The 144179-nt window shown below is 40.7% G+C and overlaps 5 protein-coding genes and 1 long non-coding RNA gene across 8 annotated transcripts; 4 read left to right on the top strand and 2 right to left on the bottom strand.

Annotated features, from left to right (window-relative positions):
- Nucleotides 1-4361: 4361 nt before the first annotated feature.
- On the bottom strand, nt 4362-13229 carry LOC135461505 (endoglucanase-like). The gene is made up of 3 exons (XM_064738635.1): nt 13151-13229; nt 6150-6395; nt 4362-4729 (listed from the first exon to the last, which is right to left on the bottom strand). The coding sequence occupies exons 1-3, from the start codon at nt 13179-13181 to the stop codon at nt 4365-4367; spliced, it is 642 nt and encodes a 213-aa protein (XP_064594705.1). The 5' UTR covers nt 13182-13229; the 3' UTR covers nt 4362-4364.
- A 19601-nt stretch (nt 13230-32830) lies between these two features.
- On the bottom strand, nt 32831-41963 carry LOC135465342 (cartilage matrix protein-like). The gene is made up of 6 exons (XM_064742599.1): nt 41936-41963; nt 41397-41522; nt 40009-40575; nt 39559-39579; nt 39249-39272; nt 32831-32927 (listed from the first exon to the last, which is right to left on the bottom strand). The coding sequence occupies exons 1-6, from the start codon at nt 41961-41963 to the stop codon at nt 32872-32874; spliced, it is 822 nt and encodes a 273-aa protein (XP_064598669.1). The 3' UTR covers nt 32831-32871.
- A 277-nt stretch (nt 41964-42240) lies between these two features.
- On the top strand, nt 42241-46673 carry LOC135461281 (uncharacterized). The gene is given in 2 exon segments (XM_064738290.1): nt 42241-43087; nt 43090-46673. Coding segments are annotated over 2 exon segments (1053 nt in total). The 5' UTR covers nt 42241-42718; the 3' UTR covers nt 43774-46673.
- Nucleotides 46674-46925: 252 nt separating this feature from the next.
- Nucleotides 46926-53369, top strand: LOC135481782 (uncharacterized). Its single transcript, XR_010446183.1, has 4 exons — nt 46926-47550; nt 49585-49711; nt 50314-50370; nt 51237-53369. It is a non-coding gene; the product is annotated as an uncharacterized LOC135481782 (long non-coding RNA).
- Nucleotides 53370-53528: 159 nt separating this feature from the next.
- LOC135462028 (upstream stimulatory factor 1-like) lies at nt 53529-78090 on the top strand. Of its 2 annotated transcripts, none has more exons than XM_064739363.1 (7): nt 53529-53900; nt 70296-70354; nt 72215-72312; nt 73645-73813; nt 73979-74113; nt 74390-74490; nt 74875-78090. In XM_064739363.1, the coding sequence occupies exons 1-7, from the start codon at nt 53677-53679 to the stop codon at nt 75097-75099; spliced, it is 1011 nt and encodes a 336-aa protein (XP_064595433.1). In that variant the 5' UTR covers nt 53529-53676; the 3' UTR covers nt 75100-78090. The 2 variants fall into 2 exon arrangements, with proteins under 2 accessions (XP_064595433.1, XP_064595434.1); XM_064739364.1 differs by lacking the exon at nt 53529-53900 and adding an exon at nt 67764-67903.
- Nucleotides 78091-80961: 2871 nt separating this feature from the next.
- LOC135462026 (signal transducer and activator of transcription 5B-like) lies at nt 80962-143961 on the top strand. 2 transcript variants are annotated; one of them, XM_064739361.1, is made up of 22 exons: nt 80962-81062; nt 106409-106560; nt 107826-107979; nt 109091-109180; nt 110218-110304; nt 112081-112162; nt 113081-113208; nt 117451-117602; nt 118101-118262; nt 119251-119385; nt 119940-120081; nt 121087-121134; nt 121681-121761; nt 123794-123886; nt 124316-124451; nt 124800-124858; nt 125416-125510; nt 129054-129196; nt 129694-129855; nt 130133-130187; nt 130558-130671; nt 139097-143961. In XM_064739361.1, exons 2-22 carry the CDS (start codon nt 106442-106444, stop codon nt 139266-139268), a joined length of 2409 nt encoding a protein of 802 aa, XP_064595431.1. In that variant the 5' UTR covers nt 80962-81062; nt 106409-106441; the 3' UTR covers nt 139269-143961. The 2 variants fall into 2 exon arrangements, with proteins under 2 accessions (XP_064595431.1, XP_064595430.1); XM_064739360.1 differs by lacking the exon at nt 80962-81062 and adding an exon at nt 90629-90886.
- The last annotated feature ends 218 nt before the right edge of the window (nt 143962-144179 follow it).

Here is a 144179-nt window from a genome sequence, read left to right as displayed (position 1 = left end):
TCCAGTTCTCTGGAATTTCCCCAGAACTGTACTGGGACACCTTGTCATATCCAGTTCTCAAGAATTCCCCAGAATTGTACTGGGACACCTTGTCATGTCCAGTTCTCTAGAATTCCCCAGAATTGTACTGGGACACCTTGTCATATCCAGTTGTCTGGAATTTCCTCAGAATTGTACTGGGACACCTTGTCATGTTCAGTACTCTAGAATTCCCGAGAACTGTACTGGGACACCTTGTCATATCCAGTTCTCTAAAATTCCCGAGAATTGTACTGGGACACCTTGTCATATCCAGCACTCTAGAATTCCCCAGAATTGTACTGGGACACCTTGTCATATCCAGTTCTCTAAAATTCCCGAGAATTGTACTGGGACACCTTATCATATCCAGCACTCTAGAATTCCCCAGAATTGTACTGGGACACCTAGTCATATCCAGCACTCTAGAATTCCCGAGAATTGTACTGGGACACCTTGTCATATCCAGTTCTCTAGAATTCCCGAGAATTGTACTGGGACACCTTGTCATATCCAGTACTCTAGAATTCCCGAGAATTGTACTGGGACACCTTGTCATGTCCAGTACTCTAGAATTCCCGAGAATTGTACTGGGACACTATGTCATATCCAGTTCTCTGAAATTCCCGAGAATTGTACTGGGACACCTTGTCATATCCAGTTCTCTAGAATTCCCGAGAACTGTACTGGGACATCTTGTCATATCCAGTTCTCTGGAATTCCGGAGAATTGTACTGGGACACCTTGTCATATCCCGTTCCCTGGAATTTCCGAGAATTGTACTGGGACACCTTGTCATATCCAGTTCTCTGGAATTCTCCAGAATTCTACTGGGACACCTTGTCATATCCAGTTCTCTGAAATTCCCGAGAATTGTACTGGGACACCATGTCATATCCAGTTCTCTGGAATTCCCGAGAATTGTACTGGGACACCTTGTCATATCCAGTTCTCTGGAATTCCGGAGAATTGTACTATGACACCTTGTCATATCCCGTTCTCTAGAATTTCCGAGAATTGTACTGGGACATCTTGTCATATCCAGTTCTCTGGAATTCCCGAGAATTGTACTGGGACACCTTGTCATATCTAGAATTGTACTGGGACACCTTGTCATATCCAGTTCTCTGGAATTCCCGAGAATTGTACTGGGACACCTTGTCATATCTAGAATTGTACTGGGACACCTTGTCATATCCAGTTTTCTGGAATTCCCCAGAATTGTACTGGGACACCTTGTCATATCCAATTCTCAAGAATTCCGGAGAATTGTACTGGGACACTTTGTCATATCCATTTCTCAAGAATTCCCCAGAATTTTACTTGGACACCTTGTCATATCCAGTTCTCTGGAATTCCCGAGAACTGGGACACCTTGTCATGTCCAGTACTCTAGAATTCCCCAGAACTGTACTGGGACACCTTGTCATATCCAATTCTCAAGAATTCCCCAGAATTGTACTGGGAAACCTTGTCATATCCAGTTCTCTAGAATTCCCGAGAACTGTACTGGGACACCTTGTCATATCCAGTTCTCTGTAATTCTCCAGAATTTTACTGGGACACCTTGTCTTATCCAGTTCTCTGTAATTTCCGGGATCTATACTTGGACACCCAGTTATGTATTCTTTGAAATTTTCGGTACGACAAAATACACCATCCATAGACCAGATTTCTAATTGCTCTGCATATTCTGTCACCTGTATGACTGACAATCATTCATATGAACAGTTTCAAGAAAATTTATATGTCCGCAGCAGTTACAGTAGCATGGCATATCTATCGCCTGTGTCCATTCTTTCTCTTTTTTGATCCGAAAAATGATAAAATGTGAAAACTGTATACGTAACTGTGGTCATGTCTGGATATGTTGGACCAAACACAGAACTTCACTCAGGATTAAGCCTCGGGGCGCACTCCCCAGAATCACAAAGCTGTCTTCCTGCACTAAAATCGACACCTACATGTACATGCCTAAAATGCTCTAAATTCAAGAATCAGGAATAATACCACATTTAAATTAACACTATGTCTAATTTAAGGCTAAGTAAACTTCTTTATACCCTGATGTCGTGCATGTTGGGAAAATGTACAAAACTGTATATAGCCTGTATTGGACTAGGCTCTTAGATCCTTATTAAGTTATCTTATCCATCGGCCCATAAAGAGACAGTGGCAGGTGGTTTAATATGAATTTACAATTTAACAGATAATCTAAATGAAGATAACTGTGAAGACCTTTTAAAACTGCTTGTATACATTTATATATATATACTTTGGTACTCCTCTTCGCCTGTATAGCATTCGCGTTTTAAGAAAATGGCAAAAGAATAATCACCCAGATATGTTTATTGATGAAGAAATGATGAGCATTTTGCTATACTTAAGGACGGAATCGGTGTAACTTGAATTTAACCTAAATTTAAATTCTAATTAAAGATATAACGTTAAAAACAGCCTTAAACTGCCCGAGCGATTGCAATTCCCTTTACTGTTTTTCCTTTAACTTTATTGAGAAGTTAAAGTTCCTGTCTTTTAGTCTCTAGGTTTGTCGACACGGGGTTCAATTCCAGCATAGGACAGTGAACTCTCAAAATTCCTCTGTTTCCATTGTTCTCGGTCCGTTGATGTTAATACGCGGTGGTCGATGATCCATTGTGTAGTCTTATGTGAAGATTACTGCATGGAGACCACTTGCCTTTTTCAACAAAATGAAATATATCACACGTAGGAATGTTCACCAGTAACTCGGTAAAGTTCGGGGGTTTAGTGCTGGTACGTGGGTTTTCTCCGTTTGTATAAAACTAGCTGCCACGACACGTTGTAAGTGAAAAATTTTAGATTATGGCGTAAACCAACAGTCAGACAAATTATTAAATTCAGCCGTCGACGGTTCGGTTTCCGCAGCCAGCAGAGTTTGTCAAATGCACGCACCTGACGAAAGACCATAGCTTTTTACGACCTGTCCTCGATTTCCTCCACCCGAAACCTTAAGTCATAAAGGCAGATTAATATAAATTCCTGAGTTAAATAAATAAATAAATAAATAAATAAATAATTAAAATAGCTTGAATTGTGTTTAAACTGGAATGTATCTACACTTATATAAGGTAATTTTGGAGACGAATTTAGCAAGCTAGTAATCTTAGACTAATGCAAATCTGAATTTATCAGCGGGTCATCGAGATAAACTGCTTCTAGAATGTTTGAGATCATTGTTTGAGGAAAAACAGTGTTATTTGTTTGAGGAAAAACAGTGTTATATGTTTGATGTGATGTAGCCAGATGCTACACGAAACTAAGGTTTTCTGGACAGTCGTCCCTGCACAAATGTCTTATCTTCTTCAGGTTAGTTAGATACAGTCGTCAGTTACTCCCACTCAATGTTCGAATTTATTCGTTTATCAACACATCCCCTTTCTGTACGGAAGCGTGGCAATAGGATGAATCCTCGTTCGATCTTGTTTTTGACGTTGTGTCTTAGATGACGTGGAGCTCATACACGTGGTTGCCCCGATATCCCTTCCGGTCAAGCCGGACCCGCCTACCACCCAGACAATTTCGCCGCTCGCCCGCCTCTTGAGGTCAAGCTGTGCAGCCCACGTTTGTGCAAGTCGTTTCAGTGGAACCGTAACAGAAAGTATTCTATGTGCCCATAGCGGCATGCTCCCTAGTTAGCAGAATTACAACACCTAACACATTCACATATCCAGCTAAACACTGATTCTTGTTCCCGCAACTCTGAACGGAGATTAACCATATCTACATTACTCATCGCCATGACCTGAAGCAATTGACTCGTCAATTGTTATGTTCCGAAAAGTACTGATCAATATGCAGCTCAGCGGAGTAGGTGCAGAAGTTGTGCAACAAGGTCCAAGGTAAAGTTCAAAGTTTGACCTTCTATTCCACATCGTGGGAGGTGATTGACAGGTCTGCTACGGTCGTACCTTGTAATCCTTGGTATTGTTAACTTTCGGATCACTCCTCCTGTAGTGTTTGTTTTTATTTTTTATGTATTTATTGATTTATTGATTTATTTGATTGGTGTTTTCCCGCCATACTACAAGAATATTTCACTAATATGATGGCGGCCAGCCTTATGGTGGGAGGAAAGCGGACAAAGCCCGGGGGAAACCCACGACCGTCCGCAAGTCTCTGAAGACGTTCTCACCTACGGCCAGAGAGGGAGCCAGCATGAGCTGGACTTGAACTCACAGCGATCGCATTGGTGGGAGGCTCCTGGGTTATTGCGCCGTGCTGGCGTGCTACCCCCTCGGCCACGGTGTTTGTGTTTTATTAAACTCTTTATTGAAACAACATTCTGTTTGGGAAAAAGGGCTTGTTTATTTTTTCCCATTTCCTCCAGCACATTGGCACTGATGATACATCTGTATGTTAGGCGTCTTGGAGTTGTGCGCATGCGCCTGGTTACAGTCCACGAACTCCATGGTAACCTCTGGATTATCCCATCCTAGCTGAGTCACCTGACCCGCTCCAGTTTCCACGTCGAAGTGAACAGCGTACCCAAAATTGTTGAGGCCGCCGTTTTGCGCACACTGGCCGTGTTCCCGCTCACACTCGTGAGGTGCGATCCGCTGACCGCACCACTTCATGTTGCCATTGCGGGGACACTCGTTCGTGATCATGAACACGACACTTTGCCCTGCACCGTGTTTAGGGGCCGACCCTTCGTGTTCGACGTAACCACCTGCAACAGATCAAAACCTCACAGTTAGTTTATATCTTGGTTGCATTACGATCATTACGCCGGTGGCATTCTAACACAGCTACAAAATAAAACACAATTTAACACAAAATAAAACTGTACATTACCTTTGCTTTTGGATCTTCCATTTACATTGATCCAAATGTGTATTTTGTAAAAAAAAAAATTCAAGTTTGTCCATGACTTTATTATGTGATATCTTATGTGTAATGTGTTCAGACACAGTTACAGACATGTAAGCTCAACAAAAAACCAGTATAAAAAAGCTATAAATTGAGAAAAGTATTGCTGACGATTACAAATTGCTGGTAGCGAGCGAAGCCCTAGGTTGAATTATGATCAGGCTGATACAGACTATAAGACCTTAATATAAAACAATAGTTGGCCAAGTAATGACTGGGCCCGGTGTCATTCAGTATTATATACTGCTTATATTTCCAAAACAACGGGTTCCTCACGCATGGATTCGTAAATCGTGTCTGGTAAGATGTTCCATTGAGATAGTACTATAAATATGTCCCATTTGCTACTTAAGGCGTAAAATGACACAAGCCTGAAGCATGCCAACAAATGAATAACAACGCCTTCAATGAAGATGGACAGTACTTACCCTCCATATTATAACAGTAGCACCTTATCAAGCGGTCAAGTCCAAAAATCCAAAAGCGTCTAAACCGTGGAATTCCTATTATGTATATGTCAACTTAATAGTACCGCACTAACCAAAATATATTTAATATCTGCATGCCTCTTGCCAGTGGTAGCTATCTTGTCTTCCGTGTGGTAGTTAACAGCACCTGTTGAAGGTGCTTAGCTTGGTATATCAGTGATGGTAAGCATGACACACCGAGAGTGGTTAGTTTGATACAGGGGTGCTAACAAGCGTGACTTAAAGGCGGTGGATAGCTTGACGCATTTGTGGTAACAAGCGTGACTTACCGGTGATGGTTAGCTAGACATATCTGTGGTAGTAACAAGCGTGACTTACCAGTGATGGTTAGCTTGACATATCTGTGGTAAGAAGCGTGACTTACTGGTGATGGTTAGCTTGACATATCTGTGGTAAGAAGCGTGACTTACCGGTGATGGTTAGCTAGACATATCTGTGGTAAGCAGCGTGACTTACCGGTGATGGTTAGCTTGACATATCTGTGGTAAGAAGCGTGACTTACCGGTGATGGTTAGCTAGACATATCTGTGGTAAGAAGCGTGACTTACCGGTGATGGTTACCTTTACATATCTGTGGTAACAAGTGTGACTTACCGGTGGTGATTAGCTTGACATATCTTTGGTAAAAATCGTGACTTACTGGTGGTCGTTAGCTTGACACACCTGTGGTAAGAATCGTGACTTACCGATGATTGTTAGCCTGAGATATCTGTGGTAACAAGCCTGAATTACCTGTCGTGGTTAGCTTGACACATCTTCCACACGTCTTCCCGCACCACGCTTTCGGGGAATCAAACAACATCTCATTTGCAGCCACGGTATAACTGTGCATATTCCAGGAAAACGGGGTGTTAGGGTCAGTGCCACAACCACAGGCCCCTTTTTGGTTGTCATGGTAATGAGTGGTAGAAGCACACAGCTTTCCATTGTACTTTCTCGGCACCCCCGTACATTTCTGATTGGCATTTACGGCCACAACTGTTGGGATAAAACACAGATAAAAACGTCCCAACAGGTAACACAGGTAAAAACTATAAAAACCTGACACACAACAGTAACTCAGTTTAAACGACAAGTATGTCAAATATTGTTAGGTGATAACCATAAGATCGGGCTTTGGAAAAGGACCTGGCACGGTAAGGCGGAGAATCGCACCTAGAGAGATAGGGTGAGAAAGCGCAAATTTCAAAATCCCAGCACAATTCTGTAAATTTCTAAATCAAAAGTATAAACCTTGGTCGAATCACCCATAAAAGTTATATGCCCATAAAAGAGATAGTTTCATATTAATAACTCGCCAAAACTGCTCCCTCGATCACAAACGCCAATTTTTCGTTCAAACGAGGGAAGGTGTCTTTAATTTGCAGTATGAATGATCAACGTTAATCAGAAATATGTCTTTTCTGAAACTTTCATAAGTGTATTTCTACGTGCTGTCTAAGTTTCGTTTTGGTTAATGTTTGTCTTCATATGTAAAAAATTAACTTTATGATGTGATCAGTTTTGTTAAATTTTGGCACGTTTAAATCCGTATTTCCGCTATAGTCTGTCGGACATCCTTCATCATACAGTAAACTAAGGCAGTCACTTTCCCGACACGGGAAGTGAAATCAAAACATTCAGATTAAAAATTCTCGGTCGTTTTTGCGATGATTCTCACACAGCTGTTTGCGTTTTTTCTTCAAAGATGCTAAAATCTTCAGTTAAATAAAACACTATTCTACATGACTTATAATAGGGATTTTTGAACTTTCTTCTCGGGTTTTGTATTGAGCTTTTTGTGGCTTGGTCGGAACTACACCAATAGCTGAATGTCAGTGTGCACAAACCAGAACACCTACTGTGTCAACCCATGTGAATAAATCCCAACATTGTTTCAGACGGTAAGACTTTATATTCACATATTTTTATTAAGAGAAAAATATTATGTCTTATTGATTTGTTGTACATCGTTATACCGTTTTTTACACGTTATGGTTGTACATGAAATGATTTCTGAAGAGTGTCCTGATTGTAACATCGAGATAGTGGAGAAAATATACTCTTTAATTAATGATGCGGAGCCAGATTCTTGGCTAACTACATTGGACAAGTTCGTCGGCAAAAGACAAAACATATGTGAACTCGAGGTTATGTATAACGATGAGCCGGCAGATATCATTCATTTCTCAACACGACAATTTTACCGTATTATTGTTCAGAGACTAGTGAACCTGCCTGTGAACTATGAATACTGGCGTCGGGTTTTCCCAACATTACTTTTTGATGAATTCTGGGCAAACGTACCTTCTTCAGGGAAAAGTCCAGAAAATCGGAGTGGAAAATCAAGCATAATGTTGTGTGTATCAGAGAAAATCTGTATAGCTGCGGGTTGATAAATACTAACTGATGTATATTTTGTAATGTACATGCAGAAAATCTCTAGCATCTCTTTGTGAAGACTGAGAACCTGAAGGGTTTTATTTCTTATATATGTGGTATAATTGAATCATTGCTCAGTTTTGGTTCACCAATAATCTTAAATACTATCCCTTATCACTATAACATGTTATTTGGGCTCGTCAGAGGTCTAAAGAGAGTTAATTTCTTGTTCGTCAACCGAAGCATGGCCAGGCTGGCAATTTACAAAATAAGAAATTTCCTTATTTTTGAGGATAACGTTTAACCAACGAAAACTATTTTCACATCAATGTTGAAAAGTTGTGTGAATCAATCAGCTGTTTTCTGAGGTACAACCTCATATCATTTCAACAAACACGTACTTTCGCAAAACTTGTATGTCAGACTTGATCACTCACGTTCAGTTGTTATGTCGCTGCCGTATACATAGAATTTGATTTAACATAGCTCTGATGATTTCTTAAACAAGACAATCTTAAACAATTGTGATATTTTTATTTTTGAAAAGGTTGCACCTGTGATGTGATATTGGATATTATTTCATGTGAATAAACATATTTTTCAACAGACAAAAAGGCAGTCACTATGGAGAGCGGGTTGCACCTGTAGGTTGAGTTTTAAAATTTTGTGGAACAAACTTTTTGTGTGAATGAATCCTGGCTGAGAACACATGTAGTCCTTTAGCTATCATTAACATTAACATGTTATGCGCAGCAGAAGTATAAGGCTGAACTTTTTTATATGTATTTAATTCATTTGTGCATAGCTGCATGCTCAATAATATTTCAAAAAGTTACATTTATGTTGCAGTGATTTTCCCCTTTCTACAGTGTTTGATGCTAAAAAAGAAAATATTTCAATGTGACTGGAAAAGGCTGTCACTTATGACCTATATGACCTATAATTGCTTTAGTCGGCATGCTTGCCTTACAACAGGAAAAAGAGGAGTGAAACAGACTTGAAAAGGGATGTAGCCGTACGAGTGAGTCAGCAGCTGTCACTCACAGCTGTCGTCAGTTTCTTGTACTTGAACTGATACCTCGCCTCACCATATCAGGTCCTTTGTGGCAGAGCTATTAGTATAAGATTACGGAAAAACCATCAAGAGGGCAGTTATAACTCATGAAGCAAGTAGTAGGCCTACAGGTTTAAGGCAATAAACACATGTACATGAAGTATCACAGCAGATTACATTAGTGTAATTCATCCAGCAGATAATAAAGTGTAAACTATCATACAGATAACAAGACAGAAAGAGATCAAACAGAAAACACAAAAGTAAAATATTCAAAAGAAAAGGCAAGCGTATTAGGCCTATCAACTTCAAAAGGGTGTGAACCATACAACAGGGAACATAATACTAAAGGGGCCATTACCAACAACTTCAAATGATTAGAACATAACAATGAGCAAAATCATCAAATAATCTGTAGCTGTACACCATGAATTGTGTACAACATAGACGTACACACTCAGGGCAGGTATCCCATGTGTAGAACATCAAACAGTCTGTAGCAGTGTAAACCATGAATTGTGTACAACATAGATGTACACACTCAGGGCAGGTATCACATGTGTAGAACCTTAAACAGTCTGAAGCTGTAAACCATGAATTGTGTACAACATAGATGTACACACTCAGGGGCAGGTATCACATGTGTAGAACATCAAACAGTCTGTAGCAGTGTAAACCATGAATTGTGTACAACATAGATGTACACACTCAGGGCAGGTATCACATGTGTAGAACATCAAACAGTCTGTAGCAGTGTAAACCATGAATTGTGTACAACATAGATTTACACACTCAGGGCAGGTATCACATGTGTAGAACATCAAACAGTCTGTAGCTGTACACCATGAATTGTGTACAACATAGATGTACACACTCAGAGCAGGTATCACATGTGTAGAACCTCAAACAGTCTGTAGCAGTGTAAACCATGAATTGTGTACAACATAGATGTACACACTCAGGGCAGGTATCACATGTGTAGAACCTCAAACAGCCTGAAGCTGTAAACCATGAATTGTGTACAACATAGATGTACACACTCAGGGCAGGTATCACATGTGTAGAACCTCAAACAGCCTGAAGCTGTAAACCATGAATTGTGTACAACATAGATGTACACACTCAGGGCAGGTATCACATGTGTAGAACCTCAAACAGTCTGTAGCAGTGTAAACCATGAATTGTGTACAACATAGATGTACACACTTAGGGCAGGTATCACATGTGTAGAACATCAAACAGTCTGTAGCAGTGTAAACCATGAATTGTGTACAACATAGATGTACACACTTAGGGCAGGTATCACATGTGTAGAACCTCAAAACAGCCTGAAGCTGTAAACCATGAATTGTGTACAACATAGATGTACACACTCAGGGCAGGTATCACATGTGTAGAACATCAAACAGTCTGTAGCTGTACACCATGAATTGTGTACAACATAGATGTACACACTCAGGGCAGGTGATCACATGTGTAGAACATCAAACAGTCTGTAGCTGTACACCATGATTTGTGTACAACATAGATGTACACACTCAGGGCAGGTATCACATGTGTAGAACATCAAACAGTCTGTAGCAGTGTAAACCATGAATTGTGTACAACATAGATGTACACACTCAGGGCAGGTATCACATGTTGTAAAACATCAAATAGTCTGTAGCAGTGTACATCATGAATTGTGTACAACATAGATGTACACACTCAGGGCAGGTATCACACGTGTAAAACATCAAACAGTCTGTAGCTGTACACCATGAATTGTGTACAACATAGATGTACACACTCAGGGCAGGTATCACACGTGTAAAACATCAAACAGTCTGTAGCAGTGTAAACCATGAATTGTGTACAACATAGATGTACACACTCAGGGCAGGTATCACATGTGTAGAACATCAAACAGTCTGTAGCTGTACACCATGAATTGTGTACAACATAGATGTACACACTCAGGGCAGGTATCACATGTGTAGAACATCAAACAGTCTGTAGCTGTACACCATGAATTGTGTACAACATAGATGTACACACTCAGGGCAGGTATCACATGTGTAGAACATCAAACAGTCTGTAGCTGTACACATGAATTGTGTACAACATAGATGTACACACTCAGGGCAGGTATCACATGTGTAGAACATCAAACAGTCTGTAGCAGTGTAAACCATGAATTGTGTACAACATAGATGTACACACTCAGGGCAGGTATCACATGTGTAAAACATCAAATAGTCTGTAGCAGTGTACATCATGAATTGTGTACAACATAGATGTACACACTCAGGGCAGGTATCACACGTGTAAAACATCAAACAGTCTGTAGCTGTACACCATGAATTGTGTACAACATAGATGTACACACTCAGGGCAGGTATCACATGTGTAGAACATCAAACAGTCTGTAGCAGTGTAAACCATGAATTGTGTACAACATAGATGTAAACACTCAGGGCAGGTATCACATGTGTAGAACATCAAACAGTCTGTAGCAGTGTAAACCATGAATTGTGTACAACATAGATTTACACACTCAGGGCAGGTATCACATGTGTAGAACATCAAACAGTCTGTAGCTGTACACCATGAATTGTGTACAACATAGATGTACACACTCAGAGCAGGTATCACATGTGTAGAACCTCAAACAGTCTGTAGCAGTGTAAACCATGAATTGTGTACAACATAGATGTACACACTCAGGGCAGGTATCACATGTGTAGAACATCAAACAGTCTTGTAGCAGTGTAAACCATGAATTGTGTACAACATAGATGTACACACTCAGGGCAGGTATCACATGTGTAGAACATCAAACAGTCTGTAGCAGTGTAAACCATGAATTGTGTACAACATAGATGTACACACTCAGGGCAGGTATCACATGTGTAGAACATCAAACAGTCTGTAGCAGTGTAAACCATGAATTGTGTACAACATAGATGTACACACTCAGGGCAGGTATCACATGTGTAGAACATCAAACAGTCTGTAGCTGTACACCATGAATTGTGTACAACATAGATGTACACACTCAGGCAGGTATCACATGTGTAGAACATCAAACAGTCCTGTAGCTGTACACCATGAATTGTGTACAACATAGATGTACACACTCAGGGCAGGTATCACATGTGTAGAACCTCAAACAGTCTGTAGCTGTGTAAACCATGAATTGTGTACAACATAGATGTTACACACTCAGAGCAGGTATCATATGTGTAAAACATCAAACACGTGACACCGAGTAATCCATCAAAACATTCATCACTTTGGTAAATTATGAAACACCTAGCACCACACAAGTGATACAGGTGTAAGGCGCCAAACAAGTTGAAACAGGTGTAAGGCGTCAAACATGTAAAACAGGTGAAAGATATTAATACGTAACACAGGTGAAAATAGTGAATGGCAATGTGTAGCTTGAAACATATAACAAGGGTGTACACATCAGGTATAACATTTGTAAACCATTAATAATATAACACATGCATAGTACATCAAGCATACACAGTCAGATGAAAACCATTAAACGTGTAACAAAGAAGTGCACTCTCAAAATAAACACCACATGAGTAAACCAATAAACATGTAATACAGGTGTAAAGCATCGACCACTGGAATATGCGTAAACCATCAAAATATTACACAGGTGTTAACCATCAAAAATATAAAACAGGTGTAAAGAATTAAGCTTGCACAACAGAGGAGTATTGCCTAAGACGAGGCGGTTAATGCACCAGCGCGGTGAAATGTCCCGGGAGCGTCTCGCCAAAGCGGTCGCTGTAAGTTCAAGTCCAGCCAATTTTTAAATTCCTCTCCAGTCGTACGTGGGAATGTCTACAAGCAGCCTGCGGATGGTCGTTGATTAGTGTAAACTATCAATGATCAATGGTGTAAACAATCAAACAACAAACGATGTTGCGTAAACTATGAGAACAGGTAATACAGGTGTAAACAATAAATGCAGTAGTGTAAACCAACAAATATGTAAAAGAATTGTAAAACACATGATAAAGGTAATACGTGTAAAGTTTTCACAAAAGGTGTAAACAACGAAACCATCAGCGGAGCAAACACAAATGTAAACCATATTCCGCCATGACAGGAACCACCCACCTAGTGAATCGTAAGAACATTTAACACAAGAGTATCGTGATGGAATTCGATCTGTAAATGTTTACGTCACATATGGGAAAGCCCGAGTCCTCCACCTTTAAAGCTGATTGAAGTGAAATGCCATTAAAATAAACAAAAATGCATGTGTGAACTGTCAGACCAGGAATAACTTAAAAGGTGACTGGGACAAGCTTACCTGCAGCAAATATAATGACAACAGTTTTCATGATGTACAGGACACGAAAGTAATTCTTTTACAGTGTTCATTTATTTTTATATAATCACTGTAAAGATTTCTTATCTGTGCCATGCAAAGCCGCCAGATGTAAAACTCTCAGCCAATTCATCACAACTTATCTTGCTGGGTCAGGGAGAGTCTGTACAACAAAAATAATTTTGTCCTAATTCCAGTTTTCGCCATCCAGCATACAACAATGTCATGATTCCAGTTCTCGCTTTCCAGTAGAAAACATCAACGTGATTCCGGTTCTGGCCACCCAGCACACAACATCCCCATGATTCCAGTTCTCGCCATCAAGCACACAACATCGCCATGATTCCAGTTCTCCACATCCCGCACACAACATCGTCATGATTCTATTTCTCGCCATCCAGCACACAACATCGCCATGATTCCAGTTCTCGCCATCCAGCACACAACATCGCCATGATTCCAGTTCTCGCCATCCAGCACACAACATCGCCATGATTCCAGTTCTCCACATCCAGCACACAACATCGCCATGATTCCTGTTCTCCTCATCCAGCACACAACATCGCCATGATTCCAGTTCTCGCCATCAAGCACACAACAACGCTATGATTCCAGTTCTCCACATCCAACACACAACATTGTCATGATCCCAGTTCTCCTCATCCAGCACACAACATCGCCATGATTGCAGTTCTCGCCATCCAGCACATGATTAAAATAAACAAAAATGCATGTGTGAACTATCAGACCAGGAAGAGTCTGTACAACATAAATAATTTGTCCTAATTCCAGTTCGCGTCATGATCCCAGTTCTCCTAATCCAGCACACAACATCGCCATGATTCTAGTTCCCGCTTTCCAGTAAGAAAACATCGCCGTGATTCCAGTTCTCGCCACCCAGCACACAACATCGCCATGATTCCAGTTCTCGCCATCAAGCACACAACATCGTCATGATTCCAGTTCTCCACATCCAGCACACAATATCGCCATGATTCTATTTCTCGCCATCCAGCATACAGAATCGTCATGATTCCAGTTCTCGCCATCAAGCACACAACATCGCCATGATTCCTGTTCTCCACATCCAGCACACAACATCGTCATGATTCCTGTTCTCCTCATTCAGCACACAACATCGCCATGATTCCAGTTCTCCAAATCCCGCACACAACATCGCCATGATTCCAGTTCTCGCCACCCAGGACACAACATCGCCATGATTCCAGTTGTCCACATCCAGCACACAACATCGCCATGATTCCTGTTCTCGCCATCCAGCACACAACATCGCCATGATTCCAGTTCTCGCCATCAAGCACACAACATCGTCATGATTCCAGTTCTCCCCATACAGCACACAACATCGCCATGATTCCAGTTCTCGCCATCCAGCGCACAACATCGCCATGATTCCAGTTGTCCACATCCAGCACACAACATCACCATGATTCCAGTTCTCGCCACCCAGCACATAACATCGTCATGATTGCAGTTCTCGCCATCAAGCACACAACATCGCCATGATTCCTGTTCTCCTCATCCAGCACACAACATCGCCATGATTCAAGTTCTCGCAACCCAGCACACAACATCGCCATGATTCCTGTTCTCTACATCCAGCACAACATCGTCATGATTCCACTTCTCGCCATCCAGCACACAACATCGCCATGATTCCTGTTCTCCACATCCAGCACACAACATCGCCATGATTCCAGTTCTCCTCATTCAGCACACAACATCGCCATGATTCCAGTTCTCCACATCCAGCACACAACATCGTCATGATTCTATTTCTCGCCACCCAGCACACGACATCGTCATGATTCCAGTTCACTACATCCAGCACACAACATCGTCATGATTCTCTTTCTCGCCATCAAGCACACAACATCGCCATGATTCCAGTTCTCCACATCCAGCACACAACATCGCCATGATTCCTGTTCTCTACATCCAGCACAACATCGTCATGATTCCAGTTCTCGCCATCCAGCACACAACATCGCCATGATTCCTGTTCTCTACATCCAGCACAACATCGTCATGATTCCAGTTCTCGCCATCCAGCACACAACATCGCCATGATTCCTGTTCTCCACATCTAGCACACAACATCGCCATGATTCCAGTTCTCCTCATCCAGCACACAACATCGTCATGATTCCTGTTCTCGCCATCCAGCACACAACATCACCATGATTCCAGTCCTCGCCATCCAGCACACAACATCGCCATGATTCCAGTTCTCGACATCCAGCACACAACATCGTCATGATCCCAGTTCTCCTCATCCAGCACACAACATCGCCATGATTCCAATTCTCGCCATCCAGCACACAACACCGCCACGTTTCCGGTGTTTGAATTTTTTACTTTAGTCTTAACACGTTTGACAAAATAAGGGCCCAGGTCCTCTAGACCACATCATCGTTACAGCTGTCCTCATTAAGCACACAACAAGGTTAGCGTCTATCTGCTATTGCATCCAGTCAGTGTTTGGCAGAAACCTGCTGGTCGTCGTAGTATAAGTGAAATGTTCTTGAGAAAACACCAATCAAATAAATAAATAAATAAGTAAATTATCCTTGGTTCAACATAATCAGTCTATCTGATTCTACAGTGAATCAGTGTCGATTCAGAGCTTAGCCTAATCTAATCTGCAACGCACAGCCATATACTGAAAAGACAATTCGTTTGTATAACTATCAAATTTTAGCGCGCATGCAATCCGCAGAACAGCTATAACGTTATTTAGTACAAGTCACAATACTGATGGATGTGTCACTGCTTGAGATGTGAGGAGCGTTATCTTGTAACTATGTTGTTAACAGTCTATTCTCCTTGCATCCTGTCAAAAATCGACCTTGGATCTGTCGTTCAATTTCATTTACAGAAATCTGAATGAAATATCGAGCTTTATCCCGATAACCTTGTTTTTGAGATTAGCCTGGTCCCATTCTACTTGCTGAAGGTTGTTGCCTATACAAGATCATTTTTCTCCTATATTTCTCGGAGATATATACAGGATCTAGGCACACTTAGAGTCTTTATTTCGTTGGTATTCAATATTTAACTCCATGCCGTATTCAAGAATTACAAAGTGAGTCTGGTTGACCAGTGCTTTCAACGCACGTGAGATAGTTACATGTCCAAGGCTGTGTTTGAAACCATACCTGGTTTGTCCTAGCCATTGAAAGGCAAGCGCCTGTGACCACCACAGACCACGATCCGCTCCCCGTCCATCTCAAAAGGACTAGTTTCATTTGTAGATGTCTGATTACTACACACACTCAGTGCTATCGGTTGTCTTCGTGATCTAATTACAAGTTTGCAATGGGAATACGTGTAGCTCTATCCTGGGTGTTTACGATTGCCTAGACTCGATCAGCTGGATGGCTTCCCCTGTGTCCATGAAAGTCCATTAATTCCAAAACCATCAGAGTACAGTGAGGCATACCAGCACCAGCTATAACAAAGTATTACAAATATGCACTTTGCATGTCGCAAACATAACCTTAGTATATATAAGAAACGTATCCCACATAGCAAACGTTTGGAAAATACAACGAACGTATTCGACACATAATGAACGTATTCGAAACATAACCAACGTATTCGAAACATAACCAACGTGTTCGAAACATAACCAACGTATTCCAAATAAACCACAAATACTACTGACGTCCACAATTTGTCTTCTTTGTACTACAGGCCTGTGGTAATCTTTTCCTATGATTTTGCTTGTTAAAGTGTTTTTGAAAAGAGTAATAATTTCTTTTTTTAGCCTATCGAGAGGTGTGTACAGCGAACCTATCAACAAATTGTTGACACCAATATAAATATGCAAAATGCCCTGTGCGTATACAGACACGGTTTCCAGACTGTCATGGCTTACCTGTCTGACATAAGAGGTCCTCAGTTGTCAAGGACATGCTTCAAGTGTCACATGCAGACGAGCATTGACCATGTGACGCTATCTTTCAGTTCTTGCAAATGTAGGTCTAAACATGTAAATAAGTATGACATGTACACCATGTGTTACTGGCCTCGAAACATTACTTACTTTTCCTCCCATTAGAGGGCCCCTGGGTGTAGTCACAGACAAGTCAGTATAGGGAGCGGCTTTAACATGCATGTCACTGAGAATGGAAGCATCATTAAGGTGCTGTTTTCCATGGTCAGGGATCGGACCCTCATAACAGAGGTAATATACGAAGACTCGAATCAAACTCTCGCTGGTCCGAGTATCGAAGTTTAGAGCTTTTCCAGGCATGTGGATAAAGGTGGGGTTTTACTTATGGTATCTCGTGTTTCCCTGTCTTCCCAAATAATACCTATTTCATTGCTTTTGTCTCACACGGTTCGTGTTAATTTTAGGTTATATCTGAGCCTAGTCTGTCTCCCTGTGTTTCTGCGCCGTCTGCCTGCCTGATTTTATCCGCCTCATATTCAGCTGTCGAGCTGACCGTATGTCCGTCTGCCGGCCTGTTACCCTGTCTGTTCGTCTGTCTTATGTCTCTCTGTGTATCTGCCCGTCTGCCTGTCTGCCTGCTTGTCTGATTTTATCCGCCTCACATTCAGCTGTCGAGCTGACCGTATGTCCGTCTGCCGGCCTGTTACCCTGTCTGTCCGTCTTATGTGTCTCTGTGTCTCTGCCAGCTGGCCTGCTTGTCTGTTTGTCTGATTTTCCCATGTCCGCCTTTCCAACTTCGTGCCTCCTTGTTCAACTGTCGACCTGCCCTATATCTATCTGTCAACCTGTCTCTCTGTATAATGAACGGATTATGTGTGATGTAGATACAAGAATAGGCGTCAAGCAAATAATATACACGACGTCTTCCTCTTCAGTCTTTGGTCGATTTATTCAGGCAACATGTACTGCCCAGTAAAACCAAGCACTGTTACAATTGTATTATATATTATCACCTCCATCATGAAATCTAAAATGTAAATGTATGCTTTTCTTCAAATCTGACCAACGTCATTAAGATGAAAAAGACTATGATTTATTCAGGCCCGTAGTAGCCCAGTGCGTAAAGATGCTCGAGTCCTCAGCTGTTCCCAGAAAATGAGGGCCCGAGTTCCGATCCCACGAAAATTCAATCGTCCAGTGGAACAACGTTCTAGTGCTTCCTTTGTTCTCGGGAATTCATGGAAATAACACATGTGGAAAAGTTGGAAAAGTTCACTTGCCAAAGGTAGGCGGACTGTTCCGGGCACTTGCATGGATAATGCAAAAGCGAAAGTGCCAATTCCCTGCTAGAGTGACCGACAGCTCGAATCCATACCTAGCCACTCCTTAAACATGTTAGCTGGGCTCTTAACAATAAACGGAATCATGACGTAAAACACCAATGAAATAAATAAACAAATAAACTAAATCACTATGTATCGAACAGAAATGGTGTCACATTCAGTTAAAAACAAAACAGTATTAAAACACATGTAGTTAATCAACGAGGAAAAGGCATGATAGAGGGCGCTGTTTGTAGTGAATGTTCTATGTACGATACCTGCAAGCACCCATATTCCAACGGCTACCGACCAATACATATAGGCTCTGTTTATCCGTTCGGCAAAGCCGTTAGCTCTTTATTCCTCACACAGGACGCGCAAAGATTGTGACAAAGTGTTAATCACGACAGGAGAAAAGGAGCACACAGTGATAGCAAAGTACGAGATAAAGCCTACAACCATCCACAAGTTGCTGTCAGACCTTCCCACGTACGGCCGGGGAGGAAACCAGCATCAGCTTGACTTGAATTGGTGAGAGGTTCCTGCGTCATTATGCTGCGCTAGCGCGCTTACCAATTGATCCACTTAAGCCGCCTTGGTGAGAGGCTCCTGCGTCATTAAGTGGCGCTAGCGCGTACCAACTGAGCCACGGAGGCCGCCTTGATTTGAACTAAGACACAGAATTCCTGGGCCTAACCTAGCTTAGCCAGCATTTACATATATCTAAAGCTGGGCGTAGATCGATCTTTGGGGGAAATGGGGTTTTGGCAACTACAAAAAATCTTGGAGCAACAGGGGGCATCTGATTGGGGGCTGGTTTTTGCCGACCTATGCGGGCTTGTGATCATTGACAAGCAGGTGCTCGAAGCATCCAGTTGGAGGATTATTCAGTTCCTTTGATCTAAACGTACTTGCGCCCCGTTGCTTAGAGCTTCTCATGATCGCAAAGTTTTGTAAAACTTTTCGAAATGAACGTTTTGCGTACGTCGCCTCTCAAGTTCGACTCGGTTGCTTAAATTACGATCGCAAGTCCACCTACGCCCTGTATAATAAAGTGGCTGGGTCGGATGTAAAATGTTCGTGCCTAATAGTATGATTGGGTTAGCTGGCATATCCTCGTATTTAAATATGTAAACATGTGTACTGGCATATCCTCATATCTAAAAATGTGACTGGCTGTGCTGATATATCCTTGTATCTAATATGTTGTTGGTTGTACTGGTAAATCCTCGTATTTAAAAATGTGACTGGGTGTGCTGGCTTATCCTCGTGTCTAATAATGTGACTGGGTGACTGGGTATGCTGGCATATCCTCGTGTCTAAAATTGTGACTGGGTGTGCTGGCATATCCTCGTGTCTAAAATTGTGACTGGGTGGGCTGTCATATGCTCGTGCTAAAAATATTTTCAGGGTGTGCTGGCATACCCTCGGGGCTAAAAATGTTACTAGGTGTGCTGGCATATCCTCTTATCTAAAAAAAACTGGACTGGGTGTGCTGGCTTATCCTCGTGTCTAATAATGTGACTGGGTGACTGGGTGTGCTGGCATATCCTCGGGTCTAAAAATGTGACTGGGTGTGCTGGCATATCCTCGTATCTAAAATTGTGACTGGGTGGGCTGGGATATCCTCATATCTAAAATTGTGACTGGGTGTGCTGGTTTTCCTCGCATCTAAAATTGTAACTGGGTAGGCTGGCATATCCTCATATCTAAAATTATAACTCAGTAGGCTGGCATATCCTCATATCTAAAATTGTGACTGGGTGTGATGGCATATCCTCGTATCTAAAATTGTGACTGGGTGGGCTGTCATATGCTCGTGTCTAATAATGTGACTGGGTGTGCTTGCATATCCTCATATCTAAAATTGTGACTGGGTGTGCTGTCATATGCTCGTGTCTAATAATGTGTCTGCGTGTGCTAGTATATACTCGTGTTTAAAATTGTAACTGGGTAGGCTGGCATATCCTCGTGCTAAAAATATTTACAGGGTGTGCTGGCATATCCTCGGGTCTAAAAATGTGACTGGGTGTGCTGGCATATCCTCGTATCTAAAATTGTGACTGGGTGTACTGACATATCCTCGTGCTAAAAATATTTACAGGGTGTGCTGGCATACCCTCGGGTCTAAAAATGTTACTAGGTGTGCTGGCATATCCTCTTATCTAAAAGTGCGACTGGGTAAGCTGTCATATCCTCTTATCTAAAAACTGGACAGCGTGTGCTAACATATCCCCATATCTAAAAATGTGACTGCGTATGCTAACATATACTCGTGTCTATAAATGTGACTGGGTGTCCTGACATATCCTCGTGCCTAAAAATTTTACTGAGTGTGCTAGCATACCCTAGGTCTAAAAATGTTACTAGGTGTGCTGGCATATCCTCGTATCTAAAAGTGCGACTGGGTAAGCTGGCATATCCTCTTATCTCAAAGTGCGACTGGGTAAGCTGGCATATCCTCTTATCTAAAAACTGGACTGGGTGTGCTAGCATATCCCCATATCTAAAAATGTGACTGGGTGTGCTGGCATATCCTCATATCTAAAAGGTTGACTAGGTAGGCTGGCATATCCTCGTGTCTAATAATGTGACTGGGTGTGCTGGCATATCCCATATCTAAAATTGTGAGTGGGTGGCCTGTCATATCTCCATATCTAAAAAAGTTACTAGGTGGTCTGGCATATCATTACATGAATTCCTTTAAAAAAATTAAGCGGGCCTCCGTGGCCGAGGGAGTTAGCACGCCAGCACGGCGCAATGACCGAAGAGTTATTAAAACGTCAAGAGTATATGTTTATGAGTGTATTTGCAGCTTTAATGACAAAAACCAGCAAAGATTTTCAAATACATTTTGTAAACGATTCGTTCGAGTCCGATTTGTGATTACCAGTCTAGGTCACATGTCTTCACAGATATGGCTAGGACGTCGGCGATTTTCTCTGGAATAGAAGGGAAAGCAGACACGTATAGGGTACTGCAAAGCTGCAGATTTCATATGAAACCAGGAGATAAGTATTAGTTACCTGAAGTTTCACAGACAAATGACGTCACCGAAGGTGACAATACGTCAACTTTATTCTTTTCCTAACTTTGCTTTGCACCCAAATGACTGCCAGAAAAGTTAAACACTTATTTTCTGAACATGGTGTCTTGCAGAGAAGCAGTACCAGGTGAAAATAAACAAATCGATAGACAAAAATATATCTTATTCCTCAACAGAAAGCTTGAAATGAGAGATGTTTAAATTTGATCAGGTAGTTCTGAAGACATCTTGCAGAAAACCAGCATAGCCAATAAAATGGGTAAATCAAAGTGAGATATTCCAAAAACCTAACCAGGTCCTCATATTAAGGCCTAGAGCCAAATTTCATTAAATTAATTTTCCAGCTCGGTATACACGGGAGCTTAAAACCCAACTCAACTCAACTCAGCTGAACTGTTGCGAACTGCCTTAGTTCTTCTGAAGTTGTTACCTGTTGTGGACAATCTTAGTAGTATGGTCGTCAAAGACTGGGGCCAAGTGACCAGCTGAGTTGAGGTGAGATGAGTCTTGAGCTCTCATGTATGCCGAGCTTCAAAGACATCTTGCGCACAGGCTTAGGTGACGGAAGAAGGAGTATAGCGTGTCTCTCCCAACTTATAAATGTTGGAAGAGACAAAGTGAGCCTGTGTGATATGACTGGTGTTTTACGCCGTATTCCAAAATATTTTAATTATAAGACGGCGGCCAGCAATATGCTGGGTGTAAACCAGCCAAAGCTCTGGGGAAACCCATGACCATCCGCAGGTTGATCACAGACCTTGCCACGTACGACAGGAGATGAAACCAGGCACCGCTTTAGTGATAGGTATCTGAGCCATTGCCCTACCCTAGCACGCAAACCGCTCGGCCACGGAAAAGCTTTATTACCCTGTTCCGAATTTGAAGTGACAGGAGCTGAAGGTCATATATGAGCTACAGATTGATACATTTGGTGACAATAGTGTAGTCTTCCGACTGTATTGTCAAATCGTGTTTTATTATATACCAGCAAGTCCAGCTAGTCATTTGTCAGACATTATTCATAGCATGGTCAGCAACAAGATATCGACATTACAAATAGTTTTTCTCATATAGTTTATACAGACCTGCAGAGGGTGGTTCCGTTCCAGCTGAAATAATAAATAAAACTTCTAAGTATTATGGAGCTTATTTAAGACCTTAAACACTTTAATAAGTTAAATGAAGTTATTTGAGAACTGAAGCATTTTTTAATAATTCCACACATTTTACAAATGGCTATATTTGATCATTTCGTAACGTACCGAATTTTCTTCCATATACTAACTACCATATGTTTATCACTATTGCCTTATCTCGGCTCTTTCATTTCACATACACATAGGCCCATCAAAATCTCTGTGAAACCAATCACCTACCTGCTCTGACCGGAGCTAACACTGGAAACAGAAAATGAAAAGATGTCGGTGAAAAAAGGTCAGTTTAGAAAAGATAATGAACATTAAGACTCACTGGATGGTTAAAAATGGTCGTCTGATCCTATAAAGTTCAATAACTGATTACGATTAAGAAGGTCACTCCAAGTCGACAATCATCAGATGTAATCTAAACTAACTACATGCCAACGCATTTCCCAATCTTTTTTCTATGCATGAAGTAGGTAGAATACATGTACGTAACATACTAAGAGAATCAGTCTCCACATCATAACCCCTTAGCATGGCAACATTAGAATATATTACAAGGTTAAACTATGGATATCTCCACATCATAACCCCTTAGCATGGCAGCGTTAGAATATGTTACAAGGTTAAACTATGGATATCTCCACATCATAATCCCTTAGCATGGCAGCATTAGAATATGTTACAAGGTTAAACTTTGGATATCTCCACATCATAATCCCTTAGCATGGCGGTATTAGAATATGTTACAAGGTTAAATTATAGATATCTCCACATCATACCAGACATCATGCTCCTTACAGCGCATGTGTCGCTCTCTACCTTTCGCTTTACATCACTGCCACCACACTGTGATTCTGACCAAAACATAAAACAATTTTATTGATGAATGCAGATTAAATAGTTCCGCGGGAGGGGACAAGTGATGAGGCAAAGCCTAAACAAGCCTACGTGCGTCTAACAGGCTCCAAAGGTCAAGCTTCTCTATAGGTGGCAGTGATGTAAAGCGAAAGGTAGAGAGCGGCGCAAGCGCTGCTGAGGAGTATGACGAGACATCAGCCCTGGGGCCACCGGACTTCTGGCTGACATTCTGATCTTCGATTTAGTTGATATAGTTAAAATTTCGAATACCATGTGTTATAAAACACAAGAATGCAAAGTTGTTTTGTTTGAAAGACAGATAATCACGGATCAAGCTTAATTAAGGGCCTGAGGTGAGTAACGCTGACAGATATGGCAAACCGAGACCGATTAGCTGGCTTAGTCTTACCTCGGCACGCTGAATCAATAAGGGTGTTCAGAATGGTGCTTAGGCTGTCAAAATCCGCTCGTAATGTGAACGTCGAGTCGGGATCAGAAGATATGGCGTTAAGTTCATCTAAATCTAAATTGTTACCGATGCCAACGGAAAAAATCGTATAGCCCTCATTTTCGATGTTCTTCACTGCGTCCAAAGTAGCTTGCTTGTTATTGGACTTTCCGTCTGTCAGCACAAACACCAGATCCTGTACACCAGCCCTATTTCCATTGGAAGGCAGGTAGGCTTCAGACTTGAGAAGGTTCAGAGCAGCAAAAGTGGCAGTACCGCCGTTTTTATTTACTATTGTGTCCATTGCTGCCAATATATCAGCCTCAGTGGCGTAGGTATCCATAGAGAATTCCAGCTTAGCAGTACTGGTAAAAGAAATAGCCCCAACTCGAGTCTCTTGAAGGCCGATGGGCAAAGCTGAAACAATGCTCTTCACGAAGCTTATCAGCTGCTTGAATTCCTGTGAATCAATACTACCAGAGACATCGATGACGAACATTACATCGGCTTGAAGATCCGCACAGTTAGCTGCAAGTATATAAACATAAGCGATTATGTGCTTTATCAAAATGTGACTGTGGGTTAGCCTTCTTGTCAGATTGGCAGATTTCCCTCAACATAAATGTTCTCATGCCACACCGTCATATTTAGACAAGTTTATACACATATAAGTTCTCATGCCAGACCGTCATAATTAGATAAGTTTATACACACACAAGTTCTCATGTCAGACCGTCATAATGAGACAAGTTTATACACACAGAAGTTCTCATGTCAGACCGTCATCATTAGATACGTTTATACAAATACAATTGTTCATGCTATACCGTCATAACTAGACATGGTTATACAAAAAGAAGTTGTCATGTCAGACCGTCAAATTTGACATTTAAACACATCTATATATGTTCTAATGCAGTCAAATTTTAACACGAGTATATGTACATGTTCTCGTGTCACACTGTCATATTTAGACAAGCTTATACACATAAATGTTTTCATACCTGGCTGTCGTATTTTGACACATGTATGGGTACATGTTCTCATCTCAATCCGCCACGTTGATCGACATGTGTACAAATCCATTAGGTTAATTCATTATTCGTGTGTTTTTTTCCTTGATACATACATGTTCTCATGCCAATCAGTCATATTTACACCTGCCCATCCATACACCTTTTCATGCCAGTCTGCTACGTTTTGACACGTGCCTGATTATACATGTTCTCATGCCAGGCCGCCACATTCAGATCCATCAGTACAACAAAGCTAAACTGCCAAGTCATCATTCAGCCAACTTACTTGCATCTTTCCAATCACAACATTCTTCGGTCTTGGGATTGTACAAGAAATAAGGCTGAGCTTCTATCTTCGCCCAGGGACACTTGCTGGCCCCTGTATCCACCACCGCTAGGTAACCACAATCTCCTGAGCAAATACCGTCATTTTCATTTATGAAGAATCGCACGTTCTCTTGAGGCTTTCTGAGGATACAAATATGCAATATCACAATTCAGTTTATTGTTGGTTGGATTCTAAAATTACTTCAATTTGTTGCATTCATTGCCTCAAAGATGAGAAAAATATAACAAAACATAAAACTTAACCTGTTATGTCAGTAACTAATAATGAGTATAAAGCATGATACCGGCAATTAAAACAAGTAAAAATGGGTGTACTACAGATCACATACATGAAGTACATGTAAGTTATCCTGTTGTGTGAGAGAGGATTGATGAAAGAGTTCACAATGATTAAGAAACAGGACAGCAGGGTCGTGGAAGACACCTGGAGATTAGAGATACATGAGCGTGTATGTATGAAGCCAGCTAGATTGAAGGGACTGGCAACAGTAGATGCGGTGGGTACGGCTTCGCACATCAATCAGATAAAATGCATGCACAGGAAACGGAATCCGATATATAGGATGAAAGAGTATAGCTTGCCCTTCGAGAGAAAAGTGCGTAAATGAGTCTGTCTTCAGTTTGCTGTACGGTGAGGCGATGAGCCTGCTCTGAGAGAACCAGTTGGTGCGACTGGAAGCAATTCCATCGAACAGAAACCACGCCTTTCTCTCTCCTTCTCTGAACAAGTCGACTTTAACCTGCGGCGAAATGACAACAATGATAAATACTTGTAATAATAATATGTTTTACAGGTAGTGTAATGCATTATGGTTGTCTAAAATTAAGCCAATCGGTTTGCGTTTGCTCAAGGTAAGATAAACTGTGTGTCCCCCGTGTGTAGCCCACGGGCTCGACCCGACTGACATTTTTGGCCAAGTACACGTCATGGCCCTTGCTTCCCATGTAGTTTTAATATTGCCTGCTGGCAAATCTCTTTTTTTTTTAATCAAAAAAGAAGAATATCAACATCTCCCCGACTTTAGAGGTTGTAACCCACAAATTTTAGGCTACTCATTGAGTTTCCCAGGGCTATCATGGTTTTGTTGCTCACCATGTTAACATATCCGCCCCTGGTTTTGTTGCTAACCATGTTGACATATCCGCCCCTGGTTTTGTTCCTCACCATGTTGACATATCCGCCAACTGGTTCAAGCTTAAAAGGGATTCTAAGGCGACGCGAGCATATAAATGAAATTAAAATAAAGCATATAAATGAAATTAAAATTCTGAAGAGAATGTGCTTTCCCCTTGCAGTTTGCAATTTTAAATTTATTGCCTCTGACTAGAGAATATCTCAGCCAATGACACAGCTACAGACAATGGCGGTAGCGTGCACTGCAATCTATGATATTAAAACGGGGGAGGTAAGAAGTGCCCGTACGCTTGACCCGAGGCGTGAGGTCACCGGCAGTTCTTTCAAACACTAGCGGTGCTCACAGAAAAACCTGGATAATTAAACTGGAAGTGCATGTTTTCCCGTCATTCTACAAACGTACTTCCTTGATTAGTAGTTTGTTCCAATCCTTGAGAAGAGGGCTTTTGAAGGGCAGGCTACTACTTTCTATCACGATTGCTTCTGGGCTGTTTTCATTTATTGGTACATCGTCTGTGAAATCCTGGTAGACATTTCGACCGTTCCCTTTGACAGCTTTAAACAGCAACTGCCATTTGCATTTGTCTGAGAACAAAAAATTTAATACTTCCATTAAAAATGAGTGAATGACATGTTGGTTAGACAGTACTGGAAACTAAAATGTCGATAAATGTAAATGTCATTTCGCAGCTGTCAGCCAGTACATTTCACATCACTACTGTTTATCATGGTACCGTTATTATCCGTTATTACGTCCCACATTGCTGGTCTCTACATTGCCGTGCTCAGTACCTTTGCATTAACTCCAGTTTGGCTCTACATTGCAAGTCTGTTCATTGCCATGTATGGTGCCTTTTCATTAACATTATTGCGCTCAACATTGCTAGCCACTATCCTTCACAATGGATCCTAAGTGGCTCCGTTTGCAGAGCGTCCGCTTCGGGGGCGGTAGATCCAGGGTCATTCCCGAGTTGGACCACACCTAGGACCTTAAAAGAGGAAGTTGTGGCTTCCTTGCATGGCGGTCAGCATTAAAAGGCTAGTGCAACGACTGGATGACCCGTGTCAGGTGATGCCGCTTACTTGCCTTCGGTAAGTCGTCTCAGTGAAAGATAACAGAGTGGTGGAAATCCCTCCTGCAACAAGGAGGCACGCTGCATGCATTCTTAGGAGTTCGCCGTTAAATGACTGAAAAATTGTCAAGTACGACGTTAAACCCAAAGCACTCACTCGCTCACTCACAATGGTCCCTTTTCTTGAACCGCAATGGCGCTCCACATTGATACGATTTAGTTTATCGCGATGTCTTTTTATTTGTCATTTCAGGCCAAATAGGTCTATTATTATTTTCTACAGCACTATTATTACCTCAGCCAAACGTTTATATATCTGATTATCTGTCTGTCTGGCCGTCCCTCTGTCTGTCTGTCAGGAACATTACGGAAGAAATTATTTAGATGAAATTTTGTGCACTGCTGGGCCTTGGACTAAGGACCAATGCATCAAATTTAGTAGTGATCTGGATTTGACGGAAGTTTGCTTTCCTGAAGTACTTTGTGGTCTACTGATTGTTTTATTGATCGGTTTACTTATCTACTTACCCTCCTACTTGATTGGGCTTTAACACTGTAATCAAGAAGTTTCCACTGTTTACAACACCAGTCAGCTTCGCGTTTTTTGTTTTTGGAGTCGCACCAGAGAAACGGAGGAGTAAATGTTTGTGCTAGTACTCGGCCTATCACCTCACACAACAAATTTCCAAAAGATTTGCAAAAATCAAGACAAAGGTGTAATGGATTGACCTGAAGAAGCTTCAGCAGCTATCTTACCCGACATTTTCCCAGGCTACGTGACAGAGTACTGCACCTCCACCCTGTACATCACTCTTGTCCACGCCAACCTGACCAGGCTACGTGACAGAGTACTGCACCTCCACCCTGTACATCACTCTTGTCCACGCCAGCCTGACCAGGCTACGTGACAGAGTACTGCACCTCCACCCTGTACATCACTCTTGTCCACGCCAACCTGACCAGGCTACGTGACAGAGTACTGCACCTCCACCCTGTACATCACTCTTGTCCACGCCAACCTGACCAGGCTACGTGACAGAGTACCGCCCCTCCACCCTGCACATCACTCTTGTCCACGCCAACCTGACGCGACTACATTGTAAGAAAAATTTTCTCACCTTTTTTCATGCTTTCCATGTTACAGTTGCAGTTAAATGTCACTTTGCCTCCCTGCGGGTGACTCTCTGGACATTTTATCTGTGGACATTGTAGCTGTGGACATCGCAGAGTTGGGCAATGAACAACTGGACAGTTGGTAAGCGGCCATTGGCCAGGTTGAGGATGGTTCCTAACGGAGTGCGAAGTGCATCCATCTAAACACAAGACTGCTAACAAAACCGCCAGGCTAAATCCATACAGCCACATTTCCTTCTTGGTCCTGAGTTTTACCTGTTCAAACTAAATCAGACATTTAAAATACAACACCAGCCAGGAGTTAGCACAACATTATGTCTGAAATGAAAGTTTTTGAAAACGATCGTAACTGACAGATCGACTGCTACACCTCCCAAATCAGATCCGGCCGATCTAGCCCAAAGCCAGCTGGGATATTACATGAACTAACGTAGCGCTCCGCCTCTGTGTAACCTTCCTCTTTGCGGACAATTGCACTAAAAATGACAACTCGAACTCTTCCTTACATGTGGTATGCACCGATTCCCTAGATCAGCCGAAGTGAGTATTTCTCACAGCCAGTTCGCCCTATAGGTAAACCATATTTAAACAGAAATACAGCCGTTCAACTTTTGAACCGAACAAATCGAACGAATCTTCTCAATGTTTTGAATTCCCTTTTCCGAGTCCCAGCAAGGTTAATGTAAAATCACCAGAGTGGAAATTGAGTTTAAATCATTTATAAACATTTAATTCCGATTTGCACACAACGTATAATGTAGAATCTTACTGACACGGATCAAGTATCGTGGCTCCCAGTGTAGAGAGGTTCTGGAAATTGATTTAGGTGAATATAAGGTAAGCAGACGTATAAGCATATATACGCTGACACCGTTCTTACTGAATGATAAAGCCAAAATGCTTCATTACATTGACATAATAAAGCAGTTATGCTAAATTATGTTTAAATGGACATTTCAGACTATTATCACCCTAAAGCAATATTGGTTAACTAGTGTCATATCACTGAGAAGGGTCTTCCTAACAACTGGATGTTCAGTACTTACCGACCTTTTCAGACCTGTCCACTATACAGCTAATAAACTGTGCGGAAATGTGGCTTATTTTATACAATCAATGAATAAAAACTCCGCTAGAAAAAACTGTCCGTGCCTCGTTTAAATATACATACATCTATTTTATGATTGGTTTTACAAAAACAAAAAGGCACACTATCAGATAAGATGTCACATTATGAAGTCTTGTCACGCTCATTCCGTATGCTTGGTGAGTCAGTGGTCAGTTTCTTGGGAATCTGTATAAAAAAGAGACTTTTGAAACAATCCCAAAGAGTGACAGACCGTATTCGGGATACAACAGCACAGTAATTTATCGAGCATGCGAAGTCATGCTGCATTACTGTAATAAGCTTATTTCTATATGAATGTTGCCATGGCAAATGCACCTAAGATTATATAGAAGGCTTTGATTTTATTGGTTGAAGCGTCAACTAAACTGTAGATGTGTAACCACGATGGCAATGGAAATCGGGTACAAACATTTCAAACATACTCAGTTATAACCCTGTGACGCAATTACCGCCAATGTAGAAGTGAACCATTCTTGAGGGTTAAACAACATTAAAATAAATAAATACATAGATAAATAAACTAATACAGTGTCGGCAAATCCCAATAGCTTGTTGACATTCACGGTAAACCTGCCGGCGAATACATTAGGGGTGAAAATTTAGATATACCATCAGTACTTTTAGATATGAATCAGCGCGACATGCTTCACTAGCTTGCTTCTCCACTCTGAACGTGATGTACATTAATATATTTTCTTCAAAGCAGACTTTGATGACTGATAGGATAATTTATATTCTCGATATCGTATTCGATCTGTTAGTTTTTACACCAATGATGAATTAACACAATTAATATATGCTTCCGTATGGGACTCATGTTGCACTAAGCTTCTATTACGCAGGCTATTTCGTTTCTCCTTCGTAATATCTTTGACACCGTGAACAAAATAGGACATAAATGAAATTTTTGGAGTTCAAAGGTACAACTTAAAGAGGGTCTTTTTTAAGCACCTCTGAAACTAAACGACAGACTCAACTATCGGATGATTGCAACATGATATTTCTTGGCAGACATTGCCTTCGTAGAACTCGCTCTAAACTCGGTTTTGCTTAATGATTGCTTCAAATTTTTACATTACCTCCTTGCTTTCATAAATCCCATTCGCTGCAACGCATTCCTGGCTCTTTTAATTATGTACAAAGATAATATGGTTGGTTTGAACAGTGAACTATTTCCTCATCGTTAGGTTATGTAGATATAAAGTTGGCGAGATAGGAATCAGACGAACGTGTCAGGGGTGTTTGTAACGGAACATGCCTTTTTACTTCCTCGCTTCCTTCTTATTGGTCTGTCCTGCCCTTTCTCTGTCCATCCGACTGCTGCCTAGGTGTCGTCTCTGTCGTCTGCTTGTGGTCTGCTTATCTGTCCGCCTGTTCTTTCCCTGTCCACTCGTTTCTTATCTGCCCGACGTCTGCCACTGGACTGTCTGTCTGTCCGTTTGTCTGTCTTCATGTCTTCCTGTCTTACTATCGGCCATGCCCCTTTGGGTTTGTCTTCCAATTTTTCTGCAGTTTGTGCACTTTTCTTCCTATATACCTGCCATCTGTCAATCAATTTGTCTCCCTTTCTATGTGTTTGTCTGCCATCTGTTTGTCCACTTGTCTTTCTATATGCAAATTGTCTGGTTCCGTTTGTCTATCTGTATTTCCATTTGCCTGCCGTCTATCAAACGGCTGTCTGTCGATCATCTGTCTGTCTGCCTACGGTTCTCCTATTCCCTCGTCTCTATGTCTCCATGTCGTCAGTCGGTCGTCGTTTGTCTCTCTGTCTGCCCGCCTGTCTGCTTCGGCACTTAAATGTTTCATGACATACGAGGATACGCGTCTTCAAGATTGTTCACTTGAGGTGTATGTCCCCAAACTCACTGTTCACTTTCAATGGTCACTTGTCTCTCACCTAACATATAAGATGTGGGTCTGTCATCAGCCTGCGGAAGGTCGTGGGTTTCCTCCCATTATAATGCTGGCCGCCGTCGTATAAGTGAAATATTCTTGAGTACGGCGTAAAACACCAATCAAATAAATAAATAAATATAAGATGTGAACATCTGTACTTAACACTTGGGAACGTTCGTCATGGTGTGACACAGGTCAATGCTGGTTTATCCCACCGCTCCAATTTTCTCCTCTAAAACTGACCGCCATTGTAGAAGTGAAAAATTATTGAATACGGCATCAAACCAAATCAAATAAGTAAATAAAATCTGACTGAGGCCTTACTGTGATGACGATTTTGGAGTAATTTTAAACCAGTAAATTACAATTAACATCACTGCATTTTTACCTACTTCTTAAGCCATGGTGCCAGGGGGCTTGTAAGTTGCTTCTAACGGTCACAATAAAGCCAGACTCTGAGGTAAATTGAATATATTTCACGGGTCACGTATGACAATTTACCAGGTATCACACTGCCGTCGTTGTTTTAGCTTGACTCTCTCTGCTGTACGTCTTTAATTATGCTGCATACTTAATACTATTTATAGCATTACGCTCCAGTAACACTGCATGTCTCTGACATGAGCACTCAAGATACACATTTATTTATTTATTTGATCGGTGTTCAAGCCGTGCTCAAGAATATTTCACTTATACTCGCCAGCCAGTATTATGGTGGGAGTAAACAGGGCGGAGCCGGGGTGTAAGGGGGAAGCTTGCTGGCAGGCCTTGCCAGATATGGCCTGAGAGGAAGCCAGCAGACTTGTTGGACTTGAACTCACAGCGACTGCATTGGTGAGATTCTCCTGAGTCATTGCGCCGCGACAGACTCAAAGACGAGCCCATACACAGGTACCAATTATCTGTTACGTGTGTGATGTTATCTCGCCACAGACGGCAAGTGGTTAGTAATTCCAAACGGAGGGCTGATTAATTATCTCAGCTGAATTTATATCTATTTCTGATATGACAGAAACACAACTGAACAAACGGCTGTAGATGTAAACTGGGATTTGGAGGCTTGTTAACCTGTTACATTGCTCTTTGAAAACAAAAACAACACGGAAATCATTTATTTTGCTGCTTTAATCACAAAAGAAACAACAAGGAATTTTGAATGCATTTTCTAGTCATTTGTAGCTCTGCGTGAGGTTACCAGCTTGGTTCACACGTCTTCACCGACACGGCTAAGATGTTACCAGTCAAGTTCACACGTCTTCACTGACACGGCTAAGACATCAGCGATTTTCTCTGTAAAGAGCAGTAAGAGATATCATCATAAAACTACAGATCCTAACTTCAGATGACAATCGCCAGATACTTTTCATCAGTTACCCTACCCTTTATATCAGATGACATGTATGATCAATCTAACTTATCCTGCCTATGACATCAGATGACATTTATGGTCAATCTATGTTACCTATGTCTGATATCAGATGACATCTATGGTCAGTCTATGTTACCTATGTCTGACATCAGATGACATCTATGGTCAATCTATGTTACCTATGTCTGACATCAGATGACATCTATGGTCAATCTATGTTACCTATGTCTGACATCAGTTGACATCTATGGTCAATCTATGTTACCTATCTCTGACATCAGATGACATCTATGGTCAATCTACGTTACCTATCTCTGACATCAGATGACATCTATGGTCAATCTACGTTACCTATGTCTGACATCAGATGACATCTATGGTCAATCTACGTTACCTATCTCTGACATCAGATGACATCTATGGTCAATCTACGTTACCTATGTCTGACATCAGATGACATCTATGGTCAATCTACGTTACCTATGTCTGACATCAGATGACATTTATGGTCAATCTACGTTACCTATGTCTGACATCAGATGACATCTATGGTCAATCTACGTTACCTATGTCTGACATCAGATGACATCTATGGTCAATCTACGTTACCTATGTCTGACATCAGATGACATCTATGGTCAATCTACGTTACCTATATTTGACATCAGTTGACATCTATGGTCAATCTACGTTACCTATATTTGACATCAGTTGACATCTATGGTCAATCTACGTTACCTATGTCTGACATCAGATGACATCTATGGTCAATCTATGTTACCTATGTCTGACATCAGATGACATCTATGGTCGATCTACGTTACCTATGTCTGACATCAGTTGACATCTATGGTCGATCTACGTTACCTATGTCTGACATCAGATGACATCTATGGTCGATCTACGTTACCTATGTCTGACATCAGTTGACATCTATGGTCGATCTACGTTACCTATGTCTGACATCAGATGACATCTATGGTCGATCTACGTTACCTATGTTTGACATCAGATGACATCTATGGTCGATCTACGTTACCTATGTCTGACATCAGATGACATCTATGGTCGATCTACGTTACCTATGTCTGACATCAGATGACATCAATGGTCGATCTACGTTACCTATGTCTGACATCAGTTGACATCTATGGTCGATCTACGTTACCTATGTCTGACATCAGTTGACATCTATGGTCAATCTACGTTACCTATGTCTGACATCAGATGACATCTATGGTCAATCTACGTTACCTATGTCTGACATCAGATGACATCTATGGTCAATCTACGTTACCTATGTCTGACATCAGATGACATCTATGGTCAATCTACGTTACCTATGTCTGACATCAGTTGACATCTATGGTCAATCTAGGTTACCTATGTCTGACATCAGATGACATCTATGGTCAATCTACGTTACCTATGTCTGACATCAGATGACATCTATGGTCGATCTACGTTACCTATGTCTGACATCAGATGACATCTATGGTCAATCTACGTTACCTATGTCTGACATCAGATGACATCTATGGTCAATCTACGTTACCTATGTCTGACATCAGATGACATCTATGGTCAATCTACGTTACCTATCTCTGACATCAGATGACATCTATGGTCGATCTACGTTACCTATGTTTGACATCAGTTGACATCTATGGTCGATCTACGTTACCTATGTCTGACATCAGATGACATCTATGGTCGATCTACGTTACCTATGTCTGACATCAGATGACATCTATGGTCGATCTATGTTACCTATGTCTGACATCAGATGACATCTATGGTCGATCTACGTTACCTATGTCTGACATCAGTTGACATCTATGGTCGATCTACGTTACCTATGTCTGACATCAGATGACATCTATGGTCGATCTACGTTACCTATGTCTGACATCAGTTGACATCTATGGTCGATCTACGTTACCTATGTCTGACATCAGATGACATCTATGGTCGATCTACGTTACCTATGTCTGACATCAGATGACATCTATGGTCGATCTACGTTACCTATGTCTGACATCAGATGACATCTATGGTCGATCTACGTTACCTATGTCTGACATCAGATGACATCAATGGTCGATCTACGTTACCTATGTCTGACATCAGTTGACATCTATGGTCGATCTACGTTACCTATGTCTGACATCAGTTGACATCTATGGTCGATCTACGTTACCTATCTCTGACATCAGATGACATCTATGGTCAATCTATGTTACCTATGTCTGACATCAGATGACATCTATGGTCAATCTACGTTACCTATGTCTGACATCAGATGACATCTATGGTCAATCTACGTTACCTATGTCTGACATCAGATGACATCTATGGTCAATCTACGTTACCTATGTCTGACATCAGATGACATCTATGGTCAATCTACGTTACCTATGTCTGACATCAGATGACATCTATGGTCAATCTACGTTACCTATGTCTGACATCAGTTGACATCTATGGTCAATCTACGTTACCTATCTCTGACATCAGATGACATCTATGGTCAATCTACGTTACCTATGTCTGACATCAGATGACATCTATGGTCAATCTACGTTACCTATGTCTGACATCAGATGACATCTATGGTCAATCTAGGTTACCTATGTCTGACATCAGATGACATCTATGGTCAATCTAGGTTACCTATGTCTGACATCAGTTGACATCTATGGTCAATCTACGTTACCTATGTCTGACATCAGTTGACATCTATGGTCAATCTACGTTACCTATGTCTGACATCAGTTGACATCTATGGTCAATCTATGTTACCTATGTCTGACATCAGATGACATCTATGGTCAATCTACGTTACCTATGTCTGACATCAGTTGACATCTATGGTCAATCTATGTTACCTATGTCTGACATCAGATGACATCTATGGTCAATCTATGTTACCTATGTCTGACATCAGATGACATCTATGGTCAATCTATGTTACCTATGTCTGACATCATATGACATCTATTATCAACATGTTACCCTAACCCTGACATCAGATGACGCCCATGGTGGATCAGTCTATGATACCTTACCCCTGACTTCAGATGACGCCCATGGTAGATCAGTCTATGATACCTTACCCCTGACTTCAGATGACTCCCATGGTAGATCAGTCTATGATACCTTACCCCTGACTTCAGATGACGCCCATGGTAGATCAGTCTATGATACCTTACCCCTGACTTCAGATGACGCCCATGGTAGATCAGTCTATGATACCTTACCCCTGACTTCAGATCACACATATCATAAATCTATGTTACCGCTCATTTAACATGCAGTTACGCGTCCATTCGTAATCTAAGGTTTGATTACAAAAATATGGAGTGGGAAATGGTCCCTGTTATAAGGGGAATTAATATGCATTTTAATTTAGGCCCCCAAATTGGTGGATCAGAAAAATCTAATACGTCCGATGTCTTGCAGACCAATACGAATCGCAGTGAACAAACAAGTGGCTTCTAATCAGCTTGACGTGGCATGAGCTGATGGTATCAAAATGCTAGAGTTACTCTCTTCCTGACTTGATATGACAGAATTTGATAGTGACACTGTCCTAAAGTTACCCTCTTCCTTACTTGATATGACACAGTCTGATGTGACACAAGCTGATGGTGTTAATGTACTAAAATTACCCTCTGGATGACTTGATGTGACATGAGCTGATGGTGTCAATGTGCTAAAGACTGCCTCTACCTGAAATGAAATGGCACAAACCGATGGTGTCAGTGTGCTAAAGCTACCCTCACCCCGACTTGATGTGACATGAGCTTATGGTGACAAAGTGCTAAAGTTACACTCTTCCTGAGTTTATGTGACGTCAGCTAATGGTGTTAATGTGCTAAAGTTAGCCTGTACCTGACTTGATGCGACACGAGCAGATGGTGTCAAAGTGCTAAAGTTACACTCTGCTTGACTTGATGTGACACAAACTGATGATGTTGATGTGCTAAAGTTACCCTGTCCCTGATTTAATGCGACAAAAGCTGATGGTGTCAATGTGCTAAAGTTGCCCCTTCCTGATTTGATGTGACACAAAATGAAGGTGACAATGTGCTAAAGTTACCCTCTTTCTGACTTAATGGGACACAGGCTGATAGTGTCAATGTGCTAAAGTCACTCTCTTCCTGACCTGATGTGATACCAGCTGATGGTGTCAAATTAAAAGTGTCAAAAAAACATTACCCTGTCCCTAACTTGATGTGACACGAGCAGGTGGTGTCATAGTGCTAAAGTTGCCCTCTGCCTCACTTCATGTGGCACAAACTGAAGATGTCAAAGTGCTAAAGCTACCTGAGCCCTGATTTGAAGTGCCATGAGCTTATAAGGTGTATGTACTAAAGTTGCACTCTTCCTGAGTTGATGTGATACCAGCTGATTGTGTCAAAGTGTTAAGATTACCCTGTCCCTAACCTGATGTGACACGAGCAGGTGGTGTCAAAGTGCTAAAGTCCCTGACTTGTTATGACACAAGCTCGTGGTGTTAATGTCTTAAAGTAACCCTTCTCCTGACTTGATTCGTCACGAGCAGGTGGTGTTAATGTGCTAAGGTTACTTTGTCTCTGACTTTATGTGACACAATCTGATGGTGTTAATGTGCTAAAGCTACCTGTCCCTGACTTGATGTGACACAAACTGATGGTGTTAATGTGCTAAAGCTACCTGTCCCTGACTTGATGTGACACAAACTGATTGTGTTAATGTGCTAAAGCTACCTGTCCCTGACTTGATGTGACACAATCTGATGGTGTTAATGTGCTAAAGCTACCTGTCCCTGACTTGATGTGACACAAACTGATGGTGTTAATGTGCTAAAGCTACCTGTCCCTGACTTGATGTGACACAATCTGATGGTGTTAAAGTGCTAAAGCTACCTGTCCCTGACTTGATGTGACACAAACTGATGGTGTCAAAGTGCTAAAGCTACCTGTCCCTGACTTGATGTGACACAATCTGATGGTGTTAAAGTGCTAAAGCTACCTGTCCCTGACTTGATGTGACACAAACTGATGGTGTTAATGTGCTAAAGCTACCTGTCCCTGACTTGATGTGACACAATCTGATGGTGTTAAAGTGCAAAAGTTACCCTCTGCCTCATTTCATGTGGCACAAACTGATGGTTTCATAATCCTAAAGTTGCCTTGTCCCTGACTTAATGCGACACGAGCTGATGGTGTTAAAGTGCTAAAGCTACCTGTCCCTGACTTGATGTGACACAATCTGATGGTGTTAAAGTGCAAAAGTTACCCTCTGCCTCATTTCATGTGGCACAAACTGATGGTTTCATAATCCTAAAGTTGCCTTATCCCTGACTTAATGCGACACGAGCTGATGGGGTCATTGTGCTAAAGTTACCCTTTTCCTGACTTGATGTGACACGACCTGATGGTGTTAAAGTGCTAAAGTTACCCTGTCCCTGACTTGATGTGACACAAACTGATGGTGTCAAAGTGCTAAAGCTACCCTCACCCCGACTTGATGTGACATGAGCTTATGAGGTGTATTTACTAAAGTTCCACTCTTCCTGAGTTGATGTGACACCAGCTGATGGTGTCAAAGTGCTAAAGTTACCCTGTCCCTAACTTGATGCCAAACGAGCAGGTGGTGTTATAGTGCTAAAGTTACCCTGTCGCTGACTTGACGAGACATGATGGTGTCGATATGGTCAATGTATTTTTTCATGGCTGGATGTGACACGAGCTGATGGATCCAAAAGGCTGAAGTTATTCTATTCCTGACCTGATGTGACATGAATTGATGGTGAACTTGTACTAAATTTACCCTCTCCCTAACTTGATTTGACGTGAACTGATGGTGTCAATGTGCTAATTCTATTCTTTTCATGGCTTGATGTGACACGAACGGATGGTGTCAATGTGCCAAAAATACCGTCCTCCTGACATGACGTGACACAAGCTGATGTTGTCAGTGTGCTAAAGTTGCCCCTTCCTGGATTGTTGTAACACAAGCTGATGGGGTCAGTGTGATAAAGTTACCTTCTTACTGAATTGAAGGCCACAATTGGCTAAAATATAATATCCTGTTCTAAACCTGGAAAGGCACGACCGTCACATTATATAGGAACAAATATGAGTATAGAGCAATGAACTGGATGACACTAGCTTTTTTAGCACGAGGACCTAGGCAATGTAACCACATGTACACTTTATACTTCGTTGACTAGCAATGAAAGAAACTATACAGACCTGCAGAGTCCAAACCATTTCCAGCTGAAATAACAAAGAAAACGTCTAGGTATACTGGAGGTTAGTTGTCAGAGCTTCACTACCACACTTAACCGCCTTATTAAGTTAAATCGAGTTGTTTGAATTGTAGCCAATTTTAGAATAATTTCATACATTTTACAAATGACTATATATTTGTTCATTTTAATCATGTACTGAATTTTCTTTTCATACCTATAAATCATTACCATATACTTGTCACTGTTTTTTCTGTTTTCTTTAGCTCTTTTCTTTCACCTACACAAAAATCTCTGTGAAACCAATCACTTACGTGTTCTGACAGGAGCGAGCACTGAAAAATTAAAACGGAATGTGTCATTTAAAAAGTCACTTTTAGAAAGTACAGTAAATATAGTTACTCCATGAATGGCTAAAAATGGTCGTTTGAACCTAAACTTCCAAAGCGATAGCGATTTCAAGATAACATCTCCAAGTTTCATCAGATTATTTTTAAAACTACAGTGTATTCATGTGTATCCGAACGTTAAATCAGTAAATGTACTTGTTTCACTTTCTTTTGTTCCATAATCTTCACAAAACATCAGATAATGTTCAGATTCAGATTTCGTTCACTATTTGTTATAAAACATTATGAGCTAAGAATTTGAACTTGTCAAAGTGAAGTATAGATAATCACGGATCAAGCTCAATTAAGGGCCTGGGGTGAGTAACGCAGACAGATATGGCAAACCGGAACTAATGTAAGCTGGCTGATTCTTACCTCGGCACGCTGAATCAATAAGGGTGTTCAGAATGGTGTTTAGGCTGTCAAAATCCGCTCGTAATGTGAACGTCGAGTCAGGATCAGAAGATATGGCGTTAAGTTCATCTAAATCTAAATTGTTACCGATGCCAACGGAAAAAATGGTATAGCCCTCATTTTCGATGTTCTTCACTGCGTCCAAAGTAGCTTGCTTGTTACTGGACTTTCCGTCAGTCAGCACAAACACCAGATCCTGTACATCAGCCCTATTTCCATTGGAAGGCAGGTAGGCTTCAGACTTGAGAAGGTTCAGAGCAGCAAAAGTGGCAGTACCGCCGGCTTTATTTACTATTGTGTCCATTGCTGCCAATATATCAGCCTCAGTGGCGTACTTATCCATAGAGAATTCCAGCTTAGCAGTACTGGTAAAAGAAATAGCCCCAACTCGAGTCTCTTGAAGGCCGATGGGCAAAGCTGAAACAATGCTCTTCACGAAGCTTATCAGCTGCTTGAATTCCTGTGAATCAATACTACCAGAGACATCGATGACGAACATTACATCGGCTTGAAGATCCACACAGTTAGCTGCAAGTATATAAACATAAGCGATTATGTGCTTTATCAAAATGTGACTGTGGGTTAGCCTTCTTGTCAGATTGGCAGATTTCCTTCAACATACATGTTCTCATGCTAGACCGTCATATTTAGACAAGTTTATACACATATAAGTTCTCATGCCAGACCGTCATATTTAGACAAGTTTATACACATATAAGTTCTCATGCCAGACCGTCATAATTAGATAAGTTTATACACACACAAGTTCTCATGTCAGACCGTCATAATGAGACAAGTTTATACACACAGAAGTTCTCATGTCAGACCGTCATCATTAGATACGTTTATACAAATACAATTGTTCATGCTATACCGTCATAACTAGACATGGTTATACAAAAAGAAGTTGTCATGCCAGACCGTCAAATTTGACATTTAGACACATCTATATATGTTCTAATGCAGTCAAATTTTAACACGAGTATATGTACATGTTCTCGTGTCACACTGTCATATTTAGACAAGCTTATACACGTAAATGTTTTCATACCTGGCTGTCGTATTTTGACACATGTATGGGTACATGTTCTCATCTCAATCAGCCACGTTGATCGACATGTGTACAAATCCATTAGGTTAATTCATTATTCGTGTGTTTTTTTCCTTGATACATACATGTTCTCATGCCAATCAGTCATATTTACACCTGCCCATCCATACACCTTTTCATGCCAGTCTGCTACGTTTTGACACGTGCCTGATTATACATGTTCTCATGCCAGGCCGCCACATTCAGATCCATCAGTACAACAAAGCTAAACTGCCAAGTCATCATTCAGCCAACTTACTTGCATCTTTCCAATCACAACATTCTTCGGTCTTGGGATTGTACAAGAAATAAGGCTGAGCTTCTATCTTCGCCCAGGGACACTTGCTGGCCCCTGTATCCACCACCGCTAGGTAACCACAATCTCCTGAGCAAATACCGTCATTTTCATTTATGAAGAATCGCACGTTCTCTTGAGGCTTTCTGAGGAAATACAAGTATGAGATATCCGACGTCAATATCTTATTGGGTTCGTTTTTAAGGACCGATGTGAAGGCTGGTGGTAAGGTAGAAATTTGGCCATTAGCTGATCCATCCCAAAATTCATCCCAAAATAACTTTTCCCCACATTTTCTACTTTTACAATTTTAAAAAATATAATGTATGATTGTATAGGTCTATAGGTCGGTTTTTGTATCATTATAGATTCCACAGCCAGCTGAGAATGTCCAAAGGTTTCCTTCAATGCAGTTTTGGGTCCTTTTAAGTGTTGATTTAGTGGGGTGAAGGGAGCTATGTCCCATAAGAATATACATTCGCACAGGATTTGTATCACAATACTTCTAGACTTTGCGCGACATCCAACCATTGTGCGGTTTTAGTGTAGTGGTCAGCGAGTTCATCAGCCTTGTTTAAGTTTTATTTGGGCAATGAGGTCCGGGAAGGTAAACTCCATATTTCGTTTTTTAATAAATAGATAACTTAAAATATATAAGATAATTTGAAAAATTAGCAAATTTCATTTTTTTATGATTCCAAAATGTTTAAAATGCAGGTACCTTCCCAGGACTTGGCAGAAGTTCGAATTCAACATTTAAAAGGCTTGATTACTGTTTACCGATGCTGGCTGTGACATAATACCATAGCTATTTGGCGTAGTCCAAAATAGCTTGTGTTATCGAAGGGAGATAACTGTTGTATCTGAATGAAATTAAAGTTACTCCCCTTGTTCCGCAGCAAAACTGAGAGTTATGACCCTTGTCAATATACCGAAAGGCTTTCAATGCGCAAGTCCTTTTCTAAATGGACGAACAGGGATAGGTTTGTGTGGTTAAATTAGGGGATATTATATCCAGAAATATGACACTGTTTACCAAAATTTTCCAAATAATAAAGTATTGTTTACATAGTATAGTTACCGTTCTGTCGTTGTAAAAGGAAAAAAAAAATTAACGGATGGGTTCTGAAAGGTTACTAATTTGGTGGATAAGTTTTGATTCATGTCATATCTTGCAGTTCAGCAACATGTTAAGCAAAATGGCGGACCGTGTTTTCACGTACTCTTTCTGTGTGTGAGAAGTTTTGTTAACTGTGAGGTATAAAATTGCATGTTGGGTCAGGAAAATGCCGAAGTCCAAAAGCAAATCGAAGAGTGCAGCTCCCTCGGGTTCTGGTGGGTCCAAGGGACGTAAGACACCCCCCCCCCCTTCCCCCTCCCAGTGTGAAGGAATTCACGATGATGTAGGCCTAGTGGATCATGGACAGGAAACATGCGGGAATGATGGGATGGTTCAGACGGACATACGTCAAAGTTTATGCCAAACTGCCAGTCCCACCCAGGCTCCTGAGCTTGAAACAGGTGATACAAACCACCCTGTTAGTGTCATGTCCTGTAACGCACCTAGTTTAGGATTACATGTGTCGAATCAAACTAGACAAAACATCACTGACGGTCAATTTGTAAATTTGGCCTCTCTACTTCCGTCCAGCACGGACTTCCGGGGCATTTGTCTTTAAATGACAATGGTGAAATTGTCTCCAGGGAAGCCCAGTCAAAATCTAACGACACATTAGACAAATGGGTAGATGCTTTTCTCATTTGCATGGATATTTATATCAGTGCGCACCCAATAGCTGCGCGTAGTATGCTGAAATACGTTTACACAATTCGATTAGGTGCAAAGAGGGCAGCTATAGGATGGAAAGAGTATGATGTACAATACAGACTAAGAAAGGGAGATAACCCATCCGCTTCGTGGGGAGAGGTTGACACTGAGCTGTGGCTTCTTTACATGGGTTCTAACAACCACGGAAGAGCTGTTTCTCATACTTACAAGCAGGGCCGCAGTCAGGGCACATGCTATGACTACAACTTTAAGGGCACGTGTTTTAAGCATCCTTGTCTATATTTGCATTTGTGCATGCGCTGTGGAGGTGACCATCCCATTTCAATGTCCAACATGCAAAAATCATTTCTCCCTCAGCAACAGCCCTTTCTTGGCCAAAGAAGGACTTCACTCCAGTTTCTCGCTAATACTAGACAAACATTCAACACAAACCGGTACACATATACCAACCCCAGAGCACGAAACCCATCTCACACCCCCAGATATATAGGCTTTAGGCCGAACCCCAGTCAACCTGGAGGCTTTAGACAAAAATCTAGCATTGTATCCTGATCGAGAAGCAGCTCGATCACTTTCTGATGGGTTTCGTTCTGGCTTTCGTTTACATTATCATGGCCCTCGGCTTTTTAAAGAATCGAAAAACATCATTTCAGCTCTTGAACATGAGTCTGAATTATGGGAAAAGATAAAGAAAGAGATAAACTTCTGTACAATATCTAGGCCTTTCTCGCAGCGTCCGATATCAAACTTGAGAGTGTCTCCAATTGGGTTGGTTCCTAAATCGAACGGGGGCTGGGGGCTCATTACTCACCTTTCATTTCCATCTTCAGACAGTGTTAATGATTTATAGATCTAGAAATGTGTTCTGTAAATTACACTTCATTTCACAAGGTTTTAGAAATGATAGCTGGGTTGGGTTGTGGGGCACTGATTGGTAAAATGAATGTAAAATATGCCTTTAGGTTACTACCCGTTTATCCAGGAGATTTTGATTTACTCGACATGAAATTCCAGAGTAACTATTTCATCGACAAATGTTTGTCAATGGGTTGTGCCATTTCGTGTCGGGTTTTTGAAACATTTTCACCTTTCTTACACTGGCTAACAGTACATACCACAAATGAAAACACCATGGATCACTACCTAGATGATTTTATTTTTGCTGGAGCTGCAGGCACGAATATATGTGAAAATATCATGTCAACATTTGAAAGACTGTGTTTTGAATTAGGAGTCCCTTTAGCTTCCGAAAAGACAGTAGTCCTTCAACGACCCTCACGTTCCTGGGTTCCGAAATTGACACTGTTCAAATGCTTATGCGGATTCCTGCCAAAACACGTGAGGAATTGTCAAGCCTTTTGGGTGAATTTTTAACACGTAAGAAAGTAACCTTACGTGAAATACAATCGTTGACGGGCAAACTAAATTTCTTTTGCAAAGCCATTCGGCCAGGTAGAACATTTATTAGACGTTTTCATGATGCCACAAGTCGAGTGAGTAAACCGTATCATTTTATTCGAACGGGCAAAGAGCTTCGTTCCGACACGCAGATGTCGTCACATTTTCTGGACAACTTTAATAGAACAGTGTATTTTTCGAGTGATGTTTGGTCGTCTGAATCGGTTCTGAAATTGTATACTGACAGTGCCAGGTCTACTGAATTAGGATGTGGGGCAATTTTTCAGAAAGAGTGGGTATTTTACCCATGGCCAGCTGCTTGGGCTGAGATGGAAGTTATGTGTGATATGACTTTTCTTGAACTCGTCCCAGTCATTTTAGCTATTATGATATGCGGTAGCAAGTTATCAAACAAGAGGGTGCTGCTAAATATCGATAACGAAGCCCTGATTGCAATCCTGAACAGACAAACATCTAAATCTAGACCTGTCATGGGACTAGTAAGGCCCCTTTGTTCTGAATACAATGTTTCACAACATAACATTTAAAGCGGTACATACTGCTGGTCAAGTTAATTTAACGGCCGACGCAATTTCTCGTAAACATTGGGACAGATTCAGAGAAGTGTCCCCATCAGCCAATGTATCACCAGAGCCGGTCCCAGTCGAGTTCCATACTCTGATCTCCAGCCTGAAGTTGACAGACTCCTCCGAGCAGCACTCTCAGAAAATTCACACGCAACCCAAAGAACTGGTTTAGCTTCTTATTTTCAATTTTGTGCACAAGTAGACATCCAAAATGCTTGGCCTCCTCAGCTGGAATTCATTGTTTTCATGCATAGCTCATTTGTCAATACGAGGTCTAACTTACTCTTCAGCAAAGGTCGTACTTATCTGCGATCTCGTACAGATGTAAGTTAGAAGGGCAAGTGGATTACTCATCAGATTTTGTGGATTCCAAATTAATGCAGGGAATGAAACGTATTCACCATAGCCCGGACAGCAGACTACCTATCACCAAAGAAATCTTGCAGAAAGTTTTTCGCGTGTTGCCGAGTGTTTGTGCTAATACGTATGAGTCAACCTTATTCACAGCTGCTTTTTCTTGGGCGCATTTTGCCTTCCTTAGGGTCGGAGAGTTTGCGGTATCTAGGGCAAAGCCTGATTATCAGGTTATCAGCCGGGCTGATATTCATTTGGACACAAAGGCAGAGACTCTAACCCTAAATATCCGCTATTCTAAGACTGATCAAACAGGCAAAGGTGTAACAATCAAAGTAGACAAGCAAGCGGGAAATCCTAGTATTTGTCCCTACACAAGCATGGGAACATATCTTTCAAACCGATCACACATCAAGAGCCCTTTGTTTTGTCACTTCAGTGGTGCCCCACTCACTCGGTATCAGTTTTCTGCAATACTTCAGAAATGTTTGAAGGTTTTAAACATGCAGAATTTGAAATACAGAGGTCACTCCCTGCGAATTGGTGCAGCCACAGACCTGGCATTGGCAGGCGGGACAGCAGAAATGAGTAAACGAGCAGGCCGGTGGCGGTCTGCCTGTTATCAATCATATATACGTGTGCCATTGTTAAAATAACTGATAAATGTAAAACAATGATATCGTTTAGGTCTTTCAGCGTGCATCTGGGTTATAGACTCCTCCATAGTCAAAAGAGCTTTCACTGCAGCAGTCATAAGACCTGGTGGCCCTGATTTGGGATTGTCAAGAATAGGGTACACATTGGTGGTGGCAGGGATACAGTGGGATGAGTTTGCAGCAGGCCAGAAACAAAATAGGGTTGTTGAAACATATCGGCCCCCAGCCGACTGTCATTGTATTACATTGTGGTGGGAATGACATAGGCAAAGCAGCTATACGAAAACCAAGATTGGCTATGTTTTCTTTATTTGATTACATCATGAATGAGTTCCCGAATTTGAAAATAATCTGGTCACAAATATTACCTAGATTAGAATGGCGATATTCTGGCAACAACGCTGTTATAAATCAAGCCAGGAAAAGGTTGAACTCCGTTGCCAGAGGTCTAGTCATTAAGAAGGAGGTGGGGGGGGGGGGGGGGGGGGGGGGGGGGGGGGGTCGATTCTCTGTAATAGAGATATAGAGAACAATCCGACTGCATTTCTTCACTCTGATGGAGTACATTTGTCACCAGTTGGAAATATTTCTGAACGTGAACAGGGTGGGCTAGAGTTTTTTTCAAAATGACCGGCGGTTCAATTTACCCGTCTTATTTGTTGTTGGCATTGTTCACGGCTGCTGTTTGTGCTGAGCTCCTAACCTACATTATGTGTGGCGGTGTGCTTTGGTTTACTTCTTCTAAACCGTCGCACATTTGGCGACAGGAGCGGCACAAACCCAACTAACAAAATTTACATGCATATTAAATGAATTTGACCTCTGCATTGCCCAGGGTCAATACTGATTATGATAAGAACTTTGATTTTGTTGATGATGTGAATTTGGAATGGAAAGTGTTGAAATTTGATCTCTGCACCGCCCAGGGTCAGTACCGGTAGGGCCTACTATTACTGATTATGAGCTTAACTTTGATTTTGTCGATAATGTGAATTTCAAATTTAAAGTTTTAAAGTTTGACCTCTGCACCGCCCAGGGTCAATACTGATGATGAACTTTGACTTTGTTGATGATGTGAACTTTGATATTGAACTGTTGTTTGAATGCTTGATTTGAGGGCTTGTCATTGTCTTGTCGACAGCCCGACTTAAAATGATTTGACCTCTGCACCGCCCAGGGTCAAGACTCATAACAACCAGCCGTGGACATATCATGCCAATTTTTAAAATAAAAGAAAAAGTAAAATTTAAACATATTTATTGTTTTTGTCTTTATCTTTTCTCAGATAACTACATTTCGGTCGACTCAGGGTATTAGTGCCTACCAAATGTAAGGTATGTTTGCTACTGTCATTTTTAGTGAAACTGAATTTTCTTCCATGGAACTACTACTATATAAGCTTATGTATGCCATTTTTAAAGTTAGGCCTAGCTGAAGGGTCGGGCAACAGTAGATGCGGTGGGCAGCGCTCTTCTACTCAATCAGACCTTTACACGCATGTACAGTAAACGGAATGAAATATATAAGAAGAAAGGCTGTAACTTGCCCCTGGAGAGAAAAGTGCTTAAATGAATCTGTCTTCAGTTTGCTGTATGGAGAGGCGATGAGCCTGCTCTGAGAGAACCAGTCGGTGCGATTGGAAGCAATTCCATCGAACAGAAACCACGCCTTTCTGTCTCCTTCTCTGAACACGTCGACTTTAACCTGCAGCGAAATGACAAAAATTTGAAACACTTGTCCGCATAATCCGCAAAATACATCGTTTTACAGTTAGAGTAACGCTTAAGGGCTGTGAAAACTTAGCTAAAAGGTTTGCCTTTCCCCGAGATATGATTTATTTGTTTATTTATTTATTTATTTATTGATTTATTGACTGATTTATTTATTTATTTTTTTATTTATTTATTTATTTATTTTGTTGATGTCTTACGCCGTACTCAAGAATATTTCACTTATACGACGGCTGCCAGCATTATGGTGGGAGGAAACCGGGCAATGTCCGGGGAAACCCACGACCATCCGCAGGTTGCTGAAATACCTTCCCATGTACGGCCGGAGAGGAAGTTAGCATGAACTGGATTTGAACCCGACCTCGGATAAGTTACTGGCATACAAATACACGATAAAGTGGTAGATGGGTGGTCTGAACGAACATCAGACAGGGAAATCGGCCACATGTCACCCAGGCCCCCAGTAAAGGCGGGGGAATGTACAAATCCCCTGTCCATGACCAGGTTTGAACCCGTACCTTCCCCCAGATTTCATACCTCCTTGATCAGCATTTTGTTCCAGTCCTTGAGGAGCGGGCTTATGAATGGTTTCTTACTACTGTTTATAATCATTGCTTCTGGGTCGTCTTCATATAATGGTACATCGTCTGTGAAATCCTTGTAGACATCTCGACCGTTTCCTTTGACAGCCTTAAACAGCAACTTCCATTTGCAGTTATCTGAGAACAAAAAAAGAATTTACCAGACACCAAAATTCAGCACAAAAGGCCTACTAAAGTAATACACAGCGAAAGCATCCAAAACTCTCAGTAATTCTCCTTTTTCCTCTCGTCTCTTCTCCGTTTGACCTGCTTTCATAGGTCTTATATAGCTTGGTGGAATTGTCTAGAATAAGAAAATTCCTGAACACTTGGTGTAAACAAACAGGCACCGAACTGCGCGCATTCTGGAACATTCTAAGGTAGAGGCAGACAGCACTCCCTGAACTTAGCATATGTAAACAGTGGCAAGCTATATTTAGAAACTGACGGCAGTCGTGCACATAACACAGTACATTCAAGTGACTTTCTTTGGCTGCTATCGACATTCACATTGCAAGCCTCTGCATCACCGAGGTACCTTTTCTTCAACCGCTATTGTCCTCCACATTGCTAGACATTACAGTGATAGGCTACCTTTCTTCAACCGCTAGTGCGCTCCACATTGCTACCCTTTACTTTACTGTGACATCATTCTTCAACCGCTATTGCGCTCTACATTGTTACTCTCTACCTTACAGTGATAGGCTACCTTTTTTTCATGGCTATTGCGCTCTACATTGCTACCCTCTACTTAACAGTGATAGGCTACCTTTCTTCAACCGCTATGGTGCTCCAAATTACTACTCTCTACTTTATAGTAATACACTACTTTCTGTAAACGCTATTACGCTGTACATTGCTACTCTCTACTTAACAGTGACAGGCAACCTTTCTTTCATCGCTATTACGCTGTACATTGCTACTCTCTACTTAACAGTGACAGGCAACCTTTCTTTCATCGCTATTACGCTGTACATTGCTACTCTCTACTTTACAGTGACAGGCAACCTTTCTTTCATCGCTATTGCCCTCCACATTGCTACTGTCTACTTTACAGTGATAGGCCACCTTTCCTCAACCGTTATGGCACTCCACATTGCTACTCTCTACCTTACAGTGACAGGCAATACCTTTCTTCAACTGCTATGGCGCTCCACATTGCTACTCTCTACAGGTATTCACAGGTATGTAATCTACCTCTCTTTATACTGACTAATTGGTACTTTACAGGTGCGCCCGTCTACCTCTAGTTTAGTGCCCCTACTTTCTTCTTAAAACCTCACAATTAGGTACATGTACTTCTCCATTGTTCTTAACTAAAAAAAATTATCTCTTAATTTTAACACAAAGTCTTTTGTCTGAGTGATGCTAGAATGTGTTATACTATTGCAGCAGATTATTCTGTTAAAATTATCACATATATTCTATTAATTCATCGTTGTAAAGATTCCACGTGATGATTCTATTAGACTAACAGGATGCTATGCTGAATATGACATTATATTGTATTATAATAACATAATACATTCTGGCATCACTCAGACAAGAGAATTTCTGTTACAATTAACAGATTTATTACTTTTTTGAGTGTACTTTTTCTTACTTCACAGAAAAGTACATCTACCCTGTATTTAATTATTGTAAACTTCACAAACTTGGAACCTCACAGATAATTCCCTATAAATCTCATTTAGTCTTTGCCATTTACTTATCTGAATTTCACAGGTATGAACCTCTCATTTACCGCGTTAAGCCAACTGTTTACTTCAGTTGTTACTATCTGCAGGTTTGGAGTCCGCGCTTCTACCACTAGACTAAAGGGAACTTCCCTTTTAGCCCGGAGGTAAATAGCGCTTATGTACTATACGCTTCCTGTTTCATCGTTGGTGCTTATATCCTCTTTTCATTATTGATCCCTTAAAGTAAAAGAATGCTAATGTATGAAGTAAGATTCATCATACAGACAACTGAAAGTTATGCGTAAAACTTCTTTCATTTATTTTTTCAGATTTTTTTAATTGTGTTGCGAGGATATTTGAATACTATGGCGGGCTTTATGGACCATACTGAAGGCATTTAGGAACTCTGATGTCACATCACCTTTTTTTCTTGATGTTCACCAGAAGGAAGGAATTTTACAGAACATTATTTTAGTAATCTTTAATTCAAAGGTAAAAATAGTTATTCCCAGATTCAGTGTCGTGATTAGAGTTGGAGAAACTTCCTGTGACGTCAGAGCTCCTAAACTGTGTTAGTATGGTCCATAAAGCCCACCTTAGAATTCAAATGTTTGAGCGCCTTTAACTCTTTTCACAAAAATCTAAAAACATGCATAGTGTCCAGTGGCCTATTTAGTGCTAACTTCGATTTTTAGGGATATTTTCCTTTAACATGCTATGAAGTTTTACTTTTAACACTTTAGGTACCTTTAGGATTTCTCTTTTAAATATATGTAATTATTTAGCCAGGTATTGCAACAACGTTAAATTGCACGAGAAATCCGACTTTTAGAATGTACTTACATTACCGGGTTGTGTAATAAAGCTGCATCATCTGCCTCAGATTTTACTAACCCCTCCTCCCTGCCACACTACCGTTATCCATGTCTTTCTTATTCAACCCGATAAGCACAAACATTCTACCCACGTTTTCTTCTGTCTAGATCTACTGCACATTAACTCACCTTTTTTCGTCCCTTCCGAGTTGCAGTTGCAGTTAAACGTCACTTTGTCCTGGTTCGGGCATTTCTCTGGACATTTGATTCCTGGACACTCTACCTTCGGACACTGTACTGTCGGGCAGTGTAGCTTTGGACAATGGACAACTGGACAAAAGTTGGTAAAAGTGGCTGGGGTATTGGTTCTCCTGTTGCCCTGAGAAGTGCAACTATCCAAACACAAGACGGCTAACACAATCACTGCGCTACAGCTGTGGAGCCACATTTTCTTTGGCTGATCAAGAAGAAATCAGATAGTAAAATGACAACATCGCCACCCAAAACTAACACAATATTCCGTCTAAATGAATGTTTTCAAAAAAAAAATGTTTATGCCACAAACCTACGTGTAGGGCTATGTCACGAGGCTAGATGTCGATGACTCAAAGCGATGGGACGATGGCACGGAACCATGGGGAGATGGCACGAAGCGATAGGAAGATGGCACGAAGCCATGGGGACATGGCACAAAGAGATGGTGCGATGGCAAAAAGCCATGAGAAGATGGCACGAAGCCATGGAGAGATGGTACAAAGAGATGGGACGATAAATACGATGGTATCTCGTATCATCGTTCCATTGCTTGTGCAATTATCCCATTGCAATGAGTCATCATCACATCGCCCTGTGCAATCGTCACAATTCGTCCCTTAGACACTTCTCCGTCCCTGTAGAACAAAAAGCGAAAGCATAATACTATCGTCACATTGCTTCGTGCAATTGTTCCATCGCCCTGTCCCATCGTGCTACCTCCTCGTTCCTTCGCTCTTCGTACCTTCGATGATGGCCATAACCGTATTTGAAGGACTTTATCTGGGAGTGAATTGACAGGACTCCTATCGGTATTGTATAGCTAATTGCATCCATGGCCTGTCCTGTTAATGAGGTGTTGTAAATATACAGATTATTTGCTAATGGTAGTGATTTCTAGATTGGAATCTGGTCACTTTATCACTTGATACCTGAATCTTAGGAACATTGATAATAAATGGAATAAGTCCAAAGTTTAGCAATAAGAAAGAAGCAGCGAGACATCCCGGTGTTTGTTCTCCATTCCGTTAAGCTTTACCCGGGATCCTTAACATATACATAGTAACTACATAAGGTCCGTTAAATGTTAAAGACTTACCTATCTGTCCAAGTAGATAGAAAGGAGTCGAGAAGATAGAAAAGAAAATCCTGGATCTTTTATACTAAGGCAGAAATTGGTTGAAAGTTCCTGTGTGTCTTGTATATAATATATGTATATAAATATTTGCCCGAAGGGTGAAGATTTTTACATATTAAAAAAACATACACGTTGACATAAAACTTAATTTGTCAAATTATAAAACCTTATCAATTTCCAGTCTATATCCAGTAGCAGCCCAGGATTAATCACCTTGTCAAGCCAACTGACAGACCCCACACAGGATGAGCAGACAACCGTGGAGCAAGGATACAACAATGCGGAGCTTAAAGGAGTGCTGTCAACATCTTAATAATTGCCTTATAACGAATCTGCATGTTTGTTTATCGCCTCACACGCTTCCCGCGGCGACGATCGGCTCTCCCGACCCCAGAGCCGAGTTGATGAGGTGCCCGTCACGTGATGACACCGTAAGAAATGGCCCATACTGAACAACATTGTTCACTTATACCAAATCAAATAATGTCAGACTGTGAAACAGACATACTGGAAATTCCAATGTGTATGCCACCTATCGACCCGTACATGTATGATTCTATACGAACCGATTCAGCGCGTGGAGCCCAAAAAATCAGCCCAGTAAACCGCTCCCCTCATTTGTCTGACAGCGAGTCTGACCACGGCGACAGCAGTCAGAAACCAAAGATTTTCGGACCGACAACTTGAGCTGATAACTACATTTTATATCAGTTAATTCCTTGCCATTTTGCCATTTCCTACCACTGTAATGGTGGCCACTGTGGTATAAGTGAAATATTCTTGAGTATGGCTTAAATCGCCAATCAAATAAATAAATAAATTCCTTTGCTATTCAAGACCATATACATCCCGGCATTAGTGGTTTTTCTCGAGCCAACGCGCTGTGCCCACGTAGACACGGCGGTGAAAACATTGTCAAAATAACATGAGAGTTAATACAGACCTCTGAATCTGGTAATTTCTGGTTATTATAAGCAGTAGCTCTCAAAATATTGCCCAGTGTTGTTCATTTTCCTATTCCTTCCCATGCTATCTATCACCTCGACGTCCGATTGCCGCTGTCTCAAGCGAGTGAAGTGCCCTAATATCCACGGTCTCCAATATGACGATTCAATAATTAGATTCAATCTTTTTAGATTCACCTCAAATTGAGTCAACAATGTGAAAGTGAAAATTTATCAAGATCCAAATTTTTTACAAATATTTTACGTCAGCTGAGACTTAGAATTAACTTTCCCACCGTATCAAGGAATCTACCGACCTATATGTGGTTCTCTCTTAACATCAAATTTTTTTCATGTGTGATTGAGAGAACTCTTATGCCTACTAATGTAGAGTGCCTGTCCTGCCAGGAAGTGCCAGGAAATGATGGACGAAAAGCAGCAAGACCTAGCTTACATCACCGAACACAAACATGTTATAGTGACGTCCATTTATTAGTCCTTGAAAGGCTACATGGACCCACCGATGACAATGACCCACCTCACAAGTAAGTGGCATTGATTTAATTTCGAGTTTAATAGCATTACGAATGTGTCACATGTAAATACATGTATTAGACAAGAAAACAAACACCTAGAAATGAATTAAAGCCAGCATAATTTAATGTTGGAGCTCCAGGTAAAACCATTCAATCACACTTGGTTGTGTCCATGTAGACTAACAATTTGTATTTATTTGATTTATTTATTTCATTGGTGTTTTACACCGTACTCAAGAATATTTCACTTAATACGACGGCAGCCAGCATTATGGTTGGAGGAAACCGGGCAGAGCCCGAGGGAAACTCACAACCACCCGCAGGTTGCCGCAGACCCGCCCACGTACGGCCAGAGAGTAGGCCAGCATGAGCTGGACTTGAACTCACAGCGACCGCATTGGTGTCAGGCTTCTGGGTGACTAACAATTTGACTTCGGTGCAGTTTATTTGCATTTCAATATTTACATGTAGTTACCAACTTTTGTTTCAGAGAAGAGAAATAAAAAAGAATGGGGGAAATATTTCACCAGACTTACTTCTGAAACATGCATGATCAATTCTACAAAATACAACAAATTTGTTTAGTATGCAGAGTATATCACTGATTTGTAGTACAAAAATTGCATCAAACTACAACATATGTAATAACAAATGCTTTTTTCACGAGGCTTAAGTGTATGAAGTAAATTCAATCAAATCAGTAATGTCCTGATTTTCTGGTGTTGATAAATAAGGGAACATGGCTGAATTTGTATACACAAGATAAGAATGAACGCAATATATAGAACAATCATCAACATGAAATTCTAAGAAGTACACAACATGTAAGCAGCAAGTGGAAGATGATCAGTGAATTTACAAGGAAAAATAAAATACAAGTAGTCACTGTTATGTACATACTAGCTTAAAATATACCGTTATTCAACAGGGGCGCAGGGTAGTGAGATATGGCCCATTACCATCCCCTTCCTGCACCCCTCCTTCCCCATCCAAAGTAAATATCTACATATATATAAACAATTTTAGCTTTATATCTGTAAATATGTATGATATCTGTGTCTTTTCTCACGCAGATTGTACAGGTTCGTCGCATACAGGTTATTTACACAATGGACATGACACAAGCTAGGCAGACACCGAAAGCCAATACCATCGTGCACCGTAAACAAGATCCGGGAGGCCCTCCCCAGCCAGGACTATTGCGGGTTTCAGTATCCCAAATTTGAATGAATTCATATATCACTGGCTGCTTGTTGTCTTGGAAAATCGTGATTTATGTCGCTGTATATGATCGTTTTTGTCCACGGATATGACTCCTGACGTAGTAGGGGCAGGCACCGATAGAGAGCCACTGTGAGCCTCTGAAGCAGCCTGGTAAGATGGTAGGTCCTTCCGTCGCTGGACGAGGTTATGGATCAGCAAATCTACATAACCTACCATACAAAAAAGGGGAAAAAATGTTTAATATATTTAAGCATATCAAGCTGATTTCGTATTTCAATGTTTTCTCAAGAAACTTTCACAACTAAATACAATCAGACAAATTGTTTAAAAAATAGCACTGACTATGGAGACTACTGAATAATGTTTACTCCTTTTTTTTTAACTCATAGATCACAAATGCAGAATTCTTCATATATGTGATTTAATCTAATAGTTCTGAAGATTGATCACAAGGAGTATAACAAGTCTCCCGTACAAACACACCTTATATAAGACAAATACACTAAAATAAGTGGAATTAAAGCCGAATTAACGTGTAAAGTGGTGATATTTTTTTTATTGTCGTTTGCACGTATAACATCCAATGTCTGATTAATCAGCGTGGATGAAAATTTAAAAAATAATTTACTGTTAATTTTAACAGAAGTCTGTTGTCTGAATGATGCAAGAATGTATTCTGCTATTGCAACAGATTATCATGTTAAATATAACACAAATACTGTATTAATTCAACATTGTAAAGAATCAAAATGATGATTCTATAAGACGAACAGGGTGCTATGCTGAATGTGACATAATGGTGTGTCATAATGACAGAATACATTCTGGCATTACATAGACAACAGGCTTTATGTTAAAATGAATTGAGAAATTTTTTTAATGTAAAAAAAAGCAGTTACATATGGGTTGTAACAATGTAGAATCAGACCAACCCTCTGTAAGTATAATATTCCAGAATAGTTTTACGTGGCAAATGACAATGCCGGAAGGAACGGTCCCGTAAACAGGTACACATGTATGCAAATCAACATGTAATGCTTCCCTAGCTTCTCTTCTCCTGCAATATATGTATACTTTATTCATTGAAGGATCGTATAAATGATGCGCATACATTAACAAATTTTGAATAAAATAAAATCATTTAAAAAAAATGGAATGACAACATCATCACTCTCGGCTGAACGTATACCGAATTATTCACTTTGACTCAAAATAACGACTCGATAGATATACAACCAATAGACACAAAACTCACAACAATTCTGGGCTTATTCTGAAGGTCCACAACCCATCTCATTGAACTTTAGTCTCAAAGAAGTCAGCAGGATACTCCGCTCATTTCCAATACATCCACTACTCACTCTCGTCTCGGTCCTACCAAGCCGAGGGCCCGGGTAACATAAAAACGTGAACTAGCACTATTTGTCATAAAGTACGAACTATGAAGACCCTATCGCCTACAATATAGGTAGCTCGGCGTGGCGGAGTTGCTGCCTACATGATAAGACTAAATAAATCAGTGGCTCCTGAATTTTACTTTCTGGCCTGTCCTTTAAGGTATTTAGAGAAGCATAACGTGAGACTTTCCTTATTGAGAATGGGTTAGTATAGTTTGATTTTGTTCCGTTTTGGTGCCAAAAATATGCATACATACACAAAAAATAAGATGTCCTTGCTGCAGTATAAGCCAAACCGTGTATTTGTATAAGCCTGTTCATTAAAGTTACACGTATATTAAAAATCAAAGAAATTGTTTTTAATGGCAGTAGGCCTATTTTCTGTCGAAATGGTTAGTTAAAGAAGTACATCAGTTTATAAAGCCATTTTCAGATTTACATCTGGTTGTTTAACTGTTATTAATGAAATTCCTTTGTACCTTTGCTATTGAGTACTGAATAGTAAGTCCAAGTGTCAAGTCCCGACATCTGTACACCTTTCGTCGACCATGAAAGGGCGTTCCAAGTCGATAATCCCTTGCATTCCTATCTATTTATCTATTTCACTGGTGTTTCACGCCTTACTCAAGAATATTTCAGCTATACCACGGCGACCAGCATTATAGTGGGAGGTAACCAGGCAGAGCGCGGGGGAAACCCACGGACATCCGCAGGCTGCTGGCAGACCTTCACAACTACGATCGGAGAGTAAACCAGCATGAGTTGCACTTGAACTCACAGACCAGATCTGTGAGAAGCTCCTGAACCTTGTGCTCTTCTAACCTTTCTTTGTTCACCAGAATGCTTCTAACACGGTATTTACATTGGCAAATTTATGCATAGGGATGTTGACGGTAATGTACAATCAACGAGGCTAGATGGCGTCAGGGCGATTCATTTATACCTTATTTCATTGAAAGGAACAGTAAGGCAAACCCTCAGTACCTTCAATTATAGACAATTAATGTGAGTCCCTTGGTTACCTTGTGTCATAAATAGGAAACGCTAGTGCGAATGTGTTCATAACACAGAGATGGCATGTCATTGCAATTTAGGCCTTGGTACCTCCATTACATTTAAGGAGGTACCCTTGATGCAACTCATCGGTGCGTTCCTGAATCGGCGTCAATACAACCTTTCTGTGTGTTCATGAAAAGGGAAGTGACATCAACGCAGTTCACGTGTACCTTCACATACAGGGTTTCTTAGATGACGACAATGTAACCCATCAGTAGCGTAATGTATAGTAAACTGACATCAGTGACTTCCTTTGAATAGGTGGGGCCTCCGTGGCTCAGTCGGTTAGCGCGCTAGCGCAGCGTAGTGACCCAGAAGCCTCTCACCAATGCGTTCGCTGTGAGTTCAAGACTAGCTCGTGTTGGCTTCCTCTCCGGCCGTACGTGGGAAGGTCTTCCAGCAACCTGCGGATGGTCGTGGGTTTCCCCCGGGCTCTGCCCGGTTTCCACCCACCATAATGCTGGCCGCCGTCGTATGAGTGAAATATTCTTGAGTACGGCGTAAAACACCAATCAAAATCAAAATCCTTTGAATAGCGGACGACCTCATTTCACCGGTATGTTGTTTCACCGGAGTGGTCACGGTAATTCAACCCATCGGTACTTATATTTATGTATAGCGAATTGACGCCAATGCAGCCAGTTGGCTAAGTTGATGAATAAGGGGATGGCGTCAATGTAACCCATCGGCTGGTAGGCTCACCGTCTATAAGTTGGTGCAATCCATTTTATGTGAACGGAATTGACAATTATGTGTCCAATCGGGTACGTTCGTAAATAGAACCAACCTCGGATCAATCTCAGACAGGTCGACCTCAGACATGCCGACCTCAGACAGGTCGATCTCAAACAGGTCGACGTCAGACATGCCAAGTTCAGACATACCGGCCTCAGACAGGTCTCCTCATACGTCCTGTGATGTTGAGTTCTTTAAATCGTATATTGTCTTTATCATTGTACAGAACTTAAATATTTTTCTATCAAAGTCTTTAAAGTTATATAGGTGAATTGCAATATAGGTGGAGTGGTTGGGAAGAGACGGGCCTAGAACGTCCACATAAATCCTTCTGACGTTCATTTCGTCTTTCGTGGAACCTCCAGGATGTTGAAAAGAATAAGACATCAGCCCTCTACAGCTAGGCAAACTTGGCATATAGGCGAATAGGTAACATATATGAGGCTCTCCTGGTGAACAGAACAGGCCCATCGGCATTATTCAATACAAATCTATTCATTCTTAGGTACAAATTAGGCCCAAACTGAAGCCTGTCATCTTTTATATAAGTGTGATTTTGCATGAACTGACAATTAAAATCTGAGAAACAATTAATCTACCAACAAACTCGTAACTATCAGCGATGTGAATGCTCTGCCGCCTAAGTTCGGGCAATGCATTTGTGAGTCAGAATCGCGGGATAGAGGCCGCCATTTTATTTGCATTCAGTTTGAACGACGATAACTAAAGGAAAAGTGCCAAATTACTCAGATTAATGTGCTCTTTCCTTTTTCAATATTTTTGACACTCAATTTAACAATTATGAATAAATAGAAAATCGGGGCACTAATCTTTTAACTCCCAGTTTTTTGTGCACTGACATTCGCTTTCAAAATTATAAAAAGTTAAGAAATAAAGTAAAGCCAGTGCTGGAAATATTGTTTGTCGTGTTTGCTTATTAATTCTTACACAAGAGGTACATTGCACACTAATATCAGTGATAGCGAATATGACCTAACAAAACTCATAAGATTACATGAAGCGGATGTGTTCAGGGCGACACACATCACGTCCTCTCCGCAGCATTGTCATTTAACACAAAGCAGTCCTCATGCCTCCACGTACACCTTAGTTCCGGTAGTTGAGAGTCGATTACCAACTATCGGAGTGAAGGTGGAATCATGTATAGGACAAAGCGTGATGCATATTTGCGTGTCTGTATGTCAGTATCATTCAGTGCTGCATGCTCCGATAAAGAGCAACAGTATTACATTCCAGACAGCCAGGCATCATGTCTGCTGAAGGGGGTAAATGGAGTGGGGGAGGGGCATTGAACCAGAACAGAAGTCTTTCAAGCGCGCGAGATCTCCTCAAGTCCGGCTTCTGACTCGTATACCCGCGGGTATTTCTTGTTTTTCTCTTAATTACTGATATAATCTACTAATTATAACAAGGGGGCATATTAATTGGAGCATCCGGGAGCGTCCGTGGCTCAATTTTTGTACTACAAATCAAGTGATATACTCTGCATACTAAACAAATATGTTGTATTTTGTATAATTGATTATGCATGTTTCAGAAGTAAGTCTGGTGATAATATTTTCCCCATTCCTCACTCTTTTTTATTTCTCGTTTTTGAAACAAAAGTTGGTAACTACATGTAAATATTGAAATGCAAATAAACTGCACCGAAGTCAAACTGTTAGTCACCCAGAAGCCTGTCACCAATGCGTTCTCTTTCAGTTCAAGTCTAGCTCATGCTGGCTTCCTCTCCGGCCGAGCGTGGAAGGGTCTGTCAGCAGCCTGCGGGTGGTCGTGGGTTTCCCCCAGGCTGTGACTGGTTTCCTCCCACTATTGTGGAGTTGTGCGAAAGTGTAGAGAGTGGTTAACAATGGTTATGACATTAGTTTACCTCACCTTGCATGCCCTCAATTTATATCGAGTTCAAGTAAAATATATTAAGGTATGCATCTGTATCTCAGGACAATTTGTAAATGTTGTAAATGCATCCCAATTGTGTGGTGTTGTCACGCTTAATGGCAACCATCCGGGTGGTACGTCGTGAGTTTCCCCAGGTTCTGTCCGATTTCCTCCCACCATAATGCTGACCGCCGTCGTATAAGTGAAATATTCTTGAGGACAGCGCAGAACACCAATCAAATGGACACAGACCCCCATTACAACTTCCGTTTTTTTTTTCGATTGTAGTTCTGTGAATTTTAGGGTATGAAGTTTTTTTTTTTTTGCTCCCAGGCGTCCATTAGTTCTGTGAATTTTAGGGTATAAAGTCTTTTGTTGGCGTACAGGTGCATGCTTGGTATTAAAATGCTGGAAACTGTCTAAACTTTGAGGAGGTATGAGCTTTATTGATGAAAGTTTGAAATTCTGACTAACAGAATATTCTGTTGATATGACAGAATAGTGTGTCATAATAACAGAATACATTCTAGCATCACTCAAACTTTCTGTTTAAATTAACAGATTAATTTTTTGAGTGTACAAAATTTATGTAACAATGTTAAATCTGGTTGTTAAAACTCCATCGAAGATCCCATTACCCCAAAGGGCAGTTGTTGAGAAAAACTTACGGTGATATAAGTGCATGAGAAGAGATCACATTGTACACAAGCAGTCTTATGATCTCTTAACCGTCGGCCTGTCTCAGAAACTTTGTACCCCAGATAGTACGGTCTCTGTACATAATGTAGAAATAGATTTGGAATACATTAAATCGGTTGTGAAAAAAAAATATCAGAACGTAAGTCCTTTTCCATGGTATAATCCAACTGATGAAACTTTTGCATCGAGAAGATAAACCGACGACCTACGTGTTTGCTTTGTGTTTTATGCCGTGTTAAAGTCTTTTTCACGTACATCTATCTAACCGCTGTCGGGTTTGTGGGTAGAGGAAAGCAGAGTGCCGTGGACAAACAATTCATCCACCTTTGTCAGGTAGTTGACAAACCCCCTTACTGTGCTGGATTTGAACAGCAGCTGACCCCATTTATCAAGGGACAGCGTACCAGCGCCTCAAACATCTGAGCTAAAAAAGCTTCTTTTTATAGGTATAAGAACAATTTTCAGTGCAACGGTGAATGGAACGAGCCAACCTCTATACGCAAAGAGGAATCCATAGTAACCGGGCTGCGTGAAACTAAGACTAAGTTGTTTTTAAGGTCCCCTTTCGGGAAGAAAAGCTTACCATTTAATAAAATAGTGTGTTTTATGTCAAACTGGTCATTTTTTATTTAAAAATTGAAATTTGTTTCAAAAATGCTAAATTGTTTTGTTTGGGTTTTTTTTTTTCAAAACAGGCATTTCTTTCAAAAATGGCTTCTAGACAAGTGAACAGTGTTAATTCAGGAAAGATCTGGTATATAAGGAATCCATAATTAATTTCCCAATAAAAGTTTTGGCCTCACAGTACTTTATTTAAATTTGAAAGGCCCGAGTGTCTGCGGTAATCATCTTAATTACACCTTAATGACGTATAGGGCATGACCCATGACACGTTGCGCAAAATAGGCAATCAGCTGATCTGAGAAAAAATTTCCCTTTTTGCCTTATGTGCATGCATGTTTTCGTATCTAGTTCTTGAAAAACACATAGATTTATGCCGGTAATGAAAATATGAATTCTTAAAATTCTTAAAAAGTGCCCAACATTCTTCCTTCAAAGGACAATTTCTATTTCAGTTTTGACGGTTTAGTGAGAAAACTTACCGATAGATATAAAACGAGCTAGATAAAGAGCTTTTTAATGTTGTGGACTGTATCGTAATGCAGCAAGATGGCTAGATCGATCCTTGTCAATGCCAGTTCTTACCCTGTTTTTCTTTTTTACGCTACTGTAATATTTGTAAACTATTTGAGATGAGTGAAAGGGGATTTTGAATTGTTACGACCCAAACTGTCTGTATTATAAAGAGATGGCTTGTTCGAAATACACGACAGTTTAGCCAAAAAAGTAACCAAAACCAGCAGATTTTATTTTACAACAATTTATTAGCTTTAACAAGAACAGATAATAAGACTTATACAAATACTAAAGTACTTAAGTTTAACAAGAAAGGATAGCAGTATCTATACAAATACTAAAATACTTACATGTACAACGGTGTCAATTCCAAACGGACGCATATATTCCACAATGCAGAAAACCATACAGGCATAAATGCAGAAATAAGAGGGAAAATCCACAGTATAACTGAGTGTATGACGAAATATACACAAAATTCCACAGACAAGGTCCGTGTACTAATAAGCACTGTGTACACAAGAGCACAAATTAAATATACAAGTTCAGACTGAACAAGTGCTCGGTGGAGATAGGATATAACAAAGTCAGAGGCTATAAAACACCAAAATTCAGCACAAAAGGCCTACTAAAGTAATACACAGCAAAAGCATCCAAAACTCTCAATAATTCTCCGTTCTCTCCTTTTGACTTGATGTAAACAAACAGGCACCGAACTGAGCGTATTCTGGAACATTCTAAGGTAGAGGCAGACAGCAGGCCCTGAACTTAGCATATGTAAACAGTGGCAAGCTAAATTTAGAAGCTGACGGCAGTCGTGCACATAACAGAATGGTCATACACATTATGTATTTATACCTTTCCCTCATTGCACCGTTTTCCGGACGCTGTCAATTGCACCACTTTCCATGCGCTGTCAATTTCACCGCTTTCCGGGCGGTGTCAACTGTACCGTTTTCCAGACGCTGTCGACCGGCCAAAGCCACCAACGGTTCCCTTTACAACAAGACATTTTTAAAATGTTTGAAAATTTTGAAATAACAGTTGAAATAATCATGCTTACTACTTTTAGATTAAAAATGGGCAATTTGTTAAACAAATTTCACGACCAAAAGGGATTATGTCAAAACTGGCTCATTCCAAAAGTGGAACTTATTTCAAACATAAGTTTATTTCCTTTCTTATTTCAAAACTGGCAATGATTTCAAAATATCATCACTTCACTGCCGCTTGGTTGAATTAATGAAAAGTAATGAATTTTCGATACCTCGGGGTAAAGGAAAATGAGATTTCTCATTTTATAGATAAGCATCTACTCTAATTTTGAAATGTTTTTTTTTAATATGACGCAGGGATGTTGTCAACGTTAATTATTTTTTAATTAATTGGTACAAAATTTTAATATAAAAAGCCTTCCAGGCGTAAATTTTAATTCTTCTTGTCAGTAACAATTGCATTTTCAATTCAATGGACATTAATACGGCCCAAATATAATGAACTATCAAATCACGCAAAATTAACATATATGATTTACCGTCTGTAACTTGAAAACTAAAATCTGGATCAGTTTCAGATCCAGAAACATTTTGTGGAGTTTCAAAGCGTGTACCCACTGAACAGTGGACATGACAATTTACATTCGTTGTTTACAAGATTTACATGTCTCAAGTCGAAACCAATGTACACCAGGTCACCAAACTGGGTGTTTCATATAACAGCCGACAAGGATGCATTAAAGAAGGGTCACCAAACTGGGTGTTTCATGTAACAGCCGACAAGGATGCATTAAAGAAGGGTCACCAAACTGGGTGTTTCATGTAACAGCCACCAAGACAGATTATGCACAATCTGGGACATTTCATAAAAACTGTGCAACAGCCAACACGACTGTTTTGTAGACAAAAAAATCTCTTGTGAACGGATAATTTCGTACATAAACACTTACGAATGTAAATATCTATCATCAAACTGGTGGGGTCGACAAACTGGTGGAGGCCTTCCTGGCTCCAATGATTAACAGCATGGCTCCCTTTGAGTGTTATGCATTTAACCAATGAAATCGCATGTTCGAATCCAGCTCTCGATATATGGCCTCTCTGTTTTTGGCAGGGATACCGGGAGAAGGCCGTTATTTTACGTTGATAGCTGTTTTGTCCATTTATTTATTTATTTTCATTTATTATTTGTTTGGAGTTTTTCGCTGGTTTGTTTGAATGTATTCTCGGCTGCAGCTCTGTGTCAGGACCGAGATGGGTGCGTAGTAGTTGATTTATTTATTTACTTATTTGATTGACGTTTTATGCCGTACTCAAGAATATTTCTCTTATACGACGGCGGCGAGCATTATGGTGGGAAGAAACCGGGCACAGCCCGGGAAAACCCACGGCCATCCGTAGGTTGCTGTCAGACCTTCCTACTGCCGGAGAGGGTCAGCATGAGCTAGACTTGAACTCACAGCGTCCGCATGGGTGAGAGGTTCCTGGGTCATTACGTCCCCTGGCGTGCTAACCCCCTTGGCCACGGAGGCCCCCGGCAGCAGTTGAAGGCTGGCGTACATCTACGTAGGCCTATGTCTACAACGCGCTACATGGTCTACCGGCATTCTGCTTTCATCCAACCGTACACCTGTATAATAAACGAAAAAATATTGATTATTATGCTAATGTACAGACATAAATTGGTTACATGGCGACTCCATTCCATGGAGTTAAGGTGCGTTTCAGGCATTTAGGCTGCTCTAACCAATAATGCATGATCAATTCATGGAGAACTATATAATTATGATGTTAAATATCTTGCTCAAATATTTTAATCAGTAACCATGCATGTGTATTACGTCACCGATTAAAGTCATCGCCGGGCACATCATTAATACAGTGTCGCTTTTCCGGGTCAAATCGGCCACAGTAAACAAACTGTCAGCATGCCGAAAAGAATGAGCATGGGCCCATATAAATATAGTAGGCCTACCCTGTATACGGCATACACAATGATTAAATTTAACTCCAAAATGCACGTGGCTTCAGTTCCGTAGGCATGCTAACTGAGGCAATTATAACATGTAATATTAATTAAATAGGGGCCGATTCTACAAAGCCATGGCCTGTCTTGGCGCTCAGCACTCATACTCCTTACAGCCCGTGCGCCGCTCCCTACCTTCGCGTCTCATCACTGCCACCACTAGACAAGCTTGACCTGTGCGACGCATGTAGGTTTAACCTCACCACTAATATCTATAATCAGTATTCATCAATAAAATTATCTCAGGTGTTAGAATCATCTTGTGCATACTTTAGATAAAGAGAATGCATTTGTATCAAGTATTATCAGAGCAAATGTTGAGACATGTTGAGAGGTTTTTTTCTGACATCTCTTCCTGCCTCGTCACCGTGACCCCTGTGACCTCGGCGTTGTTCAAGATTTCCGCAAAAACCATTGCTAGCCGTGACAGTGATGTAAAGCGAACGTAGCATGCGCTGTTATGAGCATGCTGAGCACTAAGAAGTAAGAGCAAGGAAACAGCCTAGAACTGGTTGGCCGGCTGTCAGCGCAATGTGACACGAGAAGTCACAGTATATGAACATGCGCCTAAAGAATATCATCATATAACTAAAAATTATTGTGCGACGTTAAAACACAAGCATACACGCACAAACACGCACGCGCGCACACACACACGCACACGCGCACGCACACATGCACTCACTCACTCGCACATACACGCGCACTTACATGTACACAGAATAATTTCTGATTTAAGTCAAAATTTGAAATACGATTATGGAGGTTATTTTTCGCCCTAGACATTAGCATTTGGACTATATAAGGACAAATATGTTAAATATTTTAAATCCCAGTACCACAAACTAAACACTGTTTTCAGTTTTACCAGAAATGCCTTTGTGCCAGCAGCGCCAGGTTCCAATCCCGAAACCATAAACACTAACACAAAACTTAAGTAAATACCGGGGCTCGCTATGAGGACTGGTAAATATTAACGAGCTTTAGATTTTTACAGAACTTCTTTGGGAATAGTTTTTGGTTAAACTGAGTGATTTCTATAGATGTTTATATACTGCATTTGAACAGATGTTAAGCGTGGAAGACTACCCCCGAAGTCCCAGTATTTGTCTATCCGATATGCAGTTACCTCCCTTTATACACGGGTTTGCGGTGCATCTGTCTACCTATGAACGTGTTGGTTGGTTTATTGATTGATTCCTTGATCATGCAGTGCGCGACCACAATACCAAGCCAAGGATATACCGCTCAGCCTGGGAAGTCGATGCCATTCAATACGTTATGTTATTTCCAAATCTTTATTTATTTATTTATTTATTTTTTAGAATTTTTATTGCCTCATAAAAACAATTTAAAGTATCCGGTAGGACAACAAAAAATGGTGGCCTTTTCGGATCACATATAACTGATGTAACACCCGTTCTTCTTGAAAACTTCCCCTACATTTGTTTACGGAAAATTCTGAAAATACATATTTTGTCAGAAATTATATCCAATGAATTAACTTTATTGGACTTTTTTTTTGTTTTAATGTATTTTAAGCGAACCTCAGAAAATATATTTTTTTTTTTTTGACATTTCTTTAATTAAAAGAAATAATGTAATAATATATTTCTGGACACAGTTATTAATGTGATCTGACGACTGTCATGATACGTCGTGAACAGCACAACTATATTTGTTATTCCTTCATATAAACCTATTTAATTATACCATCGCATTTTCCAGAAATGTCAACACGAACATCCCAGCCCCTTTTTATAACAGTGGGCCTACTTGTACGTGTGCATTGGCCGACACCAGCGTTGTTTCTATACAGTACTGCCATCCTATCATAATCTCACACTGATGAGAATCAAGCAATATATATGTAATTACCCCAGGATATTCATGCAGGGCACTCAGAAATAGAGACACGTTAACTTAAGGATGACCAGTATCAATAACATGTGGTTTATAAAACAGAGATGCCTTCAAGTTCAGAATTTGGTTAAATTACCATATGTAGGCCTACCGGTACATTCGAAAGGGCACATCTGTAGCCTAGTTACGATTGAAGATGCCAGTGACTTGAGCGCCTGCAGTGGAGAGATTTCTCACTCGAATTAGAGCCTGTCTAGACATTTGAGAATATAGAAACCAAAATAAGATGAGCCCATTATTGATAGTTGCGGCATCATCAATGCTAGCCATTTTTCAGATCTGATTCAGAGTATATGTAGCCTGTGCTATATTATAATTATGTCAACATAACACTGAACAAAGTATTCCAGTATTTGTATTTGATAGGCCCAAACTGAGTAATGTTATAGAATAATTAAATAAGTTAGTCGGATTACGGATTGTTATTTGTTTATGCAGCTTGTTGGATCGCTTGCCAGAATGGAGATCTGCGGAATGATACATGAGGTGACGAAGAAGACGAACTCGTCACTGAGTTAACATTACCTGACCACCGCACGACCTCATAAACACTATAGTCCGCGCGCAAGTAGTCCTATATGAAAATAGGCCCAAAATGCGATTATTAAATAGTTAATTTTCAACCACAGTCCGCTTTAAGAAAATAAAATTGGTTCCAAACAACGATTAACGTTAGAAGCAGTGTGTCTGTTCCATCGATTCCCCGTAAAGGAGAGCCAAGGTAAATATTGTTGTGGCGACAACCTTAGCCCGGAGAGACGTGAGAAGACTGGAGGAGCCGCCATAGTTGTCACATGCTCAATTCCACATCTCACATGACCTGTTGTTTGGCCCCGTGATCAAGCTTGCTTTAGTTCCTGGCAAATTCAAATCGAATTGCTAAACACCGATGGATATGCTAGATCAGGCTTTGGAATCAAGGTGGGTACAACAACATGAGAAATTTAAGAGAAAAACGATTCGGATTTATGCGTAAATCGACGTAAAAAAGTAGGTCGCACCATTTGAGTGGAAGGAGATATGGAGGTATGGAGAAAGCTTTAGCAGACAGCGGAACAGCCTCGACCACGTTGTTGTGACCATGTGAGCTGCAATTTTATATCACATGATCAACTGACGAAACTACTTGATAAATATAGATATCAGAGGTGCATGTGTGCATCATTATATATCGTGAATATTGTCACCATTCTTTACTACTACTATAAAAGCTAGATGACCATTCGCGGAATTTATTTTGATGTGCCCTTGGATAAGTTTAAGTGCTCAGTGTCATCCATAACGGTAGGTTTCAGTAGTATGAGGTATACTGTAGATAGATCCAGGCGTGCAGAGTATGAAAATAAATCTGTACTTTATGTGCGTTCAGTTATTTGTTTACTGACACGTATTTATTTTTTTTTTTTCTTTATTATAATTTACCTAATTTTAATAATTTTTCGATAAGGGATTTAATTAGAGTGTTTGCCCTATGGATTTGTCACAAGTTTCATGCGTTTTGTAAGCATATGAATATAATTTAGCCTGTATTATTAAAATGTTTCATTTCCATCATTTTCAATTTTATTCCCGTGTGTACACTTTAAAATTATCAGTCTGCTTAGCCTTCACAATATTCTGTAAGACGGGTCGGAAGTTGGATGCTTGACGCTAAATCAAAATGGGCAAATCCTTAAAGGTTCAAGTGCTGTCAGCCATTCAAACTATCATTTTAAAGGGTTGACTCCCTCTGGTTACTTTTCTGTAAAGAATTTCCTACCTTAAAGCTATGTTTTGTATTGTTTATGGTAAAGTCTTATTCAAGGTCTGGGAGGCCTCTGTGGCCGAGGTGTTTTTTTGTGCCATTACTGAGCACATTCGAGATCACGTTGCCTTTCTACGAGATTCTATTTTTACAGATACAAGGCTCGTGTATAGACATGCACCATCAGCGCAGTGATTTCCCCCAAAATTTGGAGATAATTGTTGATAGAGGAGTATCAGATATTTAAATCACAGTACCACAAACTATACACTGTGACGAGCTTTTCAATTTTGCCAGAAATGCCTTCCTGCCAGCGGCGCCAGGTTCCAAACCCGAAACCATGAACACTAACAAAAAACTTGAGTAAATACCGGGGCTCACTATGAGGACTGGTAAATCCAAGTATTAATAAGTTCTTAACTCTGTATCAAAAGAATAAAGTCAAGCGACTACCTAATCAAAAACATCCAAAATAAGAATGAACTATTTACTCATGCATTAGCTATTGAATATTAAGTTATTCAACATGGAGCCGTCCATGAAAGACAGCATGGAAAAAGAGTTCTAAGATGTAATCACATATGCCAAGGCAATCAGAGGCATTTGTGTAGAGTTAAAAGCAAATCAGGTCACTGCTCTTCGTGTGGCATGTGAGAAAAGAGATGTCATTGCAGTCTAATCGACCTGGTATGGTAAAAGTCTTGTAACTGATGCCTTGAGTCATTCAGTGTCGAAAACATAGTGAAGTACTCTCTATGACTATTGTTGCATCCCCTGTGTATTCTGTTATGCAAAATCAAATGATAAATGTGTAAATATATTTAAATTGCAATGGGTCAGCTTGAGCATGGACGGAGATGATAATAATGCCCACGAAGCCTGTAAATTAGCGCACTGCTCAACTGTTCAGTACATTCGCAATCGCGTGCATTTTTTTTACATAAGGCAAAAGTAGTTATCTCAGATCAGGTGACGTAATGCACGAGCCTCACTTTCAACGTCACTGTTGTAAAAAGTCCATTAGAGATGTAATCTCAACGAAGGCAGTACGTGCAACTCTAGTTTAGAATGTGCAGCGCAATGACCCAGGAGCCTCTCACGAGGGTGGTCACTATGTGTTCAAGTCCAACTTAAGCTGGCTTCCTCTCCAGCAACGTGCAGGTGGCCATATGATTCCCCAGGGCTTTGCCAGTTTTCCTCCCGTCATAATGCTGTTATGTAAATGAAGTATTTTTTTAGTTCGGCATAAAACACCATTCAAATAACAAAATAAATATTCAAGATTTGTCTCTCATGGATTAAATACGCTTTGTTTTCGCCTCCAGTATTGTAGTCACATGACCAAAGAATGTAATGGTTATTGGCTGAGATTAAACTATGATATCACTGCAAAACTATGAAAATCTTGGCAAACTGTAGAGGCCGCTAACAAGTCTACGAGAATGACAAAGCATTTTTACGTGTAAAAGGGTTCCTGCCCATCATTGTTGGGATTCAAACTTTCAGCCTTTCCTCATGCTACATCATATCGTTAATTTCATGCTTTTTATTTTTTTATTTTTTTTGCAGTCAAGAAAAAACCAACGATTCTGCAGCGTCTGACGACCAGGTAGCCGTGCATTTAGGTGGTATGTTTCCAATGTTCGGTGTAGTACCATTTTCCAGTGCGCTTTCAACGATAGACCAGAGTTATCCAGACAGAAGAAGCCAGTCATAATATTAATAAAACTTTATTTGATTAGTATTCACTTTGTATTGGACAAGTTTTTGGTTAGCCTTTTGCAAAACAAAGCACACCCTCAGGACCCTCACCCACTGAAGCGATATGGAAGGTATTTAAACACATTTAATACTAATAATGGAGAAATTCTTGAGTATTTCACTTAACAAGAATCAAATTAAATAAATTAATATAGGACATTCTCCTTGTAGCCCTTCACAAACATGTGCTTACATGCACTAAACCACTAAACCTTTTCTGACCAAGTGGCCAAAAGAAAAATCCTCTGGGCTTTTGACCAGTGTGGGTCCATGCTTGACTTCAGCTCTCTGGTTTAGTGAAGGTTTTGGGTGACTCTGGGGGTTAGCTCTGAAACCATGGTGATTCTTGCTGTTTTCCTCTGTGTTTGTGATGTTTTTTTTTCCATCTACAAGTTGCCTTCTTCAAAAGATGGGTGTCATTGTATTGAAATCTCCCCTTGCACATCATCATCTTTCGGAATGAAATCGTAATCCTGGTTCTCAGGCCTAGCTCAGGAACCAGGGTGGCATACTGTTTTATACTCACATGCTCAACCTGACTAATGCAGTATGATGTTGTATGGTTGTAAACTTAGCAGCTTCTTATTCATCGGCAACATTCAAATGTCAAAGTATATTTTTAAGTGAGTATTTGTGACAGTTCTAGAGTGTAAGGTTAGGATAGAGTTGTTCTGACTGGAGGTCAGAGATTGTGTTCCACTAGCGGACAGCCCAGTGAGGAGGCTGCTGCTGTAGCCAGTGTATCCAATCAGGGAGCTCGAACCCTGGACCCAAATGTCCAACATCAGTTCAGGACATATACTAGTAGTCAGGGTAAGGCTGTACACTAAACCAACCATAACTGTCCAGCTCATTTGAACAACTCCATGGTGTGAGTTCTTAGGGAATTCTTAGGGTGTTTTTAGTGTACATCTACCATGACTTGTTTGAGGTAATTCAGAGGTAGCTCACAGGTCTTGCCTTGCACAAGAGATTAGGTACATGTTATTTGATAAGATAAATTTTTTGATGCTTCATTGTGACATAATTTACATCATACTTGTGATTGTACATTTACAGGTATGTTTAAAAGTATGTACTGAGCATGGTCACCCTTAAATAAAAATATATTGTCATAAAAAATTTTGAGGCAAATTACCACACATATATTGTACTGTTGTGTCCACAAAGGCAAACCAATTGTGTGCGGTGTTTGTGCACTTGTACATGTATTGCAGTTGTTGCTTGTACATTAAATGTTCCTTAAAACCCTCTGCTAAGGATAATACCTGCAGTGTGGATAGTTGCTGATATACATATAGCTGAAACAGGGGAGGTAATTCAGACAAGCATGGATGATTTGTAAGGATAAGGTAGATGCTTCCACAGTTGCATACTCTGTTTTTGTTTCATGTGGCTGTTCAGGCATGTCATTTGTAAGGGTATTTTGCTATTGTTAATACAATGAATAAATCTTGTTACTCTTCAATCCGCATTGCAAAGTACAGCCCAGAACATTCCACTCCTATCTCCTTACATCAAACCTAGAACAGCCAGGATAATTTTGTGACTTATGCAAGTAATAGAAAACCTTTACTAAACATTGAAGAGAGGTATTTACATTTATGAAAGTTAAGGGTGTTGTTAACATGTTCATTTGTGTATTCATAATGATATTGTCATATCAGAGGATCTATATCTGCCTTGAACACTAGTACATTGAGTTAACTTACGCTCTGTGTGTTCAGGTCAGGTGACATACCGGGTGGTACAGGTGGCTCAGGATGGAGGTGAGGCACAGGTTGTTACCTCCACAGCTTTCCCCCCAGGCACCCAGGTGACACAGGTAAGTGCAGTCTTTAGACAATTCAGTACAACAGCTGAACATGTTACTCCTGATGACTGGAGTTTCTGAGAAAGGCGTCAAAACATACATTTACCTATGAGAAACAGTAGAGAGTTGGCTCAAAATCCAGGACACATTCTAGTTTTCTCTCCGGTGATAGGTTGGAAGCTCTCTTAGTCGTGGGTTTCCCCCTGGGCTCTGCCTGGTTTCCTCCCACCATAATGTATGCAGCCATGGCATAAGTGAAATATTCTGGTGTACTATGTAAAACACAAATTAGATAAATAAAATCAAGGTCCAAGATAGGCATAAATCCATCTGGATATTGTCTAAGGGAAGATAACTGGGCTGTTTACGACAGTAGCATCATGACACTAAACAGTTGATGACACTCAGCTGTTTGAGCTGTCTAACATTTGTTGCAGACCACTTGAATTCATCAGTATTGTTTGCATAACTCTACTTCACCTGTGTGAAAGTTTGTTGGTAGGTTGCCAAAACTTGGTGATGTAAAGCAGGCACTCCAGTTTCTTTGGCTCATAAAACGGACTGCTATTGTATAAGAGAAACGTTCTTGACTATCATGACATTAACTAACAATGAAATAAATAAAGTTAAATAAACAACATTTGATATGAACCAGCTTTTGTCATAGAAGTTGTGCTACTGTCAGATAAACGCAGTGGGGATTCATTGTGAATGTGTGAAAGGCAGCACCACTAAATCTACAAAACAAGAAATAGTATGAAAATTGATGGTTAGGCTCTCTAAGATTTTGCTTTTAATGGCTGTTTCCTTTTCGTCTGCTGGCATTCCATTATACGTAGAAATATGAAACTGAGCATTCAGAAGCTAGGAGGGCTTGACATTTGTCTGGATAACCCTCTGGTTTACACTGTGGCTTCAGATTGATAGACCAATAAAATAAAAATGCAAATATGCAAACTTGCTAGTTATCTGAAGTGTCTTGTGGCTTGTGGTTGATGAACATTTTGGAACATCATTACTGTTACTCATTATATCGCATATAGAACATCTCACTTGTGGCTTTGTCTCTTCTGTGCTTACAATAACATATCTGCCCAGTTTTCTCCCACCATAATGCTGGCTGCCATCGTATAAGTGAAATATTCTTGAGTACGGTGTAAAACGGCAGTCAAATAAATAAATAAAGTAACAGGATGAGTTGAGACATTCCTGTGGTAAACTGTGTGCTTGATCTTGATCTTTTTGTGTGCTTGTCACTGTTGATAGTGTACTTTTGATGTTCACAGACTATTGATATGTGCATGTGATCTTAACTTATGGTTCATATTGGACTGATGTTGACAGGCTGTCATCCAGAGCCCATTCGGCAATGGCCAAGCAAACCAGGAAGACCCCAATGCTGAGACAAGATTCACATACTTCCCGACAGTGGCGGGACCCACAGATTCTGCTGTGACACAGGGTCAGGATGTCCCCCCTGCTGCAGCAATAGGCCCTGTCACTGCAGGAGGAGGTGAGAGCTTGGTATTATACCCCACACAATAAATAAATAGAACCTTGTGTAACTGGCATGTGTCGCATAACCCTGATGAACTAAATGGAGACAAGGTGTGTATGGTAACTGCTCTTCTAAATCCACATGTTTTCTAACATCGCCTACACTTGTTCTGCTGAGCAGGCCAGTTCTATGTGATGATGTCTCCACAAGATGTATTACAAGGGCAGAGAAACATTGCACCCAGGACCACATTTTCCCCCAAAACTGATGGCCGCACAGCCCGAGATGATCGTAGACGAGCCACACACAATGAAGGTCTGAAGCACGAACACCTGTATTATCAATGCTTGTGTTTCTGATTCATGCTTACGGTAACCTTGTGTATTATAATACTCATTTTATTTTGCATTGTAAACATCAAAATCTTCCTTTTTATACTCTCTTAATTGGATTGAATATTTCAAGAAAAATATTTACCTCAATATTTGGAAGTTTCTCTTGTGTGTTTTTCACTCAATAATATTTGTCTTGTTTTCTGTTTCTTAGCATAATTCAAGATAATGTTTTGTTGTTGTTGTTTTTTTTTTTCAGTTGAAAGAAGACGAAGGGACAAAATTAACAATTGGATTGTGCAGCTTTCAAAACTTGTCCCTGACTGCTCTCAAGAACAGACAAAACAAGGCCAGATCGGGGTAATGATGATCACACAGATTTAAATTTTTGGTTGTCTGATCTTTTTCTCAATGTGCGGGTGATGGTTTTCAGCTGGAGTTATGCCCCTTGGCACACACTTACATTTGCTATCTTTATTTACATATAATTTCAAAAAAAATTACAAGGGATTATAGAAGGTTAAGTACATTTGGAAGTACATGCCTATTATGTGGGGAGGGGGTGGGGTGGGGTGAACAGTGTCTGAAAAAGGATTTTAGGGAATTCCAGCAGGTATTCATTAATGTGACAGAATTCTTCATTTGGCAAGGAGTTACAAGTCCATGAGCATATTTGATAACAAAGACTTTCTCAGCTCTTGCATAAGGTTGCTGTATTTTTGTATTTACTTTATTTTTCTGCAGAGCAAAGGTGGGATTTTAGCGAAGGCATGTGACTACATTCAGGAACTAAGGGCGGCAAATGCAGCCTTGGCGGAGCGCGTGAAAGAGACGGAACGGTTACAGGTGGATGCAGAGTTACTGGGACAGCAGTGTGAGGAGTTGAAAGCAGAGAACTCTATGCTGAGAACGACTCTGAGTCAGAATGGAATTGTTAAGCTTCAGGATGTGGCAGGCAATCCATCCTGAGTGGGGTGTGGCGGTGGTGGTGGAGGCATTAAACCACAGCCAAAAGAGGGTGTTATTCTCAAAACTTATGTTAAGAAAAAGTTATCCACCTCAGTGGCAGATCTTGAGCTATTCATTTTATGCACATGGATTCACCAAAGCTGCAAAACTTCCACATTGTTTGCTAGGATGAGTGACATTTCCACCTGCCTTTGCTGACAATATGACAGGATGGCAGGAAAGACTCGTAAAAGAGTATTACCAAGGTATTACATGCTGACAGTCAAAGAGTGTTGCCGCATAGAAGTCCTTAGTTCTGGTACACTGGATGATACTTGTCCCAGCCCATTGTCCGTGAATCCTGACTCATTCGCACAGTGATGTTTGCAAATTACCTAGCACAAAGATCAAATCTTACCACAGTTCATATGATGTTACCTTTTAGTCTTACACTCCTGTAAGTTTTAATTGTACTTCAACTGGCTCTGGGTTTTAGAGTATTTTTTTTTTTTTAGCTCCTGTTTTGTGATAAGAAGTGGTCACGAGATTTTTTCCTTTTTTTATTTTTATTTCTTCTCGGACAATCGATGTTTGGCTTTTGCTGTCAAAGCCATGCTTAGTTGGCATAAGCTAGAAGTTTGGATTTCTAATATCTCAAAAATATATAGATTTCAGTCTGAGGCCTGCTAAAGCTGATCTGGTTTCAGGTTATATCTGTTGGATTGTCATGTTGTAAAGTTTATTACTGACATCCGACTAAAAGGCTAAACCTTAAAATTTTCTCAAAATTTATGCATTTCATTTTGAGCAACAATCATGTGACTTCTGTTAAAATCAGACCAAAGCTCAAGATGCAGTTCAATCATTTCACTTATCTATCTAAATCAGTTGTAGCTATATAGCTAGTACAGAGGCTGTGGATACCTAAGTTTCAGTGGACGTTGTTTTTTTAGTAAGACCTAACAAAATCCTGATTTGAAGCGAAAGCAGCTAGTGCTTGTTTAGCTCTTCCATTGTGAAGGTGTGTTTCCTGGATGCCATTGATAAATCAGTCATGGAGCTATATGTAGTAATGTTATCTATACCCCTGTTCAAACATCCTAAACAAACATTGGGTGTGTTTCTCCTCACGCTTTTGTTGTTGTTTAGAATGAAAGATTGAATGCACTAAGGTAAACTAAAGCAGCAAGAGTTCACATCAGAAAGCTGATAGACATACTTCTGCATTGGCATTTGCTGCATGTTATTCCAGATTCAGGATGAGATATTTTATTGTTATATCTTGTGAAGGACATAAGTCATCTTGCATTTAGCAAACATGTTGACAGTTTTATCTAATTCCGTTTGAAACTGACAACCAATGTAACATTCACCGCAATGTGCATGTGTAAGCCATGTAACATTACCTGTATGTATCAGTGGGAGATACATGGAAGATTAAGTAGGGTTGTGCCACTAGCAATGTAGGGGAAAATTCACACCTTTGTGGGTAACTTTGAATAAGAAAACCTATGTGCTGATCCAATAAAATTCACTTCACAAGCACAAGATACCCTCATTTCCTAAATGGCATGGTACAGTACAATCTTGCCAACTTCCTTGTAATACCAAAACCCTAAACAAAAACTAGCCCATGGGACTGAGTTTTGGGATTCAACAAGTCAGTTGAAGCCATGCGCTGTAATATTATAATGTGTTGGGATGGCAGTCTCGTGACAAATGACTTTGGGAATCGTACCATTGTTGGTCTGTTTTATCAACCATGTTGGTTCTGCCTATCATTTCTCATCTCAGAGATGTATGTTATGTAGGAAACTATTTTTAGTTTCACTTCATTTGAAACTTCTTTTGTTATTTAAATGGAATCTAATGAAATTGTTATGCCTTAGGCAAGATTCCTATTTATATTGCATTTGGGAATATTTTGAAATATTAAGGCAGTCAACCTATACTTTGTATCTCAGATAATCAGACTTTGGAGACTTGGACCTGTACATAGCCAAATTAGATACCCTAGATATCAGTTAGAGGTATGGCATATGTTCTGTGTATATTTTGATGTTTTTGGTCTCTTGGACATTGTGTGCATGGTTAATTTCTCTGTAAATACATGTATCAGGCTTACCAGAAAACAGCACCTCACAAGCCCCTACACAAGAAAAGCAACTCTTGCAATACACAATAACAATACAGAAATAATAAATCACTTGAACAACAATAGAAGCTTTCTTATTTGTGATATCTTGTATTCTTACTGAAAACACTCTTATTATCATTAAAGCATATAAACGACACTATTGTTCCATGAGCTGCACGATTTGCTTGCCTGTGTGGAGGGAAGATATACCCCATTCAGTGATCATATATACCACGAAACCTAGTGCACCGATCATGTCAGTTGTAAGGCAGGAAGTTGCAGCAGTCAAATTCTGCAGTTAACCTGTGCCATTAATATTTCACAGTTAATTTCTGTACAGGAAGGGGGTATTGCTTCTTGTTTGAAGCCTTATCTTACTGCCACATAACCCAACGGCAAGCCAGCCAAAAAGCCTTATAGTCTACCTACACCTACCGCTTTTAGTCTCGTGTCAGCAGACCAGAGGTTAAGGGCTGCACAGTGCAGAAGAACACCACTGTCTCTGAACATGAAGACTTCTTTGTGGAACTGTTCACCATACTGTTTAAGGTATAATTAGGGGATTCGATCATAATTTGATTCTGGAGAATTTTAAATCTTAATACCACTTGGAATGGTTAGTGTTGACATGTGGTTTGTTCACAAGCAAGTCTGTCTGGCATAATTTTACTTACGTATTCTTTACCCAGTCCGATGATATGAAAATGTATTCACACGTAGTGCTTTCGTAGACCTGTTTCAGATGTATCGAGAAGGAAATTGTACGTATGTGCACATCCATAAAACATAACATCATTATGGCAAGTGTACATGTTTGTTGTATAATGAATTATAAGTTACCGTATTTGAATAATGGCCATTGTAAATAAACTGATTGTTGTCTATTTGAGCCGTGCTTGTGTGGTTTCTGTGGATTGGAAGTAAGTCTGTGTTACAGTTGAGAGGCTTGTCCAGGTGAGTTGTCCAGAAAATAAACTTGCGCCATGTTTCCTATATGTACATGATTGGCCATGTGGAAAACGATCATCCGGACTACGTTTTTAGGTTGACAGAGCTGTGCATGCAGGCTCCTAGAATCACAAGGTGTGGAGTTAAGTGTTGCTTGTGATGGCAGCACAATATATAACACAACATCAGACTCACGTTTTCAGAATGTAATTTCCTTTTGAATGGACAAAAGTGTGTGGATTCTCTTGGTAGTAGACCTACTCCTTGATCATTTAGGTGACGTTTGAATCCAATTCCTCATGCTTGCTCACTCGCAGCTTTACGTCAGAAAATACCTGATAGAAATTAAAAATTATGACCATGCCTTCCCCTGTCAAAAATACTTAGTAATACGAATATACAGCCGCCGAAACCTCTTGCGTTATGTGTGCTATGTGACATGCAAGAATTTCTACCTAGCTTTTTATAAATTTCAGTTTCAATACACACTTGTATGCAACATCCTGTGTCCTGTTTCCCAAAGCGATTTCGGACTTTAGCCTAAAATTGTAGTCTTTCAAATCGTTCAAGACCCATCCTAGATTCATCCACTGGACTGCATGAATTGAAACAAAGTTTACGTCATTTCTTTGCTCATGGATACCGATATGTGTGCCGATGAACCTTATCAATTTTCCCACCACTGAGTTTACATTACAACACTCTTTTTATTAGACCGGCCCGGGTAGCACAGTTGGTAGAGCGTCCGCTTCGGGACCGGTAGATCCAGGATCAATCCTTGATCGAGTCACACCTAAGACTTTAAAAGAGGAAGTTATAACTTCCTCGCTTGGCGCTCAGCATGAAGGGGATAGTGCAACGACTGGTTGACCCGTATCAGTATAATGGCTCGGGCGGGGCGGCTTACTTGCCTTCGGTAAGTCGTCTCAGTGAAGCAGCACTAAATAAAAGAGCGGTGGAAATCCGTCCTGCAACAAGGAGGCACATTACACGTACATGCACCCTAATGATTCCTTCGTCGTCATATGACTGAAAAATTGTTGAGTACGACGTTAAACCCCAAGCACTCACTCACTCACTCTTTTTATTATCCCACTATGAGTATTGACGTACCTGAATCTCCATAAGTCATTTACATTAAACTCGCGATCATATTTGCTAGCCGCAACCGCATACTTTGTCAGGTTATATGACGAGAGCGCCGAAGCGATGTATTAATAAACCAAGCCGGAAATTAAAGGCTACCGTATACTACAGACCACACGTCTAGCTGAAAATGTATATATTCTTTTAAATCAATGATGCCCTTAATGATCTATAAATTTACCAGGCACATATATGTATGAAAAAGAAAAACACGCCTGTGTCTTACGTAGGTAACGGGCATACGGGCAGATGTAAAAGGCCCGTATATGTAGGCCTATATGTATATGACCAAGAGAACTTTACTTTACAACAATCATGTATGGGACAGAATTTAAAATCATAGATCGTTATACATGTGTTAATTACTTCTAATGGACAGATTAATCGTTGCTTATGTTGAACTAAATTAATTAATAACTTGACTAATTTATATAACTGCTGTCACAGCTAGAAGCGCGCTCGTGTTTCAACGTACATACTACACGGTCTATGGCCGGTGACATTGCAGTGGATCGTTTGCCTTGGTGATCTAACTCAACACCGGCCTAGATATTCTTTTAACGTAAATTTACATATCAAATGGCTTGTCAACTATCACACTGCCGTCGCTGCTCTAGATTAGTCTACCTGCATAAACCAGGGTTCTGCTGCGCGGTGGAGTTAGACTCACCGAGGCTTGCATGGTCACTTTGCCTTGTTTTTTATGTAAACACAGTATTTCTGGACTATAGTGACACCTAAATATGAATTGCAGTTAGCATCACTGCATTTTTAAGTCATATCTTTCTTTATTTCATTTACTATTACTTATTACATATATTTACTATATGCTTGCCAGATTATTTGCACTTAAGCTCCTGGTTTCTAAGAGTTTTAACCTATAAAGAGGTAGAATAAATTTATTTATTTATTTGATTGGTGTTTTACGCCGTACTCAAGAATAGGCCTATTTCACTTACACGATGGTGGTCAGCTTTATGGTGGGTGGAAACCGGGCAGAGCCCGGGGAAACCCACGACCATCCGCAGTTTGCTGGCAGACCTTCCCACGTACGGCCGGAGAGGAAGCCAGCATGAGCTGGACTTGAACTAACAGCGACCGCATTGGTGAGAGACTCCTGGGTCATTACGCTGCGCTAGCGCGCTAACAACTGAGCCACGGAGGCCCCCAGGTAGAATAAAGCCCTAGGACAAAATGACGACAGACTGGATTTCAACGGTTATGTGTGACCATTATTGTCAGCTATTGCACTGTCATCGCTGCTGTAATTTTAGTTTTTATGTTGTAGTCGTTTGTAATGCATGTATTATATATATGTACGTGTAATATAGACTTATGTAGGCCTAAGCCTACGTTGTCATGTTTTCGCTTTGCCCTGGAACCACACCAACTCATGATGTTTTTGTCTTCACTGCTGAAAGTTTTAGAAATATTGTCCGCTTGTATGCGAAAACACATACATTCTTTTCATTCAGCTGGTGGTATTTAGCTGTTTGTTTGCTGCTGCAGATTTCAAACTTTCTGTATGAAGCGAAACAAACGTGTGACATAGTTTATATTAAACCACCAATCAGAGTCGCTTTTACAAAGGACTGGCTTGATATTTTTAACCAATCGTGTTCATCTTTCCTAGAAAAATCAATCTTACGTCAATGTTTAGGACATTCGGGGAATACCGAGCCTATTTTCTGCGAACTGCAAAATGCGCTGAAGACAACATCGTGTTACAGCAGTTGGTGTTGACTTCTTTGTGGTAAGTAATTGCATTAAAACAAGCGTCCATCGACCTCATTCTAGCTCCACCAGAATAAACCTAGTGTTTGTGAGTGGGAGAACTGTAGAGAACTGTCGTCAAAAATGAAACACGAACAACAACAACCTGTCACACAAGAAAAGCCTTTTGTTCGCTGTCAGTGTCATTGTCCCATGCAGATTATGCGTGTGCATATATTTATGTACAGATGGCATTTTGCAGAAAGCATTTATTTATGTGACTGGTGTGAATTGTTAGCGAAAAATTGTAACGCTTTAGGTTATTTTTACTGTTTTTGTTTATTGGAAGTTGAGCAGTAAGCCTGGGCTAGGTTTTGGCCTGTCATGCATTATGAATTAATTAATATTATTAAAAGTGATTACTGATGAACCATTAAATGTTTTAACTGAAGACACTTCTGCACAGATCAAGTTCATTGGGGGAGGTGTATATATTAGGTTGCTGCATAGCGCAGGCCCTCATATCAATTCAGCAGGCCTGGTCATACAACTATATGTGTACTGTATGTATATAGAAAGACAAGGTCAGCAACAAAGTTTCACCAAGTTTAAAAATAAAGCATTTCTCCACTAGTGTTACATTCATCCGCACTTTTGAATGTCATGCGAGTTTCATGTCGCCAATAATTTGTTTGAAATATCCAAACCGTGAACATAATCCATCAAAACATCAGCCCGCAGATAGGTGATACAGCAACATTGTTTTCTGACTGTTCCATCCAGGGCCTGAATTGCGAGGTGAGTCCGCGAATCGATTCGTCTAAAAATTTGCGCCACTCACATTTTAGGAGAATCTAACTTGATTCTTGTGCGATGGCATTGAAAATCCTGCAAATTCCCAACTTAAAATACTTTTAAAAGTCTTGTCATCCGTCGTTGTTCCTGTCCACTGCATGTGTCACAGGTTTGAATTGGCCTTGAAAGATGCGCTGAAAGATGTATTTGGGGATGTGAATGACTTTCCACAGGAGTTAGATCTCCATTTCAGAAACAGTCACAAAGAATGGTGTTTAGTGCTCAGATGACTTTTGAGGTTCTTCTACGAGCAAAATCCCATGGAACTTGATTTCTTCCACATTTAACAAGATCTCTAAATGCCCTTTGCTACATTTGGGTGATTTATGTGCTCCATTTTAGCAACGTGAAAGTATCACATGAAGACAAACAGATGTCTGCAAAAGCATCTGTTTGGTTGAAGAAACTGTTGGATTTCACATTTTTAGCCAAATGCCAAATAAGTCTACGAAGATATTGTACGACACCTACAGCTCACAGCCAAACCGACAATGCCAGGTCAATGGCAGATGCCCACCGAGCTTTTCAAAGACTGAAAGTTGAACAGGTACATGTTTTTTTTTTTCTACTTTATTTATTTATTTGATTGGTGTTTTACGCCATACTCAAGAATATTTCAGTTATACAACGATGCCCAGCACTATTGCTCTAGGAAATCAGGCAGACCGAATTTTACTTTAATCATTTTACTTTACCAATTGAGACAGCGATTACAAATTTCTGTAAATGTGGCTGTATTAAAATCTCTTGCAGGAGTTATTGTCAGGAGAACAAGGTGAAGCTGAATCCCATTTGTTCAATCAACTTGACAGGAGTGAACCTGCTGAAATACACGGAAAAGCAGTTGAAAACAAAGGTTGCCCAAAGTGAAAGATTCAGGGTGTTTGAACACTCTTCTAAAATTTGAAGCAAAATTAAATTTGCAGACAGAGCCATGTGGCCAGGCGAACTCATGGACTTATCTACCTTTGGTAGATTGAGAAAATAATTTTTTAATCAGATTGCTATAACATTTTGAAATGGGCTATATTCAGCAGTGCTTTGAAAGCAGACATACAGAAAGTATAGCATTTGAAATTTGCATTTTCCCAGGCTTTTAAATTTGGATTCTGTGGATTCCAGCAAATCGATCTGACGAGTATCCATTTAGATTCTCATAACTACTTGCAAAATCCAGGCCCTGCCATCCCATAATATAACATATGTCATGTATTATGAATGAATGACCTGGAGGTCATCAAACTCCTTATTAGGACAGATATCCTCTGATGCAGAGGTCAAGTTGGCCTTTTATGGTCCATGACCTTTGATCTCACTTTGCCAGGCATGCCTCGATACACCAATCAACAGAAAAATAGTTTTTTTTGTAATGATTCCATTACAGCAGAGAGCAATAGACCTAGTCACAAAAGGCCACAATTTCTGCATCACTGGCCAGGCAGTAAAGTGAAAGTGATAACAGAAAGATCGGAAAAAAACTTTTGGCCAGAAGTTATCTCCCCATATAAGGGATTTGATGACTCTGGTCACTCATTCACACAACATGACATAAGTTACAATGTATATTATGTTATGGAACAGTCAGAAAACAATGTCGCTGTGTTACTAATCTACGTGCTGAGATTTTGATGGATTATGTTCACGCTGCAGAGTGTGGAAAAATTATCATTTTATTGGACAACACAGAATAATGCCTTCAGAATATGCTTGAATAAACACCTTGCAAACATCCAAAATTTCTGGATAAATTTACCAACAAAGGAAATATTTAGCATAGTCCTGTACCAAATGACTGTGCTTTTATTAGTTCTGACTTGACACATTGATATTGCCATTGCTGTGCTAACTAGGCAAAGTCTATGGGTCTAAAGATTATTGGAGATCTACTTCTTAATAACAAATTCATGCAAACAGGATATCGTCCAAACCACCATAAACTAACTACCTGAGGGGACCCGTCAAACGCCAGTTCTTTTCCCAGCTCATCATTATGACATCACAACCAAGATAGAATGACATTACAGTAGAAACTAATACATTGTAACAGTGGATGTTGCACTACAGTCATTTTTTTACTTTACAATAGCTTGAAGCCCTGTTTTCACACTAGCGCCGCCATATTGATGGGGGTTTGAGTTGATTGGGTGATATCTTGTTTCTGTGAAGAAATACATGCAGCTAGTCCTCGACTGGTTACAAGGCTGAAGGCAGTGGCAATGATCAGTGAGTCAGAACTAAAAACGCTGAATTTCAGAGGACTGTACTTAAGACTAGTTATGCACCCAGACTTTGCATCAAGCTCTGTAAAAGTCCTGAGAATTCATTAGTAACGTCATTCAGTGTTCTGGTTTGACAAGATAATCTTTGGGCATGTAAGCGGAAAGTAAAATTTGGGTGATTTCAAAGGCACCTCCAGCAGTTTGGCACTGAAGTAAATGATGGTAAAGCACTCACTGTGGTGGAGAAATCTGTATTTATGATTATACCATAAACAAATCAATGCCCAGTCATACAAAAAGACATATGCATATTTATGATTACACCATAACCAAATCAATGCCTAATCACACACCAAAGACATTTGCATATTTATGATTACACCATAACCAAATCAATGCCTAATCACACACCAAAGACATTTGCATATTTATGATTACACCATAACCAATTGAATGCCCAATCACACACCAAAGACATTTGCACATTTATGATTACACCATAACCAAATCAATGCCTAATCACACACCAAAGACATTTGCATATTTATGATTACACCATAACCAAGTCAATGCCTAATCACACACCAAAGACATTTGCATATTTATGATTACACCATAACCAAATCAATGCCTAATCACACACCAAAGACATTTGCATATTTATGATTACACCATAACCAAGTCAATGCCTAATCACACACCAAAGACATTTGCATATTTATGATTACACCATAACCAAGTCAATGTCCAATCACACACCAAAGACTGAATCATCCAAATGTTCATAATTTCAGACACATAAATGGTTGTTGTAATTTATTCACTTCCATGTTGTTTTGTAATGTCATAAATGAAATCTAATACATTTCACACTTTTTGTTAAGGTCATCACTGCAAAGAGCTTACAAATATCAAACATTCTGACCCTTGTAATAATATTGCATTACTTTTGTGTTTTGCTTAGAATGAGATACCAGTCATTCATAATATTTACAACAATTATGTATAAACATTGATTTCCTGCAGTTTTTGGTTTTAACCTATGTGTCATGGAAGAGCCATTGTTCATGTGGCCATTACATGATCATTATGTTGAGTGATGTACAAGATTTTGTCAGAACAGGCAAAGAAAAACAGTGGGATTAGTCTGTAGAAGTCAAACCTGCAGTAAATGTTTAAGCATGTTTTGAAACTGTGAGTATCCTGGAGACAAATCTCTTGACACCAGCGGCATATTTGTATACATTAAATTTATTATCTTGCCATATCAGCATCTTGCGGTTGTTTGGTGCAGGAAGGGATATAAATGGTTAAATGCATTCATGTGTAATCATGGCTGATACCCTGGGGGGTAGGTCTCCTGTCCCCCAATATGTACATGTACTTTGTGTCTATGTACATGTACAGTGTTGTCAGTGATATCTTTTTGATTACTGTCTCTGTCATTTGACTGTTATATTTACATATACATACTTGTAGAATGCCTCAGCCCTGTAGTACAAGTTGGGTAAATATTTCTTATATAATCTAACCTGTACATTGTGTTAAAAGTAAACATTAACTATGAAGCGAAAAAGTGGAAAGTCTAGACTGAAACAATTGTTATCTTAATTGTGTGCAGACATGTGTGTTCATTTATGTACTACATATAGGTAGATGGGTAGAACTGTTGTTTTTTAAAACTGCCTTTGACAGAGACAGGTAGAATTTTTTTGTACCTGTCACCTGCAGGTATCTACCTGTCCCCATCAGTCTGACTTTTAGAAAGTTTAGCACTATTGATCACCATTGTTGCACTTTGCAAAAATATAATTTCAGTTCAGAGAAATTACTTTCGCCACCTTGGCAAAGCAATATCAGCCTACTGTGTTACAAGAATATTTGGTTTCAGTAACATTTTTTCTTTTTATTCATTATTCTGTTTTACCTGGACTTCTGCACAGTCAATCATCAAATTGAAACTTACTTGCGGGAGTTCAGCCGGTTCTTGTGTACGCATGGGCTTCCCATTCAAGGAGAACAACAGAGGAAAAGCATCCGGTCTGAATGCGTGGAGATTTATATGTGTGTGTCTTGAGTTGCTCCCCTTTTCACCTGCGAGGGTGCTTGAAGGAAGAGGCCGGGACTTTGAATATTAAGTTGACATTTTATTATTTATTAATTTGACTGGTGTTTCAAGCTGTACTCAAGAAGATTTAATTTATAAGACTGTGGCCAACAACTAGCATCAACTGCAAATGCAATGGCGAGAGACTCCTGAGTCGTGTAAGTTTGGATTGATTCACTACTCTGACTTGACTGTTCAATCTCTAATTCAGGCGGAGTGGCACTTGTTGACACTGTTTGTTCCATCATATCTGTGGAGCCTTGCATTATTCCTAATGAAAATGGTATCGCGCAGACCTAATTTTTACCGTTTTTTTAACTGAAGCGCGTTCTTCAACGTTGAAGGTATGTTTGTTCTCAGAATTGAAAGTGTAAATATGATGGGTTCGTTGACAGCGGCCTTATCTACTAAAGGACGTCCTAACAGTATTGACTTGTTCTGACCGAAAATGACAGAGTGACCTAAACATGATTGTAAACTTATTGAGCCTACCTATCTGTGTGAAAGGTGAATTTTTTTGTGACCTGTTGCCGATAAAAATTGCTTGTCACAACAGGTAGACAGACCTTATCTATACTCCTGAGGTAAAATATTAGTTAGATGGTTACTCAGTGGTAAGATATGGAAATATATGGTGTCAGTTACCCTCATATTGGGCGAGGTAGCTAAGCAAACATACAAAGGGAGATAACCTAGTCAGAAGACTCATATGGTGTCGGATGCAGAATATACACATCTTTCATGTGATCGGTGCTGTCTATCGAAAGATGGAGTAATGTGTTTGAAGCGGATAAATATATCTATTTGTATCCATATATTATAAATATGTGTTCATGTCTATGTGTTTATTTAAGAAGTAATATTTTTAGCACAGTGAGCCTGTCTGCGTCCAATAACAAGGAAAGCAATGTTAAACAAAATGTGAGCAGTGGTATCTTAAAAAGTACTGCCGACATTGGGATCAGGGTTTGCACATATGTAGAGCAGAGTAACATGAGGGGGATTCCATACTTGATTCGGTGTGTAGATATTAAATACCGTAAATTAATAAATTCCTGACTTAGTGTCAGGAATTCGTGTATTAGAATAAGTGTTAAACAAAATGGTAGGTGAGGTATCTCAAAAAGCACTACATGTATTAAGCTCAGGGTTTGCACACATGTAGGGCACAACAGCATGAGGGGCTGACTTAGTATATGTGTATTAAAATTTTTTTTTCACCTCAGAGTTCAAACTTGAAACTCCCTTATTCACTGTAAACATTGAAAAAGAATGTCCTTCCATGTTAGGAAAACTGTAACAAATTCAATAATTATAGTTAATTCAAGTTATAATGAGGTATTTTTACTGATTTTTGGACAACATGATTTTCTCTTCATTTGGTCTACTGAATTATACATGTACATGTATCAAAGATTTGTTTTACAAGAAAACACAGTTTTATATTATTTACCATCCATGAACATACCTTGTATATTTCATTGGGAATATCACATGGCCAAACACATTCCTATCTCCAACCCACACATGTACATGACCTTCATAAAACAAGAATACTATTTTTTTAGAAATGATTTGGAACAGGCTTAACCGAGCCTAAATATCCAGCCCGTCATCTGAATTTGGTCAGATGGTATTTTCTATTCTTTTGCTAACACATAAATTTTTGATCATTCGGACTGTATTCTTTCTAGCATTGATGAATATGTCAGTAATACTGAAACCAGAAAGCAGCACTACAAGGGTGGCTTAGACATACGTGTAAATCGCCCCTTCAGGTAGAATGGATACCTAGTAATATTACAAAATTTCTTCTCTGTTAATTACTTCATACTCAGTCAGTACAGTAGACTTTTTGTTTACCACAAAAATGTACAGTTTACATGTATTTTAGTATTAACCATGGTAGTTGGCTTCAACTGACTAAGGAAACCTTAACATCAAATATATACATCGGATGAAAAAGATTACAAACATTGTTTGATTTGTATTTTTAGACATGTTTTTAAACCGACTAGAATGCCATTGAAAGGTTGGATTCTGCAGTAGACTTGTGTTGTCATCACTGATGTCAGATCACGCAAACTGTTAGACCTCTACATTCAACCTACATATACATGTAGTATGCATACACCTTCAAACAAACTATTTCAAATCAGAAATATAGATACGATGTCAATGGGTCCCAACAGATTTTTTTTTTTTCTTTCTTTCTTTTTTTTCGGCCTTCAAATAATATTAAAGAAAAGTAATATTAAGAAGAGAGTGATCTGCAGTTTTACAAATGGCAGTAGTCTGTTCCAAACCATGGGATAGATCAAGCTTTATTTGTTCCAGTATGTATATGCAATGAGTTCTGGATACTATGCAATGCTGATTTCTACAAAATCAATTGTCAGTTTTAATTCGTCCATTAATGAAAACTTTCATTGTGCTATTTACCAAGTGTAGGTGTCCTGATGTTTTGCTGGGTGTTGATGTGATGCAGGTTTGACATCACTTTGAGTCAGGCCAGTCCTAAATGACATTTATATTCATGGAGTTGTTGGATAATGGTATAAAATATGCGTACGATAACCTGGGGGACACATGAAGTGTTTGCTTTTTATAGGTCTATTGGTGAGTCTCGCCAGAGGCCCATTATAGAGGCATGAAAAAAATGTGAAGAAATTGCCAGAAGTAGTTTCACTCAAGTACGATGTGTCAGTACGCTTAACGAAATAGACCATCCTTTTGTGATGTGTTCTTCATTGTTTTGTTGGGATTTTAATGTTATGATGCATTGAATAAAAATTTTAATTATGTTTTCGTTTATTATTCTTGTAGTTTTGTGTGACGAAAGGTTATCGAATGCGCTTGCGCTATTTTTCAGGATCATGATGGTATGTAAATGTTCACATACCAGTCAGTGCCTTGATTGCCTGTGATAGCATATGTAGCAAAAAGATATACATCACGTTGTATTTAACAGCTCCTGATAATATTTGGGCCTACCTTATGGCAATCTAACGCTTGGGTAGTCACCAAAATGGTGAAAATAAAGAATCTGTAAGTCGCCAGGTATGCCATTTGACCTTGACCTCCATTGCTACAGATAATGGGCATGCAATCGTAAATGCTTTTAAAAACTAGATGATACGCTTTTAAAATTAAAACAGAGCATAGGGAATACGCATGACGATTTGTGTGTAAGCCTAAATTCCTGAAAGGTATTTAAATCAAAATCTCCTCTCCAGCTGTTTTGTGGGAAGGTCTGCCAGCAACCTGCAGATGCCCATGGGTTTCCCTCCGAGCTTTGCCCGGTTTCCTCCCACCATAATGCTGGCTGCCGTCGTATAAGCGAAATATTCTTGAGCACAGTGTAAAACACCAGTCAAATAAATAAATAAATTAAACCCATGACGTTTTTAAGATACATATTCATGCACCCTTTAAAACATTACTTACATTTACATCTGACAATACATGCTCTGGGCTAAATCTAAGAAGCAGACAGACGTGTGTATGACATAATGTGCTTAATTGAAGGTAGGGGTTAAACCTGCAGAAAGGCGATAGCATTCTGTCAGTGGTCCCAGGGACAGCATGGGAGCCTGAGGATATCGGATGTTACTGATACAGTGCTGTACATTAATGTTACATTTACATGTATGCCAGGTGTTGGAAAATTATACCTTTGAACTCGAGCCTCTCAGGTGTGCTGTTATCAGATCTATGGTAGTGTTTCCGAGGACGATCGATATTAAGGTATACAGTGTATATGGCATTACAGGCTGACAGCAAAGCGTGCAACATCCTTGTCAGAATGATGACAGCCTGTGGGTGTGAGCTTTTGTTACAATGGTTTGTCCTGTTCTCATGTGTGACCTGAAAAGAGTTTCCAGGAATACAAGGAAACTATTAGTGGTGGAAGAGATGTGGCCTTTAGTTCCTGAAGGTTGTGCAGTACCTATACATATGTGTGGGTAACAAATAAGGTGTTGCTTGTCTGTCACACATTTGTATGCCTTGTGACGCTTTCCACCAGGCTTTGCCTGTAGACCTGTTGTGTTGTATACTGGTTACAAGTGATCCATCTGTGCCCACGTACATGAGGACAGTGGGAGGGGAATGTTACATCTGTATCATGATGATGTTACACACTTATGCACAGGAAATAAGACTGGGTTTTGCCTCTGGTGTGATTGTGTTGTTTCAACAGGACGTGTATATACAAAGTGTTAATTACTGATACAGCTCATCAGTGTTTATTTGCAGAAGAAGAAAGTGTGTAAGCAGAGTGTATGCTGCTCTAACGCTCTCAGGCGGCCTGCTCAGCCCTCACAGCCAGTTCCCAGATCTCCGCAGTCAGACAATTACTGCTCTGCTCCAGCACCATTTCCTGGTGTCTCACTGACTTGTCCAAGGATTTTTTCCCTTGGAAATACATGTACATCTGCCATGGCATCAGCTCAATCCTACAATGGTGTGTTGCTGTCACCTTGTACCCACAGAGGCAGCCCAACCAATCAGGATGCCCAATCATTCCCAAGGGGTCTTGGGTCGACCCCTCACTTATATCGTAGTCACTCTTTGGACGGGACAGGGGGCCGCTGCCTGCCCACCTATAGCCACCCTCTATATTACTGTAACCACAGGACTTCCACGGGCTGGCAGGAGGAGCAGGATGTTAAACCTCTCGTGGTCTGTACATATGGTTGTCATTAACTCTTCCTTATCCTTGTTAAATTGAGTCACGTACATGCATGGACAGCGCAAAATCATAATAACTGTTATAGAAACATAAATTCTCACCTATTCATGTAATTTGACATTTAGTCCATCCATAAAAAATTGTTTGTTTCACATATGAGGTTAATTCCACTTGACGGGTACAACATGTACATTCAGATTGTTTTTTTTTTATTCATTCAGTAGACAACTTGAGACAGAATATTTACAGATGAAATTAACATGTTTCAATGAATGTATCTTCAGTAATTTTCAATCCAAGTGATTGTGTTGGTTGCCTGAATTCTTGTATCATTATAGCCTGTAGCTGTGTCTTTCCCACTCTGAGTGTGAATGTTGTTGTGCCATGATATGTACCCCTGAGTGTTTTCTCACAATTACAGTATACATGTACCTACATGTTTACAGTCATCCTTGAAAATTTCTTTGTTGGGCTTAACACAACCCTGTCAGAATAAATAGTGTCAGCCGGTAGTGAAATTTGTTTATACCCTGTAATTAAAGAATTTTAAAGAAATTCACATTTAAGGAAAGTCCATCAGAAGGAGAACAAAAACTAGCGTATGGCCCATTTTTTGAAGATTGGTTGGGTTAACGCCAACAGACATTTTTTATAATGATCTAGCTGTTCCTATAAGTAATGAATTGCGAGGGTGGTTACATCCAAGTTGGTGTGAAGTTTACAGTCCCTGACTCTTTAAGTAAATGGAGTTTGACATGCTGAAATCTCACAAAATCCAAGTACATGTATTTAGCAAGTATGAGTAAGGAATCAGGAGTGCCAATCACTTTACACTATATTAGCATGAATCTCTTGATTATTGTTCATATTCATGCTTAATAAGGCATTTTTGCTGTAAAATTCAGCAGATACTTAAAAGGCACATGAAAGCAAGGTGGATGGTTAATATTCCCATATCAGTTCACAGCTACTGAGTAATCACTTATATCAAACAGAGAAATTCAGTGTGCCTGTAAAGCAACATGCCTTTCCACAATATGTTCCCCCGGCTTGTAAAGCCCTATGGCTCTCGCCAGATTTCCCAGAAAGCTGAATACAGGTTATTGCATTGTTTTATACACATGTATTTATTTGGCTGTCAGATTTACTCATATGGAGTAGTCTGTTCTTTTCATATACTGGTATCTTTAAACCTGATCGAGGGGCCTACGTGTCTGAGGGGGTAGCAAGGAGTTTAAATATGTATATTTGAGATATCTTATAATAGTACTGTCATTTCTATCAGTGTTATGCTACTATTACTGGAGCTTGTTTAGTTCTCTGCTGATGCCTTAAGGTGTCTTGGCATTATCAGGTAACCACTTCGATGGCCTAATGGTTAGAGCATTCTTCTCAAAGTTGGGAGTCCCGGAATTAAACGTGGTTCGGCTCATACCAGAGACTTTAAAAATAGCACTTGTTGCTGCCTCACTTGGCACTCAGCACCGAGAGGTTAGAGGAAAGAAACAGGACTGTTTGGCCTGGGTGGGGTGTCATGTCTTGTGTCTTCGGCATGATACCTCAGTGGTGACAAAACTTTTGCATCGTAGACTCACCCTGCAACAAGTAGACACAGCATATGTGCACACACGTAATGACTCCTCATTATCATATGTCAGAAAAATTGTTAAGTACGATATTAAACCCCAAGCTTTCATTCACTATCAGGTACATTTACATTATATAACTTGGAACATTGGAACAATGTGTCCCACACAAAAAGCAGAGCATTCGTGACAGTGCAAATTTGTATAAGTATACACGCATGTACTGTATATACCTGTATGGGCAACCGTACTTGTATGTGGTGAGGGGTACTGTAAATCTGCAACCTTTTTGACCTCTAAAACACTATTTTCAGTGGAATTTATACAGACAGTTATTATGGTAATGAAACTTAAAGGGTTACAGAATCAATTTTGATTGGCTGATGTAAGAGATAGATTACGCCTTGCCTAAGCTGAATTTTAGGTATGGTACCTAAAAGATTCAAGCCAGACCAAGTTGCAGAATTTAACCCAGGAAATCCCCATCTCAATTGTGCGTTAATTCTGTATCTCTTTAAATGATTTCTTATGCAATATTTCAATTCATTTCTCTATACCCCATACAGTGTAGTTCTCTCAGAATGTTATAAGCTATACCAGCGTGTTGTGTCATTATAGGGCATGATATTGCATTAAGATGATCAATATTGTCACAAGTGGGAATGTATAACACACAAAGTGTTACACCAGATTAACACACTGGTGTAACAAATCTGTCATTATCATACAGTTTTTCTTCATTGAATACTGGTATTTCATCCAGTGTTCATCTTTGTTGTCACAGATACTTTTTCTGCTGTACGTCCGACAGCACACTCAGATCAACGTTATGGCTTACGCATTGAGAAGAACTCGAGGCCCGACTGGCGACCTTGGTTAAGCCTAGAGAGCCTTGCCTTAGGTTAACTACTAGTTTTGGAGTCCGTTTGCTACAGTGTGCAATTGAATTTTCTCAAAAAGAAGTTATTAGAAAGTTTTTCAACATGCTGTTGTTGTTAGCTGCTGTTTAAAAATGAAGGCAGTGTAAGCTGTTGACTCATACATTGCCGAGCAGCCTTGCAGTCTGTCTGTGTGTGCTTTAATGATTTTGTAGGTATACAGGAAAAAAATCGCCTGTTCAGCGAATATGGTAGCTTATCCAAGGCAGAAAATTTTCTCTGAAATATGATAATACAAAATACTGGTTGCAGAGGCGGTTGAAAAATTAGGATATGTGTGTATGTATGTTACTGTAATTCTTCAACCATGATGCATGTTTGCAGAGTGTTTATTCAAGTGTATTTTGAGGGCATTATTCAGGGTAGACCGATATAATTATAAAATTATGCCTTTCATGAGACTTTAAATTAAGTTAAATTTAGCCAATGTAGTTTTGTGCAAGAGGTTTTTCTACAAGTAACAATAGATAATACAATTTTTCTATTTAGAAAACTGAAAATCATTGATAATGTTTTAATTTGTTAACACATGTATAGATCTGTCATGCTCTTACAGTGTTCACTTATATGTGCGTGCAGGACTACAGTATGGACATACAGTATACACTATTAGTACATACATTGTATGTGAGAAAATGAACAGATGCAGTGGCGAAGTCTGTTCAGCGTGTATTTCAGGGTATGGGAAAAGTGAGTTTCTGTGTGATTTTGAATTCTGGCATGAGGAGTATTGATTGATTGTGATTCAGTTAGCTTTTCTAGCTGTGGTTTACCAGGAATTCTATGAAAGGGTGTGATTGGGGGGTGTGTATTTTTGGCGGCCAGCATCATGTTTCTAAGAGGCTGTAATTATCAGTCATCTTAGCAGGTGCCTATCAGTACAAAAGCTCTGTAACTCAATGACAGAAGACCTTGAAGACATCAGTGCTGTGTTGTACTTGGTTACCTTTTGTTTTTCAATCCTGTGATTCATGCTTCAATTTGCCTCTCTTCTGACAATATGTCAGTCCTCTCTTTCTTACCCTATTTCTCCTAATTTTTCGGACAGATATTTTTGTAGTGCTGAGAGCAAAGAGTTACATTTCTCTCCTAGCTTTTTAAAAAACAAAACACACATGTATCACTGTGTTGTTCTCTAGGTCAACTAACCATGTAAAAAAAAAAGGAAACTAAATATTCCTTCTCCAGTTACATGTATATTGGCTAAAGAGAGTAGAGGGGTGTGCCAAACTTGAGAAGAAGTAGGGTACTCTGGATGTCCTCCTTCCAAGCTCTCCTCATATGTAGTCATAAGTCAGCGTTCTCTTTCTTACTCTGGATCCCTTCTCTACAGGCTCGTCTTCCAGCCATTCCTCAGTCATGTCATTCTTAGTATGGAACTCCTCTCTACAGTGTCTTCTGCCAGTCATTCCTCAGTCCTGTCATTCTTAGTCTGGATCCCCTCTCTACAGGCTCTTCCTCCAGCCATTCCTCAGTCCTGTCATTCTTACTCTGGATCCCCTCTCTACAGTGTCTTCTTCCAGCCATTCCTCAGTCCTGTCATTCTTACTCTGGATCCCCTCTCTACAGGCTCTTCTTCCAGTCATTCCTCAGTCATGTCATTCTTAGTCTGGATCCCCTCTCTACAGGCTCGTCTTCCAGCCATTCCTCAGTCTTGTCATTCTTAGTATGGACTTCCTCTCTACAGTGTCTTCTTCCAGCCATTCCTCAGTCCTGTCATTCTTACTCTGGATCCCCTCTCTACAGGCTCTTCCTCCAGCCATTCCTCAGTCCTGTCATTCTTACTCTGGATCCCCTCTCTTCAGTGTCTTCTTCCAGCCATTCCTCAGTCCTGTCATTCTTACTCTGGATCCCCTCTCTACAGGCTCTTCTTCCAGTCATTCCTCAGTCATGTCATTCTTAGTCTGGATCCCCTCTCTACAGGCTCTTCCTCCAGCCATTCCTCAGTCCTGTCATTCTTACTCTGGATCCCCTCTCTACAGGCTCTTCTTCCAGTCATTCCTCAGTCATGTCATTCTTAGTCTGGATCCCCTCTCTACAGGCTCTTCCTCCAGCCATTCCTCAGTCCTGTCATTTTTACTCTGGATCCCCTCTCTACAGTGTCTTCTTCCAGCCATTCCTCAGTCCTGTCATTCTTAGTCTGGATCCCCTCTCTATAGTGTCTTCTTCCAGCCATTCCTCAGTCCTGTCATTCTTACTCTGGATCCCCTCTCTACAGGCTCTTCCTCCAGCCATTCCTCAGTCATGTCATTCTTAGTCTGGATCCCCTCTCTACAGGCTCTTCCGCCAGTCATTCCTCAGTCATGTCATTCTTAGTCTGGACCCCCTCTCTACAGGCTCTTCCTCCAGCCATTCCTCAGTCCTGTCATTCTTACTCTGGATCCCCTCTCCACAGTGTCTTCTCCAGCCATTCCTCAGTCCTGTCATTCTTACTCTGGATCCCCTCTCTACAGGCTCTTCTTCCAGTCATTCCTCAGTCCTGTCATTCTTAGTCTGGATCCCCTCTCTACAGGCTCTTCTTCCAGTCATTCCTCAGTCATGTCATTCTTAGTCTGGATCCCCTCTCTACAGGCTCTTCCGCCAGTCATTCCTCAGTCCTGTCATTCTTAGTCTGGATCCCCTCTCTACATTGTCTTCTTCCAGTCATTCCTCAATCCTGTCATTCTTAGTCTGGATCCCGTCTCTGCAGTGTCTTCTTCCAGCCATTCCTCAGTCCTGTCATTCTTACTCTGGATCCCCTCTCTACAGGCTCTTCTTCCAGTCATTCCTCAGTCATGTCATTCTTAGTCTGGATCCCCTCTCTACAGGCTCTTCCTCCAGCCATTCCTCAGTCCTGTCATTCTTACTCTGGATCCCCTCTCTATAGGCTCTTCCGCCAGTCATTCCTCAGTCATGTCATTCTTAGTCTGGATCCCCTCTCTACAGGCTCTTCCTCCAGCTATTCCTCAGTCCTGTCATTCTTACTCTGGATCCCCTCTCTACAGGCTCTTCCTCCAGCCATTCCTCAGTCCTGTCATTCTTACTCTGGATCCCCTCTCTACAGGCTCTTCTTCCAGTCATTCCTCAGTCCTGTCATTCTTACTCTGGTTCCCCTCTCTACAGGCTCTTCCTCCAGCCACTCCTCAGTCCTGTCATTCTTACTCTGGATCCCCTCTCTACAGGCTCTTCCTCCAGCCATTCCTCAGTCCTGTCATCCTTAGTCTGGATCCCCTCTCTACAGGCTCTTCTTCCAGTCATTCCTCAGTCCTGTCATTCTTAGTCTGGATCCCCTCTCTACAGGCTCTTGTTCCAGCCATTCCTCAGCCCTGTCATTCTTACTCTGGATCCCCTCTCTACAGGCTCTTCTTCCAGCCATTCCTCAGTCCTGTCATTCTTACTCTGGATCCCTATTCTACAGGCTCTTCTTCCAGTCATTCCTCAATCCTGTCATTCTTACTCTGGATCCCCTCTCTACAGGCTCTTCTTCCAGTCATTCCTCAGTCATGTCATTCTTACTCTGGATCCCCTCTCTACAGTGTCTTCTTCCAGCCATTCCTCAGTCCTGTCATTCTTACTCTGGATCCCCTCTCTACAGGCTCTTCTTCCAGTCATTCCTCAGTCCTGTCATTCTTACTCTGGTTCCCCTCTCTACAGGCTCTTTTTCCAGTCATTCCTCAGTCTGGATCCCCTCTCTACAGGCTCTTCCGCCAGTCATTCCTCAGTCCTGTCATTCTTACTCTAGATCCCCTCTCTACAGGCTCTTCCGCCAGTCATTCCTCAGTCATGTCATTCTTACTCTGGATCCCCTCTCTACAGGCTCTTCCTCCAGCCATTCCTCAGTCCTGTCATCCTTAGTCTGGATCCCCTCTCTACAGGCTCTTCTCACTGTCATTCCTCAGTCCTGTCATTCTTACTCTGGATCCCTATTCTTCAGGCTCTTCCTCCAGTCATTCCTCAGTCCTGTCATTCTTACTCTGGATCCCTATTCTTCAGGCTCTTCCTCCAGTCATTCCTCAGTCTTGTCATTCTTAGTATGGACTTCCTCTCTACAGTGTCTTCTTCCAGCCATTCCTCAGTCCTGTCATTCTTACTCTGGATCCCCTGTCTTCAGGCTCTTCCTCCAGCCATTCCTCAGTTTTGTCATTCTTAGTATGGACTTCCTCTCTACAGTGTCTTCTTCTAGCCATTCCTCAGTCCTGTCATTCTTACTCTGGATCCCTATTCTACAGGCTCTTCCGCCAGTCATTCCTCAGTCATGTCATTCTTAGTATGGACTTCCTCTCTACAGTGTCTTCTTCCAGCCATTCCTCAGTCCTGTCATTCTTACTCTGGATCCCTATTCTACAGGCTCTTCCTCCAGTCATTCTTCAGTCCTGTCATTCTTACTCTGGATCCCTATTCTACAGGCTCTTCCTCCAGCCATTCCTCAGTCCTGTCATTCTTAGTATGGACTTCCTCTCTACAGTGCCTTCTTCCAGTCATTCCTCAGCCCTGTCATTCTTACTCTGGATCCCCTCTCTACAGGCTCTTCCTCCAGCCATTCCTCAGTTTTGTCATTCTTAGTATGGATCCCCTCTCCACAGTGTCTTCTCCCAGCCATTCCTCAGTCCTGTCATTCTTACTCTGGATCCCCTCTCTACAGGCTCTTCTCACTGTCATTTCTCAGCCCTCTCAATCTTACTCTGGATCCCCTCTCTTCAAGCTCTTCTCCCAGCCATTCCTCTCATTTTGACTCCAAGCTCTTCTCACTGTCGTACATGTTTGTCAGCCCAGTCATTCTTACTCTGGATCCACTTTCTCCAAGCTCTTCTCCCAGCCATTCCTCTCTTTTTAACTCCAAGCTCTTCTCAATGTCATATGTCAGCTTTGTCATTCTTACTCTGGTTCCACTCTCTCTAAGCTCTTCTCACAGTCATCTGTCAGTCCTCTCATTGTTACTCTAGACCACCTCTTTCCAAGCTCTTCTCACAGTCATCTGTCAGCCCTGTCATTCTTACTCTGGTTCCACTCTCTCTAAGCTCTTCTCACAGTCATCTGTCAGTCCTCTCATTGTTACTCTAGACCACCTCTTTCCAAGCTCTTCTCACAGTCATCTGTCAGTCCTGTCATTCTTACTCTGGTTCCACTCTCTCTAAGCTCTTCTTACAGTCATCTGTCAGTCCTCTCATTGTTACTCTAGACCACCTCTTTCCTAGCTCTTCTCACAGTCATCTGTCAGCCCTGTCATTCTTACTCTGGTTCCACTCTCTCTAAGCTCTTCTCACAGTCATCTGTCAGTCCTCTCATTGTTACTCTAGACCACCTCTTTCCAAGCTCTTCTCACAGTCATCTGTCAGCCCTGTCATTCTTACTCTGGTTCCACTCTCTCTAAGCTCTTCTCACAGTCATCTGTCAGTCCTCTCATTGTTACTCTAGACCACCTCTTTCCAAGCTCTTCTCATAGTCATCTATCAGCCCTGTCATTCTTACTCTGGTTCCACTCTCTCTAAGCTCTTCTCACAGTCATCTGTCAGTCCCCTCATTGTTACTCTAGACCACCTCTTTCCAAGCTCTTCTCATAGTCATCTATCAGCCCTGTCATTCTTACTCTGGTTCCACTCTCTCTAAGCTCTTCTCACAGTCATCTGTCAGTCCTCTCATTGTTACTCTAGACCACCTCTTTCCTAGCTCTTCTCATAGTCATCTATCAGCCCTGTCATTCTTACTATGGATCCACTCTCTCCAAGCTCTTCTCTCAGCCATACCTCTCATTTTGACTCCAAGCTCTTCTCACTGTCATACATGTTTGTCAGCCCTCTCATTCTTACTCAGGATTCACTCTCTCCAAGCTCTTCTCGCTGTCATATGTCAGCCCTCTCTTTCTTACTCTGGATCCACTGTCTCCAAGGTCTTCTCACAGTCATTTCTCAGTTTTCTCATTCTTACTCTGGATCTCATCTCACAGTCACATGTCAGGCCTCTGGGCCCCTTCTCTCCAGGCTATTCTCACAGTCATATGCCAGTCTTGTATTAGCCTTTATCCCCTCCCTCCAAACTTCTCTCGGTTATTTCTCAGACCTCTTATTTACTCTGGATCCCTTCTCTCCAGGTTCTTCTCACAGTCATTTCTCAGTTCTCTCATTCTGTCATTTTTACTGTGGATCCCTTCTCATTACCATCGTTTTCAGTCCTCTCATCCTTACTCTGGATTCCCTCTCTCCAACCTCTTGTCACAGTCATGTGTCAGCCCCGTCATTTTTACTCAGGATCCACTCTCTCTAAGCTCTTCTCACAGTCATCTGTCAGTCCTCTCATTGTTACTCTAGACTACCTCTTTCCAAGTTCTTCTCACAGTCATCTGTCAGCCCTGTCATTCTTACTCTGGTTCCACTCTCTCTAAGCTCTTCTTACAGTCATCTGTCAGTCCTCTCATTGTTACTCTAGACCACCTCTTTCCTAGCTCTTCTCACAGTCATCTATCAGTCCTGTCCTTCTTACTCTGGTTCCACTCTCTCTAAGCTCTTCTTACAGTCATCTGTCAGTCCTCTCATTGTTACTCTAGACCACCTCTTTCCAAGTTCTTCTCACAGTCATCTATCAGTCCTGTCATTCTTACTCTGGTTCCACTCTCTCCAAGCTCTTCTCACAGTCATCTGTCAGTCCTCTCATTGTTACTCTAGACCACCTCTTTCCAAGCTCTTCTCACAGTCATCTGTCAGCCCTGTCATTCTTACTCTGGTTCCACTCTCTCTAAGCTCTTCTTACAGTCATCTGTCAGTCCTCTCATTGTTACTCTAGACCACCTCTTTCCAAGCTCTTCTCACAGTCATCTGTCAGTCCTGTCATCCTTACTCTGGTTCCACTCTCTCCAAGTTCTTCTCACAGTCATCTGTCAGTCCTCTCATTGTTACTCTAGACCACCTCTTTCCAAGCTCTTCTCATAGTCATCTATCAGTCCTGTCATTCTTACTCTGGTTCCACTCTCTCTAAGCTCTTCTTACAGTCATCTGTCAGTCCTCTCATTGTTACTCTAGACCACCTCTTTCCTAGCTCTTCTCACAGTCATCTATCAGTCCTGTCATTCTTACTCTGGTTCCACTCTCTCTAAGCTCTTCTTACAGTCATCTGTCAGTCCTCTCATTGTTACTCTAGACCACCTCTTTCCTAGTTCTTCTCACAGTCATCTATCAGTCCTGTCATTCTTACTCTGGTTCCACTCTCTCTAAGCTCTTCTTACAGTCATCTTTCAGTCCTCTCATTGTTACTCTAGACCACCTCTTTCCTAGCTCTTCTCACAGTCATCTGTCAGCCCTGTCATTCTTACTCTGGTTCCACTCTCTCTAAGCTCTTCTTACAGTCATCTGTCAGTCCTCTCATTGTTACTCTAGACCACCTCTTTCCAAGCTCTTCTCACAGTCATCTGTCAGTCCTGTCATTCTTTCTCTGGGTCCCCTGTCTCCAGACTCTTCTCACAGTCCTCTTGTTCTTGCTACTGACCACCTCAATTTAGGCTCTTCTCACAGTCATTTCTCGGTCCTCTCATTGTAACTCTAGATCCCCTCTCCCCAAGCTCTTCTCACAGTCATTTCTCAGTTCTCTCATTCTTACTGTGGATCCCCTATCTCCAAGCTCTTCTCACAGCCATTTCTCAGTCCTCTCATTTTGTGACTCTTGATCTCTACTTTCCGAGCTCTTCTCTCATGTCTATACATGTATGATAGTGATAAATGTAACATCTGTACCCAGGTGGGATGCATCTGGATGATAATGAAGGTGGAACTTGTTTTGTGCTAAATGTCACAGTAACTATTAAGCAGTTGAAAAATCACATTTGTTGGGAATCTACATGTAAGCAGGTGTGTGTATAATGTGTACATATGTAGATGGATAGACAGTTTGTGACATGGCTGGATGCATACACACCTCTGTATTTATTTATTTATTTTTTGGTGTTTTACGCCGTACTCAAGAAGATTTCACTTTATTTGACGGTACCCAGCATTATATGAGGAGCAAACCGGGCAGGGCACGGGGGAAAGCCACGACCGTCTACAGGTTGCTGCCAGATCTTCCCACGTATAACTAGAGAGGAAACCAGCATGAGCTGGATTGGACCTCACACCGACCGCATTGGTTAGAGGCTCCTGGATCATTGCGCTGCATTATAATGCGCTAACCATCCCAGTCGCCACTGTATGTATGGATAAAAAATGTATACATGTACATGATAAATGTATAGATTTAAACAGGTGTAAATATGTGTATGCATTGTGTGGACTGATAAACAGCTGGTGTCCAGGACCTAAAAGACAACTGAACCCACAAGTGGAACAGGCAGTTATTAAAGCTTGGATAATTCTATCCCAGTCACTGCTTGTATCCGTGGATATATCTAACCCTCTCACTGCTTGTATCCCTGGATAATTCTAACTTTGTCACTGCATATATCCCTGGATAATTCTAATTCTATCACTGCTTATATCCCAAGATAATTCTGATTCTCTCACTGCTTATATCCCTGGATAATTCTAACCCTGTTATACATGTAGCTTGTATCCCTGAATATTTCTAACCCAGTCACTGCTTGTATCCCTGGATAATTCTAACCTTGTCACTGCTTGTATCCCTGGATAATTCTAACCTTGTCACTGCTTGTATCCCAAGATAATTCTAATTCTGTCACTGCTTGTATCCTTGGATAATTCTAACCTTGTCACTGCTTGTATCCCAAGATAATTCTAATTCTGTCACTGCTTATAGCCCAAGATAATTCTAATTCTGTCACTGCTTATATTCCTGGATAATTCTAATCCAGTCACTGGTTGTACATGTATCCCTGGATAATTCTAACCCAGTCACTGATTGTATCCCTGGATAATTCTAACCCAAGCCAATATCAGGACTATGCAAAAATTATTATTTTATCAGTCTACACAAAAGTCCATGCCATGAGAATATGGTTTTCACATGCCATGTGAAAGGTTGAAGATTACAGTAAAGTGGTCAGTCACTTGATAATGATCCCGGGATGTGAAACCGTTCACATTTACATGGTGAATGTAATTATTACATGTACATTTGAATTGATGACTTCTGATCTTACTGTGTTTAATATCCGAATGATCACCACACAACATGTTCATGCATCTACGCTGTACTTTTTCAAATGTACATGTAGGTCAATGAAGTGAAACAAATTGCAGACATTTTTTGTTTTTTCTCACACCCACCAAGGAGATTTGTCATTTCTTTTGCAAGTCTAACATTGAACAATAATGAACCTTCATAGGGCCTGTCTTTTCTAAGGGAATCTCAGTTCAGTCAATTTGTTTGAGTGAATGAATGAATCAGCTGCTTGAGGTTTAATGTCATACTTAACAATTTTTCTGTCATATGACGACAAGAAGTCATTAGGTGTGTCATCTTGTGGCAGGGCCAGGCCATGCTGCTGCCACTGAAGTGTCATGCCGAAGACACCAGGCATGACACCCCACGTAGTCACATTATACTGACACTGGGCCAACCAGCCCTGTTTCCTTGTTCTAAGCTCTCAGTGCTGAGCGCCAAGCGAGGTAGCAACAAGAACCATTTTTACAGTTTTTAGTATGATCCGACCCAGGTTTGATGCCTAGTCTCCCAACTAAGACTGTCAGTTTGAGGGGTAAAGGCGTAGCAATATAGAAAAACTGACAAGATAATACTAATGTTCATGATTCGATTCATGCCAGTGTAATACATTTAGCACTGAATATTCTGGAAAATACTGTGGCTAAATTTACCCCAAGTTTAGTCACAAAAGTAAAATTCTGAATATTCAGCTCTAGGGCTGATAGCTTTTCTATTGTGGCAAAGTAATTGCACATGTAATTTAATTTCCAAATTAGCCTTGTTCATTCAGCTTGTCAGTATTCAAATGCATGCGTGAGTGTTTATGTATATCAATTATGCATGTATCTCCACCTCTAAAGTACTACATGTATTGCCCATATTTATTTATTTCTTTGATTGGTGTTTTACACCATACTCAAGAATAAGTCACTTATACAACATCCGCCAGCATTCTGGTGGAAGGGAAATGGGCAAAGCCCCAGTACAAAGTCAGTATCCGTATCAGATTTTCTGATGTACATTCACCTAATCTGATTCAGATATCCTGGTAGTATGTAATATGTAGTATGGATTGGATAAATCATAAGTAGGTCGCTTTATCAGGATATAAATACTGTTATTGGCCTCCCTCTTGGCTGTTGACCTCTAACGAAAGGGCTACACTTTGCCCTAGTTCAAGCTTGTTGGGTATAGTGAGTGCTTGTGCTCTTTTCCCCTACTATTGTTCACACGTAAATGTAAACCCTTACATGGAATTTGAATGTTATTGTTGATTTTAACACCTTCTAATGTCACTACAGAATATAATGTCACTACATAATGTACATGTAATATTGCTCATTTTGATTTTGAATCAGTAGACGTTATGACCTAGTTTGTTGCTATGCCAGATGTGCGCAATGTGGGATGTTGACAGTGTTGTAAGCACATGTATAGATTATCAGATACATACCATAAGATACCATAGGGGTTGGGGGACTTTTTTTTATCAATGTCAGGGTTTGAAATTACCATTGACTTGTGGGACATGTCCGGCAACAAAATGGTCTTGTCCATCTGAATTTATGTGCAGCACGGACAGATGTCCAGTTGAATATTTGGTGATGAAAATTTGCACATACATGAAATTTTGGCTACTTTGATCAGTTTCCCAGACTGGTGTACGAGTGGATTCTTAGTGGTGCCTTGTATTCAAAACGTCAAATTACTTTAAAACATGGCTTCCTCGAAATATTGCATTTTTATACAATGTACCAGACTTCTTGTACAAGACTTCCCTTGTTACCAAAATAGATTACCGTGTTCTGGTACGTTTTCATTTGTTGCAATCTCTAAAGGGTTGCCATCTCTTAAATTTTTGGCATCTCTTAAATAATTGGCATTTTATATTATGACTGATATATAATTGCTGATTGCGTCGCAATGACGTGCAGACATTCATACCAAAGGGAATTTTTGGGGGGGCTATTTTGGATCGTAAAAGGGGCATCTTTACTTTTCGGTGGGGGTCAATACAAAAGAAATGTGCATTCTGTGGGGGCAATATCATAACTAATATATAGTAGATGATTAAGTCTTAACGATGTGTAAGCATTCTGGATAAGGGACTTCTTTTGGGGGCATTTGTGGATCGAAAAAGGGGTATGGTAAATTTGGAGGGCGGGGGGGGGGGAGGGGGTAATATAAAAGAAATGCACAGTCTGGGGAACTAATATATAGTAGGTGATTCCATCTTAACGACGTGCAAACATTCATCAAAAGGGAATTTTTGTGGGGCTATTGTTGACCGAAAAGGGCGCATGGTTAATTTTTCGGGGAGTATGTATAAAAGAAATGCACATTTTGTGGGGGGCTATATCATGACTAATACATAGTAGGTGATTCTGTCTCAGCGATGTGCATACATTCTTCTAAAGGGTTTTTTGAGGAGGCTATTGTGGATCGAAAAGGGGGCATTAATTTTTCGAGGGCAAATACAAAAGGAACGCACAATATGTGGCGCGCTATATCTCTTAAATGGTTGGAATCTCTCAAATGATTGGGAACTCCAAAATGGTTGTGATTTCTATTGTAGACATTTTTACGCTTGTTTATAAAAAATGGAACGAACACGAGACGTGTTGGCCTACTTACATCTGCTGCACTTGTAGTGGAGTTTTTCTTTCCCCGTTTAACCACTGCTGTCTCCTCACAAGAATACGCATAGTACCGCCAGCCATATCTGCCTTCATGGAACACTCTAAGCAGACATTGGAAATGTTGCAGGGTTAACTGCAGGCCAGGGGTTAACTTGTATCCAATCCAAAAGGACAGCTGTATCTAGACAGTTAACGTATACAAACACGGCTATCTAGAATCGCTGCCAATATTTCAACCACTTTATCCGGAATAGCCTTCTGACATGTCTGATAGCTGGTAATTTGGCTTCACTGATGCAGCCTTGAATGGTTGTCCACATTTCAAAGATGTGTTTGTTTCGCGTAGACATAACTTCATCCGACTTTCACAGATTTCTGTATGAAGGCCGTGTAGGCCCTACTACTCAATCCCCCATTGTTTTTGTCTATATGGATATATACCTGCATATCCGCTTGCATTATGCCTGAGGATAACTTTGTGCATGTAACAAAAAACTGTTTATGCAATTTTGTGTTTGTTTCTTTTGTCGCCCAATTCTTCAACCCGATTCCGCTCATGCCGTTCTTGTATATCGGTATGCCGAGTAATACTAGTTCAACGCTCTTTGTTATAGCATCCCTGAGAGGGTTTTGACCCGCATAAATTGTATCTTAAGATAGATTTGGGGTGTTATTTCACGACCAATATATAACAGTGTAGCTGCTCATTTTTCCTTGGGCCAGCAGGAAGGGGTGCGCAGCCTTCACCTTGAGGTGGCCATTCATGGGCATACACGGGCATCCTTCTGTTCCTTTGGATGCCATACAATACACAACACCAGGCAGAACTAGTTGATAAAATAAGGTGCGGAGTTATAACACGATATTGCCCAGCTTTTTTCATGATTAAAACAGTGCATATAAGTCCAAAATGTTTGCAATTTTGACTTCAAGTTCTTTGGGTGGAATTTGAAGCTGGTGTTTGGCCTGCTTAGGCTTAGGGCCTACGTGACTTGTATTGTGTATGTAACCAGGATATTTCAGTGTGTAATCTACACTCAAGTGGCTGACCTTGACTGCAGGGAAGTTGATGATGGTATTGAAACAAAGTGGGCCAGTAAAAGTGACCTCAGAATCCAAACATTTTGATGCGTTCACTGAAGTGAACAAAAATGTTTAAAAAAAAATAATAATAAATACACAAGTAAGAATATTTTTAGGTAAAATTGCATTGTGGTAAATGACACAGAGAAAGTCCATTGCCTTGTATAACTTGTGGTAATGTATCTTATTGTGTATTCCAGAGTTCTGAAGGCAAATTGGTATTGGATGCAGGAATGGCATCTTGGTCACTGGCGCAGCAACTTCCTGCTGACACCCTTAGGAGGATCTATGGGCCAAACTTTCCCCTGGAGGTGCGCCATGTCCTAGCACAGTGGATAGAAAAGGTCCCATGGTACGCATTGTGTCCTTGTCACACGCTCTGTGTTACTGATCAAAAGTTTTTATATTGTCCTGAGGGCCAGTACCTGTCCAAGGCAATGCAATAACACTCATAATTTTTTTTATTAATTGACTGGGTAGATTATGTTTCGTGTATTGCCTTAAGATTGCTACATTTCTGCTATAATTGAACAACACATTGCAGAGTTAACATACAGCTGCCAAAGATGGCTGTCCTCTGCTACCCTCCTTCATGACCTCATGTTGCCCATCACTGCATGTACACAGCTGTACTGCATGTACATGTATGTGACCTGGGCCAATACAATTTTCCACTCAGGCAATATGACTTTGACCTTGGTCAATACAACTTTAAACTCATTCAATACAACTTTGAACCTTATCACTGTGAACTTATCAGACATGAATTTTTCCTTCGGGCCAATACGACTTTCAATTTGACCAATACGGCTCTCAATTTGGTTAATACGACATTTGAACTCAGCAAATAAAAACTTTCTTTAATCAGAAGAGCCTTGTTTCAGAAATCTGTATTGCAGGCAATGTTAATTGTATTCAAGTTTTAACATGCATGTACAGTTAATTAATAGGTAGACCATCCAAAGTTATTGTCAGTGGACTTACCTTTCATGTTTATTTTCTGTTTAGAAGTCAGTGAACTGGACTTGAACTCACAGCAAATGCATTGATGAGAGGCTATTAATGCAGTTTGCTGTGAGTTCAAAACCAGCTTCATCTGACATCTTGTCTGGTAGCACAGGGGAAAATCTGCCAGCAATCTGCAGATTGCCCTGGGTTTCCCCGTGCTCTGCCAGGTTTACTCCCACTATAATGCTGGATGCCGTTGTATAAGTGATATATTCTTGAGTACAGCATAAAACTGCAATCAAATAAATAAATGATCAATAAAATCTGTTCAGGAATTATTTTATGTACAAGTTCATGTATATGGAATGTTTATGTATAAATTGTAGTTGTAGTAACTATATGTTAATAATTATCTAAAATTCTGCATGCATTAATAACCAGTCACTGTGGTTCTCTTTTATCAGGTTTACAATTCCTCAACCTATTCGCATGTTTACAAGATGTTTGTCAAAGCATGTTTGTCTCCAAAATCAAATTAAAAAGGTGCATAAATCGCATTGAAAGTTGCTCCTTCATATGCGAAAAGTTTGAGAAATTAGGGTACTTTCTTTCCAAGTTCTGAAGCTTCACTTCTTATGTATTTTGCATGCGTTTATGCTCTCTCCTCAGGGCTGAAATCAATTTGAACACCCCGGGTCATGAGGGATATGCCCGACAGCTGCTGGATGAAATGCTCATGAAACTGGAGAAGACCTGCAATGATTTGGGACAGGACAACTTCCTCCTAAAGATGAAACTGGGCGAGGCAGCCACGCAGTTCATGGTGGGTATAAGGGAAGGAGGGCTTGGTTACAAGACGGTGATTCACAGTTTATTGGGGTTGTGGTGGAAGAGGTAAGATGTAAATGTGTAGCTTATGTCAGTTAGCAGTTGGCAGAGGGAGGTTATACTGAGGCTACCACATAAAAGTAGTCAGAGGGAGTTTTCTGGGTGAGGCCGATGGGTTCTGGGTGAGGCAGCAACATGGTTAGAGGAATGGTCTGGGGATGAAAGGTCCTTGGTGTGACTGCCACATAGAGAGAGGGTTCTGGGTGAGGCTGCCTCAGGGTTCTGGGGGAGCAAGGGCTCTGGGCAAGACTGGGTGGTTCTGGGTGAGGCTGCCATATGGTTGGAGGGAGGGATATTGGCAAGGCTGGGTTTTTCTGGGTGAGGCTTCCATATGGTGAGAGGGATCTACCCAGGTGATGCTGGGAGTAGTCAGAGGAAGGGTTCTGGATGAGCCTGCCACATGGTTAGAGGAAAGGTTTTGGGTGAGACCGCCACATGCTTAGAGGCAGGGTTCTTGGTGAGGTTGTGACATGGTTAGAGGAAGGGTTCTGGGTGAGACTGCCACATGGTTAGAGGAAAGGTTTTGGGTGAGACCTCCACATGCTTAGAGGCAGGGTTCTTGGTGAGGCTACCACATGGTTAGAGGAAGGGTTCTGGGTGAGGCTGCCACATGGTTAGAGGGAGGGTTCTAGGTGCAAGGAGTTGTGTCAGGTATGTATAGTGGAAAATCCAAGTTTCTTCCTCCTAGACAGTAGTATCGTGAATGGCATAGTCTTGAGAGAAAAATCATAGAAGTGTTAAGGTATTTGCTTTTCAGTCTCAAAATACATGGGGTGTCAGTTCAAAAAAACATTTTTAGGAATCGAATGAATAAATAGAAGTATTTTTAACTACATTGACATTATGAAAACACATATCTATAGGAAGTGGATGTAACTGATCAGGAAAACACCTGAAATAAATGAATGATTGATTATGGCTTAGTGCCGCATTGTCAATATTTCAGGCATATTGTGGCAAGAACATGTTCACAAGAGGAGGCAGTAAATGGATTTCAAGGGAAACACCTGGAATGTTTAAAACCTTTCGCATAAATTACTTTCCAGAATATGTACACCAGCAATCCATTCAACTTAGTCAGGGCTGTGAAGAACTGTTTGGACAAAGAACGTATAGCCTTGCAACAGACAGGAAATGTGAGTATATGTTAACTTATTGCAATTACTGCATTTCATCTGAAGTTTAGTGGCACATTTTGCTTGATTCTGAATGAGTCCTCCACCTTAATAAAGTAAACCCTAGGCTCAAATTGTTGTCATGAAAGCTATCATTGTAAGGCCTTGATGCGCCTCTAGATGTGCATTTTAACTGGCCAAACTTTAGGTGAAATACGGTAGTTCTATGTGTACATGTACTTTTCAGCCATTTTTTTTTTTTTTTTTGTCTTTATAAAAAAAGCTAGGGATAAAAATGGAATTGGTAAAACAGATTTAGGCATAAGTTGAAAAGTCTGTCTTGGCATGTTCTAAATATTTTAAAATAAATTGTCCTATTTCAGGGGTATGTCTTATATCATTACTCTTATATAATATTTAGGATATATACACCTATTTAACTCTTTCTCTACCGGGAGCGGCTTAAGCCGCAGCCTAGCCATACCCCTTAGTCCTCGCAAGTGGCTCAAGCCGCACATTTGACGGCACCTCATTTCCCCGGGAGCGGCTCAAGCTGCATAATACACTGTCTCTGACTGGTCTATTTTTGCACGGAAATTGGGATTTTTTGGGAGCTAAACCAATCAAATACTGCCTTTTGAGACCCTATGGAAGCCACATGAGCGGTGTTCGTAGATTTTCATTGGTTGCAAGCAATAAAAAGGCGCGAAAAAACACAGAGAAGATTTGACGACTTTCTTTGAGGCTCGATTACAGGTGACGAGGGCTTTACGTATAAAGACATTTGGGAGGATTTCGATTTGGATAGTTTGGTTTCAGGTGTTAGCAGTGACGTAGAAGAGTCATCTGACGAAGAGGAATTAACTTTAGGTCAACTACGCTCCAGAATTAACGAGAGACGCAAACCTGAACAATCAGAAACTGTACCAGTAAATAACTAGAGCCTGTTTTATAACCTCAAATGGACAACAGACGTGTGCTGAAGTTGATTAAAAGTGTTTTTGTCTAGATTTATGCCATCTTAAAGCAAACATAAACAAAAACCTTTGTTTTGACAGGCTCAAATGAACAGTGAACTGGCTTCCCAATCTGCAGTGGAGAGAGAGATCATGGAGAAGTTGGAATTTCTGCAGAGTAAAACTCATGTAAGAATGCTGAACATCTAGCCTCTGCATGTGCATTTGTACAAAATACATATCATGTGGTAAATAAGGAGCCTAAGCTGTAGGAAAACTGTCGTAAGTATGGATAACGAAGAGCCTGTACATACTGACAAGTCACAAGTAGCCTGTAAGTGCTGAGATAGCACGAAGACCGAGGTTGTTTGCGTGCCATCACAGCGCAATGACCAGGAGCTTCTCACCAATGCTGACCCTTGTCGTATAAGTGAAATATTATTGAGTACTGCATAAAACACCAATAAAATTAATAATATAGCAAAACTGAATGGGTATGGGTAACACAGGGCCTGTATGTGCTGTGTTGTAGCCAAGCTCACAAGGGCGTGAGTAACAAAGGGCCTGTACGAGCTGAGTTGCAACCAAGCTCACAGGAGCATGGGTAACATAGGGTCTGTACAAGCTGAGGTGTAGCCAAGCTCACAGGAGCTTGGGTAACATAGGGTCTGTACAAGCTGAGGTGTAGCCAAGCTCACAGGAGCATGGGTAACATAGGGTCTGTACAAGCTGAGGTGTAGCCAAGCTCACAGGAGCATGGGTAACATAGGGTCTGTACAAGCTGAGGTGTAGCCAAGCTCTCAGGAGAATGGGTAACATAGGGTCTGTACAAGCTGAGTTGCAACCAAGCTCACAGGAGCATGAGTGACATAGGGTCTGTACAAGCTAAGGTCTAGCCAAGCTCACAGGAGCATGGGTAACATAGGGCCTGCACAAGCTGAGGTGTAGCCAAGCTCACAGGAGCATGGGTAACATAGGGTCTGTACAAGCTGAGGTGTAGCCAAGCTCACAGGAGCATGGGTAACATAGGGTCTGTACAAGCTGAGGTGTAGCCAAGCTCACAGGAGAATGGGTAACAAACGGCCTGCACAAGCTGAGTTGTAGCCAAGCTCACAGAGGAATGGGTAACATAGGGTCTGTACAAGCTGAGGTGTAGCCAAGCTCACAGGAGCATGGGTAACATAGGGTCTGTACAAGCTGAGGTGTAGCCAAGCTCACAGGAGCATGGGTAACATAGGGTCTGTACAAGCTGAGGTGTAGCCAAGCTCACAGGAGCATGAGTAACAAAGGGCCTGTACAAGCTAAGGTCTAGCCAAGCTCACAGGAGCATAGGTAACATAGGGTCTGTACAAGCTGAGGTGTAGCCAAGCTCACAGGAGCATGGGTAACGAAGGGCCTGTACAGGCTGAGGTGTAGCCAAGCTCACGGGGGCATGAGTAACAAAGGGCCTGTACAAGCTGAGGTGTAGACAAGCTCACAGGAGCATGGGTAACAAAGGGCCTGTGCAGGCTGAGGTGTTAAGCCAAGCTCATGGGGGCATGAGTCACAAAGGGCCTGTACAGGCTGAGTTGTAGCCAAGCTCACAGGAGAATGGGTGACAAACGGCCTGCACAAGCTGAGTTGTAGCCAAGCTCACAGAGGAATGGGTAACAAGGAGCCTGTACAAGCTGAGTTGTAACCAATTTCACAGGAGAATGGGCTATGACGGGCCTGTACCAGCGAGTTGTAGCAAAACTCCAGTAAGAATGGATAACACGGGACCTGTACATCTACTAGCTGAATTGTATATGTAGCCAAACTGAGGCAATAGTTTGATGACAACTGGGTGCTCAGTGGTTTGAAGAAAATGTTCGTCATGTCTGTGCAAAGATAGTATTTTGTGATAAACATGTCATTTAAACACTCATCTTGTAATTTCTGATGTTTTATATTGCTGTGATTTTCTCTGGATTTGTTTTTCCTCAGGAGACAGAGAATGACTTGAGGGTGTTACAAGAAAAGCAGGAAGGTTTCATCATTCAATATGAGGAAAATGTTAAGCTCAGTTGTAAGTTGTCCTACTCATCTGACAGTAGTATGTCCATTGTTTTGTTGCTGCAGTAGTTAGTACGTCTAGGTGGTTGTCGGATACAGTTTACAAGCAGGTCAATCCTTCCATCTGTCCGGCCATCTGTCCATACCCTTGTACATGTCACCACTCTATCTCTCGAACGTGTGTAACCAGGTTTACTTATGTCGGATGTACACTTCAGTATCGGGAAGAACCCTATTCATTTCATTGACCTTGGAATATGTTTTCAAGGTCATTACCATGATTTAATTTAAAATTTAAGTAATAACACAATTTAAGCAGTTTGTATTAGACTTCTACCAAGTGTGCAACTTGTCATGTAGAACAACCCTGTTGTTTTTCACTCACCTAGACCAAAGTGGTTAAGACACTTGTCTTTCTGTCGCCAGGATACACAACTTGTGGGTTCAAAACAGGTCAGAAAATTTGTAGATTCCGTCACTCTCATTGTTCATGGGGCCTTAGTGACAATAAACTGGTCGACCTGGCCCATGGTTATTACGTGCATCACACATTGGAAAGTTCTTCAGGCTTAATACCCCTCTTCAGTTTCCTCCACCCATTAAATTGACTGTCATCATCAAAGAGAAAAATTCTTAAGTGCAGCTTTAAACGACAATCAAGTAAATTGACCTTGACCTCATACATGAGCTAGCAAGCCCCTAATACCTGCTTGGGTTTGATAGATTGTTCTGCCTTGGTGCAACTGTTTGTCAGCTGTTTTTCAATTCACTGTTTCAGGAAATTCTGAACACAAGGTTATTACATGTTTTTCAGATTAGTTTTAGGAGATAGAGAGGGCCCTCACCTGTTTTTCATATCTGCTGCAGAGGATACTGACGGTACTGCATGATTTTTAGGTCATCATTAGTAGCTTGTTGTCTCTGTTTTCAGATCAGCTCCAGCAGATACAGAATCTACAACCGAATAACCCAGACAGGGAGCGACAAATCAGACATCAGAAAGCTGTAGTGGAATCAGATCTGTCTCGCAAGTTGCAGGAGTTGCTTCAGCTCCGTGTGGTAAGTGACCGTAAAAATTCCAGAGATGTATTGCAACATCAAGATTACAAAGACTTGAAGTTGGACACGACAATAAAATCAAATGAATAGAAACTGTCAGATCAGTTATGTGTGCGGTATACTGGAAATACATGTGAGATATGGTAAATGCCTAAAGTTTCGCCCTGGAAAGTGTATCCCAGGATTCATTGCATTGATTGTAGTTGTTACTGACTGGGCACGGCGGGAGATCATCAGGGGTGGTCACGGGATTATGCTGACAGGTAAAGAATGTAATAGACAAGCTCACACTTCACTGAGCAGTTAATCTATGTTCCTACCACTGACAGCTCACGTCTTCCTCAGTTTCAATCTTAATCATTTTAGTACAAGCACTTCGCAACTTGTGGACTGTTTTATTATTGTTATTTTGTCATAAATGTTAAGTATGACTACCCAGTACCTTTACACATGGAGTGTCGTATCTAATGTCCGTTTTTAAACTGCAGGACTCTCCATATACAAAGCTGTGGCAGAATTTAGCATACCACGAATCAATGCTTGCAAACTAGGCCTACCAGCAGACAAGATGAAAATGTCAAACTGTGATTAAAGTGACACCTACATCTGTCAACTTCCGCCCATATTTTGTAAACAAGAATGCTTAATTTACTTAATATTTAATACTTAATTGAGTCTCCTCGGATGAAATTATAGTCATACAGATTGGTTTTATCTACATGTAGATACAAGCCACTTATAATCACAGGGCTCGAAATTTCCATGTGTCTACCCATCGATCACATGATTTTTGGTGGCAATAGGCAAAACAGTATTTGTTGCTGGCGACACTTACATTACATCTGGGCAAAAATGTATACAGGAATTCACAAAACATTTTGTTAACAAAGCAGTGACAGTGTTGTGCGAACTTCTAATGTGATGATAACTCACAAATCCTGTCTCCGATATGCCAAACGCGTGCACAGTGCTATGGAAAAGAGGTTCAAATAAATCATTGAAGTTTTCGAACAACTGGTGTGGCGTATTTTTTCAGATCTTTAATGGGAGGTACCCGATATAAAAATGTAGGAAAAGGAACTCTTCTTCAATAGGAGGACTATTCTGACTGAAGAACAAAATGTGCATGTACATTTAGACTGACGGTCTAAATTGGAATTGCATGGACACGGAAAGCTGTTGAGAGATATTTCTCAGTGAAATTTGTTTTTAGCTGAAATACATTTGTACATATATTCGTTGCATAATGAGGGCTCTCAGCAGATAACCGTTCACAAGGTAATGGTGTGAGGTGACTTCCACGTAGACCTGACCCGATGAATCAGTTCATCTCCAGTGTATATTGGGCATGTACATTTCTTGTTTGACTTGTTCATGCTTTGAGACAGAGTTTGGAATTTAAATGTTTGTAATAGACATCGCCTATCTTGATACTTTCTTTGATTTCATTCATGGGTATATTTAGAAACACACGTAGGCCTAGTCGGGACACCTGCACACCTCACTGTCATTGACTTGACCCCATTTGGTGAGGATTAGCAACCAGAGCTGCTAAGTGCCATCCAGTGTAATGGAACAAGCGGGGAGCTAGTCACTCTCTGCTGTCATCTTGCCGCCAACTCAGACCATACTTAAGTAAACGACAGTAACTCATGTGCAAAACTTTAGGTCATTTACCGTAACTTTCTATCCCAGTGCCAAATATACATAATATAATTCAGTTAATTGCCAATTTCAGGATTGCATAAAAAGTATATTATCAGTTCACGCAGAAAAATGCCTTCAGAATATGCTTGAATAAACATCTTGCAAACATGCAAAAATGTTGAAGAATTACAGTACATGTGCACACCCCACATACTGCTGATGAGATGTTGTTGGTGACATTCACTTTTTGAATTCATAAATGTCAGAATAGAATATTTGATATACATGTAGCTTTATTTAACAGCTTGCCTTGGAAACCTACATGTATTTCTGTGATTATTTGTGGTGTGACAGATGTCTGCATTCAAGGATTCATAGGATGTACATGTAACTCTTAAATGCTGATTGCAAATGTTGATAAAGTATGTGGGAAAGTCCTCCAGCAACCTGCAGATGGTCATGGGTTTCCAGCGAGCTCTTGTCGGTTTCCTCCATAAGTGAAATATTCTTGAGTACGGCGTAAAACACCAATCAAATAAATAAATAAAACAAATGGGGATAACACAGAAATGAAAAAATGAGTTATTATCAGTTGCATCCATTTGGTGTCTTATAATTTTATTGCTTGTTTGCTCATACTTCATTCCATCAGATTTGTTGTTTATTTAAGCAGCGTTTGATGAGAATGGTTGTGACTGTGGAAGGCCTATACAGTGTATACACATACATACTGCTCGTATATGCATAAGCACAGGCATATTCTCCATGTTATGTACTGTTCCTCTCCTATACCTGCTTAAAAATGGTGCCCGGAAAAGTGCATTTTTTGAGTCAAATAAAGGTTGAGAAATATTACTTTTTGAAAGACATTTTTACAACCTCCTGAGTGAAGTGAGGGGGGCAGAGTGTACTGGAATCACCCTGTATGTTTTTAGACACGATTTAGTCAATGCTTCTCCTCCCAAAGTACTGCGCTGATTTTGATGAAACTTACCATGCATATTGCCCATCATCTGATCTTGTGCATTCTTATGTTTACTGGCATTCACATGTAGGTTTGGGCATGATAGTGCTTTTCCACGTAGATGTATGTGTATGCTAAAGTTTTGTGACAATCGTGTAGTTGTTTTCAAAATTAACCCCATATAGGCTTTTCTGTGTATTCAGATTTTGTCGTTGCAACTTCGCCTTAAGTACTGAAATAGGTACTGAACCTATTTCTTATCATCTTCTCCATCATCTAAACTTGCCCAAGTTTAAGTTCAATTACAAGGAAGTAATTATTTTCATAGGAGGGGAACTCGTAAAGCTCCTTTCTGCCTGTAACAGAACGGTCCAAAGCTATGAACCTATTTGTTCTTTCCTTTGTCACAATTGTGGGTATACATGTATGTGTGCCCATGAATCACAGATGAAGTACACAACCACTGCCACGTCACAGAAGGAAACGCTGTCACAGTTGTGGGTGCACATGTATGTGTACCCATGAATCACAGATGAAGTACACAACCACTGCCACGTCACAGAAGGAAACGCTGTCACAGTTGTGGGTGCACATGTATGTGTGCCCATGAATCACATATGAAGTACACAACCACTGCCATGTCACAGAAGGAAATGCTGTCACAATTGTGGGTGTACAACCACTGCCACGTCACAGAAGGAAACGCTGTCACAATTGTGTGACAGTGTTTCCTTCTGTGACATGGCAGCAACTGTGTACTTCATATGTGATTCATGGGCACACATACATGTACACCCACAATTGTGACAGCGTTTCCTTCTGTGACGTGGCAGTGGTTGTGTACTTCATATGTGATTCATGGGCACACATACATGTACACCCACAATTGTGACAGCGTTTCCTTCTGTGACGTGGCAGTGGCTGTGTACTTCATATGTGATTCATGGGCACACATACATGTACACCCACAATTGTGACAGCGTTTCCTTCTGTGACGTGGCAGTGGTTGTGTACTTCATCTGTGATTCATGGGCACACATACATGTACACCCACAATTGTGACAGCGTTTCCTTCTGTGACATGGCAGTGGCTGTGTACTTCATATGTGATTCATGGGCACACATACATGTACATCCACAGTTGTGACAGTGTTTCCTTCCGTGACATGGCAGCAACTTTGTACTTCATATGTGATTCATGGGCACACATACATGTGCACCACAATTGTGACAGCGTTTCCTTCTGTGACGTGGCAGCAACTGTGTACTTCAAATGTGATTCATAGGCACACATACATGTACACCCACAATTGTGACAGGGTTTCCTTCTGTGATGTGACAGTGGTTGTGTACTTCATATGTGATTCATGGGTACACATACATGTCCACCCACAATTGTGACAGCGTTTCCTTCTGTGACGTGGCAGTGGTGGGTGTACATGTATGTGTGCCCATGAATCACATATGAAGTACACAACCACTGCCACGTCACAGAAGGAAACGCTGTTTTTCAAGATCAGTGGAATTCCCCTAGTCTCACGATGCGATGCATAGAGTACTGACAGAAGAGAAACAGTACTCAGTGCCTTGAATCCATATTAACAAACAAAAAATGTACCTTGTGTTGGCAGGGCTTTGCTCAGAAACATGACCACAGCTTTAACCTGCTCCAGGAAGTGCAGAACAAGGTGATCAATGATGAGTTAGTGGAGTGGAAGAGGAAGCAGCAGCTGGCAGGCATTGGGGTTCCCTTTGATGGCAGCCTGGACAACCTGCAGCAATGGTCAGTGACATATTCCGCCCCCACTTGTAACAGGGAATCTAGTCTAGTTTTAGTATTATAGTTTCTTGTATTTGTGGTATCTTTGCATAACATACATTTCTGGCCTGTATCTGATCTGTGTCTGTATTGTCTATTTTTCACAGTTGTTGAATTCCACCTGTGATTTCATGGCTGTGTGTTTAACTATGCTGGCAGGTTACATTTTACAAGTAGTTAACTGTGACTGTGTGGTTTGCCTAGACATTATCTACTACCACACTTTACCTGTATTTTACATATATTATATGTGTTTGACTTGCACAATGTATGTTCCTCTGCTACATGTACATCTATATGTTAGTTAACTACCTTATTATGTTTTACCTGAATCTTCCTCAGGTACCTATAGAGGGTTATAATTAACTACTTTGGTATGATTTGCTTGTATGTTCTCCAGGTACATGTACCTGTAGATGTTACTAAACTATCTCCATATTTTGGACTTGTATGTATCTCCAGGTGTGAGAGTTTGGCTGAAATCCTCTGGCAGAATAGACAACAGCTCAAAAAACTGGATATGCTACAGGCACGCCTCCCAATTGACCTTCCTGCAGGACAAGTGAACCTTTTACCTAAACTAGATACTGCTATCACAGGTCTTCTCTCCTCTCTGGTAACAAGGTAAGGCTGTGAGCTTTTTGAGTATTATTCCAAGGGCTGACGTATAGGGGGCAACCATTGTCTGATCTGGTGGTCCAGGGCACTCCAAGGATCAACGCAGGAAACAACTAGGACATCCTGAAACTCAGGATAAAATCCAATGAGTCTGGGCCACATACTAAGATGCCAAATGACATTTAATGGGTCATAGTAAAGGCAGCATGCAGCTAGTGGGCTAGAGCCCTCTCAGACTTTGGGTGACATTCAGTGAGTTAGGCCCTCATACTACAAAGTGGAGCTGGTGGACCCAAGCCCTCTGAGATTCCGAGTAGCATGCAATTGGTTGAACCCTCATACTAAAAGCAGGAGAAAGCTAATGAGTTGAACTAATGTCTATAAGATAGAAAATTGGGGAAACTGATGGGCCTTAACTGGATCTGACAGCATCTACATCACAGCACAGCCTCTGTTTAAGACATGAATATATAGTCCACTTTGATGGCCTAATAGAACGTCCGTCTCGAACATGGGTCGGGTGATACCAAAGATTTTAAAAGGTTATATGTATGTTTTGATACATAGATTGATTCTCCCCTTATGAATCCCCAATCTGAAGTCAATACCCATATTCAGAGAAAGATATGGAAATCTCTTCTACACTTGCCAAGCCACCTTGAAACTTTTGTCTTTTGTGTCCTTTACTCCATCCACTTGGTTTTTTTGACTCCTCTCTTACTCTCCTAAACCCTAAGAAAACATTCGCACACATACATTTATCTCTGTTTTTCACAGCCTGTCCCTAAATTTGGTGAAAAGATCGACCCTGCCATACTAAATATCGATTCTTTTGCCCATGTCAGCCTTTTCCCATGACCTCCATAAAGCTATGGTGTACTTCTATTGAGAGTTACTGATCTTTTTAGACATCTGTTAAGGTTGTCATGTATTCTCTTGCAGCTCTATTTGTTCTGATCAGCAGATGCAATTAATTACATGTGTTTTGTTGAAGCACATTTATTGTAGAAAACCAGCCCCCTCAGGTGTTAAAGAAAGATTCCAGGTTCACAGCCACAGTCCGTCTTCTGGTTGGGGGTAAGCTCAACGTCCACATGAACCCCTTGAAGGTAGAGGCTTCCATTATCAGGTCAGTACTGGTTCAAACTGGTTAATAGTCTTTGTATAAGGTGTTGGTTGAAGGTGGTTAGAAGTGCTCATTGGAAGTCAGTTATGGGAGAAGGTAAACAGCACTGTTCAAACTGTGATTAATCATGAAACCTATTGGAGGTTGTCCAACGTTTTTATAAGGTGATGCGAGTTTGTCATTGATTGACAGTTACTCTGTGTTCTTGTATTTGTCATGTTGGTCATCTCTAGATAATTGATGATCAGCTGATTATACATGTGCCTAGTCAAGATTGATTAAGTGTGTATGTGGTAAAACCTGCTAGGTCAGAGGCAGATTTTGATAGATACTGACTATGCCCTGACATTTGGTTTACATCTACATGTACCTACATGTACATGACTGCAGATTTTTGTCATAAAAGTCTTGATATTGGGGTGTTAATAGAACATATGCACAAAGAAATGTATTCTTTCAAGTTTGCATTGTGTGGAGTTTGCTAGATTAAGTGGAGTATTTGAGTCCTGTACTAATACATTATCATCAGTCCTTCTTAATGTAACTGTTGTTTCTAGTGAGGCCCAGGCTCGCTCCCTACTTGAGAGTGAGAGAAACAATGCCCGTGAACGAGAAACAAGTGGAGAAATTCTTAACCATTCCGGAACCATGGAATACCAACAGGCCACAGGACAACTCAGTATAACCTTCAGAAACATGGTAAGACAGAGCACCTCTCAGAACAACCTCTAAAAACATAAGCAAAACTTAAATGTAATCTTCAGAAACCAGGTAAGACAGAGACCTTCTTAGAACAACCGTCAAAAACATAAGGAGAGCTTGGTGTAACCTGCAGAAACCTAGTAAGACATGAATAAAACTAGGTTTGACCTTCAGAAACATGGTATTAAAGACAAAGATCCTCTCAGAACAACCTTCAGAAACATGAAGAAAACCTAGTGGAACGTTCACAAACATGGTTAGATATGAGGAAAACTGGGTTGGAACCTTCAGAAACATGGTATTAAAGACAGATATTCTCTCAGAACAACCTTCAAAACATGAGGAAAACTTGGTGTAACCTTCAAAAACCTAGTTAGACATGAGGAAATCTGGGTTTGACCTTCAGAAACATCATAAGACAGAGAACCTTGCAGAACTGCGTGCAAAAATATGAGAAAAATTAAATGTTAGCTACAGAAACATGGCACAACAGAAAAGTTGGCTTGACATTCAGAAACCTGACAAGACAGAGAAAATTCAGTGTAACCTTCAGTGACATGTAAAAATATGGTAAAAATGAGTGAAACCCCCCATTGTATCAAGTGCATGTTTATCCACTTTGCATAATCCAAACAATGGACACTGTTTGGTGTCAGATTGTGTTCTCTACTGGACAGTGGACAGCTACATATATTAACAAATGGAGAAAATAGCTAGTTCTTCAGGCAATAGAGCCTGCTGTTTTTCTTCTTGGGTCGTGTATTTATATGTTCTTACTTGTAAACATGAACAAATGAAGTACTACCGTTAGATTCTTGTTGTTGTTGCTGCACAAACCGACATTCTTTTCTGGGTCCTGGGCCAGGTTGGTTTATTGAACACGGTACACATGCTTTATTAGATGTTTCAAATCTATGATATACATGTAGGCCTACATGTACCTTGTATATTGCTTGCAAGGCAACGGTGTGATTATATGAAGCTGTAATTTATTCATTTCAGCAACTGAAGAGAATAAAACGGGCGGAGCGTAGAGGTGCTGAAGTTCATGTGAGTGTTCAGTTACCAAGTTCGCATTATTAATATTGTATTAAGGGATTTTTAGGAAAATACCAAATGGGTTTTTAATAATAATCTGTCACATGTAATATATTATGGAGACGTTTAACGTAGCCTTTTGTGCCTCCAGCTGTATGACTTCATGAGAAATTACAGATTAGTTTCAGGCTGCACATGTATGTTATGTTTTGTTCATTTTCAATGAAACTATGGCATTTTCATCCTGTAATGACAGTTTTCTAGACACTTTCTTTTTCAAGGTTGAAATTTGTGCTTGGTACATGGATTTATTCTGACTAGCTATGGAGTAAGTGTTTGGCCATTTCATCCATTATCAAAAAGAATACGACCATTTTTCATCTGTTGTGGACACAGCCATTATTCTGATAGCTCAGACCAGGAGGGAAAGCAATATTCCATATTGGGTTGTTTTGTTTTAAGTGTCAAAATGCAAAAATTTGGGTGAAAATGTCAGTGCTGAAGTATTGCTGAGTTTCATCTGTAAAACATGAAATGAAATTTTTTTTTTTTTTGCAGGCTGTGACTGAAGATAAATTTTCCATTTTATTCCAATCCTCCTTTGATCTGGGAGGAGGAGAGTTGTTGTTCCGGGTGTGGGTAAGTCAGTGACGCTTCAGCTCTCCCAGTTTTGGAGGAACCATTTGCAGTTATCTTATGTTGACCTATTCTCATGCCTTTCACTCACAGTTATATAGTTTTCAGTCCCCTCTCGGTACCAGAGGAGACTATAAAATCAGTTTTCTGTATTCTTTTTTTCACAACGCTTCATTGTATTGAGTTGAAAGTTGTCCAATGGCTCCCTCGAGAGGAGTTATTACAGCTCAAGTTTGAATGTGGCTCAATTTACAGTTGTTGTTACAGTTTCCATACTATTGATTAAAGCCCATCACACACGTACACTGACAAGGTATGTTGTAGAAAACAGGATATCTTGATCTCGGCAACAAAGAATCCTCATCCAAAATCTTTGTTTATGTGTGGGTAACCACAACAAGAATTCCTGACTTCAAACTGGATCCAGAAATTCAGTTTGTTTAATTCACGGCAACAAAATAGTCCAGAAACAACAGAGGCAGACACACATTCAGACCATGTGTGGCCAATCTGGATGTGGTGAGATTGTTGTCATCTACAAGGACTAGTCAGCATATGTGGAGATGTCGGTGTAGACAAAATGGCATCCACTGTGGGTGTGACATGACTTTCTGCAGTCACATGACCTTGGATATATAATGTGACTTTCGCCGTTGGAGTCACAGTGGACAACAAATGTTGCCCGGTAACCGATATTCCAGATCATTTGACACTGGGATCTGAGAATTCAAAAAGAAATGTGGCTTGTGTGCGCTAGGCTTTGTAAGTTTGTTCACTGTTATAGCTTATGTAGACGTTGTCATCAATGACTGTGTTGTAGCTCTTGTTTGGCTCATTCAACAAGAATATGACTTCATCTGTGTACAACAGAGGATTCTTTATATTTGAAGTTTTATGGTGAAAACCAGCTCCTGATTTTTCAGCTGCATAAGTCAGGAGTATTGTCAGGTTTTGCCTAAGGTGAGGAATTTTGTTAGGTTGCTGAAGGTGAGGAGTTTTGTCAGGTTTTGCCTAGTGAGGAGTTTTGTCAGGTTTTGCCTAGTGAGGAGTTTTGTCAGGTTTTGCCTAGTGAGGAGTTTTGTCAGGTTTTGCCTAGTGAGGAGTTTTGTCAGGTTGCTGAAGGTGATGAATTTTATCAGCTTGCTTTAAGTCAGGAGGCTTGTGAGGATGCTTTGTCCGGAATTTTGTCAGGTTGCCTTAAGTCAGGAGGCTTGTGAGGATGCTTTGTCCGGAATTTTGTCAGGTTGCCTTAAGTCAGGAGTCTTGTGAGGTTGCTTTGTCAGGAGGTTTGTCAGGTTGCCTTAAGTCAGGAGGCTTGTGAGGTTGCTTTGTCAGGGGTTTGTCAGGTTGCTTTGTCAGGAGGTTTGTCAGGTTGCCTTAAGTCAGGAGGCTTGTGAGGTTGCTTTGTCAGGGGTTTGTCAGGTTGCTTTGTCAGGAGATTTGCCAGGTTGCCTTAAGTCAGGAGGCTTGTGAGGTTGCTTTGTCAGGAGGTTTGTCAGGTTGCTTTGTCAGGGGTTTGTCAGGTTGCTTTGTCAGGAGGTTTGTCAGGCTGCCTTAAGTCAGGAGGTTTGTGAGGTTGCTTTGTCAGGAGGTTTGTCAGGTTGCTTTGTCAGGAGGTTTGTGGGGTTACCTTAAGTCAGGAGGCTTGTGAGGTTGCTTTGTCAGGAGGTTTGTCAGGTTGCTTTGTCAGGAGGTTTGTGGGGTTACCTTAAGTCAGGAGGCTTGTGAGGTTGCTTTGTCAGGAGGTTTGTCAGGTACCCTGCAGGGGGCCATGATATTCTTCATGCTTTGCCTGGTTCCTCAGGCAAGGACCAGGTGGCGTCAGTGTATGTGTTGGTGTAATATTGTTGAAGTTTAGCATTAAAGACCAGTGGCCGCTTGGACAAAGAAATTGTTGGCTGAGTTGATTATAATTACCTTGGCGACACAGGTTAAAAGCATATGTTGCCATGGTAATTGCTGTCAACTTAGGCTACGACCACTTTGTGGAAGAGGTTTTAGAAAGGTAAATAAACAAATGTTGTTGTTGTTGTAGACCCTGTCATTACCAGTGGTTGTGACTGTTCATGGTAATCAGGAGTGCAATGCCTTGGCCACAGTCATGTGGGATAATGCTTTCTCCCAACAGGTAAGTACTAAGTTTTGTTTCGTGATTTATCATTCATATGGATTTATAAAATTCTGTCACCCCAACCATCAATCTCAGACTGAAGTTTTTAATTCTTCACATTGTACACTTATCACTAACATTGCACACTTACTATTGACATTGTACTTATCACTAACATTGCTTTCTTATCTCAAACATTGTACACTGAGAATACACACTGACATTGCACATTGTATGACAGTGTACACAAATCACTGAAATTATACACATATCACTGGCATTGTACACTTTTCACTGACATTTCATTTATCACTGACATTGCATTTATCACTGACATTACAGTCTTATCCCAGACATAGTACATTGACAATGCACACTTATCATTGACACTGTAAGACATTAATATTATCTTTTGTATTAATTTTGGTGATTGTTTCTTCCTCTTAGGGTCGTATACCATTCCAAGTCCCGGACAAAGTCCAGTGGCCCATGGTGGCAGACATGCTGCAATCCAAGTTTAAGTCATTTGTTGGTGTCAACCTTACACAAGAAAATCTCAACTATTTAGCCAGCAAAGTATTTGGTGAGATCATTCGTCATGTTCTCAATGAGATGGTTTTACCTGCCTCCACCCATCCATTGCTCCTTTCACCATGCCCTCAGATAAAAAGGATAGCTAGTAACCTAGTATTCTAGGGCGTTACAATTTTGCTCCAGTCTGTATATACATATATATATATATATATATCTCAACATCAAGATTAAGTGGCTGAGTATGGTGTGTCAGTACATAGATATAGACTTCTATGGGCATTACTATTTTAGATGAACAGCAAATGATGTAAATGCAAACTCATGAGTGTGAAGAATTTGGTAACCTGACCTAGTCACTGACTCTGCTTTTGTATTCGTATAAAATCTCTGGTTTCAGGTGGAACATCCATGGAGGACTATTCCACTCGCACCATCACCTGGTCACAGTTCAATAAGGTTGGAATTCAACACATTTAGTCAGTGTTTTAAGGTTATAAATTGTAGCAAAATGGCAATATATAACATCAGGATATAATGCAGTTGCACAGTGTAAAAAGGCATGGATTCAACATATTGACACAGTGATAATGTCAAAATTTCACATTGTAACATTAGGCACAGCAAAATAATATCGGAATGTAACATTTACTCATTGCAATGAGGTCAGTATGCTATAGCGTACCACATTTATTCAGTGTAAGGAGGTTAGGACATAGGCCCATGGACACAGTATAATAACTCGGAGTGTTGCACACTTACACAGTGGAAGAAGGTCAGAATTCATGTATGGCATATTTACACAGTTTAAAGGAGCAAGAATGTAACACGTTCAGATTTTAAAAAGGTCAGAATACAGCATAGTTGCTACACAGTTTAATATATTCAAACATCATGCACAAAGTGTACTGATAATAGGATGTGCCAGGTAGGAACTATCAATGACTGTTATCAGTGATGTCAGTGGTATGGGAACAGTGAATGTTTTGAAGTATGTGTATTTTGCTGTCACACAGGAACCGATTGCAGCCCGTACCTTTACATTTTGGGAGTGGTTCTATGCTATTTTGAAACTGAGCAAGGAACATTTAAAAGAACCCTGGGGGGATGGGTAAGACACCTGCATGTATGCATAGAGTTGATGTATTGAATGGATCGATGTAGTTCCTTAATGTGAATTTTATGGATGTGTTGGATAGATAAGATGTGATTTGATGTCTGCTCTGCAGGGATATCAACTCAGGTTGATACACGTAGAGTTCTATGAGCAGTGTGGATAGATTAGATACTTGTATGTAGATTTGTATGGACAGTGTGGATGGGTTATGTACCTGTAAGTAGAGTTCTATGAGCAGAGTGGATGGATTAGATACCTGTGTGTAGAGTTGTATAGGCAGTGTGGATTGGTTATATACCTGTATGTAGAGTTGTGTGAGCAGTGTGGATGGATTAGATTCCCGTGTGTAGAGTTGTGTTAGCAGTGTGCATGGATTAGATACCTGTGTGTAGAGTTGTATGGGCAGTGTGCATGGATTAGATACCTGTATGTAGAGTTGTGTGAGCAGTGTGCATGGATTAGATACCTGTGTGTAGAGTTGTATGGGCAGTGTGGATGGATTAGATACCTGTATGTAGAGTTGTGTGAGCAGTGTGCATGGATTAGATACCTGTGTGTAGAGTTGTATGGGCAGTGTGGATGGATTAGATTCCTGTGTGTAGAGTTGTGTTAGCAGTGTGCATGGATTAGATACCTGTGTGTAGAGTTGTATGGGCAGTGTGGATGGATTAGATTCCCGTGTGTAGAGTTGTGTTAGCAGTGTGCATGGATTAGATACCTGTGTGTAGAGTTGTATGGGCAGTGTGCATGGATTAGATACCTGTATGTAGAGTTGTGTGAGCAGTGTGCATGGATTAGATACCTGTGTGTAGAGTTGTATGGGCAGTGTGGATGGATTAGATACCTGTATGTAGAGTTGTGTGAGCAGTGTGCATGGATTAGATACCTGTGTGTAGAGTTGTATGGGCAGTGTGGATGGATTAGATTCCTGTGTGTAGAGTTGTGTTAGCAGTGTGCATGGATTAGATACCTGTGTGTAGAGTTGTATGGGCAGTGTGCATGGATTAGATACCTGTATGTAGAGTTGTGTGAGCAGTGTGCATGGATTAGATACCTGTGTGTAGAGTTGTATGGGCAGTGTGGATGGATTAGATACCTGTATGTAGAGTTGTGTGAGCAGTGTGCATGGATTAGATACCTGTGTGTAGAGTTGTATGGGCAGTGTGGATGGATTAGATTCCTGTGTGTAGAGTTGTGTTAGCAGTGTGCATGGATTAGATACCTGTGTGTAGAGTTGTATGGGCAGTGTGGATGGATTAGATTCCCGTGTGTAGAGTTGTGTTAGCAGTGTGCATGGATTAGATACCTGTGTGTAGAGTTGTATGGGCAGTGTGCATGGATTAGATACCTGTATGTAGAGTTGTGTGAGCAGTGTGCATGGATTAGATACCTGTGTGTAGAGTTGTATGGGCAGTGTGGATGGATTAGATACCTGTATGTAGAGTTGTGTGAGCAGTGTGCATGGATTAGATACCTGTGTGTAGAGTTGTATGGGCAGTGTGGATGGATTAGATTCCTGTGTGTAGAGTTGTGTTAGCAGTGTGCATGGATTAGATACTAGTGTGTAGAGTTGTATGGGCAGTGTGGATGGGTTATATACCTGTATGTAGAGTTGTGTTAGCAGTGTGGATGGATTAGATACCTGTGTGTAGAGTTGTATGGGCAGTGTGGATGGATTAGATTCTTGTGTGTAGAGTTGTGTTAGCAGTGTGCATGGATTAAATACCTGTGCGTAGAGTTGTATGGGCAGTGTGGATGGGTTATATACCTGTATGTAGAGTTGTGTTAGCAGTGTGGATGGATTAGATACCTGTGTGTAGAGTTGTATGGGCAGTGTGGATGGGTTATATACCTGTGTGTAGAGTTGTGTTAGCAGTGTGGATGGATTAGATACCTGTGTGTAGAGTTGTATGGGCAGTGTGGATGGGTTATATACCTGTATGTAGAGTTGTGTTAGCAGTGTGCATGGATTAGATACCTGTGTGTAGAGTTGTATGGGCAGTGTGGATGGGTTATATACTTGTATGTAGAATTGTGTGAGCAGTGTGCATGGATTAGATACCTGTGTGTAGAGTTGCATGGGCAGTGTGGATGGATTATATACCTGTATGTAGAGTTGTGTTAGCAGTGTGGATGGATTAGATACCTGTGTGTAGAGTTGTATGGGCAGTGTGGATGGGTTATATACCTGTATGTAGAGTTGTGTGAGCAGTGTGCATGGATTAGATACCTGTGTGTAGAGTTGTATGAGCAGTGTGGATGGATTAGATACCTGTTTGTTGAGTTGTATGAGCAGTGTAGATGGATTATATACCTGTATGTAGAGTTGTGTAATCAGTGGATAGGTTATATACTTGTATGTAGAGTTGTATGATGAGTGGATAGGTTATATACTTGTATGTAAAGTTGTGTGATCAGTGGATAGGTTATATACTTGTGTGTAAAGTTGTGTGATCAGTGGATAGGTTATATACTTGTATGTAAAGTTGTATGATGAGTGGATAGGTTATATACTTGTATGTAAAGTTGTGTGATCAGTGGATAGGTTATATACTTGTATGTAAAGTTGTGTGATCAGTGGATAGGTTATATACTTGTATGTAAAGTTGTGTAATCAGTGGATAGGTTATATACTTGTATGTAGAGTTGTATGATGAGTGGATAGGTTATATACTTGTATGTAAAGTTGTGTGATCAGTGGATAGGTTATATACTTGTATGTAGAGTTGTGTAATCAGTGGATAGGTTATATACTTGTATGTAGAGTTGTGTGATCAGTGGATAGGTTATATACTTGTATGTAGAGTTGTGTAATCAGTGGATAGGTTATATACTTGTATGTAGAGTTGTGTAATCAGTGGATAGGTTATATACTTGTATGTAAAGTTGTGTGATCAGTGGATAGGTTATATACTTGTATGTAAAGTTGTGTAATCAGTGGATAGGTTATATACTTGTATGTAGAGTTGTGTAATCAGTGGATAGGTTATATACTTGTATGTAAAGTTGTGTGATCAGTGGATAGGTTATATACTTGTATGTACAGTATTGTGATCAGTGGATAGGTTATATACTTGTATGTACAGTATTGTGATCAGTGGATAGGTTATATACTTGTATGTAGAGTTGTGTAATCAGTGGATAGGTTATATACTTGTATGTAGAGTTGTGTAATCAGTGGATAGGTTATATACTTGTATGTAGAGTTGTGTAATCAGTGGATAGGTTATATACTTGTATGTAAAGTTGTGTGATCAGTGGATAGGTTATATACTTGTATGTAGAGTTGTGTAATCAGTGGATAGGTTATATACTTGTATGTAAAGTTGTGTGATCAGTGGATAGGTTATATACTTGTATGTAGAGTTATGTGATCAGTGGATAGGTTATATACTTGTATGTAGAGTTGTGTAATCAGTGGATAGGTTATATACCTGTATGTAGAGTTGTGTAATCAGTGGATAGGTTATATACTTGTATGTAGAGTTGTGTAATCAGTGGATGGGTATTATGCATCATGAATGATTTGTGTTTCAGCTCTATCGGTGGTTTTATTGGAAAGTCAGAGGCTCAGGAGTGGCTGATGTCTAAAGAGAATGGCACTTTCCTACTGCGGTTCAGTGACTCTGAGATAGGGGGGATAACTATAGCCTGGGTGGCAGAGGATAACAAGACACCCAGTGAGTGTCTCCTTGATTTTGAACATAATCAGTTGTCATCCTCTTCGGTTTGGTCAGACACAGCAGAATTCCCAGATAGATTCTGAATGTTTTTAAATGGAAAATTACTTTTGAATGCAAACTGTGCCCATTAGTGGTAGTATTTTTGTTCCCTAAAAACTAGAAGATAAACCTGGATTGTTATGTTTATGATAACAAAGGTAAATAGATTTTACCCATCTTTTTTTACCCTTTCTCTGTGTGTGTGTTTTTTGGGGTTTTTTTGTTGTTGTTATTTTGTTACTCCTCAGATCAAGTTAAAAAAATAAGAATAGAGCTTGCTCCGTCTATAAGTTTTACTGGGGATGGGATATAAATTCTCAGAATTTAAATATGTAAATTCTCTGAATTTATTTGTTAACATTGTGTTTAAATGTTTCCTCAGTGTGCTCAGCCGTGTCATGTTTTGCTGTATTCTTGAATGGTAGTCTGTTTTAATCAGGTCCATGTGTCCACAGGTGAAAACTCCCGTCAGGTGTGGAACCTTGCCCCATACACAGCCAAAGACTTTGCCATACGAAGCCTGGCTGACCGCATCAAGGACCTGCCTAACCTGGTCTATCTGTACCCACACACACCCAAAGACGATGCCTTCAGCAAGTATTATACAACGGCAGCTGGTGAGTGGTGGCTGTCATCCTCTGACAATGCTTTATACTAGTGTTTACATAAGAGATTATCCTGTTGAACCTGCTAGTCTGTACATACTTGTATCTGTGACCTCGCTCAGGTGACACCTGTCTACTGACAGTGATGTGTGCTGGTGTTTATGTAGGAGACCAGCTTACAGATCATGCTGCCAAATAGGCAACAGTTAGCTCACTAAGGTTAACAGTGTATTTGTATGTTTCGGGAAAGAACATGAAAATATGTGTCTGTATTTTTAATTCCCGACAGAACCGAAAGCCAGGGATGGATATATTCCCTCCAAACTTGTCAACAAAATTGAAGAGTAAGTATCACGTTTTGGTTGTACCAGCTGCTGTTGATGTGGTGGTTTTGTCAGTAACGTATGTGCGCAAGTATGTTTTGTCAAGAACTTATCTATTTTTCCTAAATGGAAATCTAGAAAATTTATTGTACATCATTATATGTAAAGTTTTATTTTTTATAGCACATGTAGTTCTTTTTGTTTCAACTGAAATCATGTACTATTATGTTGTTGTTCCTTCTTAAAGTTTTTCTGTGGATCTGTTTTTGTTAACATGCATTTGTGGGAATGACCATGTGAGATCATACATTGTGGATTTGATGTTTTCAGTCCATTTTGACATTGAATGTATGTTCCTGGGTTGTTACCTATTGGTTTGTTTTATTTCTAGTATTCCTCATAGCCTATTTACTGCTGCCCCTCTGAGCCCTGACAACCCACAGACTCCCCAGCCAATTGGGGCACAGTCCCCCAGCTCGGAGTATGGCAATCCACTGGTTTACAGGTAATGGGGCAGGGCATGCCAGTTACTCACCCAACACTCACTCACATTCAGGATGAGGACACTCAGACAGTCACCCACATCAAAGGGTGTTTACTTTCAAGATGGAGACTCTCAGACACTCACCTCCATCACAGGCTATGTACATTTAGGGTGGGGACTGAGAAACACTCACCCAACACCTCCATCACAGAGTGTGCACCTATAGAGTGGGGACTGTCAGACACCCCTCCATCACAGACTGCGTACCTTCAGGATAGGGACTGTCAGACACTCCCCTCCAACAGAGAGGGTGTATGTTCAGGTGGGGACTGTCAGACACCTCCATCACAGAATGTGCACCTATAGAGTGGGGACTGTCAGACACTCCCCTCTATCACAGACTGCGTACCTTCAGGATAGGGACTATCAGACACTCCCCTCCAACAGAGAGGGTGTATGCTCAGGTGGGGACTGTCAGACACCTCCATCACAGAGTGCGTACATTCAGGGTGGGAACTAAGTGTGGACCTTCAGGATTTGGACTGTCAGACACCTCCATCACAGACTGTGCACCTATAGAGTGGGGACTGTCAGACACTCCCCTCCATCACAGACTGCGTACCTTCAGGATAGGGACTAGCAGACACTCCCCTCCAATAGGGAGGGTGTATGTTCAGGTGGAACTGTCAGACACCTCCATCACAGAGTGCATACATTCAGGGTGGGAACTAACAATGTGGACCTTCAGGATTTGGACTGTCAGACAGTCACCTGCATCACAGAGTGTGTACCCTCAGGGTAGGTAGTGTCAGACACTCTCGTCCTCCACAAACTTTGTATCTTTAGGGTAGAGACTGTCAGACACTGATGTCCCCCACAGACCCTGTATTTTCAGGGTAGGAACTGTCAGGCACTCGCCCAACACTTACCCCCTCCTGGGTGGGAAAAGTCAGACACTCACCTCTGTTACAGACAGTGTACCTTCAGGGTGTGCACTGTCAGACACTCACCCAACATTAACCTCTTCTTGGGTGGGGACTGTCAGACACTCACCCTTCACTTACCCCTTCCACGGTGGGGACTGTCAAACACTCACCCAACACTTACCCCTTCCACGGTGGGGACTGTCAGACACTCACCCATCACTTACCCCTTCTTGGGTGGGGACTGTCAGACATTGACCCAACACTACCCCTTCCTGGGTGGGGACTGTCAGACACTCACCCAATACTTACCCCTTCTTGGGTGTGGACTGTCAGACACTCACCCAATACTTACCCCTTCTTAGGTGGGGACTGTCAGACACTCACCTCTGTTACAGACAGTGTACCTTCAGGGTGTGGACTGTCAGACACTCACCCAACATTAACCTCTTCTTGAGTGTGGACTGTCAGACACTCACCTAACACTTGCCCCTTTCTGGTTGGGGACTGTCAGATGCTCGTCTAACACTCACCTTTCCTGGATGGGGACTGTCAGACACTTACCCCATCACAGACTGTGTACCTTCAGGGTAGGGACTGTCAGACACTCACCTCCATCACAGACTGTGTACATTCAGGGTAGGGACTGTTAGACACTCACCTTCGCCAAAGAGTGTGTACCTTCAGGGTAGAGACTGTCAAACACTCACCTTGATCACAGACTGTGTACCTTCAGGGTGGGGACTGAGAGACACTCAAGTCCATCACAGACTGTGTACCTTTAAGGTATGCACACTCCCCCCCCCCCCCACCACCCCATCTCCGACTATGCATCTTCAAAGTAAGGGACAGTCAGACACTCAAGTCCATAACTGTGTGTGTACCTTCAGGATGGGGGGGGGGGGGGCACTTTCAGACACTGAAGTCCATCACAGACTGTGTACCTTCAGGGTAGAGACTGTCAGACACTCACGTCCATCACAGACTCTGTACCTTCAGGGTAGAGACTGTCAGACACTCGCATCCTTCACAAACTGTGTACCTTCAGGGTAGGGACTGTCAGACACTCACCCAACACTTACCCCTTCCTGGGTGGGGGCTGTCATACACTCACCCGAAACTTACCCCTTCCTGAGTGTGGACTGTCAGACACTCACCCAACACTTACCCCTTCCTGGGTGTGGACTGTCAGACACTCACCCAACACTTACCCCTTCCTGGGTGGGGGCTGTCATACACTCACCCAACACTTACCCCTTCCTGGGTGGGGGCTGTCATACACTCACTCAACACTTACCCCTTCCTGGGTGTGGACTGTCAGACACTCACCCATCACTTACCCCTTCCTGGGTGGGGACTGTCAGACACTCACCCAACACTTACCCCTTCCTGGGTGGGGGCTGTCATACACTCACCCAACACTTACCCCTTCCTGGGTGTGGACTGTCAGACACTCACCCAACACTTACCCCTTCCTGCGTGGGGGCTGTCAGACACTCACCCAACACTTACCCCTTCCTGGGTGGGGACTGTCAGACACTCACCCAACACTTACCCCTTCCTGGGTGGGGACTGTCAGACACTCACCCAACACTTACCCCTTCCTGGGTGGGGACTGTCAGACACTCACCCAACACTTACCCCTTCCTGGGTGGGGACTGTCAGACACTCACCCAACACTTACCCCTTCCTGGGTGGGGACTGTCAGACACTCACCCAACACTTACCCCTTCCTGGGTGGGGACTGTCAGACACTCACCCAACACTTACCCCTTCCTGGGTGGGGACTATCAGACACTCACCCAACACTCACCCCTTGCGGGGTGCCATCTTTATGAGGAGGGTTGTGAATATACTCACTCACTTATTTCAACTGCAGGCATAGACACTCACCCAACACTCACCCCTTCCGGGGTGCCATCTTTATGAGGAGGGTTGTGAATATACTCACTCACTTATTTCAACTGCAGGCATAGACACTCACCCAACACTCACCCCTTCCGGGGCGCCATCTTTATGAGGAGGGTTGTGAATATACTCACTCACTTATTTCAACTGCAGACATAGACACTCACCCAACACTCACCCCTTCCGGGGTGCCATCTTTATGAGGAGGGCTGTGAATATACTCACTCACTTATTTCAACTGCAGACATAGACACTCACCCAACACTCACCCCTTCCGGGGTGCCATCTTTATGAGGAGGGCTGTGAATATACTCACTCACTTATTTCAACTGCAGGCATAGACACTCACCCAACACTCACCCCTTCCGGGGTGCCATCTTTATGAGGAGGGTTGTGAATATACTCACTCACTTATTTCAACTGCAGACATAGACACTCACCCAACACTCACCCCTTCCGGGGCGCCATCTTTATGAGGAGGGTTGTGAATATACTCACTCACTTATTTCAACTGCAGACAATATAATAGTAATATAAAAGCTGCAGTGACAATTTGATGGTCTTTTGTGAACTTTTGTATCTGAATAACAGCCACATATATTTTGCTCTGATTTAACAAATCAGAATTCCTGTTGATTTGTGTTATGTCAGTCTTTTTGGTGTGTGTTCCATGCATATTTGTACATGTGAATCTAAAGTATATGTGTTGTTGAGGTTTTCTTGAGTATAATGCGTTGTTACTGCTTAAATATTCCTTCAATGCACATACGTCTCCTGATTTCCGGCAAATGTGTATTTCCCCACTTGTTAGGCTAGACAGTTTTCATGTTCAATCCTTTCTTCATCACTTTTCTTGTACCGTGTATTTTTTCTTTTATAGATTAGTGATTAGTGATTATAGACTCATGAGGCCTGCTGGATCCTTTCAAACTGTATTAATGTTGCTTGTAGCATCAGTCAACATGCATGTCTTGTTTTTCTGTCCCCAGCCTACATGTATCTGTTGCATGTCATTCTTGAAGTGTAATTCTATGTTCTCACAGACTTGGGATTGTTTGGTGCATTTTCTAAAGTTTTTGACAGCCATTGGGTTGACAACTGCCCTTGGGTGTGACATTCATAGCGTACTTAACATAACGTACAGCATGAAGTATAGTGTTATCCAAATCCAACCTATCTTGAACAGACTTAGGTTTTAGTCCCCAAAACTTCTTATTTCTGTTTCATTCTGTTGGGTTTATTGTTGTGTTAACCTGGAAAGGTCAATCAAAAGGTTAGAAACTCGCTTGAATGTCACTGTTTAATAGCTAAATCTGTTTTATTGTGATGCGTTAAAATGAAGACATGTTCCTTTACCTGCAATTAAACAGTCGTATGATCCATGGAAACAGTTAGTGTATTTACAAGTACATGCATATAGTTCCCAGTGTCAGAAAAAAAAGTGGAGAAATAATTTCAAATTAGTACAGCTTGTGAACATGCCTTCTATTTTGAGCAAAACCAGCGGTCTTGATTTTTAACTTTCAATACAGTCACGTGTATATGAGAATACAGTGCATGTATACTACTGCCTATTTGTATAGTCGATGTGCATGCCTTCTGCATTTTAGGGCAAAAAGATCTGTCATATTTTTGTGTCTGCATTCCTGACTGTTTTGGCCCGATGACATGGAATCACGGGCTAGTAGTACTCATTACTACAGTCAGCATCCTTGCCTTCTCTGTTTCTCAGCGTAACCTGTTTGGCCCGATGACATGGAATCACGGGCTAATACTACTCATTACTACAGTCAGCATCCTTGCCTTCTCTGTTTCTCAGCGTAACCTGTTTGGCCCGATGACATGGAATCACGGGCTAATACTACTCATTACTACAGTCAGCATCCTTGCCTTCTCTGTTTCTCAGCGTAACCTGTTTGGCCCGATGACATGGAATCACGGGCTAATACTACTCATTACTACAGTCAGCATCCTTGCCTTCTCTGTTTTTATCTTACATGTAGATAGCATAGTTAAAGTTTACTGTTCTCAAAATGTACTTGAAAGTCAGGTCTGTGTTTGTTTTTGTTTTTTTTGTTTTTTTTTTTTGGTGTGCTGAAGAAAACCATTCTATTGTGCTGGTTACACACGTATGTCCATAGTGTAGTAGAGAAAAGAGCAAAGTGGAGCAAGGTCTTGTCCAATACATGTATTTACTAGTGGGCAGATACTGGAATATATAGGTACATCATGTGGGGTGTTTTTGTTTAGTTTAATAGTGCATTAGAGAAAATTAGACTGGGATCCATTGGTATTCTCGGTACATGGCAGGAAGGAAAACCAGAATCTTTTGGTGTACTTTGTATATTACAGTTAATTGAAATGGAATCAAAATTACCAGACAGATATATGCAGTAGCTTTTGTGATCCTGAGTTAGGAAACAGGACATTCATATGAGCTAGGAGAAGTGTTTGTTACCAAATGAAAGAGTAGGAAGGCACATTGTGTGACTCATTATGGAATCTTCTCTCATGACAGTGACTGACAGGGACACTTTTCTCGTGACAGAGTGTGGCTGGTTTGTCTCATGACTTCAGTGTGACATCAACACAAGGTTGTCTCATGACTTCTCATTTTTACAGTGTGACATCAACACAAGGTTGTCTCATGACTTTGTGTTTGCATACTGTGTGCATTCAGTTGTACAGGGTGTGAAAGTGAGAAAGGCTTGTTTTTTCAGTAATCGTCATTCTTGGTCTCATGATCATCCATCTATCAAGATACTATTAAGCCACATCCAATCGTGCATCAAAAATCTCTTGAATGTTTGTCACCTTTGCATCAAATCAACTTCTGCATATTTTTACTTTGAAAGCCTTGACAATTAACAGTCAAGTACTTTCACACATGTGTGTGGCTGTGCTCAGAAGGAAATGATATCTCGACTTAATTGATTCTTAAATTGAGTCATCCCAGCTTACACAACAAAATTATTCCAAACTAGTAACATTTAGGAATCCTTACCGAAGAACAAATTTCACACTTCCCATTGTTCTGGCTCACCTGAAGAAGAGATATAAAGATTGTGCCCTCTGGAAACAATAAGGCTTCAGATCTTTCCCTGCTATACCCCAGATTAAAGGTAGGGGTGATTGTTAGCTTTTAAGCTTTAGTCATTTTGATTTGTTCAGTGTGTTCCAGCAATGCACGTCTGTTGGCCAATTGTCTCTCATTTCTCTAGTGTGTGACAGCAGTGGATGATTGTTGGCCAGTTGTCTTCCATTTATCTAGTGTGACAGCAGTGGATGTCTGTTGGCCAATTGTCTCTCATTTCTCTAGTGTGTGACAGCAATGGATGATTGCTGGCCAATTGTCTCTCATTCCTCTAGTGTGTGACAGCAGTGGATGATCGTTGGCCAGTTGTCTTCCATTTATCTAGTGTGTGACAGCAGTGGATGCTTGTTGGCCAATTGTCTCTCATTCCTCTAGTGTGTGACAGCAGTGGATGATCGTTGACCAGTTGTCTCTCATTTGTCTAGTTTGTGACAGCAGTGGATGCTTGTTATCCATTTGTCTCTCGTTTTCTCTAATATGTGACACAATAGGTGGTTGTTGGCCAATTGTCTCTTATTTCTCTAGTGTGTGACAGCAGTGGATGCTTACTGGCCAGTTGTCTCTTATTTCTCTAATGTGTGACTGCAGTGAACGATTGTTGGCCAGTCGTCTCTCATTTGTGTAGTGTGTGACAGCAATGGATGTGTGTTAGTTAGTTGTCTCTCATTTCTACAATGTGTGAAAGCAATGTTAGGTTGCTATATTCTCTTTGCAGCATTTGGGGGGAGTCGGGGGTGTGACAGCAGTGGATGGTTGTTGGCTGATCATCTTTCATGTGTCTAATGTGTGACAGCATGAATGTTTGTTGTTTGTATACTAATATTGTCAATTGCATGAGTATGGAATGGCTGTGCTTTTGTTCAAATCCTCATCTTTCATCCCATCACAAGCCTCATTTGTTCATTTCACAGACCTGTATGTAAGATAAATGCAAGTACGACAACAGACGACAGAAAGCGAGAACCAACCCTGTAAAAGAGGTGGGAATGATTTTGTAACCACTTTTTGTGCCATTGTTTAGGGTTGTTTTTTCATCACAGGAAAACGTTCAGCCCAAATTTGCTTCTTTTGAGCCAACATTTGCTTTCTTTCAGTTTCTAAATTATAGTGGTACTTATACGATGCATAACATTACTGATTTATTTACTTATTTGATTGGTGTTTTGCACCATATAGAAGAATATTTCACTGATATGACAGTGGTAAGCATTATGGTGAGAGAAAATTGGACAGAGCCCCGAGAGAAACCCACGACCATCCACAGGTTGCTGGCAGACTACCCACTAATACCTTAACATAATTGAAGAATATAAAAAGCAGTTTTCTGCAACACATGTCCAGATTAATGCATCAACATATTCCTCAGATTATGTCCTTATGAACGAATGGTATGTATATGTAGGATGATTTTAAGTGGAATTTTGGCTTAAATTTTTTTCAGGACATTTGTTTTGAAGTGAAAGGTTTGAATGTGTTGCTTGTAAAATGGCAAAGCTTACCTACCTGTAGATCTTAAAAACAGACATATGAAATAGTTTCTGGTGTTATGAAATCGTATTCATGTGGACTTTGAACAGTCATTGGACAGTGGTTTTCATCTAGATTAAGTTAATCATATAGAAAACTGCATGTCCTCCATACATATGGAAATGCGAGCCAAAATGTGTAGATTTTCTTTTGGGGAGATAGACTTTTCACTAGTTAGTTTTCAGGGTTATCCAATTTGTGTGCTGTTTGTGTATTCTCTTGTCCTTGCTAACAAACAGTTAACCTCTTCCCTTGTTTGGGTGAGCCTCAGATCTGTTCACATGCAACCTCCCTCACTGCTTGGCCTGATTGCTCACATGTCTGCATAGTGTATCTGTCTCCACCCCAGCATTTCCCTCCCAGAACTCTTCCTTCTTTGCAAAGGTCACCGCAAAAGTATTCCACATTCAAAATGTGCAACACATAAGATTTCCAGGTTCTGTTGTTTAGCACACCCCTCAGCATCACATCACTTCATTAAAGGAAAAGAAAAGTTACGAATTGCACCTACATTAGAAAAGTACATGTACAATTGGCTTCTTGCTTGTCGCAAGCAGCCCCTTGATATTGAATGACAGTTAATAAAGTATGTTATTATTTTTTTGAAACATCAGCTCCTCTGGTCTGTGAGAGCAGTATATATTAAGACTACAATGCCTGATAACTGATAAAGCCTATTGCTGCAATCATATGTTCTGTCAGTGTTTCATACAAGGATGTAGCCTCCTGTTTTGAAAGCAAGTAGGTGAAAACTCACAGGCATAAATATTATGGTTGCCCTCATCTCTGAGTTATTTTAAAATTATTTGGCATCAGTAAAATAAGGATATGGTTGGGATAGTACAAAAGATTCCTTTTTGTGCCGAGAAGTCATCTATGCATAAAACTTTTCCTTCCGTAGATCATGACCATTTTTAACCTTTAATTTAATAGTTTTAACAAACATGGACAAAAATGGGTAACAGTTTTAACTTTACTGTATGTTTGTTTTCAGTATGCATCCCATGGAGACACCAAATGAGCTGATGCTCTCAGGTCTGATGGATTACAACCCCGATGACATTGTTCAGATTGACGACATTGATCGTATTAATGTCAGTGAACTGCTGGCTGGCACAAACAATGGCATGCATCAGGCAGACATAGAGTCTATGATGCAACATTAGACATCATCTACAGCACAAAGTCCTGACTTCTATGTAGTGTGGGTATTCAGGTATTCAGAATTGTGTTGTGCTGCTGTGTGAAAATTTACACCAGTGAATGTGGCTGTGAAGACCTGACTCATGTTGTAGTGTGGTATTCAGACCCCAGCGAATGTTCATGTAGCTGTAAATGACTGGCACATGTTGTAGTGTGTGAATATACATGTACATAATTTCAGTATTGGTGCTGTGGCTATGTGTAACTGGACAGATCTGGCTCATGGTGTATTATGCTATTACATGATGGATGTAGAGGCACCATCTATTGTGGCTGTAAAATCCTGCCTTTGCAGTAGTGTGTAATTGAAATATGGATATTGGTGCTGTTGCCTAATGTGGCTGTAAATAGCTGGCTCATGGTGTATTATGTTACTGATCTGTATATATGGAGACCCATCTAATGTAGCCATAAAGACCTGGCCCATTGTGTGTCATGCTACTACACTGAGGATATAGAGGCTCCAGCTAATGTCATCCTTAAGACCTGGTTCAAGGTGTAGTATGCTACTGCTCTGTATATATGGAGACCCCAGCTAATGTAGCCATAAAGACCTGGCACATTGTGTGTCATGCTACTACACTGAGGATATAGAGGCTCCAGCTAATGTCATCCTTAAGACCTGGCTCAAGGTGTAGTATGCTACTGCTCTGTATATATGGAGACCCCAGCTAATGTAGCCATAAAGACCTGGCACATTGTGTGTCATGCTACTACAGCTAATGTCCTCCTAAAGACCTGGCTCAAGGTGTATTATGGTACTACACTGTGGATATAGAGGCTACAGCTAATGCAGTCATAAAGTCCCATAGTATGTCATGCTACTACACTAAGGATATACATGTAAAGGCCCTAGCTAATTTAGGCCAACATGTAGCTGTGAAAACCTGGCCCATGCTATAGCTACTAGACTATGGATATTCATGTAGAGACTCTAGCTAACATAGTTTTAATGACATGGTTCATGGTGTCCTACTATTACACTACCTGTATGGATATAGAGGCTCCAGCAAATGTTCAGTATGTGAGTGTTGACTGGCTGAACCCCTCCACCAGTGTGCTCTGATAGTGCAGGTTGTTCCGTCGGCTCAGCAAGCAAATTGTAATTTGTAGTTCCGAGAAAACACCAAAACAGTTGCCTCCATCTTTCTGAAGGCTCATGGCTTTCTGGGCAAACCCTTGATGCTCGCCTGTTGATCTGGGATGGTAGTTGAACGGTTTCAGCCTGCAAAACTTATCTCCAGCTGTCTGAAAGGCCACAGATCCCAGGGTATCCTGGACACTCGACTATTGGGCTGAGTTGATAGTAGTTCTGCTGCTTCAGAAATTATGCAGCATTCGCCACTTGTGGTTGAATAGCCGTTCGCACATGCTTAAAATATGTCCTGTATTCTGTTCATATGCTGTGTATTTTTCAGATGTCTCATCTGATGACTCTTGGAAACCCTGTTTATTTGCTTTAATTCAGACTTCCATCTGTTCCTTTCAGCTTACACCCTGTTTTGCTGGGCAAGCCGTAGTATATAAGGTTAAGATGTCACCAGTGACCATCATTTGGTCAAGGAATATTGGTTATTGGTTTTGAACCTATGTATACCGTAGTCCAAAACTTATTTAACCAGATTTTTGAAGATAAATTGTGAATGACATCACTACAGTTATATAATGTTCATTAAGAATGGCTCATCTAGTTTCAAACCAGAATGCTGTTCTTTCTTTAGCTATAATTTTCAACCCATTTTAACCAGCTCTTGCCTTGTTCTAATAGGGTTTAATAGGATGTTTTATTATGCATGTATACCTGAGCCCATTTAACTAATTATACTATTTCATTTTATGTAATTTTAAGGCTTCTGTTAAAACATTTTTCAAATGTTGCCCTCTGTCTGTTTGTTGTCCGTCTGTTCATTTGTTTTCTTTTTTTCATAATTGGAAGTCTGCTGATATTTTAGATGTTTGTACATTGTTAGGAAATCTGGATTTTTCCTCTTATAAAGCCTAATGTGTCCAGGACATGCACATGTTACTGTGGCTACACCAATGTGTGCAGTGCTGGATCATTGTCATGGGTACATGGGTCAGAAGTATATATTATCATGGCTAAGGTCAAAGCAGTTACAGTGTAATATTTGACTGTTTAATATGTTTGTCCTCACTAAAACTGTTACGCACATGAACAGTCCCAGGGTTGATGTATGCTACCTACGATTCCCTTTTCACTGCTGGCTTGGTGGTTGTTCCTGCTTTAGTATAAAGCACAGTTGATACATATATATGTATATATATATATATATACACTGCACGTACACGTGTGGTCATCACTCTAAATGCTGAATACCATTGATATAGATTGGGAAAGGTTTAACAGACATGTATACGTACAAGCTAGAACGTCCTAGGAAACCCTGTGTACAGCCATCAAGTCTAAATGTACATCACAAACCTGCTGGTGTCAGCAGTGTCCTGTATAGTGCCTGATGGGGTGCGTGCTATGGTGTCTGGTATCTATAAGGTGTTAAATTATCTAAAATTTCACCTTTGACCTTAAATTGCAGAGAGTTTTATTGATATTGGATAGGTGTTTTTAGCTTTGTTTAGAAGGTAGGGAAAATGTAAGTTTCAGCACAAAAAGTAAAATGTTAGGACCTTTTTGTTTTTTGGCCTCTAAATATTCATTTTTTAGAGCGAAATTTTAGGTCATTTAATGTACTCCTCACCAAGCAAGTTTTGTGGTTTTTTACTGTATATATTCATCATGAATCATTAAAAGTATGGTATATGTGTTGTACTTAATGTATTGCAAGAACTCACAATCATGTCAGTAGTGGCACCATGTTGTGAATGTTACTTAAGAATGATATTGTAACGGTATTTGCAGCTGAGGTAACATGTATGCTGGTCCACAGTTATGACTAGTTATGTCTTGGCTATGTATACAAGTATGTATGTAACTCTACACATTGTGTCATAAGTATGATCAAGGGGATCAAATCCTCAGGCTGTGTAGATGGAACTATGTGGAATGTGTTGTGAGAATAAGGTGTGTTTTTAGTGAGGACATTATGACTGCACAGTTTAGTTGATCTTAATAGAAAATCGTGAACAGGTAATGTAACCATGTCTTAACAGACAAAAACAGTTGTGTTTTAGCATGTCACTGATGGCGATATCATCACTCGTGACGAACATCCGATTTTGTGAGGCCCTGTCATAAAACCTTCACTACATGTATGTTCTACATACTGTTCGTTGTTAAAATGCGAAGAAAACAGAAGTAGACAGAGTTATCCCCCTTCCTGCACAACTGCTGGATTGTATGTATCCATTGCAGACTGTTACAGTCTGCCTCTGCCTTCCCTGTATGTGGTTGTTTGTGCTTGTGATGCTCATTTCATGTCTTTTTTGGTGCATGTTAATCATTTTGGTGCTGCTGGCCTCATGAGAGAATATGAATTTGTCTTCTTTAAATATTGTGTATATAAATGTGAGATACCATATTGCTGTTGGTTGAAACTTCTAATGACAATGTTCGTTGTTTTACACTTATAGGCCACACCCACACAAGTTTAACAAGTTTTACCCATTTTCAGTTTCGCCTTCCATGTTTGCACAAGTACAAGTTTGCTGCACACAGTTATTCTTGTAAACTTTGGGGTGTCATTTTAAACCTGAAAATGTAACTTTTCAAGTTTTTAAGGAAATGTAAAATGAGGTTATGTTGTTAAATGAACATGGACATATTATAAGCACATATATAATATTTATCATGAGTTGTAAAGTTTGAAGAGTTATCTTATCACTGCAGTTTCTAAACCTGTAATTTCAGTGGCCAATATTGTTGGGTCTGGTAGGCCTACTTTGATATGTGCTGTATTTTAAATACGCCTCCAGCAGTCAGTGTTAAGTTAAAAATGTCTTCTTGAAAACTGTTGTTGAATAAATATGTGTGAACCTTACAAGACCCCTGAATGATACAGAAGTACTACAATCAACACTTCCCAGCTTCTTTCAACGATGGCAACATAAATCCACACAGATATTTGTTGTGTTTCAGCAAAGTGCTGAAGTAAAGAAATGCAATTATTTTTCTGTGTGAATGATAAAACTTCTTGTCATTTTTAATAGCACGGGAAAGAAATACAAGACAGCATAGCCAAACAATACATGTATTTGCTTGCTTGCAACAGGAGCTCTGTAGTGCATGTCAGTGTTATGATTTGTTGGACCTACTTGTAGCATTCAAACAAATGACAATCTTCCCATGTAGAAAACAACAAAGCTGCGGCTTGGCTACAGGGGAAACATTAGTCTGGCCTTGTTTTCTCATAACCTAACTGTTGAATGATGCTAATCATATGAATTAGAGCATATGCATGTAACTGCAAATCCTAGCTTGTGAAAGTGGTTTGCAACTTGACCTGACTCAACTGAATGTGGTTGTGTGTGTAGAGTGCTATACTTTAGCCATTGTAGTAAGCTGGCATATGTCCTCACAAGATAACTCAAGACATAATGTGCTCATTTATTGTCACTGGAACACAATGGCTATGTAGTGTGGAGCAGTCCTGGCTTCAACAATTGTGCTAAAACAGAAGCTATGTAAGCTTATAAATGTAAGTGTACTTTTAGTGAAATAAATGAAACTATCTACTGTCACCGGGTATTGTTGTGATTTAGTCATTGGCCAGTGCACCCATACTACAACATATTAAAGACTGGTTGTTTCTGTTCAAAACATAAAAGCATTCCTGGTGTCTTATGATCTCCTCTATAAAAAAAATCCCCTTGTTTTCTCCATCCCTTTGTATTCTAATCTTGTCATGATTACTATTTATCACAAGACTTCAAACTCAAACAAATCTTATATTTTGGTT

This window comes from Liolophura sinensis, chromosome 1 (genome assembly GCF_032854445.1).
Source record: "Liolophura sinensis isolate JHLJ2023 chromosome 1, CUHK_Ljap_v2, whole genome shotgun sequence".
Classification (NCBI taxonomy): domain Eukaryota; kingdom Metazoa; phylum Mollusca; class Polyplacophora; order Chitonida; family Chitonidae; genus Liolophura; species Liolophura sinensis.
The sequence above is the reverse complement of the archived record's forward strand: the minus strand, read 5'-3'. Positions and strand labels throughout refer to the sequence as shown.

Excerpts from the sequence above, each read along its gene's own strand:
- LOC135461505 (XM_064738635.1), bottom strand. The coding sequence starts at position 13,181 with ATGAAAACTGTTGTCATTATATTTGCTGCAG. Across the intron at positions 6,396-13,150 it reads TGTCATTATATTTGCTGCAG|TTGTGGCCGTAAATGCCAAT; the intron begins GTAAGCTTGTCC and ends TTATCCCAACAG. Across the intron at positions 4,730-6,149 it reads TGTCAAGCTAACCACGACAG|GTGGTTACGTCGAACACGAA; the intron begins GTAATTCAGGCT and ends GATCTGTTGCAG.
- LOC135465342 (XM_064742599.1), bottom strand. The coding sequence starts at position 41,963 with ATGGTTGGATGTCGCGCAAAGTCTAGAA. Across the intron at positions 40,576-41,396 it reads TTGTGATTGGAAAGATGCAA|CTAACTGTGTGGATCTTCAA; the intron begins GTAAGTTGGCTG and ends ATATACTTGCAG. Across the intron at positions 39,273-39,558 it reads GCTCGCTCCTGTCAGAACAC|CTGGAAATGGTTTGGACTCT; the intron begins GTAAGTGATTGG and ends TTGTTATTTCAG.
- LOC135462028 (XM_064739363.1), top strand. The coding sequence starts at position 53,677 with ATGTGGTTCTCTCTTAACATCAAATTTTTTTCATGTGTGATTGAGAGA. Across the intron at positions 72,313-73,644 it reads CAGGCACCCAGGTGACACAG|GCTGTCATCCAGAGCCCATT; the intron begins GTAAGTGCAGTC and ends TGATGTTGACAG. Across the intron at positions 74,114-74,389 it reads ACGAGCCACACACAATGAAG|TTGAAAGAAGACGAAGGGAC; the intron begins GTCTGAAGCACG and ends TTTTTTTTTCAG.
- LOC135462026 (XM_064739360.1), top strand. The coding sequence starts at position 90,644 with ATGGCATCAGCTCAATCCTACAATGGTGTGTTGCTGTCACCTTGTACC. Across the intron at positions 106,561-107,825 it reads TGGATAGAAAAGGTCCCATG|GGCTGAAATCAATTTGAACA; the intron begins GTACGCATTGTG and ends CTCTCTCCTCAG. Across the intron at positions 123,887-124,315 it reads ATAATGCTTTCTCCCAACAG|GGTCGTATACCATTCCAAGT; the intron begins GTAAGTACTAAG and ends TCTTCCTCTTAG.